Raw genomic sequence first — 144,179 nt, 5'->3', positions numbered from 1 at the left:
TCTTGAGCTTCCCAGCCTCCAGAACTTTGAGAAATAAAATCCTGTTGTTTATAAGCCACCCAGTTTATGGTATTCTGTTATAGCAGTCCAAATGGACTAAGACAAGCCCACAACGGTATGGTCAGTTGATATTCAGTAAAGGTGCCAAAGTAATTCAATGAGATAAGAAATAGACAGGATTTTTTTAGGGTGCTAAATAACTGCATAACCATGTGGGGGGAAAACTGAACCTTCCCCTTGCACACACCATATGCAAAAATTAACTCAATATGCATCATAGATCTAAATGTGAAATCTAAAAGATAGATACAATGCTTCTAGATGAAAACATAAAAGAATAATTTCAAAATCTTATGGTAGACATAGGCAAAAACTTCTTAGAACAGATAAGGTTCTTTCATCAATATCTTTAGGGAAAAAATGATAAATTGATTGGATCAAAATTGTATAACTTCCCATCAAAAGGCAATGTTAAGAGAATGAAATGCCAAGGCACAGACTAGAAGACAATATTGCTATACATGTAATTGACAAAGGAGTTATATCCAGAGTATACAAAGAACTCCTACAAATCAACAGTAAAATGACAACCCAATAAAAACAGGACACTTCAAAAAAGAAATCATATTGGATATCTCTTATAAAAACATACATGTACACCATGGTACAATAATTCTACTTCTATGTATTTACCCAAGAGAAATGAAAATGTATCTCTACACAAAAACTTGTACGTGAAAATTCTTTGTTTTTAAAGTTTATTTATTTATTTTTGAGATGAGGGAGGGAGGGGCAGAGAGAGAGGAAGAGAGAGAATCCTGAGCAGGTTTCACATCAGCGCAGAGCCCAATGTGGGGCTTGAACCCATGAAACATGAGATCACTATCTGAGTCAAAACCAAGAGTTGGATGCTTAACTGACTAACCCACCCAGGTGCCCCTGTACATGAACATTCTTATGAGTTTTATTCATAATAGGAAAAACTAGAAACAACTCAAAGTGCATAACTAGGAAAAATGGATAAATCGTGCTATATTCATACAATGGAATAACACTAATAAAAAGGAAAGAATGATGGAAGCATTATCACAAAATGGATGAATCTCAAGATTACATAATTTTACCACATAGAAAAGATAATGTGTTGGTTGGTGTGAGCAAGATGACAGAGTAGGAAACCCTAAACCCTTGTTCTCCCACAAAAACATCAAGTTATTTATAAGCCACCCAGTAGCTTACCAAAGTAGCTTTGTGAGTACTCTAGAAACCAGTTAGTAATCTGCAGCAACCAAACAAATGCACACAAAAAAAAGTTATACTGAAAATATTCCAAACAAAAATTTCATGGCATTTTTGATCACCCTTGCCTACTACCCTTCCTCCCCCTCACCACCCGGTCTGATTTAGGAGGAAGCCACTCAATTTCTGGTCCCTCCCTTAGGATGAAAGGAAAAAAGTGGGAGTTGTCTGCAATGTTCTGACTTGTCTGGGGGTTTTTAGAGAGATTGTTTTTTGTCTTTCTTGGCTCACAGTGATGACAGGAATGGTGGATTAATATGAATATCAGGTTGGAGGCTGATGAAAGCAGTGGTGGATGTCAGAGCATGGTGGAGAGCCGTAGGGAATTTCAGACCTAGAGATTAATTATGCATAGAGGAATATAATAGAACATCTAAAGCCCTGAGGTTGAGACTCTTAGGGAAACAAGACATTTTAAAAGCAGCTGTGTATATAGGGTATGGGGGGGGGGGACATTCACACACCCCAAGAATGAAAAATGATGCATGCCTTAAGTCTTCACTTGCAATGATTAGTGAATGTCTTCCACTGCATGGAGTCAGTCTGCAAAGACTGAGAGGTACCTTTTTTTTCAATGCTTAATTTTCAACAGAATATCACAAGGCATACAAAGAAGCAGGGAAACATGACCCATCCAAAGGAACAAAATTAATCTCCAGAAACTGACTCTAAAGAAACACAGGTTTCAGACTTACTTGACAAAGACTTTGAAACAACTACCTCAAATATGCTTGATGAGCTAAATTAGAACACATACAGAGAACTAAAGAAAATCAAGAAAACACAATATAAGCATACATTGATATATTGTTATATGAACAAAATGAGAATATTGACAAAGAGAAATTCTGGAGATCCAGTTTCTGGTCTAGCATATCTGGAGCTTGAAAGTTGTCACTCTGTCCTAACAAGTAAAAAGCTACAAGAACTGAAAATCAACAGTTCTTAGATCCATTAAAGAAGTGAGGTCACAGGACAAATTGCTAACTCATAAATCAGAGAGATAAGACAGGTGGATACAAAGAATCAGAACTTACCAAAAGAGAAAGCCATGAACAGAAACTTTTAGGGACCTAGTACTAGGGTAGGGAAACCTAAGCTGAAACTAATGAACTGCCAGAGCCTCAGTGTAGATAAGCTTAAGACTTAAAAATTCCAGGAGGGAGCCTGTCTTATATCCACAATTTTGCAATTTTTATCTCCAGGAGTCTTACTATGTTCTCACAGTGAAGACCGGAGAAAAATCACCTTGTGCTTCCAGCAAGAGGAAGAAAAAAGGAACTGTTTTGAAATATTCCAGAGTAGTATGTTCTTAACAAAGTCTGTCCTCAAGAGGACCATTTCAACAAACCCTAACTCATGGCGGGGGGCGGGGGGCGGGGGGGTTGCGGGGTATCAAAGCATAACCAACCTGAGTGAAGGGAAATACTCAATGCAGCCCCTTCTAGCCATCCTGTCCCACCTAAAGGGGAGAAAACTGAGAAACACTTGTGAAGTTCACAGCCCGGGGACATAGGCTCACTAGAAGAAAATGGAGAACTAATTGATATAGTTTGAAGGGGGGTTTAGGAGGATTGGTCAAAAAAAAATTCTTGAGACATTTTTAGTGCAAAAAAGATTATAGCACAGGGACAGGTCCTGCGGGCAGAAAGAGTTGGACCGGGTTATGAAGACTATGTCAGATTTTCTATGCTATGGACAGGAGGGTGATGTTAGGGGTCCAGGAAATTGAGTCTATAGGTTTCTGGAGCTTGCTTTTTCTTGTAAATCATTAAGACAGTTGCAAACTGATGAAGACCCACATCCTATCAGTTGACCATTTGTTTTTCCTTTTTCCTTTATTCTTGGGCAGCCAGGAGTGCCTAACAAATGTCACATACATCTTACCTGGGTGGGAGGGTAGTTGCAGGGTGTTAGCTTGTGCTTTGCTCTCAGCTTACCTTTTGCTTCTTCATCATAATCATAATTTCATGAACTATGGAATTCTTCCCACCCCACTACATTTAATGTCATATCAATAAAAGTCTATTTACCACAGATCCTTTTACCCAGTAAGATAGAGAAACTGAAAGACTCCAGAAAAATCTGCTTTTTCTCCTTTTCCTGTTTCTATTCTTGCTAAGACTTGTACCTCCACCCCACATGACACATGCCTTGTAATGCAAATAGCATTGTAAGGGACAAGGAGTTCATGATTTCTCTAGAACTGATAACATCTAAGGAAGGACCAGATAAGAATGATCAGATGAAGTTATCATATATGTATTCCAGACCACCAGAGCTAGACATCTCAATGCCAAGACCCCTGACTCCAAGGAATAACATCTGTGATCTCATCTTTGTTCTAACCAGTTCCTGGATGCCTAAGAGGACACGGACACCAGCCCACTGTCCGCAGTAAAAATCCCCAGACCCAAATAAAGACAAGACCCCCTCCTTTCCTTTCTGAGTCTCCCAGACATTCCTTCTGTATCTGCACTCCCTCTATACCTTCAATAAACTCTGCTTTTACTGCCTGCTGACTTGAGTTTGATTTCCATCCTATACACAGCCAATGACCCTCTTGGCTGGTCCTGCAGGACTCTCTCTGGATCTCTGGAGCCAGCCTGCCAGCATCACCAGTACATAATATATGTGTTTCAACAAAAATTTTAAGTACAATAACAGGCAAAAAAACAGTTTAAAGAGACAGAGCAAGCATCAGAACCATACTCAGATATGGGAGGGATGTTGGAATTATCAGAATAAGACTTTTCAAAACTATTATTAATAAGCTAAGGACATATTGTTCAAGTATTCTATTTCCTTATTTGGTCAAAAATAATTTGACCATATATGTGAGGGTTTCTTTATGGCTTTCTATTCTATTTCATTGGTCTGTACGTCTGTCTTTATGCCGGTACTACATTGTTATGATTACTGTATGTTATGATTACTATAGCTTTATAGTAAATTTTTTAAATCAATTTCACCTAAAAGACATATACGGAACACTCCAATCAACATCAGAATAAACATTTTTCTAAGGTGCATAAGGAACATTCTCTAGAATAGACCATATGTTAGGCAACAAAACAAGTCTTCAGGAATTTAAAGAGATTTAAATCATACAAAACATCTTTTTTGATTGCAGTGGAATAAAACTAGAAATAACTAGCAGAAGGAGCTCTTTGCTCCTCCTTGTTCAACAGATGTGGCATCTTCTGGTGCAGTTTTGCCATGTCTTACATCCCAAGACATGGTGGTGAAGGTTGGAGCAAGCAGGTTTGGCTGTATTGGGCACCTAGTCACCAAGGCTGATTTTCACTCTGGCAAAATAGATATTGTCACCATCAATAACCCCTTCATTGACCTAAACATGGTCTACATGTTCCAGTATGATTCTGCCCAATGCAAATTCAATGGCACAGTCAAGGCTGAGAATGGTGTCCGTTTCGGTGACCACCGCTGCACCCACACACCTGTGTCCGTCTCGCACAAAGCTGCTGCCATCAGTGAACCAAGTAGCCTCGGCATCGGGGAGGGGCCGGTCGGTCAGGTCCGTCCGGGAATCCATGTACTTATTCCAGGATTCCCGCACAGTCATGTAGTGGAGCACCTAGGTCAGGGTCGGGCAGCAGGGTTGCAGGATTGAGGGCTGCACTGGGGTGGAACCGCACTCGTGGAGGGTTGAGTAGGAGGCTCTGGTAATGAGTCATAGGTGTATTGCTCATCCATCTATCCGGAGGCTGTTTCAGGACCCCTTCAATGGCGTGTGGGGTCGTGATCCAGATCTCCTGTCCTAGGGTCAGTTTGTCTGCATCCTTGACTAGGAGTGCTGTTGCTGCAATAATTCTTAGGCATGGAGGCCAGCCGGCAGCCACTGGGTCTAGTTTCTTAGACAGGTAAGCCACTGGGCGGTTCCAGGGGCCTAAGGCTTGAGTTAGAACCCCTTTTGCTATTCCCTTATGTTCATCTACAAAGAGGTGGAAGGGCTTCGTAATGTCTGGTAGGCCCAGGGCTGGGGCACTTAGGAGGGCCTTTTTTAACTGATTAAAGGCAGTTTCTTCTTTTTCGGCCCATTTAAATGTTTTCCCCTCTTTGGTAGCTTCATATAGGGGCCTGGCGATCTCAGCAAAACCTGGAACCCAGAGGCGGCAGTAACCGGCTGATTCTAGGAATTCCCTCATTTCTCTTCGGGAAGTGGGAGTAGGGATCTTTAGGACAGTTTTTTTTCTGGCATCTGATTAACCACCGCTGTCCGCCCTCCAGGATATATCCCAGGTAACTTACCCTCTCCCTGCATATCTGAGCCTTCTTCAAGGATGCCCGGTACCCTAAGGCCCCCAGGGTAGCCAGCAGGTCCTGGGTCCCTCGCTCACAGTCTTTGGCCATGTCGTTAGCAATCAGGATGTCATCTACGTACTGTAGAAGGGTGAGGCCAGGGTGCTCCCTTCTGTACTCCCCAGGTCCTCGTGTAGTGCCTCGTCAAAGATGGTGGTGAATTTTTGAATCCCTGAGGTAGCCGTGTCCAGGTGAGTTGCCCACTGTAGCCCTCCTCTGGATCATGCCACTCAAAGGCGAACAAGGGTTGGCTCTGGGGTGCCAGCGGCAGACTGAAGCAGGCATCCTTTAAATCTAGTACAGTATACCAGACCCTGGAGGGCGCCAAGGAGCTCAAGAGAGTATATGGGTTGGGAACAGTTGGGTGTATGTCCGCGACCCTCTTATTTACTTCCCGGAGGTCTTGTACCGGTCGGTAGTCATTTGTGTGAGGCTTTTTGACCGGCAGTAAGGGGGTATTCCAGGCAGGCTGGCAAGGAACTAGTACCCCTAGGCTTTGTAGTCTCCGGATGTGTGGCTGGATCCCCTTCCAGGCCTCCTGAGACATGGGGTATTGTTTGATCCTTACCGGACTCTCTCCTGGCTTGAGCTCTACCAGGACTGGGGTCCTATGAGCGGCTAGTCCCATCCCCCCCATCTCTGCCCAAACCGAGGGGAATTCTTTTAGCCATCTGTCTATATTATCCTCTCTCGGGAGCGCCTCCTGGTGGAGGAGGTATTCATCCTCCAGTTTCATGGTCAGGACCTGGATGGGGTGGCCCTTGCCATCGGTGACCTGAGGCCCCCCTTGTCTGAAAGTTATCTGAGCTCCCATCTTGGTCAGTAAGTCCTGTCCTAACAGCGGGTAGGGGCATTCTGGTATTACCATAAAGGAGTGGGATACCTGGCCCATTCCCAAATCTACTGTTCTTCGGGTAGTCCATGAATACTGGCTCATACCAGTTGCCCCTTGTACCCAGGACTTCTTGCTGGCTAGTTTTCCTTGTGGGGTGCAGAGGACCGAATGTTGTGCTCCGGTGTCGACAAGGAAGTCAATAGGGGTCCCCTCCACTTTAAGAGTTACCCTGGGTTCGGGGAGAGGGTCCGAACCCCGACTCCCCTAATCACTTAGTTCATCTAGCTCTAGGACTTTTACTCGATCAGTCTTGCTTCCCTTCCCACCGGCCCTTTTTGGACAATCTCGGGCCCAATGCCCTATCTCCTTGCAGTATGCGCACTGATCCTTCTGCAGCCTCTGCTTCCCCCCCTTGGTGGTTCTTTTACCTTTCCTTGCGTCGTCTGCCAGCTGCCGGAGACGGCAGTCTCATTCCTCGGGGAAGTCAGCAGTGGTAGCTAGTAGTATTCTGGCCAGGTCTCGAGTCTGCTTACTGCTGGCAGCCGCCATGGCGCAAGCCTGCTTGTCCTCAGGAGGCTCCCGGTTATTATATACCTTTTCGGCTACCACCAGTAAGTCCTGCAGACTTTTTTCTCCTCGTCTATCTATTTTCTGTAATTTTCTCCTAATGTCTATGGCTGATTGGTTTACAAAGGCCATGATAACAGCTGCCTTGCTTTCCGGAGCCTCTGGATCCATGGGGGTATAGGTACGGAATGCCGCCATGATCCGTTCTAAAAAGGCAGCCGGAGATTCATCTTTTCCCTGTTGTACATTTCCTACCTTGGCCAAATTGGTTGGCTTTCTAGCAGCCATTCGGAGACCCCCCATTAGAGTCTGGCAGTAGACCCGGAGCCTCTCCTTACCTTCTGCCGTGTTGAAATCCCACTGGGGCAGAGTTAAGGGGAAGGAGGCATCTATCTGAGCCTGGTTGGTGGTGGGATTCCCGTCTGCGCCCGGAACTAGTTTTCGGGCCTCATTGAGGATTCTTTCTCTTTCTTCAGTCGTGAACTGGACCTGCAAAAGCTGCTGGCAATCGTCCCACGTGGGCTGATGGGTAAAAAGAACAGAGTCTAATAAATCAATAAGCCCTGCCGGTTTCTCGGAAAACTTAGGATTCTGAGCTTTCCAATTGTAGAGGTCACTAGTGGCGAAAGGCCAATAGTGATGGGGTTGATTCCCCTCCGCGTCTGGGGGTCTGGTGGCTCGCAGGGGCAGAATAGTGGAGTCGGCGGCGGAGGTGGATTGCTCCCTCTGAGCACTTTGTCTGGTAAAGGGCGGGCTTCCCACTGGAGCGTTTCTGCCTCCCGCTCTCGGAACAGCATCTGCCTCCCCCGGAGGGGGAGGATGGTGTTCTTCCGGCATCCTAGAGGGGTTATACGGGGGAGGAAAAATTAATTCTTCTTCAGTACCCCCCTGTAGGACAGGGTAGAGGGGTGCTGAAGGCTGGGTAAGACTTTTCTTCTTCTTTGTCCCCTGCAAAACAAGAATGGGTTTTGGCTCCGGAGGGAGCGGGGCTAGGAAGGGCTTAAGCCAAGAGGGTGAGTAGAGGGGTAGTCTGAGTCTGTCCCATAACGTCCGTCCAGTAAGTCCACAGAACAAAACAGAGAAACACAAAAACAGACAGAGGGCCCCTAAAAAGTCTTCCAACTCCATGGAAGCAAAACTGAAAGCTAGCTTAGACCTTTGAGGGGATTCCATGTCCCTCCAAAACCAATGAGGGGATTCCATGTCCCTCCAAAGACGACCAGCGGGAGCGACCCGCCTCGTCTCAGACCTTTGAGGGGATTCCACGTCCCTCCAGAAGGGAGGATCGGAACGTCTTCCGAAACTCCCGGCTGTGGTCCTCCAGTGTGTCCACTTAGACCGCGTTGGACACTACCAGAAGTCCAGAAATGAGCTCACACAGAAAAGACAGAACAAACAGACACTAACCATGGCCAGTCAGGCTCTCCGGGTCGGGGGTCCCTCGGGGGTCTTGGGGATCCCAGGCCGAGCCCCCAAATGTTATGCCCAGAATTCGTGATCCCCAAAGACCGCCAGGGAGCCGAGTCCGATGCAAAAGCAAAAAAAGCCTTTATTCGAGCTAGCTCGAGCTCAATCCCTTACCTGCACTGACGCAGCGGTGAGATACCAGGGAGAGAGAGCGAGTTTCAAAAGGACAAAGGTTTTATTGGGGCTTAGGGGCAGTTGGTGAGGTAATGGCTATGGCCTCAGCCGATTGGTTGGGGAAGGGTCTGAGTCCTGTTAGGCAGGTGAGGGGGGGGTTACTCAAGGGGAGGAGGTGTGGTCAAGGTGAAGGACACAGAACAAGATGGAGTCGGCCGGTGTAGGCCCGCCCTTTCGGGGGGGGCGGGGGCAGAGAAGGAGAGATGAAACAGGGTGCTGTCGAAAAAAACCACCAGACGCCAAATAGAAGGGAGGCAAGATTTTATTCATGGCTGGGCCAAACCTGATCTCCTGATCTTAAGGAGAAAAGTGCAGAGAATGGCCCCAAACAAAGGTAGCAGTGAGCTTATATTGATTTTAGCAAGTCAGATAATGTCATTATTTAGTTAACCAATTACAATTTACAGCATTTCATGGTAGCCAATTATATTGTGACACACAGACATTAGTTTTGACGGGAACCTATCAATTTAAAGGTCTTTGTCCTAAGAGGGTTTAAAATGACCATAGTTAGAAACCTAAGATACCATGGGGCAGTGAGTTTGTGACTTTTTACATGTTGGTCTTGCCTAGGCCAGATCTTGGTAGAAAGGGTGGGGGAGCGTTTTGCAACCTACGTTATCTATTTAGCAAGCAGGCGAAGTCACAGAAGCAAGATAGGGTGGTTAGTAATTTCCAATAACCCTAATAGGGAGCTACATAAGCTTTTATCTCAATTATTCATTAAAGGTGAGTTTAAGCCGAATTTATATACAATAAGTTTTGTGATATTTTATAAGTTGACCTTTTACAAGAGAGAGAGAGAATCTTAAATCTTAATCTTATGACCCTGAGATCATGACCTGAGCTGAAATCAAGAGTTGGAGGCTTAACTGACTAAGCAGCTGGTACCCCAACACTGAACTTCTTCAATGTGTAGATTCATTTCTTTCATCAAACTTTGGAAGTTTTTGACCATTATTTTTTCCAAAATTATTTTTGCTCCCTTTTCTCCTTCCCTTCTAGGATTCTCATTATCTGTATGTTGGTACACTTGTTCGCTGTACATTAGGCTCTTGAACTTTTTTTCATTCTTGTCACACCTGTCAATTTCAACCCACCTATCTTCAAGCTTACTGATTCTTTCTTCTGGCTCCTCAAATCTCTATTGAAATTCTCTAGGGAAATTTTCACTTCAGTTATTGTGTTTTTCAGCTCCAGAATTTTTTGGTTCCTTGTTATAATGTTATCACTTTATAGATATTCTTTGGTTTTTTTTTAAATTTTTTTTAATGTTTATTTCTGAGACAGAGAGAGACAGAGCATGAGTAGGGGAGGGGCAGAAAGAGAGGGAGACACAGAATCAGAAGCAAGCTCCAGGCTCCGAGCTGTCACCACAGAGCCCGACGCGGGGTTCGAACTCACAGACTGCGAGATCATGACCCGGGCTGAGGTCGGACGTTCAACCGACTGAGCCACCCAGGCGTCCCAAGATATTCTTTATTTGTTGAGACATTCTTTTCCTGCTTTGCTTTATCTCTTTATCTATGATTTCCTTTAACCCCTTGAGCATATTTAACACAGCTGACTTAAAACCTTTGTCTAGTAAGTCTGATGGCTATGTTTCCTCAGGGGGAGTTGTTTTTAATTTTACCTGGGAATGGACCATACTCCTTCCTTCTTTGCATGCTTCATAATTTTTTTATTGAAACCTGGACATTTTGTTTATTATAATGTGGTAACTCTAGAAATCAGATTTCCCCCCTTTATCAGGGTTTATTTCTTGCTTGTGTTATGTCCAGAATTCGTGATCCCCAAAGACCACCAGGGAGCCGAGTCCAATGCAAAAGCAAAGAGCCTTTATTCGAGCTAGCTCGAGCTCAATCCCCTACCTGCACCGACGCAGCGGTGAGATGCTGGGGAGAGAGAGTTTTAAAAGCACAAAGGTTTTATTGGGGTCTAGGGGCAGTTGGTGAGGTAATGGCTGTGGCCTCAGCCGATTGGCTGGGGAAGGGTCGGAGTCCTGTTATGCAGGTCGTGTTTTGATCGGGAAGTTTGAACGGGTGAGCAGGAGGTTACTCAAGGGGAGGAGGCCCGGTCTGAGGTTTCTGCGATTTTCCCAGAAAGGGGGCATGTCGGTGACATACTCACTCAAGGTGGAGGACACAGAACAAGATGGAGTCAGCCGGCGTAGGTCCTCCCTTTCATTTGCTATGATTTGTAGGTGTTCATGTGCTTACTGTCTTTTCTAAAGTGTAAGGTCTGTATTCTTTGTCACACCCACGTGTGACTCTGAAGTCTATATTCTCTTAGCTTGTGTTTAGCTAGTGTTTTGACAAAGATTTCCTTAATGACAGGAGAAAGAGAGAGAAAGGGAGGGAGGGTAGGAGGGAGAGAAGAGAAGAAAACTCTCTTCCCATCTTTTCAGATTGGTTCTGTGCTGGGGTGCTCCTTCAATGCTTAGCCAGGCCTTAATCTACACTTCCTGCTTGCACTGAGCCTGTAGATCAGTTAGAGGTAAAAGCTTAAGATACTCTCATATCTTTTCTGAGCCTGCATCCTGCCCTCAGCATGTGTGTGTTTTTCAAAATCCCCAGTACATATAGGACTTTTGAATGCCCTCATTTCCTCAAACTCTCTACCCCTGGTTTTCCTCTCAGAATTTAGGTGCTCTACTGTTTTCCTCAACAATCTTTTGCCTGAGGCATCTGTAGGTTGCTTTTTAACTTACAGTGTTTTTGTAGAATACCTACTTCCTTTCTTCCCTAAATGAGCTCTGAATTTGGCAAAACAAAGGCAAACACCATGTATCAGTCTTGCCAGTAGCCCCAGATAAACAGATAAACATAATCTTTGCAAATAAGATGTGTCCTGTTTCCTCTGGGACCAAATGTCCTGCGCTGAGAAAATAGGCTCCTGTCCTCAAGGCCACAAGCAAGATGGGGAGGGGATGGGAGAAGGGCAAATAAAAACATACAAATCTTTCTTATTGTTTTTAAGTTGCTCGATTTTATTGGTGTTCTCATTGCTGTTAACCTTTGACTGTTCCAGAGTTCTGGCAAAGTTGATTCTAACAGTTTCTGTTTGGTTTTTGCATGTTTTTGTTGAGGTCAGACACTTTGAGCTGTCTACTTGGTATTTGTACCAGAAAAAGTTTTTAAAAATATTAAAAACCCAAACTAAACCAAAGCAAGAAGTACAGTGCTGATCATTTCTCTCTTATTCTTACTGTGTTAGAAACTGCTAGTGACCCATAAGTAAGTAGCTGCTTCCCCTGTTTCTTTGTTAGTGGATGGATCACATCCATGACCACCTTTACCATTTTAGCTGGGTGCACATTTCCCTGCCTTGCTTACAATTAGGTGTAGTTATGATGAGGGAGCATAAGGCAAGCTGACAGGCCGCCATTCCCCCCCCCACCCCCCCATCCCCAGGTGGGGCATGTGTGATATTCCTCAGGCACCGCTGGCTGCCCAAGAACAAAGGAAGGGGAAAAACAAATGGCTAACTGATAGAGATTATTGTCCTGCAGGACCTGAGTCTCCATCTATTTACAAATATCTTAGTAAATTACAAGAAAAAGGCAATCTTATCAACAGTCTAATCTCTAGAAACCTATAGACTCCATTTCCTGGAGCCCCAACATCATCCCTCCATAGTGATGTGTGGAACAAAGGCAGAAGGAAACGTCAGATAGAACTAAATTTCCTTATAACCTGCAGCCCATTGGTAAATACTTGAAGCAGGCAGAGTAAAAGTTTCTCCAGGAAACTCCCTACTGTCTTAATACTAATGCTTTGTTGGAGGGAAAAACTTCAGCTTGACAATAACTAGGACTTCAGTTTCCTGTGAGTCTCTTTAGCATATGAAAATCTCTTTGGAAACTTCCCCTGGACTTTACCTCTCCCAACTCCATAGTGTATAACCAGTCTCTCCTCATGGTCTGGGGGCAGCTCTTCCTGCCCATGGGTACTGTCCCCATGTTTTAATAAAATCACCTTTTTGCACCAAAGACATCTTCAAGAATTCTTTCTTGGAGCCTGTCAACCCCACTATCACCCCAGAAAAACCTCATCAGTTAGATACAAAGTTCTGGCCATTGTGACCCAAGTAGGCGTAGGTGTGAAGCTTCTGAAAGGTGTCTTTAAAGGGAAGATATGTCAGTCTCTAGTACTTCCTTTTTTCTGCTGGCTGATAACCCTCATGAAATATGAAATGAAAGCTTTGTGCTGAGTGGAGGACCAAAAGATAGAAGCCTAGGACCTTGTCACCAAGAACTGCCATACCTGAGCTGCTCTAACTCCAGAGTTTTTTAGTTTTACATGAGAGAGAACCCTATTCTCTTTATATTCATGGTATTTTAGGGTTTGTATCATTTTTGCTGAATCTAATCTTGATATGTTCTTTATTCTACACAGTCCAGACAACTTAGCTTAAATGTAGCAAAAATCTTTTGGGTTATTGATTATTTTATTCCAGTATATTTTCTAACCTATTATTGGTATATAGGAAAGCATTATTACTAATTTAGTGAATTGTCCTCTGATTTTGAGCGGAGGGGGTTATAGGAAGACAATTATATTATCTTCAAATGATGATAATTTTGTCTCATTTCCAATATTAATATTTTTTTCCAATTGTATTAACAAAAACCTAAATTTCTTCTTAGCTAATCTCACCATTCCAAAGTGGCAGGATCTCACTAGCCATATGTGTACAATAAAATCTCTTTTTTTACCCCCACACTGTATGAAACCTTGGGTGGACAGTTAACCTAAGTTTACTCAATGTACCACACTTACTTGGAAATTTAGAGTTTGAACTGTACCACTCACATCTCATTCTGTCTTTGGGATCCTTGTTTCATCTGTGATAGGTCTGTGTGGTCTTCAACCAAAAACCAAGAGAACTTTCCTCAGGTGTCCATATGGACCTCTCACTTCCTGCCCTGGGGCTTCCTTGTCAACAATGAGGCATGAGGGTCTGTGAAACTGGCAGATGGACTTCATAGATGGGCAGAGGGCACATCTTTCTTTTTTGGGCAAAGCTTTGAGTTACAAGAGGGGAGCCAAAAGATCAATTGTCTCTTCTTCCTGACACAAGAGATTATGTGGTCTCTTGGGGACATATCTTGAGAGATGGAATGGGCATACTTTCTTTACTCAACAATGCACTCCCATACCAATAGCTCTCCTCCTTCCTTGACTCACTCCTCTCCTTTCTGACTCCTGTTACAGGGATTGTACTTCATCAGAAAGTTGAAGCACATGCATCTTAACCCTAGGCTGAATTTTCTGGGGGAACTCAAGCTAAGACAGGAATCAAGAAATGGTCTTATGCACTTGGGAGCTGTGAAAGTCTGTCTTCCAACCACCATAGGCACAGTGATGCAAAGAGAGGTGTTCTCCCAAGAAATGAAATAAAGCTTATAGGTTTAGAGAAATAGAAACTAGAAATGGAGAGAGAGGAGAGTTCCTTGAGTGTAGAACAAGTTTCTATTTCTGGGTTCAAATCCCTACGTTCCTGCCCTCCAGTTATGTGGAGATTTCCCTTTACAATAAATTACCTTTTCTTAATGGTACATAGAATTGATGGGATGGTTTTGTGATATCTCAAGTTGGCTATGCTGACCTACATTTACCAGAATTATTTCCTTATTTTTAAGATTTTATTTTTAAGTAATCTCCCCACCTAACATGGAGTTTGAACTCATGACCCCAAGATCAAGATCCACATGCTCCACCAACTAAGCCAGCCAGATGTCCCCAGAGTTGTCTTTCCTGTATGGTGCCTAAGTATCACAAGAAAGGTGTTTTTTTTTTTTTAATGTTTATTTATTTTTGAGAGAGAGAATATGAGCAGGGGAGGAGCAAAGAGAGAGGAGGACAGAGGATCAGTAGACAGCTCCATGCTGACAGCAGTGAGCCTAATGCAGGTCTCAGACTCACAAACTGTGAGATCATGACCTGACCCAAAGTTGGATGTTCAGCTGACTGAGCCACCAAGGCACCCACAAGAGAAATTTTTAAAAGAGACTTGGGAGGGAAATGAGGCAGCAGCAACTTTGTAGCTCATACATGTGTTGCATTTCTGACAGTCCATGTCATTAACACAAGGCCTGCCACTGCCTCCTTCTCTGGATCCTCTGACTCCTGAACCAGGGTTCTGTGCTTATTAGTGTCATGATGAAAGGCCCCAGTTTTGCAGGTCACCTAGCCTACTATGGTCAGAAGCAACAGGAGTTGACATGGGTTTCAGTCTCACTGAATGGGGTTCTAGCATAAGCTTCTGGACTCCAGCTTGTTTTTGTTCTGTCTCATTTCACATCCATCTTCTCCTCCTAACATTCTGCCCTGTGGACAACATCCTCCAGGATCAGATGCAGACCCACAGCCTTGTGGAGACTGATAGACTGGCTTTCACAATTTTGTAAGATCAAATCTTTGTAGCAGAAGTCCTGTGACAAGTCTATATATGAATATCCACATATACGTGGGTTATATATATATTAGTGTTTCCTTCTTCTTGGACCAAACCTTGACTGACACAGAATTTGGTACCAAGGCAGGAATGCTGCTGTAACAAAACCCTAAAATGTGGGTGTGGCTTTGAAACCGTGGTTTGAGTTTAGTGTTGATGATACCTTGAAATGCCTGCAACAGTGCTCATAGAGTTTTGAACTTTGAGGAAAATACTGGAAAAGGCCTAAAAAATGAGAAAAATATTGTTGGAAACTGTAGAAAGAAGATCCTTGTTATGTCCAAGCAGAATGTTTACCAATGCTGTTGCCTGCAGCTATGCTGAAAGAATAAAATATCCCTAATGAATTGAGTGACCTAGCTAATGAATTTTCCAAGTGAAATATTAAAGATACTGCCTGGTTTCTTCTTGCTGGTTATAGTAAACACGAGAGAGGAGTGATAATTTGAGAAGGAAGACTCTTAAATAAAAAGGAACTTGAATTAATGGTTTTGAATATGTTCAGCTTATCCATGTGGCAAATGAGGCTAAAATTAAAAAATGGCTGTTGAGCAAAGAGGAAATATGTAGCATTGTCAAGAAAATGTGGTCTAGGGGCGCCTGGGTGGCTCAGTTGGTTAAGCAGCCGACTTCGGCTCAGGTCATGATCTCACGGTCCGTGAGTTCGAGCCCCGCGTCGGACTCTGTGCTGACAGCTCAGAGCCTGGAGCCTGTTTCAGATTCTGTGTCTCCCTCTCTCTGACCCTCCCCCGTTCATGCTCTGTCTCTCTCTGTCTCAAAAATAAATAAACGTTAAAAAAAATAAAAAAAAATTAAAAGAAAATGTGGTCTAAAGATACTGAGACTATAACTATAAAATCTTTTCAAAATATTTTATTGATTCTCCAGAAAGAGCAAAAGTTGTGCTTCAGAGTATACTTCAGTCACATAAAAGGCCCTGTCAATGGATTAAGGGTGTTTCAAATATTAGGGTCCTTAGTAAGCTGGAGGAAGAGAAATATAAGGAAGGGGTTTATTTCAAAGACATTTATTTGTGGGTGTATCTAATTGAGTGAACCTGAAAAGATTTAAAGGACACCCACAAAAACTTTAGTAGTATTATGTCACCAGAAGAACCACCAGTTTGGACTAGAAGGAACAGAGATTGTGGGAATGAGGAAAGTACTTTGGACCCTCAGAATTCTACTGCCAGGAGGCAGTCTAGGAACAGGAAAAAGTGTGACTGAGTGCAGAACCAAGAGACCAGAGGGTAGAGCCAAGAACTCTGAAAAGTATTCCCAGGTCTTCAGATCTAGTCAAGAAACTTCCATGTTTGGTCAGCTGGGTAACAAAATCATTGTGAATCTGCTTCCTATCTCTCCATCCCCCCACCCACCCCTTTTGAACAGGAATGACCCTGACAATTATCCCACACTTGTCCCACCACTATATAGTGACTATGTATGGGGTAGATCACTTGTCACTTTAGTTTCATCTATGTTCAGGTGAAGAAACCAGAGTGAGCCACTGTACTTAAGGAACTGTCTCAAGATACCCTATTGGCATGTGAATTTGATTTAGAAGGTGAGTCTAAATCACCTTCTAAATCACTATAATGCTACAGTGGGATGAAACTTTTGAGAGCCTTGCAAGAGCAGTGCATGCATTTTGATGCTTTTAATGACACAAATGATTGGGAGGCCAGAGGGTAGATTGTGGTAGATAGCTTTGAAGTTGGTACCCCAAATCCCCAACACCTGATGTCTATTCCCTTATGTAAACCCTTCCCCTGGATAGTGCGCTGCATTTGGTATTCAGTTCTGTTGAAGAGAATATAGGAGAGGTGGTTAGATGTTATTTCAATAATAGTTTATAAGAAGACTATGGCTTGCATTTTGGGTCTTTCTCACTCTCATCCCTTGCTCTGAGGAAAGCCAGCTGCCATTATGTGAGCAGCCCAGTGGAAAGGCCACATGACAAGGAATCGTGATCTCTGGCCAGCAGCCAGTGAGGACCTGAAGCTTGTCAAGGCTCATGTGAATGAGCATGGGGCACATTTTCTCTTTGATGCCATGAGATCATTGCAGCCTATCGATATTTTTTTTGACATAATTATTTAATGACACAGGAAAATAGCATGTTATGAAACAAAGTGGTTATAAATCAGAAGTAGAGGATGATGTCACTTTTGATATTGATACCAGAAATTTAGAAGTATGCATACAAAACACTGGACAGTCATGTACTAAAATATCGACAGTATTTTTTAAAAAAAAATTAAATGTTTATTTTCGAGAGAGAGAGAGAATGAGCAGGGGAGGGGGCAGAAAGAGAAGGAGATACAGAATCTGAGACAGGTTCAAGACTCTGAGTTGTCAGAGCAGACAGGGGGTTCAAACCCATGAACTGCCAGATCATGACCTGAGCTGAAGTGGGATGCTTAACCAACTGGGCCACCCAGGAGCCGCAAAATATCGGCAGTGTTTATTTCTGCTCTGTGATTATTCTTCCTTTTGTTTTGTGTATTTTTTGAGACATTATTATTATTTTTAAAACAAAAAAGAAAAAGCAAGTTACCACATGTCTTTGAGAAACAGTTATTAAATGCCAGGAGTCCAGCAGATAGGACCTGAACCCCAGGACACATGCAGCCAGGGGATTGGCCAACATTTTTATTAAGCCAGGAGCACCCAGTTTGGCCATACCCAAATCCCTGACTCACAGAAGCTATGAAATAGTGTTAAGACACCAAGTTCAGGATAATTTTTTGTGCAGCAATAGATAAAACAGTTTGTTTCTATTACTTGCAACCTAGAGGATAGTAAATGATACATTAGATGATACCCAAATCCCCCCACAATTTAATGCAATTGAACTTTCCAACTTTCTTTCCCACTAAACTTCATGAACAACACCCAACCTGCATTTTTGATGTTTTACTTTTATTATATATCTACATTATAGATATATAATATATAGATATTCCCAAAGCAATTGAGTCTTTTCTTCTGAGCCTAGCTCTGTCCTCACTTGATGCTCCAAGCTTTTTTGATCAGCTCATCTGACGTGATCTCCCCTCTGACACAAACCTTTGACATTTTACTCATTAGGACAGCAAGATGGGATCCCTTGGGAACAGCAGATTCTTGGGTTCCACTCCAGACCTATTGGATTAGAAATTCTGGGGTGGAGTCCAGGAACTTATGTTTTAACATGCCTACTAGGTGAGTCTGATGCACACTCAAGCTGGATAAGCACTGCATGTGGATATTATAGGGAAGATGTTTTTTCATAAACTTCAGGTTTCCTTACCTAAATTATAAGCTCTTCAAAGGCAGAAACCAGAATGTTTCTTTGTATGTTACAGCCACTGAGTACTTCACATGTTAAAAGTATTAACATATTTATTACTCTTTCTACTAGGATATACTCCAGAGGGGTCACCCTCCTGTGAGCCTTAAAGTGGAGTTTTTAGGCCTTCAGAATGCAATCTTTTTTTTTTTTTAAATCTTTTACATCTTTTACTATAATGATGACAAATATTAGCCACAAAATATTTTGTAGCATACAAAGGGGTTTTTAAATTGACTTTTATTTTAAATTGACATCAGGCTAAAATAAACAAAGGAAATAAAGAATAAGGGCTTCAGATCATCAAATTGCTATTCAGGATGTGTTATAACGAACACGAACATTCCTGTCTGTTGGTGAAAATGACAAGGTGTGATTAATTTTTTTTTCATTTCATTTCATTTTATTTTTATTTAATTAATTTTTAAAATTTACATCCAAGCTAGTTAGTATATAGTGTAACAATGATTTCAGGAGTAGACTCCTTAGTGCCCCTTACCCATTTAGACCATCCTCCCTCCCACAATCCCTCCAGTAACCCTCTGTTTGTTCTCCATATTTAAGAGTCTCTTATGTTTTATCCCCCTCCCTGTTTTTATATTATTTTTACTTCCCTTCCATTATGTTCATCTGTTTTGTATCTTAAAGTCCTCATATGAGTGAAATCATGTATATTTGTCTTTCTCTGACTGGCTAATTTCACTTAGCATAATACCCTCTAGTTCCATCCATGTAGTTGCAAATGGCAAGATTTCATTCTTTTTGATTGCTGAGTAATACTCCATTGTATTTATATACCACATATTTATCCATTCATCCATCATTGGACATTTGGGCTCTTTCCATACTTTGGCTATTGTTGATAGTGCTGCTATAAACATGGGGGTGCATGTGTCCCTTTGAAACAGCACACCTGTATCCTGTGGATAAATACCTAGTAGTGCAATTACTGGGTCATAGGGTAGTTCTATTTTTGTTGTTTTTTTTTTTTTTTTGAGGAACCTCCATACTGTTTTCCAGAGTGGCTGTACCAGCTGGCATTTCCATATACCACATCTTCTTTATCCATTCATCTCTCAATGGACATTTGGGCTCTTTCCATACCTTGGCTATTGTCGATAGTACTGCTATAAACATTGGGGTGCATGTGCCCCTTTGAAACAGCATACCTGCCTGCCTTGGATAAATACCTCGTAGTGCAATTGCTGAGTCACAGGGTAGTTCTATTTTTAACTTTTTGAGGAACCTCCATACTGTTTTCCAGAGAGGCTGCACCAGTTTGCATTCCCACCAGCAGTGCAAAAGAGATCCTCTTTTTCTGCATCCTTGCCAACATCTGTTGTTGCCTGAGTTGTTAATGTTATCCATTCTGACAGGTGTGACGTGGTATCTCATCGTAGTTTTGATTTGTATTTGTATTTCACCTGATGATGAGCGATGTTGAGCATTTTTTCATGTGTCAGTTGGCCATCTGGATATCTTCTTTGGAGAAGTGTCTATTCGTGTCTTTTGCTCATTTCTTCACTGGATTGTTTTTTGGGTGTTGAGTTTGGTAAGTTCCTTTATAGATTTTGGATACTAACCCTTTATCTGATATGCCATTTGCAATATATTCTCCCATTCCATCGGTTGCCTTTTAGTTTTGCTGATTGTTTCCTTTGCTGTGCAGAAGGTTTTTCTTTTGATGATGTCCCAATAGTTCATTTTTGCTTTTGTTTCCCTTGCCTCTGGAGACGTGTTGAGTAAAACGTTGCTGCGGTCAAGATCAAAGAGGTTTTTGCCTGCTTTCTCCTTGAGGATTTTGATGGCTTCCTGTCTTACATTTAGGCCTTTCATCCATTTTGAGTTTATTTTTGTGTATGGTGTAAGAAAGTGGTCCAGGTTCATTTTTCTGCATGTTGCTGTCCAGTTTTCCCAGCACCAGTTGCTGAAGAGACTGTCTTTATTCCATTGGATATTCTTTCTTGCTTTGTCAAAGATTAGTTGGCCATACATTTGTGGGCCCATTTATGGGTTCTTTATTTTGTTCCATTGATCTGAGTGTCTGTATTTTGCCAGTGCCATGCTGTCTTGATGATTACAGTTTTGTAATTCAGCTTGAAGTCCAGGACTGTGATGCTTCCTGCTTTGGTTTTCTTTTTCAAGATTGCTCTGGCTATTCAGGGTCTTTTCTTGTTCCCTACAAATTTTAGAATTGTTTTTTGTAGCTCTGTGAAGAATGCTGGTGTTATTTTGATAGGGATCGCATTGAATATATAGATTGTTTTGGGTAGTATTGAAATTTTAACAATATTTGTTCTTCCTATCCAGGAGCATGGAATCTTTTTCCTTTTTTGTGTGTGTCTTCTTCAGTTTCTTTCATAATGGTATGATTAATTTTTTGAAGATAAATATGTCCTTTTTATGATATATTTTCTTCACTGCACGATGAGATTCTTGGGAACAGGCCTATATCTGACCATGTTATGGTCAGCATCTCTCATGGGGCAAAGTACACAGTAGATGCTCAATATTTGTTGAGTGAATAGCTAGCACAATGAAACACGGGGATTATATGTGTCATGAACCTATATGTCTTCATATAAACCCAAATCAGAGCTACATATTGCATTGCAGAATATGAGACTATGTGCGATTACGCTGTTGTTTTGTTGGTTTGCTTTTACAAATCAGGTCATATTCTTTGCATTGAATTAGGACACTATATTGAACTTTAGTTGGAATTAAATTTTCCACCTACTCATTTATAAAATGACTTTCTTTTTTTAATTTTTTAAGATTTTATTTTTAAGTAATCTCTTTACCCAACGCGGTGCTTGAATTTACAACTCTGAGATCAAGATTTGCATGCTTTACCAACTGAGCCAGACAGGCGTCCCTACTTTCTATTTTTTTAAAAGTTTACTTAGAGAAAGAGAAGGAGAGTGAGAGTGAGAGAGAGAGAGAGAGCATGAACCAGGGTAGGGGCAAAGAGAGGGAAAGAGAGAATCCCATTTAGGCTCCATGTTCAGCACAGAGCCTGGTAGGGCTCAATCTCACAACCACAAGATCATCACCTGAGCTGACACCAAGAGTCAGACACTTAAATGACTGAGCCACCCAGACACCCCTCTCTATTTTTAAAGTCAAGTTTATTGAAGTATAACTTATGGTAAAAGTTATCCTTTTTAGATATGCAGTTTCATGAATCCTGATGAACTCACTACTCCAGTCAAAATAGAGAATAGTTTTATCATCTCCAGAAATTCCCACATGCCCCTTTGTGTTAATCTCCTTCCCTGAGCCCCAGCCCCTGGCAACCAATTATCTATTCTCTGTCTTACGGTGTTGTCTTTTCCAGAACATCATCTAAAAGGAATCATACATTATGTAGCCATTCAAGGATGGATTAACTTAGTGTTGTTTTTGAGATTCATCCAGGTTGTTGAAAGTTTATGTCTTCCCATTGCTGAACAGTATTTCATTGTATGAAATGGCACCACTTGTTCATTGACCAGGTGATGGACATGTGGATGGTCTCGTTTTTGGTCCTTATGAATAGAGCTGCTGTAAACATTTGTGTACAGGTTTTTGTGTGAACACACATTTCATTTCTTTTGGGTAAATCCCTAGGGCTGGGATTGCTAGGTCATAAGTACATGTTTAATATTATAAAAAAAAAACAACCAGAAAAACTTTTTTCCAAAGTCGCTAAACCATTCTGTATTCCCACTAGCAATGTATAAAAGTTCCAGTTGTGGAGTGCCTGGGTGGCTCAGTCGGTTGAGCATCTGACTTTGGCTCAGGTCATGATCTCACAGTTTGTGAGTTCGAGCTCTGCGTCGGGCTCTGTGCTGTCACCTCAGAGCCTGGAGCCTGCTTCAGATTCTGTGTCTTCTTCTCTCTCTGCCCCTCCCCTGCTTGTGCTCTGTCTCCCTCCATATCTCAAAATAAATAAATAAATGTAAAAAAAATTTTTTTTAAAAGTTCCAGTTGCTCCACATCCATGTCAAAACGTGATATTATCAGTTTCTTGTTTTACTTTTGCCATTTTAATAGGTGTGTAAATGGCATATAATTGTGCTGAATTTTTTGAAGTTTATCTATTTTTTTTAGTAATTTCTACACCCAATGTGAGGCTCAAACTGATGACTTTGAGATCGAGAGTCGCATGATCTTCTGACTGAGCAAGGCAGATGCCCCTAATTGTGTTGAATTTTTTAAAATATTTACTTTTTAGAATTGAGGTATAATTTATATACAGTAAGATGCCCAGATCTTAAACCTATAGTTCAGTAAATTTTGACAAAGGTATGTATGTGTATAACCAATAGCACTATAGAAAATTTTCATTACCCTAGAAAACTCTCCCTTGACCTTTTTTGGGCACCATGACCTGCCCGAGGGAACCACTACAATTTCTATCAATATATATTAGTGCTGTTTGTTGTTAGATTAATATAAATGGAGTCATAAACCACAAATCCTTTAAATCTGGCTTCTTTTTTATCAGCATAAATTTCTTGAAAAATCATCTATGTTATTATGTGTGTCATAAATGTATTACTGTTTAAAAAATGGACTTTACTTTTAGGGCAGTTTTGGGTTCTCAGCAAAGTTCACTGAAGAAGGTACAGAGATTTCCCATATACCCTCTGCCCCCACACACATACACATCTTCCCCTACCATCAACATCTTGTACCAGATTGGTATGTACATTTGTTGTAATAGGTCAACTTATAAGATATCAGAAAGCTCATTGTATATAAGTTTGGCTTAAACTTACCTTTCATGAATAGTTGAGATAAAAGGCTTACATAGTTCCCTATTAGGGTTAACGGAAATTACTAACCACCCTATCTCACTTCTGTGACCTTGCCTGCTTGCTAAATAGATAACTTACGATGCAAAACGTTCCCCCACCCCCTCTACCAAGATCTGACCTAGGCAAGACCAACATGTAAAAGATCACCTACTGGCTGCCCTACGGCATCTCAGGTGTCTAACTATGATTGGTCATTTTAAACCCTCTTAGGACAAAGACCTTTAAATTGATAGGTTCCCGCCAAAACTAAGGTCTGTGTGTCACAATATAATTGGCTACCACGAAATGTTGTAAATTGTAATTGGTTAACCAAATAATGACGTATTCTGACTTGCTAAAATCCATACAAGCTCACTGCTGCCTTTGTTCGGAGCCATTCTCTGCACTTTCCTCCTTAAGATCAGGAGATCAGGTTTGGCCCAGCCATGAATAAAATCTTGCCTCACTTCTATTCAGCGTCTCCTGGTTTTTTTTCTCGAGAGCACTCTGTTTCATTTGTTACAGTTGATGTACCTACATTGACATAATATCACCCAAAGCCCATTATTTACATTAGGATTTACTTCTGGTGTTGTACATTCCATGGTTTTTGACAAATGTATAATGACTTTTATCCACCATTGTAGTGTCCTACAGAATAGTTTCACTGCCTTGAAAGTCCTGTGTTCCACTCTTCATCCTTCTCTCCTTCCAACCCCTGATCTTTTTACTCTCTCAATAGTTTTGTCTTTTACAGAATGCCATATAGTTAGAATCATCCAGTTGTTCTAGCACCATTTGTTTAAAAACTTTCCTTTCTCCATTAAATTTTTTGACATCTTAGTAAAACAAAACAAAACACCAATAGGTGGTATAGGTATAAATCTATTTCTGGACTATATTCTATTCCATTAATCCATTTGTCTATCCTTCTGCCAGTACCACACTAACCTTGATTATTGTGGCTTTATAGAAAGTCTTGAAATCAGGTAATGAAAGTCCTCTGATATTGTCTTTTCAAGATTGCTTTGGTTATTCCAGGTCGTTGGCATATTCATGTAAATTTCAGAATCAGTCTGTCATCTACAAAATACCTACTAGAATTAATTTGGGTTGATTTTATAGGACCTGATTTTATAGGTCATTTGGGAAGAACTGACATTCACATAGAATCTCTAATTCCTAATTATGGTATATCTTCTCATTTTGGTCTTTAATCTCTGAGCAATGCTTTATAGTTTTCAATACAGAGGCCTTGTATATCTTGTGTTAAATGTATTCCTATTAGTTAATATTTCCAATGTTATATTTTACAATTTTGCCTTCCAATATCTTATTATAAAAATTTCAAACATACAGGAAAGTTGAAAGAATTCTACACTGAACCTATACCCTAGTTCCTATTAATAGCATGTTACTATATTTGCTTATATATTCAATTTCTTTCAGTTTGTTACTCTTATTTAGAAATATATTTAAAAAAATTTTAATGTGTATTTATTTTGAGAGAGAGAGAGAGCCAGCAAAGGAGGGGCAGAGAGAGAGGGAGACACAGAATCCACAGCAGGCTCCAGGCTTGGAGCTGTCAGACTAGAGCCCAACGCAGGGCTTGAACTCACAAACCACGAGATCATGACCTGAGAGGAAGTCAGACATTTGAATGACTGAGCCACCCAGGCGCCTGGAAATATTTTTTATATTGACCTTGAATCTTGTGAACTTATTAGATTCACTTGTTAGTTCTAGTAGTTTGAAATTCCTTTGCATTTTCTACATATACAATTGCCACTTACGAGTAAAGAGTTTTACTTCTTATTTTCTAATCTTTGTGCCTTTTATTTCTTTTTCCTATTTATTGCACTGGCTAGAACCTCCAGTATAATATTGCATAGAAGTGTTGGTGATGAGGGAGCATTAGGCAGGCTGAGGGCAAAGTAGAAGGTAGCACACCCTCCCTCCCCCACCCCTAGGTGGGATATGTGTGCTATTCCTTGGACATTCCTGGCTACCCAAAAACAGGAAAGGAAAAACAAAAAGTTTTTGTTAAGTCTCAACTTAACTTATCAAAAAGTTTTGATAAGTCTCCACCAGTTTATAAGATAAAGGCAATACCATCAATGGCCTAAAGTCCAGGCACTCCCTACTGACTGTCTTAATGCTTTGCTAGGGGAAAAACAACCTTAGCTTGACAACTAGGCTTTCAGTAATCTGAGTCTTTAGCATGCGAAAGTCTGTTGGAAACTCCCTCTTGACTTTATCTCCCCCTACTAATAGTGCAGCTCTTTCTGCCCACGGGTCCTGTCCCTGTGCTTTAATAAAATCACCTTTTTGCACCAAAGACATCTTCAAGAATTCTTTCTTGGCCGTCAGCTCCAACCCCCACAAACCCCACCATCACCCCAAAACTTCATCAGTAAGGTGGTATCTCTGTGGGTAAGGATCATCTGTCCTTGAGAAGTCATTGTAGTGATGGAGTGTCAGCACCAAGCAGAGAGACGGGAGAAAACTGCAAAACATATTCAGTACAACACTAAAGAGAAGCCCAAATAAAAGTTCTTTGGTAGTTAATAAAAATCCTCCAATGAAAATCCTCCAGTCCAATCACTAAAGGAAAGAGAGGGATTGATTAAAGCATCAGTTTGAATATTCATGTCAGTTAGAAATCCAGAAATATTTTTGTAGTAATCTGGGATGCACACACAGCATTTTCTATGAGAGCACACGTTCCACCGTGTGCAGTAGCTAAAACATTTAATGACATTTTATTTTATAGAACTGTTTTATGCATTTGAGTTATTTTATATGATGTTATTTTGAGAGCCACTTAAGGCCTTAACTGTGTAACAGATGGAGTTTAGCCATCGTATAGACTCTGTTTTGTTTAGTAAGCAATCAGGTAATTAATAAAAGGAATTTTTATAGAAACAAGAAAAATATAGGTTAATGGTTAGGGCAAATTACAAACCAAGTGTCTGCCAGTGATAAGTTTTTTAGATGTCAGGATTGAAGCCTCCTCAGATGGAGTGGGAACTGGCAGCAGGAATCAGATGGGTTTTTCTGCTTTGTAATTCAAATGTCTGTGGTGATCCTTTTGAACGGCCCTTTGTAAGAAGGAATTGTTAATATAGATTGGGGAAAGGAGAATACAAAAGAAATGTACTATCATAAGAGAAGTTTGTGGTCTTCCACAGGTTTACAAGAATAAGAAGGTGCTTTAGTTTGCTCATTGGTTTCCTATGAAGGAGGAAGGTTTTGTTCTAGATTATATGAGCCCATTGAGAAGAAAACTGGTAAACACAAATAAAAAGGGTGAGACAGGTGTCTGAGGCTGGATACCTCCCCTGCATGCTTTTGGCTTCTGCAGTCTTGCTTCCCTCTTGCACCAGCCAGCAGGCAGGAACCAGAAGTTTGAGTATACTAGTCCTGTCCAACCCAGAAGCACATATGTGTAGAAGATCAGTAAAATCTGAGCCAGATGCTCAGCCTTAGGAGGTGACTCCGCTGGGCTGGCACTGGTGTGAAATAAACAGTCTTTTCTGATTCCCCAGTGCTTGTCGCTGGTCTCTTCCTGGGTGCTGACTATTTGCTGTAACACCATGAAGAGTGCCTCTCTAACTTTACTGCAGTGACACTATATAATATGACCCAGTAGGGGCCCTTCCATTTTGGAATTAAATGCCCTGCTGTATTAGACTTTCAATCCTTTAAATAAAACCAGATCTCCTAGGTTTATAGAGGGTGGGTTTCTAGTAACTGTCATATCAGGCATAGGGAGGGTAAGGTTTGTATATTCAATCAGAGATGTATGAATTAACCTGGCCTTAAGGAAACAATTTAATAAAGCACTACAGTCTTTATCTACTGATAGGTCAATACTGAGAAAAGTCTTTTAAATACAATTGTGGGGGAAATCTATCCCATTTTCTAGTTGTTTAAATAATATACCAGTGGGGTCCTGTTACTATCTCCACAGAATAACAAGCAAGAAGATTGTCCATATCTGTGCTGTTGTGACAATTTTTCTGAGGTTTACCTCAAGTTGGCAAACAACAAACATTTAAAAACAATCAGAACTAGAATTTAACACCCATAAAGGTGCATTATTGAAAGAGTTTTTCTAAAAACCCTCATTTCCAGAGACAGCCAAATCAAGACTAATTCATTTATAAAACAAGTCCAGTTTTAACAAACTTGGTCTGATTACTTACATAAGGTTGGCAAGAATGGCAATTGATCATAAGGATCTTTTAAAGTTTGCTTTGCTGGAATCTTTTATAAGGAATCTCCAGATTGAACTTTTAGTAGCCTCTCCAGGCCAGAAGCCAAAAGTCAAGTACTTGCTGTCAGACATGCTTGCAATACCTGTAGAATTGGGCAAATTCCTCTTCAGGAGGTCCCCAAGATATCTTGAGCTTCCTGCACCTGCCAGGAAGTAACATTCTTCACTTACCTGGTAAGACAGCTGGGAATTCTGTAAGTAAGGTATCAGGCCAACATTTCCAAGGGTCTTTATGGATCCATGTTTCATAAAGTCAACCTTGGTTCCTTAGAGCTGGGTGGTCATATCTGAGTCTATGCATGTCACTCTCAAATATGACATTCTGCTGTAGAGATCCCTCCCTAAGGAATGTGGTGAGTAAAGGCCTCAAGATAAGGGAAGGCAACCTGGCTATGTGCTTATGTGACATCCCTCATGACCCTGTAACATGAGACCACCCAATCAGACTATATGTCTATACGTTACCCATATATGGGAGACAAAGTGGAAAATACATAAAAGGGTACCCTATGTGGTGTTCAGGGCTCAGTTTTTTGGGTATAAACCCTTTGAGCCCATGTTAGTATGAAAAAAGTTGTTTCCTGGAAAGAAAAGCCTTGGAGTCACGACTCTCTGTGAGAGAATCCTGCTACATTTCTTGGGGGCTCGCATCTGGGATTGAGGGATGGTGCATTTCTTCCTCCTTTGCTGCCAGGATATGGACCTTGGAATGCCAGGGGAAGTGACCTTACCTGGTGCCAGTGGACCCACTTAATCCATAGAAAACTTGCCCTCTGGGCATGCCAGGGTGAGGACCCTCTGTATGCCCCAGAACCAGCTCAGGGAATGCCACCAAAATCTGATAAGAACCCGGGCTCATTTGGTAGACCTGCCCCTAAGAGGCAGAAGGGGAGCCTGATTGTTACAGAAACTGGTCTGGATCACCCGGCAGAAGAACCAAGTGGCACTTGGAGATCTTGGAAAGCAGGAAGTTTATTTTACATCAGTGGGCTCAGAAGAGATCATTCTCCAGAGGTCTGAGTCCAGAGCATCAACAAAGGGGACAATTTATAGTCTGTTACTTCCGCATTCCTCGTTAGTAGTAATTTGGCATCGGAGGCAAGAGGCAAGCAGGGTGGGAACAAGGGAAGTCTTCAGGCAGGGACAGAAATTCCCTTATCAGTCCTGTTGGCCATCATATAACAGATTTTTCCCTAACATGATCACCTCCCAGAGTTGCCTGAGTAGTTCCATAAAGAATAAGGAATGGAAATATGACTCTAACCAGAGTGTTCGAGTTGCAGTGTAACTACGTGTGGGGTCACCAGACTCTAACATGCTGGTTAGAGTTGCTATGTGACTGTGTGTGGGGACTTTTCTCTCATTTATTTCCTGGGTCCATGACTATGATCATTAGAGTCAACTGTCTCTGGTTAGTCTGCCTCAGAATGAGGACTTTAAGGAATATTCCCAAGTAGCTGCGGAAACTCCCTTTGTTTTGGGGAAATTCCCTGTCTTCTCTGGACTGACATGGATTGCCTAATTTCACTAGTGGAAAACAAAACAAAATAAAAAAACCCTAGAGTGTGCTCCTCTGTCTGAGGTGACAAGATTTAAAACTTGGAATTCTCTTTCTTTGCCTTCTGCTAGCACCTCACCTCTTCTCCCTTCCCTTCCCCCTCCTCTTGTTTCTGCACCACCTGGGGTGCAGCCTGCATAACTGGCTCCTCAATGCCTCCTGCACCATCAGCTCCTCCTCCCACTCTAGATGTCAAGGAGCAAAGACCACCCACTTCAGATTTCTCCATCAGTGTTCCAGGTAAAAATTAACCACGAGGAACAAATTGTCTTAAGTGAACCCAAGTAAAACGTATTCAGTGTTTAAATTAATTTAAATTTGTTGGTTTGAGATAGACCTGTTTATCAACATTAAATAAAAAAAATAAAAAAAACCACTTATTCCACCTAGGTTTGCTGAAGGTTAAATAAGCTCATGTTATCTCTGTTCCAATTTGTTAGCAAAAGAATGACTTAAAGTAATGGTTAACTTTGTCTGTATCATAGTTTTCATGGGTAATTGTTAAGGTAGCTTTCAAAGTCTTTGATAACGTTAACAGTTTTTGCTTGCATGACAAATTGGGGTTGAATTCATTGGATATATAATAAGATAAGAGGCTAAAGCACTAATTACTAGATGTGGGTATGTGCTTTTGACTTGTTGCAGAGAAACTAGGGATATTTGGATCTGTTGGAAAACATGTTTTGTGCGTAATTGGTTCATAAGTTTGCCATCTAAGGAATTCTGATGTAACAGACAGTACGCAATTGGTTACTACTTAATTTTCCCCGGAGACTAAGGTTTCTAAGTGTAAAATTCTGCTAAATGTAGTTAAGACTGATGGAAATAAGGAAAGCAACTCTGTATATAGAAAAGTAGATGTGTATGAAAGATATCAGGAATGGAAATACATCTTTTGCTGAAGGTAAAAGAAAGTAATTTTGTCCTAAATGAGGCTGGTTGTTTGGAGAAAAAGGGCTTAAGTCAAAATCTGAAAGCAAATGAAAGTTGTAGAAGGTTGTGAAGGGAAATCTTTAGAAAAATTTTATATGTGGTCAGGACCGACTAAGGTTAAAATGAATGGATTTTAAAAGTACACTGGTTTAAGATTAAAATTCCTTCTCCTTTGATTCAAAGGCTGGGAAAATGGTGGTAATACCCTTGGTGCCAGCCTCCAAAACTTCCACAAATGTGTTGTTCCTGTTTAGCAGAGGAATGGATGCCTGTGACATATAAGGGATGGATGATATATGAAGAGCTTTTACTGGGATACATGGGAATGATTTTACTCAGCCTAGCCCATTGTATGCCAAAAATGGATATCCACATGGCTGGAATATATTTATGTGGGCATTGCTGAAAAAGGCACGGGAGTAGATCTTGACTTTGGCTCTTTAACCACCCCGTCAATGGCCTATGATCACTATATAAATTACTATTGGGCCAAAATAAAATTAGTGCATCCTACCACAACCAGGGAAGTCTTGATTGGTCACAGTCCATACCTGCAATGTCCTGCGGGCAGGAAATGGAGGGGTAGGAAAAACTGGGGAAGACCAGGTCAGCTCTTGGAAGTAGGGTCAAGTCTGGGTAAGAGCAACTACTCCCAGCACCTCATGAGACTGACAGGACTTTTGGCTGCCAGTCGCATAGTCAGCCAAAACAGGGGGCCAGGAGTTGAGGTTTCTCCTGGCCAGCTATAGGAAATTGAGATAAGGGACACCTTTCTTCCTTTTTTCTATAGATGGGCTATTCCCAAACCAAGGCCAATACTCCTTTGGAATGCATTATGACTCTTTCTTTTACACAACGTCTTGGCCCCAATGCAAATTGGAGGAGGAAACCTGCCCACCAGAGGGAAATATCAATGATAATACTATCCTACAATTGAACTTGGTTTGCAAATGTGAAGGGAAATGGGGAGAAGTCCCCTATGTTCAGTGTTTTTGGGCTGTAAGAAAAAATGGACATATATGTATGCAATGTAAGGTCGATTCTGATTTTTAATGGCAACCCTTTCTAAAGTCCAGCAATTAGAAGGGGAGACAATTAAAGGCCACTTACCTGTATCCAAAGCAAACCTAGAGAAGGAGGAAGGGAAGTCTTCTACCTCAACCTCTTCCTCCTTGGGTCCTCAATGTATATAAAAAGTACAATTCTGCTCTCTGTTGCCCACCTTATCCAGGCCCTCCACACAACGTAACAGGCATATTTCCCTTATGAGAATCTAGAATGCCAGAAGGAGAAAACTTTTATATTACAAGATCTAAAACAGATAAATGGAGATCTAGGTAAATTTTCTGATTAGATAAGTTTATAGAGGCTTTTCAGAATATTACATATGTTTTTGAGTTGACCTGGAAAGATATAATGCTTTTGTTGAATCAGACTCTTAATGAATCAGAGAAATGTGGGGTTCTGGCAGCAGCTGAGAGATATGGGGATGAGCAACTCATTAATTACCATGGGACTGCATGGAATGCAGGTCCTATAGGGAACTTCCAGTTCCCTACTGGAGCTCAGGCAGTTCCACCCTAAGATCCTAATTGAGACTATGACCATCCCCTTGGGGAATGGTGTCGCTGCCACCTCCAAGCTTGGGTTTTGGAAAAATTAAGGAAATCTAAGATTAAGCCCTTAAATTATGCTAAATTAGCCAATATTTTACAAACACAGAATAAAAGCCCAATGGCCTTCCTGGAGAGGTTGAGGGAGGCTCTCATTAAATATATGGCTATCTCCCCTGATACTGCTAAGGCTGAAATGATTTTAAAGGACAAATTTGTCACTCAATCAGCCCTAGATATTCAGAGGAAATACAAAAATTGGCTATTGGACCAGAAGGGACCCGACCCTGGAGGAGCTCTTACAAGCTGCCAATGGGGTATATTACAACCAAGATCAAGAAAACAAAACAGGAAGGAGGCTTAAAAACAAAAACAAAAACTGAGGCCTTAGTTGCAGTCTTATGTACTATGTCAGACTAGATTTCCCAAGGTCCTGGCCCCAAATGCCACTGTGTGGCCAGTCAGGGCACTGGAAATGAGACTGTCCTCAAGAGGGACAACAGAAGTCAAAGCTCTGCAAGTCATGCCCCTTATGTGGAGACCATCACTGGAAGTCTGAATGTCCTCAGGGACCTCCATCTATGAGGGCTCAGATAAACAGTATCTCTGAAAGGGACTGATGGGGCCTGGGATTCTTTGGAGTGGCTACCCAGATCCAACTGTCTATTGGAAGCCCAGAGCCTTGGGTAACTCTGGAAAATTCAGGTAACTAAAAGCTGGTTCATTTCTTTCTTGATACTGAAGCCACCTTTTCTGTTCTTTCCACTCCAGGCCAACTATCCAAACACCAGTATGATGATTAGAGGCATCTCTAGAAAACTTATAACTAAATTTTTCTCTCAGCCCCTGGGATGCATATGGGGAAAACTAATTTTTTTCTCATCCTTTCTTGATAATACCGGAGAACTTACTCCCTTGCTAGAAAGGGACATGAAAATAGCTCACCTGCTATATCGGTTATTAAAGAAGACTCAATCCCACCTACTCTCCCAAGGAAATAAACTGGGGTCTGACTCATGGATACTGACTCCAACCCTCAAGATGCTTACAAACAGAGCAGGGGCAATTATTATTACCCAGCTCACAGAGCTAAAAGATCATTAAAGCACTACATCAGGCCTTTCATTTAGGGAGGGGTAAAACTTACCAAGTGGCCCAAAGTATGTTTACTGAGAAAAATTTGTCAAGGACAGTTCAGCAAGTAGTATCAGCCTGTTAAGTGTGTCTTAGAAACAATCCTCTCAACCACAAACTTGCTCTCCCAGGCAATCAAGGAACTGGAGGCTATCCAGAGAAAACCGGCAATTAGATTTCACTCATATGCCAAGGTCAAAACGGTTTCAACATTTGTTGGTATGGGTTGATACTTTTACTAATTGGGTAGAGGCCTTCACCTGCAAGACAGAAAAGGCACAAGAAATAATAAAAGTTCTGCTTTATAAAATAATACCCAGGTTTGGCTTCCCTAAAAATTTCCAAATTAATAATGGTAAATGGCTGCCTTGACTCTAGCAGGACTCCCGGCTCTTGGAAAAGTTTTACACCTTGAAATAAAGCAAAGTGTCTGCTTATACTCAGCAAAAACTATAAATAACATCTCACACACATTAGATGCTTAAAAATTTTTAAATTGAGTTAGGGCCAAACTCTTGGACATTAGAGCCACCATTGATTACTTACTGCTCCTCCATCACCTGGGTTATGAGAGATTCCCTGACATATGTTGTTTCAATATAACCGATAATTCTCACAGTCTTAGAACTGATATAGATGACTTCTGGGCATAACTGAACAAAGTCAGGGTCTCTCCTGGATTGTGTGACTAGTTTGGGAACTGGGGACATTATCTTAAGATGGCATCTTTTTGGTCAGTATAATCTTTACTTTGTGTTTTTCTCTTTGTGTCTGCTAATGTTTATGCTGCCTCATGCCTACCAGCCTTCTTGTAGAACCATATCATGGGTCACTCAACCAAACCTTGGGTAGACTCTAACTGCTGTACCCCCACACTGTCCCTTATCAACTTGAAGAAGCCAGAATGGTCATCATCCCTGTTCCCTAACAACAGTTAGGGGTCCTACTACAGGGGAGGAATGAATAGGGAAAGGGTTAACATTAGGCAGGGAGAGATAAGGGACCTTCAGGGAGGCAGACTGCAGCTATAAATGGGAGACTAAAGAAGCAGATGGAATTCTCCCCTTATATAATTCTTTATGGGTGCCCTCCCCCCATTATCAAGGGCATAAGGGGGGGTTCTAAATAAGACAGGCAATCTAACTGTAAGACAACAAATGACGGTCCTTGGCTCTACCTTAACCATCTTACACCACTAGGTTAGGGAGCTGTGAGTCTGACCACAGACGCTCACCTCTTTAAATCAGGAGATGCTGTATGGGTGAAGGAGTGGAATGTCCAACCCCTAGAGCCCCTCTGGAGGGGCCCGTTCAGTGTTATTTTGTCTACCTCTACTGCAGTAAGGGTAGCCAACGTGGGACCCTGGATTCACCACAGCAGAGTGAAACTGATATCTCAAAATTGAGAATGCATTCCTGATCCATCAACAACGTGCAAGCTGACCATATGGAAGAAGCAATCTGCAACTCCAGAGGCTCTGGGAGACTGCAGCCCTGCTTTAGTCACTCTGGAAGCTGACTAATCTATGCACAGCAGAAGCGTGAGGAATCACGGTCCAGTGGAACAAAATACTGTTCTTATTTTCCATATCTGTTTCCTTACTGTGATGTACTGTTACCCCTTGTTTCTCACTGTTATTGTGATTCTTGGTCTATTTTTCACCATAGAAATGGCTGAAACCACTTTGGCTGGCTGGGAATATGGTGAGAGGTTTCTGTTAGCACTCTCCTTCCTTTTGTGGATAGGATGCTTTGTTGGTACCAACATGGGGGATCAATGGCCATGGGAGTCTACAGAAATAGATCCACATGAATCTTATAGTGGAACAGAATACCCCGTCCTACTACTGGGGTTCCGCAAAACCTCAATTATTGGTAAAAACAAAAAAAAAAAAAAAAAAAAAAAAAAAACAGAAACAAAAACAAAAACTACCTTGGGGAAAGGGAACTTGCCTTGGGGAAAAACATTCCTGCCTTGGGGAAGGAAGTTCACCATCTCTGTTGGAAGCTTGACATGCCTGGGCCAAAGATTTTATAACTCAACTGCCTGGGAAACCCAATAGTGGGGGACCCCAGATCACCTTGAGCCAGATCCCCACTGTGGAAGATAAGTTTAAGAATTCTTTGAGTTTGCAACAATGGATTAACAAGGGTTAGGGTGGAAAGTCGCCACACAGTGAAAGGGCTGAGGGCTAATTAGTGACCAAAATACCTTGTTAACCCTGAGGTAGCATTCTCTATCTGTCTTAGCCTGTAGAAGAGTTAAGATAAACAGATAAGGTGCCTGGTTCCTGCAATAAATGGCCATCTGCATGGCTATTTTGATTTGTCTTGATCCTAACCCCTAACACCGCGTATCTTTGAAAATCTCTTTTCTCTCACACACATGAATTAATGATTACTGTTTTATTGCTTCTTTCTGCACCATGTATGTAAGTTTTACTTCTGCATCACATATGTAAGCCTTCTGATCCTAATAAATATGGAGAAAGGACCCTTATGCAGGGCTCTTGTCTCCTCTCAGACATTAGCCTCTCTCGTATTCATTTCTGCATCTGCTTTTGGTGGACAAGAGAGAACTCCAGACTCAAAGTCTGTGACACCCCACCCTTGTCTAACTTCTCTCATCTCCAAGAGGCCTGGGATAATGTCAATGCAGCCATCGAATGGTGGGCACCAGGTGGAATATACTGGATATGTGGAAGGACAGCCTATACAGTACTTCCTTCAGGTTGGTCTGGGTTATGTGTGCTGGGAACTATCCGTCAATATTTCTTACTGCTCCCACTTGCCAGAGGGGAACATTTGGGAGTCCAAGTGTATGGGGACAGGGAGACTCAAAGGAAATGATGTGCCTTACAAATTGGCAATTGGAAAGATGATGAATGACTTCCTGAGCATATAATCTAATATTATGGCCCTGCCACCTGGGCAGAGGATGGGTCCTGGGGCTACTGTAATCCCATTTATATGCTAAACAACATAATTATGCTGCAAGAAGTTGTAGACATTATAACCAATAGAACTGCCAGGGCTTTTAATTTACTAGCTGAGCAGCAGACCAAAATGTGCAATGCTATCTATCAAAATCGCTTGGCCTTAGATTACTTGCTTGCTTCAGAGGCAGGAGTTTAAGTTTAACTTTAGTTTAACTAACTAGTTAGTTGAACTAGTTAGTTTAACTAACTGTTGCCTACAGATAGATGATAGATGACGAAGGAAAAGTTATAGAAAAGATCACAGATCAAATGAGAAAGTTGCTCATGTCCCAGTCTAGACCTGGAAAGGTTGGGACCCCAGGGAGTTTTATTCAGAGGATGTTTTTTTTTTTTTTTTTAACTCTTAGGGGATTCAAAACCCTCATGGGAATTATCCTCTTGATTTTGGAAGCTTGCTTAATCCTACCTTGCTTAGCTCCCCTGGTTATACAGTCTGTCTACAGCCTCATTGAGGCAATGGTCGAAAGAAAAATAGCTATAGCTACGCATGTGATAATGTTATGAAAATATAGACCTCTAAACCAAGGTGATGTTCTTTGACCCAAAATAGGGGGGTCTGAGAATCAAATGGGGGAATGTAGTAGAATCCCCTCCCTAAGGAATGTGGTGAGAAAAGACCTTAAGATAAGGGAAGGCCACTTGGCTATGTGCATATGTGCATCAGTCACTACCCTGTAACATGAGACCAATCAATGAGACTGTATGTCTATATGTTACCCATATATGGGATACAAAGTAGAAAATGCATAAAAGGCTATACCATGTGGTGTTCAGGACTCAGCTTGGGGGTAAAAATCCTCTAAGCCCATGTCAGTACAAATAAAGTTCCTTTCTGGAAAGAAAAGCCTCAGTGTCACGACTCTCTGTGCGAGAAACCTGCTACAATTCCAGCCAAAGCCTTGGTAAAATGACCAGTATTTCCAATGGTGTCTTGTTACAAGAACAGATTCTTTTTTTTTTTTTTTAATTTTTTTTTCAACGTTTTTTATTTATTTTTGGGACAGAGAGAGACAGAGCATGAACGGGGGAGGGGCAGAGAGAGAGGGAGACACAGAATCGGAAACAGGCTCCAGGCTCCGAGCCATCAGCCCAGAGCCTGACGCGGGGCTCGAACTCACGGACCGCAAGATCGTGACCTGGCTGAAGTCGGACGCTTAACTGACTGCGCCACCCAGGCGCCCCAAGAACAGATTCTTATTGAACTAATGCAAATAGCTGTAATTGTCATGAAAGAATACTCACTGATAATCTTTGAATTTTAGAGGGTTTAAGTAGAGAGAAAAATTAAATACTTCAGTTTGTACTCTATTATCCTATCTATTGTACTCAGTATCCTACTACTGTATATTATGGATATCTTAAGAGAAAGTTTCCTTAATCTAGAAGAGCAAACATTAGAGAACCAGAAATACTTTAAAACAAGAGTCACAAAACTATAACCATTTCCCTCAGTTCATTTAGTTCTATGTTTCTAATTCTTGTTCAGTTTGAATGCAGCTTTTTAGTTCTGGAAGTTCTTACCCATTTTAGTATTAATCTTAAAGATTTCAAAAACCTGTATCTGTCTTAAAGATCCTTTTTATAAGTCTCCTTGAAGATGAAACACGTTTTGTAGGAACATCAGAACAATTAACTATAAATGACAGAAGTAAAAAATGGACATGGTTAAAAATATGATGTGAGAGTTCATGATGATGCAATTGACAAGGAAATTTGGTTATTACTGTGACACATAACACTTTGATGGTCAGAATATCAAGTGATGGCCTTATTACCAAAACATTAAAACTTTAGGAATTGCATATATATTTGAGCAGTTCTAGCTTTTACCCAAGAAATACAACCTAAGTTTTACCATTATTTGACAGGGCTTTCCACTTAACATACCAAATAAAAAGGCCTAACTGGTCAAAAAGACTTCATTTACAATTTAGGTTTATAAAAACCTTAGAAAGTTATAAAGCATATCCTAAATAGGATTACAGATCTTTACAAATCTTATTTAACCAAGTTAGGCAATACGAGAATAAAAAAAAAAAAAAAAAAAAAAAGAAAGAAACAGGAGATTCCAAAGGCAGATATGTAGGGTTATATAGGTGTTAGCAAAATTTAGCTCATTTAACATTGAGAAGTTTTCACTTTAAGTAATCAAAGACCTGATAAAGACATAAACATAAACATTTAAAACAAGCTTTGGTTTTCCAGGAGACAAGAGAAAAAAACTTTGTTTACATTTTCTTATCAAGAACAGACCAACTGGGGCGCCTGGGTGGCTCAGCGGTTAAGCGTCCGACTTCAGCTCAGGTCATGATCTCCCGGTCAAGCGTCCGACTTCAGCTCAGGTCATGATCTCCCGGTCCGTGAGCCTGAGCCCTGCGTCGGGCTCTGTGCTGACAGCTCAGAGCCTGGAGCCTGTTTCAGATTCTGTGTCTCCCTCTATCTGACCCTCCCCCGTTCATGCTCTGTCTCTCTCTGTCTCAAAAATAAATAAACGTTAAAAAAAAAAAGTTTTTTAAAAAGAACAGACCAACAATCCAAGAAAACCTTTTTTTTTTTTTAAACATAGAGAAAAGCAGAATTTTAACCTTATACCAGTGTGCTTTTTAAAATCATTCATTGCAAGCACCAATAACCTTCCAGTCACCTGGAGTTACAAATGACTCCTTTCATTCCTTAGACCTGTTCATCCAATCAGTTGCTGAATCCTAGAGGTCTCACTTCTGTGATAGGCTTTGCTTAATCCCTTCCCTTGTATTTTTTTTAATGGTAACTTAATCTCTACCTCATTTATTCTCACACACTCTATTTAAGTAGCCATACAATTGTTTTTCCCATTTCTAATGCCTTTCCCCACTTCCATCAGATTCCTCATTTTACAACACAGTTCTGTCCATGTCGCTATTTTATTTTTGGGGGGAATAAACCTTTATGCTCACATTCCAGAGTGTCCACTCTTTCATCCCATCCTGTCTTCCCAACACTATTTGCTTTGCTCTCAGACCCTCAGCCATTCCCCACCATAGGTGATCTTTGCTCTTTCTCATGAACTCCTCCATAGTTGTGTGTTAGGAGTGGATGATAGTCTACAGTAAGATGATTATTTATAAGATTTTGTTCACCTTTGGATCCTCTGCAGTGCTTAATGTAGAATCTTACACTTAGTCACTAAATAGAAAGGTGTTGAATAAATCAATGATAATTCTTTAATAAATATACTGCATACATTAAAAAAAAAAAATCCCTTCATTGCAACCTCAGTCCATCCTAACCACACATAAAATTCCTTTCCAAATATTTCCCTTCACGAACCTTCTACAACTTTCTTTTGCTTTTGGATTTTGCCCCAAGCCATTTCTCTCCAAACAACCAGTCTCATTTAGGACAAAATTACTTTCTTTTACCTTCAACAAAAGTGTATTTCCATTCCTTATGTCTTTCATACACATCTACTTTTCTATATACAGAGTTGCTTTCCTTATTTCCATCAGTCTTAACTACATTTAGCAGAATTTTAACACTTAGAAACCTTAGTCTCCGGGGAAAATTAAGTAGTAACCAATTGCGTACTGTCTGTTACATCAGAATTCCTTAGATGGCAAACTTATGAACCAATTACGCACAAAACATGTTTTCCAACAGATCCAAATATCCTTAGTTTCTCTGAAACAAGTCAAAAGCACATACCCACATCTAGTAATTAGTGCTTTAGCCTCTTATCTCATTATATATCCAATGAATTCAACCCCAATTTGTCATGCAAGCAAAAACTGTTAACGTTTTAGGTTATCAAAGACTTTGAAAGCTATCTTAACAATTATCCATGGAATTTTGACATAGAATCATTTTAAGTTGTCTTTTTACTAACAAATTGCAACGGATAACATGAGCTTATTTGACCTTCGGGAAACCTAGATAGAATAAAAGTTTCATATTTAATGTTTATAACTCTAAAGACATGTTTATCTTAAACCACAAACTTAGTTTAAATACCAAATACGTTCCACCTATGTGTCCACTTAGGACAATTTGTTCCCCATTGTCAATTTTTACCTGGAACGCTGGTGGGGAAATCTGAAGTGGGAGGTCTGAGGGGGTGCTCCTCGCTTGACCTTGAGACTGGGAAGAGGAGCCAATGGTGGCTGAGGCACTGCGGATGGTATAGAAACTTGTTATGCAGGCTGCACTCAAGGTGGTGCAGAAACAGGAGGAGGTGGAGAGGAAGGCAGAAGAGGTGAGATGCCAGCAGAAGGCAGACAAAAAGAATTCTGGTCCTAAACCTTGTCAGCTAGGACAGAGGAGCAGATGCCATGTCTGTCTGTCTGTCTCTCTCTCTCTCTCTCTCTCTCTCTCTCTCTCTTTCTCTCTTTCCACCAACTAGTGGAATTAGGCAATCTATGTCAGGCCGGAGAAGAAAGAATTTCCCCAAAACAAATGGAGTTTCAGCAGCTGCTTGGGAATATACCTTAAAGTCCCCATCCCAAGGTAGACTAACCCCAGTTGGCTCCAATTATAGCTGTTAACCTGGGAAATGAATGAGGAAGAGGCCCCACATCAATTAGGAGGAACAGAGAAAGAGTCAGTGTCCCCTTTGTGAGAGATAGCTTGTGTTTCCTCCAGCAACTGAGTTTTATCAGGAGAAGGCCTATTTACACATCCAATTTGTCAGGAGGGAGTTTAGCCAAACACATTCTGCAAGAGGCCTTGTCGTTTGGGTCCTGATTTAGAGCTGTGAAGGCCTGGACCTAGCGTACCTCCATCCATTTTCCCTGTTTCCTGCAAAAGAGATCTAACTGCTAGATCCTACTAAGGCCATGCAGTATTACAGGAGATCAGTCCTTTCCTAAATTTTGCAATCCGAATCGTTTCCAGTGGGTTAAAAATGCATCCCAAGGGAGAGTCCTTGGGGACTGAAGAGAAGCTCCCATGCTCCTAGAGATAGAGAGAAGTAGAGAAGGCCCATTACCATGTAGATCTCCTCCTCCCCCCCAGCTCCTGGGTTGTGTCCCACACGCAGAATATGTCAGAGGTTCTGGGTGTCAAAGTGACCAGAGGTGTCCCTGCAATGAAATCACTATGATCACTGACCAGCCGACTAAGGGCTACTGAAAGAGGGATGCTAGCATCCCCCTGGCTTCCCCATTGCATCCTAGGCTGCAAATGGGTTCTGGCATATGGGCCTGAGCTTACCTTGCTGAGAAGGCCAAGAAATCATTGTTTTTAACTCATGGAAAATACTGGAAAAGCTTTACAAGGGGAAATTACCCAATTTTGTAGTTTAAGTAGTAGTTAGTAGAAGATATTGATGGAAAACAGTAAAGCTGGAAATCCATCATGATCTAAGAGACAGTTAGTCTCTACAGCCAAATTCCCTAGGAAATGGTCCCCAGTTGGATTTTAATTCAGTTGGGTACTGGTTTTGGCCAGCTCCCAATGGAGGTCTTGGGTCCAGAAGTAGTTAGACCAGAGATGTGGAAGGGATCACATTTGACCAATGAGGAGGAAACCTCACAGGCAGTGTTAAGATTGGCAGCCATCCTGGTGACCTAGGTGGCTGTCCCATGCCCAAGACAATTTTGTATAAGGACAGGAATAAAGAGAAGGCATCAAATTTCTGGGTCTTATTATCATTCTGGCCAGGGTATTAACTTCCAGCCTTTCTCCTCCCATAGAGTAGCAGGTTAGAGGATTGCAGCCTAAGCAATTAACATGAAAGTGTTCCAATAAGACCATACTTCTTGAAAAGCCCCTGAAATAAATGTAAAGGAACAAAGAGAAAGTACTCACCAAGTTTACACTGAAGCTCAGAATCCAGATGAAAAGACTCATAGCCTCACACATTGGGTGCCATATGACCAGGTTTGGGGATGATGGTGGGGTTTGTGGGGTTCAGAGTCAATGGCCAGGAAAGAATTCTTGAAAAAGTCTTTGCTGCAAAAAGGTGATTTTATTAAAGTATGGGGATAGGATCCATGGGCAGGAAGAGCTGCACTGGGGTTGTGTAGAATGATTGGTTATTACCCATCTGGGGGCTGGGTAATGCTAGCTTGTGCTTGGCCCTCAGCTTGCCTTATGGTCCCTCATCATAACCAAATGGGCCTTGAACATAATACTTTCTCCTCAGGGAGTATCTTTCGAAATCCTTGTTCAGTTGTTTTGGCTACCACCTATTGTTTTACACGTTGGGTTTTTAGGTCTTACTGATGAGAGAGCATGGGGCTAGCTGAGGGCAAAGTATAGGCTAACAGCACCTCCCCCCACCCTCCCCCCCCCACAAGGTGGGATATATGTGACATTCCTCAGACACTCCTGACTGCCCAAGGACAAAGGAAAGGAGAGAAAACAAATGGTTAAACAGATTGTCTCCATCAATTCACAAATATCTTAGTAAATTACAAGAAAAAGGCAATTCCATCAATAGCATAAAGTCCAGGAACTCTCTACTGTCTCAATGTTAATGTTTGCTAGAGGGAAAAATAACCTTAGCTTGACAATAGCTAGGCCTCCACTAAGTCTTTAGCGTGTGAAAGTCTCTTTGGAAACTCCCTCTTGACTTTATATCCACCGACTCCATAAAAGTCACCCCCAACACTTACAGTTCAGCTCTTTCTGCCCATGGGTCCTGTCCCTGTGCTTTCATAAAACCACCTTTTGCACCAAAGACGTCTTCAAAAATTCCTTCTTGGCCATGGCTCCAGACCCCATGAATCCCATCATCACCCCAAAACCTCATCATTACTATACACATGCATAGTTTAGGAATCAAAGATCTGAGAAGAGTTAATACAGTTTCTAGGACTCCTGTTCATAGCTCATACCTTCATGGCAGTCCTGGAGTTTAAGGTCAATGAGACTTGAGCTTTTTGGTTGAGATTGGTCTGCTCTGTACTGTGCGTTCTGGAAGTGTTCTTAGAGAAAGCCATATAGGTGTGGGTCTCACCCAGTATGGTTCCCCTTTCAAGGTAAGTACCCTTAATTTCTGCCTGCTTTTGTTCATTCTCTAGCACCATTTTAAAAATTTTGTCCAATTTATCATTGTTGGCAAAATTTTAGTCCAATATTCACTGCTCAGCCATCACTAGAATCTGCAACCTTTCTCAATATTTTAAAGATGTTAGTTTCCTCTTGGTTATTTTGCTTCTGATATGTCAATATCATTTTTTTTTAAATCACTGTTATCCTGTATGTAATGTATCTCTTTTCCTCTGATTTTTACGATTTTCCTTACTTTTGTTTTCAACAGTTTAACCATGATGAACATAGGTATGATTTTCTTTCTCTTTATCCAACTGGATATTCATTGAGGTTTGTGAAGCTGTGGGTTCATGTTTTTCATCAAATTTGGAAAAGTTTGAGCCACTATTTTTTTTTTTAATTTTTTTTTTTTTAACGTTTATTTATTTTTGGGACAGAGAGAGACAGAGCATGAATGGGGAGGGGCAGAGAGAGAGGGAGACACAGAATCGGAAGCAGGCTCCAGGCTCTGAGCCATCAGCCCAGAGCCCGACGCGGGGCTCGAACTCGCGGACCGCGAGATCATGACCTGAGCCGAAGTCAGCCGCTTAGCCAACTGAGCCACCCAGGCGCCCCGAGCCACTATTTTTTAATTGCACATCACTCCTTTATTATACTGATCTGGGAAAAAGATTTAGTACAGTTACACTCAAAATGAATACTTGGGCACAAGTGGCAGGGCCAAAAACATGATCAGAAACAGATATGATGAAAGACAAACTTGGACAGGATCAAGAGGCATTTCACTGCTATAAAACATTAAAACTGGGGAGAGATTCTAAAACACACAGGAGGATGAACTCCTAGGCCTCAGAAGTGAAGGAGTTTATCACATATTATGAAGAATGGCTTATATTTGGATAATCACATGTGGCAATAGTTCCCCAGATGGGGACCCCAGAAGGGTTTTTGTTTTGTATTATTTTTACATGTATATTTGTAAAAGTAAATGCAACAATAAGCATTCAGTTAGATCCCAATCTTCTGGAGCCAGTGGGGAAATGGTTGTTTTAATCACCATGCAGGTTACATTAATCTTCCACTGGAGTGACTAGTGCCCCCAGACAGTAACCTGACTACAGAATAGTACAGGGCTGGCTCCTGGGAACACATACATACAGGCTCTCTTGCATCTCATTGGTCATGCCTTAGCGAGTTTCCTCTCTATTCCCTACTCAAGCAGATCCTTAGTAATAAACAAAGTAGTAGGAAAAACCCTGGAGTTACTACCTTTCTTGGGTAAGAGGGTTAAGAGTCTTTCTTCAGCTTGGATTTAGGATCTATGCCCCAAAAGTGAGGCCATTATTTCTTAAGAAAAAAAAAAATTAAGTGTATTTATTTATTTTGAGAGAGAGAGGGGATAGGGGAAGGGCAGAGAAAGAGGGAGAGAGAGAATCCCAAGCAGGCTCCATGCTACCTCCATGTGAGCTCGATATGGGGCTTGATCTCATGAATCATGAGATTATGACCTGAGCCAAAATCAAAAGTTGGACGCTGAGCCAATTGAGCCAACCAGGCAACCTGGTAATATGTATTTGGTCTTTGTCCCATTCCTAGCACAGAGCTTCTAAAACCCTTGGGATTTCCTGTGTGGAGAGCAATAAATGTGCCTTTGTTGTGTTAATGAAGCAACTTTGGGAAAGTTTCTAGGTAGCCTAAGTATGAAGGTTGGCCCCAGAGGAACCAATTATGTGATTAGAGGGTTGGAACTTTCAGTCTCTCCTCCCACCTTTGGGGAGGGGAGAGGGGCTGAAAATTGCGTTCAGTCATCGATGGCCAATGATTTAATCAATCATGCTTATGTAAGAAAACCTTCTTAAATACTTAAAACCAACAGGTTTCAGAGAGATTTTGGGTTGGTGAATGCATGGAAGTTCTAGGAGTGTGGAGTGCTCAGAAAGCATGGAAGCTCTGTGCCCCTTCTCACATACCTTGTGCCCTATGCATCTCCTCCATCTGGCTGTTGCAGAATTACATCCTTCCATAATAAGTTGGTAATCTACTAAGAAAAATGTTTCTCTGAGGTCTTTGAGCTGCTCTAGCAAACAAATGAAACCCAAGGAGGGGGTTGTTGGAACCTATGATCTACACCTGGTCAGTGAGAAGAAGTGCCAATCTAGACTTGCAATTGGTGTCTGAAATGGGAGTGGGGAGGCATTCTTGTGGGACTGAGCCCTTAACCTCTCGGAAGCTATTTGCAAGTGTCAATTTGCAAGCTATCCTAACACTGTCAGAATTCAGCAAAATTGTAGGACAGCCAGCTGGTGTTGGGGAACTACTTGGTGTCTGGAAAAACCACATACACATTGGAATTTGATAGGGAAGGAGTCCTCAGATTTCTTCTAGAGTTGAGCTGAATTGCTGCTGGACCTCAGCTTTAATTATATTTTCACATGTGATTTCCAATCTCTAAACTCCACTATCACTATTTTTTTTTTTTTTTTTTTAAATCTTGTGAGTATTTGAATTAGGAGAGGTTGAGCTGTACTTTCAGGTATTTTTGGTTCACCTTTGGATTTAGTTTTGTTAGGGCTCCAGAATCTAATCACTCTGAGAATGCACAGGACTACACTCCCAGTTTTCTACCTGCTGCCACCTTAGCAAAATTTGGGCAGGATTCAGGGAGAAAATTGTTGGAACAAGTGACTGAGCTTGTATTTACAATTTTTGCATTCCATTCCATCCTAGCAGATATCAAAGGGTCAACTGATTTCTTCTCATTCCTGTATATTCTTTCCATCGATGACAGGCTAGGTCCAACTGCCAACCTACACCATTCATCCCTCCCAGGTATGGAAGTTGCACAGCTCTTTGCTCTCTTATAAAGGGCTTATTTCTCTCTGGAATTCAGTTCAAGTTTTCTGTATAGACAGTCTGCATTAATCCCACAGAAAAGTATACATTTATTTTGCCTTTTCTTGTTAACCACAGGAGTAGAAGTCTTTAGTGTCCTTTATTTCCTAACCCAAAGCAGATGTAGAACATTTTCTAAGAATTTGAATCAAGTGTCTGACAAATCTCTGACAAGAGGAATTGTAGATAAATTAGATCTCAGTATTTCCAAATGGCTGGAACTCTAAATACCTAAACTAAATTCTCAGCCTCTTTACAACTAGGTGTGACCATGTAAGAAAGTTGCTTGCCCTCTGTCTTCTCTTCCTCCCTCCTGTGGACTGGGAGGTAGACAGTTCTGCAAGCCAGCTTTGACCATACGAACAAGGGAAGCACCAAAGGCAATCGCAGAATAAGCACAAGGAACGTGCACTGTGAACAACCTCATGGTGTGGAGACACTCATCCACCCTGAACCACCCTCTGCACTATTAGAATGAACTACTTTCTTCATGGAAATGAGCTTAAGTCTATTACAGAAGTTGAGCCTATGTTCTAAATCAGTGGTTTCCAACATTTTGTCTCCTAAATAAAAAAAATTAGAAATCTGGACTCTGACTTTACACTGTAACCTGTATTTGACTTGTGATTTTAAGAGTTTCCAAGGACATTTACCAAGTTTAAATTGGAGGAAGAATAGACTATAACTGTCATTAGTTGGTTTTTTTGGGAAGCAGCCTCCAAGATGGATTTAGACATGCAGATTGCCCAGTGGAAAGAAGGGAAAAGTAGAACAGCCAGAGAGAAAAGTGAGCCTGCAGTATAGGTCAGTGGAATTAGCCCATCAGTTTATCTTATTTGAAGAAATTGGCACAGTTCCCCACACCTTCAGCAACCAACACCCTGATCAGTCAGTGGCCATCAACATCAAGGCAAGACCCTCCACCAGCAAAAGATCATGACTCACTGGAAGCTTAGATGATGGGTCAGCATTTTTTAGCAATAAAGTATTTTAAAATTAACATAGATTTTAAAAAATATATATATTTTTAAACGTTTATTTATTTTTGAGACAGAGAGAGACAGAGCATGAATGGGGGAGGGTCAGAGAGAGGGAGACACAGAATCCGAAACAGGCTCCAGGCTCTGAGTTGTCAGCAGAGCCCGACACGGGGCTCAGACTCACGGACCGCGAGATCATGACCTGAGCCGAAGTCGGCCACTCAACCGACTGAGCCACCCAGGCGCCCCAAAAATTAACATAGATTTTTAAAGACATAATGCTATTACACACTTAACAGATACAGAATAGTGTAAAAAACATAACTTTTATACAAATTGGGCAATGAAAAAATTAATTTGACTTGCTTTATTGTGAAATTTGCTTCATTGCTGTAGACTGGAACTGAGCCCATGATTATCTCTGAGGTATGCCTGTATAAAAACTTTACCAAAAGAGTCAGCCCATCATTGTTTAAAACTCAAGTTCATCATGACTGCTTTAATGGAAGAATGTTTTCACTTAATGGGACCAGATCACAAAAACCTTCACGTATCTTACAACTGTTAGGTTATACTGGAGTATTTTCTTGAGACATGGAAGCAGCTGTTCATCTTCTGTCTGAAGGCATCCTCACCAAGACTTCAGAGTAAAGCTCCAGACCTTGGCTATCACCCAGGAGGCATTATTACCAGACTTTGCCATCTGCATGCAGGAAATGCTGATGCTGCAAGATGACTGAGATTGTATCTAAAGGCAGAGGGTCCCTGATGCTCAGCTCTGAGGATACTTGGGGTTCAGGATGCTTTTAAAAATAACTGATTATATATAACTTTCTTACACCATACACAAAAATAAACTCAAAATGGATAAAAGACCTAAATGGGAGACAGAAAACCATCAAAATCCTAGAGGAGAAAACAGGCAACAACTTCTTTGACCTCAGCCATAGCAACTTACTTGACACGTTCCTGAAGGCAAGGAAAATAAAAGCAAAAATGAACTATTGGGATCTCATTAAGAAAAAAAGCTTCTGCATAGCAAAGGAAACAACCAACAAAAGTAAAAGGCAATCAGCAGAATGGGAGAAGATATTTGCAAATGACAGATCAGATAAAGGGTTAGTATCCAAAATCTATAAAGAACTTACCAAACTCAACACCTGAAAAACAAATAACCCAGTGGAGACATGGGCAGAAGACATGAATAGACACTTTTCCAAAGAAGACATTCACATGGCCAACAGACCCATGAAAAGATGCTCAACATTGCTCATCATCAGCAAAATACAAATCAAAACCACATTGATACTACCTCACACCTGTTGGAATGGCTAAAATTAACAGCTCAGGAAACAGATATTGGTGAGGATATGGAGAAAGGGGAACCCTTTTGCACTCTTGGTGGGAACACAAACTGGTGCAGCCACTCTGGAAAACAGTGTGGAGCCTCTTCAAAAAATGGAATTACTGTATGATCCAGTAATAGCACTCCTAGAAATTTATCCAAAGGAAATAGGAGTGCTGATTCACAGGGGCATGTGTACCCCAATGTTTATAGCAGTGGTATCAACAATAGCCAAATTATGGGAAGAACCCAGATGTCCATCAACTGATGAATGGATAAAGATGTGGTATATATAAACAATGGAATACTACTTGGTAACAAAAAAGAATGAAATCTTGCCATTTGCAACAATGTGGATGGAACTGAAGGATATTATGCTAAGTGAAATAAGTCGGTCAGGAAAAGACAGATATCATATATTTTCACTCATATGTGGAATTTGAGAAATTTAACAGATGCCTATGGGGGAAGGGAAAGGAAAAAAAAAGGTTACAGAGGGAGGCAAACCATAAAAGGTTCTTGAATACACGAAACAAACTGAGGGTTAATGGGGGGGGGGGGTAGGCAAAAGGGAGGGGAAAATGGGTGATGGGCATTAAGAAGGGCACTTTTTGGGATGAACACTGGGTGTTGTATGTAAGTGATGAATCATGGGAATCTACTCCCGAAGCCAAGAGCACACTGTATACACTGTATGTTAGCTAACCTGACAATAAATTATATTAAAAAAAAAAAAAAAAGTGGTATATATACCACTTATATATATAGTGTTAAGTCGTAAGTACTAGAGACATGCCAAGAAATCTACAAGGAAAATGTGAAACATTTAAATAGGAAGCATAATTTTATTTAAGATATAACTGGCCAGTTCACACGAATTGCTCAGAATTGTCAATGTATGTGTCAACAGTTGGCCCTAAGTGAAGTTGGCTTTTACATTTATTGATATTGATTAAAGCTATTTTCCATTTTGAAACTTCCCAGGCAAATAAAAATACATTTTTCTGACAGCCAAATACAGGACAAACTTGGAAGACAGCATGTAAAACTCTATATGAAACACTTCCAGGGGCGCCTGGGTGGCTCAGTCAGTTAAGCATCCGACTTGGGCTCAGGTCATGATCTCTCCGCCTGTGAGTTTGAGCACCACGTTGGGCTCTGTGCTGACATCTCAGAGCCTGGAGCCTGCTTCAGATTCTGTGTCTCCCTCTCTCTGTCCCTCCCCTGTTCATGCTTTGTCTCTCTCTCTCAAAATAATAAACATTAAAAAAATTAAAAACAGGGGCGCCTGGGTGGCGCAGTCGGTTGAGCGTCCGACTTCAGCCAGGTCACGATCTCGCGGTCCGTGAGTTCGAGCCCCGCGTCAGGCTCTGGGCTGATGGCTTGGAGCCTGGAGCCTGTTTCCGATTCTGTGTCTCCCTCTCTCTCTGCCCCTCCCCCGTTCATGCTCTGTCTCTCTCTGTCCCAAAAATAAATAAAAAACGTTGAAAAAAAAAAATTAAAAAAAAAAAAAATTAAAAACAGAAACAAAAAAAACCTTCTGGGGGCACCTGGGTGGCTCAGTCTGTTGAGCTTGTTGATTTTGGCCCAGGTCATGATCCTAGGGTTGTGAGATCGAGTCCCACACCAGGCTCTGTTCTCTGCCTTTCCCCTGGCTTGCACTCTCTCAAAATGAGTAAATAAACTTTAAAAGATTCTCTCTCCCTTTCCCTTTGCCTCTCCCCCATATACACACATTTTCTTACTTTCAAATCAAAACAAAAAAATACTTCTGTGACTGAGTAAAAGAATAGAAGAATTTAAAATGCTTTTTTTTAATAGCAATAATTGCATTTCAAAATGACATAATTCACATAATTCACCATAAATCTATAGCTTATGGTAGGAAATATAAGTGTAAACAGCCTATATATACTTTATTGATACAATTTTATACACATAAATTTATATACTATCCAATAATCTCCAAAGAAAATACCTACAAATGTACTTGTTTAGACAGTAGACAACAGTTTTCAAAATAAATCAAAATAGAGATTTCCACTCCTCAGCTGCATATAGTGGAATTATATGTATGAAGATCAAATCTGAGGTATATAATACAATAAAGATATTTAACTTTGTTCCATGCCAGCCATGAGTGACAGTGCTAGAGATTCCACTGTGGAAAGAATAAAAATAAGGTTAAAAAAATAGGTTTAAATATTTGAAAATGTCTGAATAAGGCCTCAATGATTTCAGAATTGAAAGTATTTAGACTTTTCTACTTTTAATTAATATATTGATTATTTTAAATGTACAATAAAATGATAATTATTAAATACAAATTGAAAGAGTATGATTTATTTCTATTTCAGATCATTTTAATTTTGAAGACAAAAAGTCTGGGCATTTCACTGAACAAATCACTCTTGTCCGCTATGTCACAGAATTTGGAGTCAGTTCATAACAAACTTGCATAACAATCACCCAATGCAAAAATGGACAAATGCATCAATGTTTCCTCTAACACATTTCTAACAGTATTTTTTAAAATGTTCAGCTACTCTTAATTAGTACATTATAATTGGAATACGTAGAAAAAAGGAAGAGATTAACCTGTGTACTTTTCAAAAAAAAATAAAAAGGCTGTGTAAAGATGGGAATGCAAACTGGTGCAGCCACTCTGGAAAACGGTATGGAGGTTCCTCAAAACATTAAAAACGGAACTACCCTACAACCCAGCAATTGCACTACTAGGTTTTATCCAAGGGATACAGGTATGCTGTTTCAAAGGGGCACATGCACCCCCATGTTTATAGCAGCACTATCAACAATAGCCAAAGTATGGAAAGAGCCCAAATGTCCACAGACAGATGAATGGATAAAGAAGATGTGGTGTATATATACAATGGAGTATTACCCGACAATCAAAAAGAATGAAATCTTGCCATTTGCAACTATGTGGATGGAACTAGAGGTCATTATACTAAGCGAAATTAGAGAAAGACAAATATCATATGACTTCACTCATATGAGGACTTTAAAATACAAAACAGAGGACTATAAGGGAAGCAAAAATAATATAAAAACAGGGAGGGGAACAAAACAAAAGAGACTCATAAATATGGAGAACAATCAGAGAGTCGCTGGAGGGGTTTTAGGAGGGGGGATGGGCTAAAAGGGCAAGAGCCATTAAGGAATCTGCTCCTGAAATCACTGTTGCACTATATGCTAACTAACTTGGATGTAAATTAAAAACCAGACAGATAAGCTATATTGAAGCACCAGGAAAATACTGTTTGATATGTGACAGATTTTGAACATGTTAAAAACTACAACAAAGTTTCACAGAAAACTAAGCAATTGAGTAAAGGCAATTCTGGGGGGGGGGGGGGGATATAATAGAAAGAAAACAAAGAAGGTTATTTGGTTTATCTAGTCCACAGAACAATTTTTCATGGTCAAGATAAATTCTGGCTTCATTTAACTCAAAAATTTTTTATATAACTACATTTAAAAAATATTTTTTATTAAAATAAAATGCACTGTTTTATCCACTTGAAAAAAAAGACTGTGCAAAGAGCTTTTAGTTTAGATATTTGTTCTACAAATACAAATATCTAGTTCGCCTTTGTTCTACAGATGAAACAGCTCTCTTCTCCCTGTGACACAATCTCTGTGCTTCACACTGCATTCTGAACTGTCATGCTTGCACTTTCCTGTGTAAGAGGCAGCCATGGGAATTTTTCAAATTGCTAAAAAAATGCCTATCTTTTGAAAGGAATAGTTACAAAGGCTACGTATAATTGTAAAGTATGACTGAGATCTATTTTGCCTTCTGTAAAACCACTTTACCTAATAGTGGTTCTAGAAATCCACTGGTATAACAAATCACATAGTAAAAAGCAGTATCTTTAGTCTCAGTGTTTTACATCTCATATTCACTCACCAACTGTAATTCTGAAAAAACAAGTCAAAGCATGGCACAACTGCTGAGGGACTTTCCAGGTTTGAAATGGTGAAAAGTTGTAATTTTTCATGAGATTAGTACCAAAGCAAGAACATGCAGACTTAGCTACAAGAAAATATAAAAGCAGTAAAAATTATTTTAACATGGTATACTCACGATGGGGAAAGGATCCTCTACAGACAGCTTTGTTTAAAATGGTTACAATAAACATATGGCAGTTTTTAAAATCAGACTCCATTTTCTCTATAGATTCCATCCTAGGAAAGAAAGTAAATTTTAATTTAAGTAAGTGCATAAAGTGTTAATACATAGGCTACAAAATATCTTTGGGATAATTTCAAATGTACTTTCGCTAAATTTCCTAAGTCTAAAGATTATAAAATAGAAAATTTCCTGCCCCACTTCAAAATAAAAGCTTTCCAAATGTTTGAAGGAAAGAGTTATTAACACATAAAACTGTGCTGCTGTGGGGTCGCATTGAATTCTGGAGTTGGGATGACTGGGGGTGTTCCCTTTTCCATTACACATTTCTGTATTTTCACTTTTCACAAGCATATCTTCTTTTTGAAACAAAGAATACATTAAAGATACAAAACCCTGTATTAGAACATACATTAGGAGAGAACGCAGAGGACACTCACATGCCCACATCCAGCTTCAGCACAGCCCAGCCCAGCCCTGCCATACTGTGAAGCACATTTGAAACATCACAGCCCTTCAGTCATAAATATTTCAGTGTGTATATAGTAAAGATAAAACAGCCTTTTAAAACAGCCACAATACCATTTTCTTGAAAATACTTAATGATTTTTTAATATCATCAAATAACCAGTCAGCTTTTGACTTTCACATCGCTTTTGCAATTTTTCACTCTTCTGCTTCAAGTCTGAATCAGAATCAATTAATTTCCATAAACTGTAATGGCTGATATGCTTAAGTCCTCCTCACTCCCTGTTTTTGTCTTCATAATTTACTTATTGAAGAAACGGAAACAGTTCAATTTTAGCCAAGCATATGCAGGAGTGTTATTATTTTCTCCTCCATCTCACAGTGATATGGAAAGAAAAATGTTCTTTACACACTTTGAGACACCCATAATAAAACAAATAAGACTTTTATTTTCATCCTTTTTCATAATATTTCAATTATGAATTTTACCTACACTCTTAGTTTCTTCATACAGCCAAAGACTGTAGACACAGCCATAGACTGATACAGCCATAGACTAAGATTTTAAATTAGATCATAAACTCTCCCCTTTTTACTTTTACAAGCTATTATTTCAACAGCCCAGTCAACCAGACTTGTATTTTTATTTCTGAGAAGTAACAGAGGCATCATCATTACATTAATTTTATGAACAAGACAAGGACAAGCTACTGAACTGTACATTCAGGTTAACAGTAGAGGATGCCACTCTACATAGGAAGAGCAAGCTCTGAGCTCCGCAACTGTACTCTGACTTCAGAGCATCTGTCTTTCTATATGACTCTGGACTATAATCTACCGTAACATCCAGAATTTGCTTTAAAATGATTCAGCAAGTATGAACAGAGGTGTGTGGTAAACGCAAAACAGAACTGGTCATTGCTGGTAACTGCTGAAATGGGGTGATGGGCAACCAGGGTTTGTTAAGCAGTTCTCTCTACTTCTGTATATGTTTGAAATTCATAATTAATAAAACCTATACAAGAATACATGAATGCAACCTAAGAATATTTATTTGTTCTAATTTAAATTTTCATATTTTTCTGGTTTTACCGTTCTTAAAAAACTGCACTTTCTTGATGCTGCCTAGTTAAGGTGAACACATTCAATTCTTCCCTTAAATATAAGTGACATATGATATATTGCCAAGATTGAGAAAAAAGGCTCCCAGAATGTATTTTTTAAAAAAAGGCATTTCTTCTTCCTCTCATTAGTGGGGTAGCTCACTGGCTCAGTTGGTAGAGCATGTGACTCTTGATCTCAGGGTCATGAGTTCAAGCCCCATGTTGGGCATAGAGCTTACTTTAAAAAAAAAAAAAAAAGGCTTCCAGAAAGAAGCCAATTAAAAGGGAAGCTGAAATGGTCACAAGCTACATACTTACTGCCATGCCCCTAAGCCTGCTTGCCAACCATCCGCAAACATGAGAGCCAAATTCAGTACCTTCATGATGGCTTCTTTCACAAAACTGACCTGGAGATCAAAGCCACAGAGAGAACACAGGCTCTGTAACTATGTTTGGATACTGACACCAACACTTTAAAAGACTGCCTTGAATCAAATAAAGAAGGGTACTAGGCTCTGAATAAGTGCATTTGGAATCAGATATGGAATCAGGTCACACATCTAATGCACCTATGATACCGGGAGTATTACCAGCAGAGTCTGACTAACAAAGCAAGTGACCATTTAAGTTCACCAACGAAAGGGAGTAAGTAATTCCAATGGCTATAAATTGACTTAATCCCATATATTCTCACTAAGCTGGATGTACTTCCTGACTAAAACACTATTATTCCACAACTGCAGACACAATTTTCCAATTGAATCCAAGCACAGAGCAGGGTGCAGATGATCACAATACAGTTCTCATTTGTTTCTCTCAGGTATAATTTCTAGTAGTATAGTACACATACTTCATTTGACCTGGTCATTTCTTAACGAATATCCTTAAAATTCCAAAATACAGAGACAACCTCCCTTGACCAGCTTCCTTCCTGCCTCAACTGGCCAAATCTGCAGGTGACATCTCATGTACCTTTTCTCTCAGCAAGCATCGATCATGGATGGTGGACAAATATCTATAGTGAATTTTAATCAACTGATCTAAATCCTTGGCTTCCTCGACTTGATGTTGAAACTCTAGTCCTGTACTGTGAAGAATCTTGGAAGAGAAAGATGAAAAGTTTAATCAGCAGACTTCTTTGAGGACTTGTATGCCAGACACAAAACTTATTACCAAACTCTTCTACTCCTCTCAAATTCTTTCTTCAATAATTACAACTGTAAAACTCACAAAGTGCCTTCTTTAAAGGTTGAAATTCTTATCCTAGAATAATGGTAGATGCCAGTCCTTTAGGAAATCCATTTGCATGGTAAATGAATGCCTTACTTTGGACTAGCAGACTGTTTCCGGTGGGGAGGGACAAATGCACTGATTAAAAAAAAAAAAACAACAATAACAACAACAATTATCAGGTAAATTGAATTTATATGTTTCTTTTTTTTTTTAAAGTCCCAATGTTTATATACTGGTCTTTCTTTAAAAGGAGCACAGATGTTCTTCAACTAGAAAACAAGAAACAAATTAAGCAAAAAATTAAACTACCAATTACTCTCAATAATTAAGGGCTTAAGGCTGGCCCTCTGAAGGCCACTAATGCATGGTAAACAGAGAGTACCTCTGCCATGTGCATCATGTCTAAAACACAGGCTTCAAAGTTTCATTTCTTTCAAATAAAATGAGTCTCAGAGCTTCTATACCAGAATGACTACAAATTAGTTTTTTAAAGCAACCATTTAAAATCCCAAATGAGGGGGCGCCTGGGTGGCTCAGTCGGTTAAGCGGCCGACTTCGGCTCAGGTCATGATCTCGCGGTCTGTGAGTTTGAGCCCTGCGTCGGGCTCTGTGCTGACAGCTCAGAGCCTGGAGCCTGTTTCAGATTCTGTGTCTCCCTCTATCTGACCCTCCCCCGTTCATGCTCTGTCTCTCTCTGTCGCAAAAATAAATAAACGTTAAAAAAAAAAATTAAAAAAAAAAATCCCAAATGAGTACTGTCTTCCAACAATACTGCCACTATTCAAATAACTGAACACTTCTTCCAGACTTCCTCTAGATCTGGTTTTAAGATGTGTATGAGTGTAGTTTCACTTACTTTGTAATGAGTTGCCTCTTGTTTTTGAGAAAAAAAATAATCTGGCTGCATCTATCTCCTTATATACCACACTAGCCTGACAGATTTTTTGGCTGTTACTAAAATTTGAAGCCATTTTCCAGGGGCAGATCTGTTAACCACTAATAAAGTTTAGAGGGCTATACTACAAGTTCTAAAGGCAATTCCAAAAGAGGAGCTCTGGGTATGCCTCTCCCAAGAGGCTGCTGGACAGGAGGGACAGGAGTCTCAAGATACACATTCTGTGGAATGTTTAAAAAAATATTTCCGCCACTGCCATGTTATTTTATGATCAAATATTTCATATGCGCTATTTTCACACTTACAGTCTACAAGTATTTTGTGGGCTTTTTACCTATAAATATATCACAAGTAATCCAGACACAAACCCTGGTCATGATGTAGTTGTGTAAGCTGTTCACAAAGTGCATGAGCTTCACTCTCAAGAGGAACATACGATGAATCTGTTGTCTTACTGTTTCCTTCTGTGGTCCAAATTGAACAGTTGTGTCTTCTTCACATAAAAGTCCTTCTCTGAACTGTGGTTTTCCAGCAGTACTAGTTAGCTCTGTATAAGATGCAAAATCAGAGTAGGTGGGAAGAACATCTACTCAGGCCCCACCCATACCACTGCACAGGGGTGGGACTTCTGGTGTCATCATCAACCCGCAAAGGGCACTCTACAGGAGTCACATCAGGGACCATGCCTTCAGTGTCTCTGGAAGGTAAAGCAGTGAAAAGTTCCCCCTTATCACCTTGATTATCACGGTCATTTAAATTTAAATGCGGGGCGCCTGGGTGGCTTGTCGGTTAAGCGTCCGACTTCAGCTCGGACTCCCTTTCGTTGGTGAACTTAAATGGTCACTTGCTTTGTTAGTCAGACTCTGCTGGTAATACTCCCGGTATCATAGGTGCATTAGATGTGTGACCTGATTCCATATCTGATTCCAAATGCACTTATTCAGAGCCTAGTACCCTTCTTTATTTGATTCAAGGCAGTCTTTTAAAGTGAGTTCGAGCCCCGCGTCGGGCTCTGTGCTGACAGCTCAGAGCCTGGAGCCTGTTTCAGATTCTGTGTCTCCCTCTCTCTCTGACCCTCCCCTGTTCATGCTCTGTCTCTGTCTCAAAAATAAATAAACGTTAAAAAAAATATTAAAAAAATAAATAAATTTAAATGCAAAGTCCCAGTAACTTGTCATTAAAAATTTTTGCATAATTTAAGAATATTTATTCTGGCTAAATTCCTAATCAAGTTGCTATATTTCAGGTTGACTGCAGTACTAATTCCCTGGTATTTCATTCAGGGAAGTTAATTCTGACATCTGTAAAACTGTTACTATAAATACTTGTCATCTGGGCACTTGTATATACATAAAAAATGACCAAAGATCACCTACTTCTTTTTTTCAGGGCTAAAATTAAATTATAATTTATCTGTTGCAAACAAATCTTACCACCAAATAGTAAAACATCCAGACTATATTTTGCCCATTTTATCTGCAATAAGAGAAGGAACACCTGATTATAAATTTTCTGACATTCCAAACTTATAACAATATCCACAGGCCATGGGATCTATGAAAACAAAAACAGAAAATTAGAGTAGAAAGTAACCTATTACTTGTACCTTATAATTTTAATAGAAAACAATGTTCTTACTAAATGTATTAGCACATACCTTGTAGCTCAAGGTTAGACCATCTAAGATATGAACAGGGAGTTTCTTCTTAGTTGTGTCAACATTTTCATAAGATATAGACAGACTAGATAAAGAAATTTCAGTTTTAGTTTGTGAAAATTCTATGCTCACATTAAAAAAAAACTCTAAAAAACCACTAGCATTTTACCATTTATTTTATTTACGTATTTCAAAGAAGACATATTTCATAAAAGGAATGCAAATATTTAAATAAAGTCCTATTTTCTAGCCTATATTCCAGAATAAGAATTTGGTTTTAGAAGAGGGGCCAAGTTTTTAAACAATGGGTTTTGCTATGAAAGAGAAGAGACTCTTAAGTGTAGTAAGTTAATTAGGAAAAAAGATGAAGTTGGGGAAGAAAATATAATGGTAATAGGTTGGGTGCTTAATTGTGATAAAATTCAGGCTAAAATTCAGGCTCAGAAGATGGACCCTCTGCTGAAGATAGTGGGGGGGAGGTTGCTCTCCTTGCCTTGAAGAGTGTGTATGCAAGTGTGTCAACAAGAATGGGTCTGCTTCCAAAGCAAAGGTGTTGCACACTGCTTCATCCATTCTTTCCTAATGATGCTTTGAAAGTAACCCTCAATAGAAATAATCAACAAATATGCAAGGAAATGTCCTTGCACCAGGCACTACATGGGCACTTAAGTGCCCTTACTCATTTAATCCTCAGAGTAGTCCTGTCAGAAGACTAGGAAATGATGTAACTCTCCCACAATTATAGGGGCATCAGGTGATGAAACTGGGATGCAGACCATGGAAGGTTTAAGTGTACCATGCAGGTGGGGAGGCAGCCTTACAACTAGAGATGGAAAACGTAGCATGTGACTTATAAATTAACCAATTCATTCCATGTCACAGGCACTAGTCAGAATTTTTTTAGCCCATAAATTTGTTACATGTGTATCCACTAAGTACTCAGAAGGCACTAACTGAATACGTTATTTGTCATCACCATGCCAAGCAGGTGAAAGAAAGTCAATCCCTCTCCTCAGAGCCCAGAGCAAATCACAAAGCAGACATAGGGTGCTACACCAATCCAGGCCAGGCAGGACTTTGTAGGAAAGCAGACCATTGCCAGGCCATGCAAATGGAAGTGCACATAACTAGAGGAAGCTATGAAGCAGGGAAAGTATAGCTCTTGGGCAAACCAGAAATATTCTGAATCCCTGAAATGTAAAGTGTGGTAGGAGAGAGAACATGATGTGTCTATATGTGTACACATACTAGAAATGAGGCTGAGAAATGAACCAGACAGTAAAAGCTTGCCCTCTCAAGAAAAGCAGCTCCCTAGACAGATCTCCTTTTGTACCAATGACTTTAACTTAAGAAACAGAAATAGAAATTCCTAAAAGTAGAAAGTAAACTAAAACAAATGAACTTGACCCTACATTAAGTTGGTAGCATAATCACATGGAGAATTATTCCAAGTGACCTTGAAATACAGTATTCTGATGGCTTGATAGTAGAGGAAGAGAAAACAATCACAAGCATTAATTTAAACTCTCAGTGGGCTTGTTGCTATTATTGTCACTTTGGAACTGTTACTTAGAGAATAAAACCATTGATTATATCAATGTATTAGTAAGCACTCAAGGGAAGAAATACAAAGGAAAATCAAAGAAGTGAAAAATGAATCTTTAATATAAATTGGAAATATCAATATGAGCTTATGATTTTTTCTTCCTACATATTTTCCAGCTCTGTCAACTAAGCCCAGAAGTACTGACAATCCAATACTGATGAACACTCTGGCACCAGATCAAGGGCTTTTTAAGCCATCAATTAAATGGGACTACTGCTCCTAGCAGGAGGTGCACAAGACAAGCCTGGACATCTAGTCCTGAAAGTAAGAATGCTCTCTGAGATTACTAGGGCTGAATGAAGGGTCTCCCTCTGGGTGAAAATGAGACAGTCTGAGCAACAAAAATAAGTGTAATAGACTGCAACATATTAAATACAACAAGTTCATGAGTTTCTGCTGGTAGTGAAAAACAACTTTCTCTAGCTCCCTCTGGGGATTGCTGGGTACCAATTACTTCTTATGGAAAGAATCCAGCTGTTACACCCTGCTTTTACTAACCACATAACTGATGAAAATTCTGCTTTTATAGAAGAATTAAAGGTAATAAGAGTGACAAAAATAAAAGAAATTAAAAATAAAAATAATCTACTAAGTAGTAGGTTGGGAACTTGGGTGTGGTTGTGAGAGAAAGAATGCTTTGTCTGGCATGTAATGTTAATTATTATGACTATTACTTTTGAAGGACCATTGAGGGAGCTGAGAAAGAGAGCTGAACAGGGACATGGAACAGGAAAAAGGATTGCCAAGCAGCGTACAAGATGAGTCTTTGCTTCACAAAGATTTGATGGCACCAACCCACAGACCTGGGTGAGTTGTTCAGCAGGCATACTGACAGGGAGAAAGGGTTGATTAGCTCCACAGTTGGGGATAAGCTCACCTAACAGTTTGAAAACATGCAACTCTGCCCATTAAGTGGTGGAATCTATTTCCCACCACTGAACCTAGCTGGCCTAGGACATGGTTTGACCAACAGCATGTGGTAGAAGTGAAGGTCTATGAGGCCTGGAGCTCAGGCCTCAGCAGGCCCTGAGAATTTTGCTCTTGTTTCAAAACACTGCCTAAGACTCCTATGTAAGAAGGCCAGTGCATTTGGCTGGAGGGTGAGGCCAGTGGGCAGAGAAATTCCACACCCAGTGGCTAACACTGTCCTATGAGGGAGGACATCAGACCCTGACAGTCTACATGGCACCAGCTCATCATCACTTCTTGCTTAGTAGGTTAAGTCATGTAGCTACCTTTGGCCTCAGTTTTCTAATATGAAAAATAATGTTAAAATTCATAGGGTTAGTGTGAGGAATAAATGATGTATGTAAGAATTCACAAAGGAGTTATTACACATGGATTGTTTTATATTATTTAAAATAAAAAGGTGATATATTTTACCGTGAACTATCTTCAGGATAACGTTGTCCTACTGCTTCCTGAAGCTGAACATTAAGAAAAGACACATTCTGCCAGGTTTCCTTTTCTCTTATTTTATCAAAAATTGATGTGTAGAAGTCATACATGGTATCTCCACCTTCCATTAAGAAAAAATTTCTCATGGCCTGCAAGTACTCAACCAATCTAAATGGAGAGAAAATAAGCTACAGAAAGATCTTACACTCATGAGACAGAATTTTAGATCAGTAGCAGATTTTGTATACTACTAATTTTGAAAGAGTTTTACATTCTACATTTACTAAAAACAGAAATACAACAAACAAAAAAAAAATCCCAAAATACTAACACCTCTTAGAGACTTTTAAAATAATAAAAATAGTATATGTTTGCCTTTAATAGAAAGAAATGTTACTTTTCTATAACACTGTAGAAAGATGGCCAAAGTAAAAAAAGTGTAACCATCTAGGGGCTCCTGTGTGGCTCAGTCAGTTAAGTGTCCAACACTTGGTTTCAGCTCAGGTCATGATCTCATGGTTCATGGGTTCGAGTCCCACATCAGGCTCTGTGCTGACCGTGCAGAGCCCGCTTGGGATTTTCTCTCCCTCTCTCTCTCTGCCCCTCCCCTGCTTACTTGCGCACACGCGCACTCTCTCTCAAAATAAATAAATAAAATAAACTAAAAAAAAAAGTGTAACAGTCAGTCCAAATCCTGCTATTCATAGTGAATTTCTACTGTTAATATTTGGGATATTTCTTTCTAGTCTTTTTTTTCTATGCATTTGAAAAAATATAGTTCCCACCATATTATATATCCTTTTTAAGATTTAAGAACATTTTACATTATTTAAAACTCTGGAGAAACATAAACTTTATAAACTTCATACATGACAGATTTGCCATAGCTTATATGGATATGCCATTTTTATGGATATGCCATAATTTAAAGAACTGGTCATCTATTACTAAGTAATTTCATGCTCTTCCCTCTGACAGCAAACTTTCAGATGGGCATTTTTGTGCAACAAGCTTTTTCTGTATTTCTTTTGGGGTAGAGTCTCAGAAATAAAGGATTAAATTTCACAACATAATGGTGTGAAACACAGATGGCTAGTTGATTCTCTCAAAATTATTTATTGCATACTCATTTCCTACTTTATTAAAAATTAACTTGAAACATAGGTTTTAAAATAATTTCAATTGTTCTTAAAGTGCAATAAACTACTGACTACTTCCAAAATTAAACTACTCCTTTATACCTGTAGTCTTTTTTCAGAGTTTGCATGAGGTTTCCACAGCACTCGAGATACTGCTTATCAATATGAGGATACAGGCAAGATCTCAGTGTTAACTCAAAAGTCTGGCATGTCACAGATTCTGATGATCTATCCACACATATATCTTCACCAGCAAACTTCTCATGAAAGTCACTCTGTTCCAAATACAACCTTTAGGATAAAAACGTGAGTCTTTTTTTTTTTTTTATGAGCTGCTATCAACAGAATTCCCTTAAAAGCAAAACTCCAGAGTCCCATTTTTACCTTTAGTCTTAAAATTACCAACTATTACAGAAAGAAACTCCCCCCGCCCACCCCAAATATCCTTTAAGTGAAACAGTTTTTCAACCACTTCTGCCTTAAGGGTCAAATACTGAGTAGGTCTTTTTAGCCACTGCGTCTCAGGCAGTATATGAGGTGAATAAGGGCCATTAGACAGTAAGGCATGGTGCGCCTAAAACCACCTAAGGGCCAAGATACATTTTAAGTAGAGAGTTTGTGTGTGTGTGTGTGTGTGTGTGTGTGTGTGTATGTGTGACATGCTTGCACAAGACCTAGACTTTCAGAAGTATCTTCTGTATGAGTAACAGCAACTCCCCATGGATGTAGGACACAAGGTAGTCTATGGACTTTCACAAACAAGGAGGCCAAATTGAACACAGTGCCCTCTTGCATTCCATTCATTAGAAAGGATAAGCTACAAAGGTTTTTATTTTTAAGGCTGGAAAGCCCTAACTAGCAGAAATTAACAGTTACTAAATACTGCACAGATTCTGCCATTTCAATTATCTAAAATCTTGCAGGTATATATCACCTTGCAAAGTTAATTGCCAGCAGGGGATCGTGGACATCATCCAGTTCAAGATGCCTTTCAGCAATGGACTGCATCTTAATTAGGTTCTCTTTGGTAGCCTGCTGCTCAGTGAGGACCTGTGCAGTGGAATCTTCTCCATGTCGAAGACGCGACTGTACAGATTCCAGAAACAGGGTATACAAGCTTTTTCTCTCTGCATCTGAAACAAAGAAATATGTTTGGTGAACTATATTCCTGTAAATAATATTAAGTAGCATTAGGTAGTTTTATCCTAATATAGTCTGGTATTTTTCCTTTGGCCTATGAGAGTTTATCCCTGTTTCTTTACTTCCACAGTACAGTACAACTAAATACTTTTATACCCTGTTAGATAATTGCAAAGTTCATAAACAAAGTATGAGCTAATTTTTTCTGAACAGAGTAACACCCTAAGTAGGGTGCTTAAAAGTTAAGTTACCACCATACTGGACAGCACTATAATACTTATAAGAGTCATAATTTCATCGGGGAAAACACTTTTGACAGTGGTCCTGAAAGCTCATTACATTTTATTATTCAGTCAAAAAGGAAATATTCCACAAAATGAAAATATTATTTAAAGTAAATACAACAATTCAAAGTAATGTAACATTAAGGTGATTTAAAAACAATTAAGGCTATATACACCTTTCAAATCTTTTTAGTCAGTTGTTAAAAGTTGAAGTATTTGCTTAAATTGTATCAAAAAAGGCCATAAATTATATCAAGATTTTCTTGAAATCTATGATCAAGTCTAAACTGCTAACCAACAAATTCATATCTGCCAGGGTTTACATTTATGTCCTCAACAGCTAAATGCTGCACTGCATTAAGAAATGCTAGAGATTTATTTTTTAAATGACCAGTTCTAAGGAATCCAGACTAAGGAAAAAGCATGTGGAACTTATCATCACTGCAATCACTGCCTTTGAAACAGTGCTAAAAGTTTCCACCGAGGATAATCTTTTCAATTAGGAGCAGTAACAAGGTGATAATTTCCATGAAAGTAAAAGGCTTTGATAATTTTCAAACTACAAAATAATTACATATTTCAGGATGACAAAAATGAAGACAGAGTAATTGCCCGAATGCTGAGGGATACATGGAAAAGGAACCTGCTACCTCTGGCTGTGTCCTGGCACGTGGTGCTCTTTGCACATTGCAGGTTCTTCAGCAGCTGCATTGACTTGCCAGCCATAATTATCTGCTTAAGGACAGGTTTGAGGAAGGACACCATGGTATGCTGCCTGCTGGAGGGCCCCTGGTCACTGCCAGAACTTGCACTAGCATTATCACTCATTTTTTCTTCATTTTCTGTCTTTTCCGATACGCTGTATAGTGTGTAAGTTGCATACCAAAAGTCTCTGTGATTTACTGGAACATTTTTGTTTCTATAGAGATTCAAAAGAATTTTAAACTTCAACTTTACTTCCTTAAAAACAACAGTGTATCTGTTTTAGCTTAGGCATGTTGTCCAGACATTCCAAAACACAATAATATCAGTTATTAGTAATATGAAGCAATCTTCAGGCAAAATGGGGCAGAGGTTTTATCTGACTTCAGTTTAACAGAAAAGTGGATAAATACTCTGAATGACACAGGTAAAACTTAAGTAAAAAGTTGTGGGGAATAAGCTTAGAAATTTCCTGGGTTTATACCAATGGGTTAACAAGGCATAAAGAATTACAAAGCTATAGGATGCTCACACCTTGGTTTGGGTAAACAAGATTAGGTAAATACGTATAGAGAAGGTGGGGCAGAAGCCCCAATATAGAACATATGAAATAAACAAGATTAGATATTCAGGGTGGAAGCACCCCCCCCCCCAGTTTAGTACTATAGCAGAAAGCTGCTTTCACAGGAGGAAAGGAACAAGTTAGGTAAACAGATAAATTGGGCTACAGACTGTTGGGCTGCAGCTGAAGCAGCCCGGAGGGGAGATGATTAACAAAAGAAAGGTGCCTTGTTAACTCTGAGGTTATTTCCCCTACCAGTCTCAACCCCTAGTCTAGCTAAGATAAACAAAGGTGGTGCTTCAAGTCAGCTGTAAACAACCTCCTGCCTGACTGCCCCGGTGTCAGGATTTTGCTTTGTATTAACCCACACCCCTAACCCCAAATATCTTCAAGACTCCCTTTCCCTCACATCTACAAGTTAATGTTCACAGATTCAGTCTCTCTTTGTGCATGTCCATCGCCATGTTTGTAAGCCTTCTGATCTTAATAAAAACGGGGCAAGGACCCTTATTTGGGGCTCCTGTCTTCCAGGATATTAGCCATCTCTTGCTTTTCATCCTGTGTCCTGCTCTTTTGCTGGCCAAAAGAGAACTTCAGATTTAGAGTCTATGACAAAAAGTTTCTTGAATTAGAATTAAACAAAATATGATTACTTTGATTCTCTTTAGAAGTAGAATAAAAGTTTACCGATTTTGCCGTTTCCTATAAAAGTAATCTCCACACTTCTACATTTTTTTCGACCCGTACAGATTCTTAACTGAAATGCTTTTAACAATCAAATGATGGTCACTCACCACCCTCTAATAACAGCCAGAATCCCATTTTCACAAAAATTATCATGTAAGATCGATGAAAAACGATATAATAACAGACATGAGATTCAGTTAAAGGAGGCTAGCTAATTTACATCTGCAGTGTATAAGCAGGGTTACCTTTTCAGAGTTGTAAGGACTTAACAGTCTCCTTTCTGATGAGTTAAATGGATAGCTATCCATAAAAACCACACATCTAAACAGAGTGCATAACTTAAAAGTGAGTTAAGAGAGTTCTACATTTGCAGTTTGTATGATTCTGCTCAGAAAAATCAATTAACTGAAGGGGAAATCATAAGTGAATTATGATTTTCCTTAATTGTTTTCTTAAATATTTTATTAAGAAGGTTAAAAAAGCCAGCTAATTTGGAAAAATAAATGTACTCGAGGCATATTCTGTAATATTTTCAAATCTTTTATCCTACTGATTAATTTATAACAGCAATTAGTTGAAGCCACTTATTATCACCTAAATTCCCTCTTTAGGAAGCAATATGCCTTTTACTATACCAGCCAACCATAAACACACTATCATTTAAAAAGCAGAATTTGCTAAGGAAAGCTGTGAACTGACATAAAACTTGGGAGACATATTTTTGGCTGATTCCTGACATCTTCTATAAAAATTCAATACAACTTGTTTATGGTAAAAACATAGTCTGTCACTGCACTGGTCTCCCTCAGTATCACCTGAACTACAAAAGTGCATTATTTTCCTGTGAGAGAAAAAAGGTATGAGCAGCACCCCAGGTCTCCCGAGCTGTGCATAGGACCCAACCTCTGGATGATGAACTCCCTAGCGCAGTCACATAGGTGCCCATGCACGATCCACTCGTCCACAATCTGCAGGTAGGGTCTTACTGTTTCCACCCAGAGAGAGAACAGCAGGGAGACCTGAGGACAGAGTGTGCACAATCAACTCTCAGAACCCCCTTGTCTCTGGATAAAATGAAGTTTAAACATTTCTGAAACACCTTTTCAAAAGTAATTGTTTTTTGACAAAAAGAAATTAAAAATCCAAAACATACTCTATAAAATCCTTATGAAAACTCACCTAAATATGAGATGACCATATTGTCTGTAGTCCATACCAGGACTCTCTTGAGAGTGAAAATTAAAGAGGAACAACAGTTCTAAATAGGATAGTCCAAACTGAGGCACGCTTATCCTATCTAAAGCACACTATTAGCAAAATGTCCATTTGGAATGAGGAAATGATTTCATTCTACTATAGTTCCAAATAGTAAAAAAAAACTGCATAGCTGAAAGAAATCAACCTGTTTTATACTGAACTGAAGTATCAAAATGGTGAGAAAAGTTACATCACCAAACTAGGAAATATACCTAGTGCATGTGTATCCAAACATCCAAACAAAATGTGTATCTGACCAAACAAACCTGCAGTACAAACCTGTGTACAATTCAGTAGTGTTAAGTATATTCATATTGTTGTGAAAACAGATCTCTGGCATGCTGCAAAATTGGAACTCTGTACCTATTAAATATCTTCTCTTTTCTCCTCTCCCCAGTCCCTGGCAGCCACCATTCTACTTTCTGTTTCTATGAATTTGACTACTCTAGATACCTCATATAATAGATTTGTATTTCTATTCAAGGAAGAGTTGCTTGCAAATATCTATAATAAGTCAGCTAGGCATTTTTCACATCTTGCTTTTATGCTTTGCTTTGTTCTTGCTTCATCCTTCTGGTGACCTTGGCGATTAAAGGTAAGAAGCCAGTTTCCTGTAGCCTTGAATTTAGAAGCCAATTTTAAAACTCTGAAAAAACCAAAACCAAAACCAAAACCAAAACAAAAGGATGCCTGGGTGGCTCAGTCAGTTGAGTATCCAACTCTTGATTTCAGCTCCAGTCATGATCTCAGGGTCATGGGATTGAGGCCAGTGTCAGGCTTGTGCTGAGCAAGGAGCCTGCTTAAGATTGATTCTCTCTCCCTCCCTCTGCCACTCTCCCCCACTCACACACTCTCTCTTTAAAAACAAAAACACCCTCTGAACAGCTGTCTGACACAAGATTTAAGTACTATTTTTACAAAGAACTATATGACAGTCTATCCACCACTCCTTTGGCTGAACAGAATGGAGTCATACAACTTAGAAAGGACAAAAGTCTTACATACAGTTTGCTCAGAGGCTTCTCCAACAATGTCATATTCAAGAATGGCCTTGTACAGTGTGTTGAGCAGATGAGATGCCCGAACAACATTTCGAGTGTCAGGTGGAACTTCTGCTACTCCAGTACTAAATACTTTGTGGAGAACTTTGAGCTGAGCCAGTCGAGGTGACAACTTGTCCACCACTATTGCAAGAGTTATTGTAGTGTCTGCAAAATTATCAAGGAATCAAACTCACTAGCAAGGAAGAATATCTGCATTCAGAATGTGATATAAAAGCTAAGTCATAGAAAGATATGGCGAACTGGAGGGTGGTGGGTTTTAATCTCATTTCGTAAGGAGCTAATTTCCCTAAAGAAAAAACAACTCTGAAGAAAAATAATGTATAAAGTAACTGAATTTCAGGGAAAAGGAAATAAAAGTGATTCTTAAACTCGACTTCAATTCTTACACTGGGCAAATAAACAGTTAACAGTTGACTACTGTTTTAGTGAGGGGATGGTTATTACAAAGGGGAGCAAGAGCCAGTTTTTTCATGGGATTGGCAGAGCTCTGTATCCTGAAGATGGAAGTGGATATACAAATATATACGTGTGACAAAGTGTCACAAAACTATACACAAAGATATTACTCCTCTCCCCACAAAATATCAAGTACCTGCAAAACTGGTAAAACTCATGTCAGGTCTGCAGAGCAATTACATGTATTGTGCCAATGTCAATTTCCTAGTTTTGATAACATACTATATGCAAGGGTGGAAGTTATAGGGGAAGTTGGATGATGAGAATACAGGTCTTCTGGGTACTATTTTTTGTAGTAGTTGAAAATAAAAGTGGTGGAGGGGAGCTGACACTGGTTACCATTTTGTAGCTGTCATACTGGTGATCAAAAGGTTTGACAGCACACTGTTGGTAAGAGTGTAAGGAAACAGGTATTCATATACATTGCTGGCAACTGTTCTCTGTGGAAAACCATGTGGTGATGTGTATCAAAATCACACATGCTATCACATATTCTTTAACTTTAGCAATTCCATGAACAATTTATGCTATAACTTGCAGCTCGTGTGTACAATTACATGTTAGTGGTTATCACTACAGCAATGTTGGTAATAGCAAAAGATCAGAAATAGCCTAAATGTTCATCAAAAGGGGATTGGTTGGGTGGTTGGGGGTGCCTGGGTAGCTCAGTCAATTGAGCATCCAACTCTTGATTTTGGCTGAGGTCATGATTCCAGGGTCATATGATTGAGCCCCGCATCAGGCTCTACACCAAGCATGGAGCCTGCTTGGGATTCTCTCTCTCCCTCTCTGCCCCTCTCCCCACTGCTTGTGTTCTCTCTCTCTAAAATAAAATAAAAAAGTCCACAACAAACAAAAGGCGATAAGCCTATGATACTTTCATACATCTTTGTAAAAAAGAATTTGTAGAAAAGAATGAGGAGGCTCTTTACATTTTTGTATAATATAATCCTCAAAATTTAAATTAGAAAATAATTTGAAGAGAGTAGTTAACAGACTACAAGGTATGTATATATGAATATGCATTGCTTGCATATGTTTAAATTATTTCTGGAAGGATGCACAAGAAACTTATGACTTGGTTGCCTCTGGGGAAGGGAACTGAGTACTTGACTGGAGAAATAGCACAGAAAGAATAATTTCACTGTAAACTTTCTATAGTATTTGGATTTTTAGGGAATGGAATGGCTTAAAATACAAATTTAAAACGATTTAAAAATTATCATGATTATTACTTACTTGCAATAGAATTTTCAAACCTTTTATCAGTTAATAACCTAGATGGCATTCAAAATATGACTTATGTCTTATGAGTAGAAGGGAAGGACATTTAAATACCATTATTGATGATGTACTTCTCAATGTCTGTAAGTTCCTTTTTGAAACTAATAAAGTATTTGTACAGGGCCCACATGAAAGCCTGGTATGTCCTAAAGGGAGCTTCAGTCAACTTCTTGGGAAGAGAACCATTTCCAGGTAACATGCTTTCGGAGCTGTGCCCCATGACTTCATCGATGAATTCCTGGAGTCGAAACACAACTTGGCCATATGCTGCTATTTGTTCTAGCACTGATCGTAAACAGCTCTACAATAGAAGCAAACCGCAAACATGTGGAGTCTTCTATAAACATTCAAATTCATATTCTTTCACTAAAATATTTATTTTGTGACTGTTTTAAACACTATGCTTAGTAGAGAACAAAATGAATATTTAGTTTTATACTCAAAGGAATACAAGCATTAATTTCTACAGAATACAGAATTGTGGCTTATACTTTTTAAAAACACCTATCAGGTAAATAAATATGCTACAAGCAAAAAATTTATAGTATACAGCTTTCCAATATAGAACTGACAAAAAGCAGAACACGTAAATTGAAACTAAATGTGAATATAACACACACTATTAAAGAATTCTCTAGCATTGTAAAGATGCATAACTTAATTTGGTCTTTGGGACGTTAAGTAGATTTGATAACTAATTTTAATATTGCAAAATGTTCTAAAGTTATATAACCAAGGTTTACATAAATCCTTTTATTTAATTTTAATTAGAAAAATTACAAATAACTTACATGTGTCAAATGAGTTACTATAATACTGTTTCTCACAGTTACCTTCCCATCTATCAACTGATATATAAAGAGCTTTTTTACCCCTGAAAGTAACCTGAAATGAAATAAAAAAGATGAATGTACTTTAAATCTATAAAAATGTTCATTACAGTAATGCCTAAGAAGTTTTAACAAAAGATTCAAAATTGGGTGTTGGGGGCAAACAGGTCAGATAATTAGAAAATAAGAGACATCAATCTTTTTATCTGATTAACTTAAGACTCAAGGTATTTCAATATTATCTTACAGAGAAGTTGAAATAGTGTTGTTAAAGCATTTCCTCCTCTTTGTGATGGCCCAAACAGATTTCCCATTTTTAAGAAAGTCAATATACTTTTTGGTAGAGAGGACCATAACCTAGAAATCTCAGTAATACCAGCACTACATGTTGCATTTCTCATTTTCATTTTTGTGTGAACACAATCTAAATTCTTAGATTTCTGGTTTCCAGGTATAGGACACAGGCTCTCATTGATAAACTCTTGCCTATTAAGAGCAGTTAGCAAACCAGGAAACTTTCTTTGAACTCATATATTAAAAAAGTAATGGTTTAATATAATTAAATCATATACTAAATTATTTAAAATGGGAAAGAAGCAAACATACCAAATTCTCATAATCTCCACAATCAATTCTGAAATATGGGTTTACTGAGGACCCCAGGCTACCTGTAGGGGAGCACTAGAAACAGTTTTAGGTTAAACCCAAGGGCCTATTTTTAGAAAGCATGTAAAGAAACTGTGAATACTTTTCCTTATAAACTAAAATTCTGGCTTCTCACTAATAAAATCTTCTACATGAATACTTAGGTTAATAGATCTTACCATAAGGTTTCCCGAATAACCTGTGTCTCAGTAACAAAAACTCTGTCATCAGGAACATATAATGGGTCACTGCTATACAAGTGTTGGTCCCTATTAGACAGTAAACGACAAATGTCAATGAAAAGGTTTCTCATGAAGTAAAATTACATGCTTTAAGGAATATATGCATTTAGGGGAGACTGAGTGGCTCAGCTGGTTGTCTGACTCTTGACATCTGTGCTGACAGTGTGGAGCCTGCTTGGAATCCCAAGCAGGGATCTCTCCCTCTTTCTGACACTCCCCCCACCCCCCCTTGTGTGCTCTCTTTCTCTCCCTCAAAATAAATAAACATTAAAAAAATATATATGCCTTTAGTGGTAATTTAACAAGTAATTAATAAGGCAAATAAACATAATATGCTTTAAATGCCCTCCCATACTCATTTCTACATGTCAACTGTAATACTCTAACAGAAGTACTTTGAGAATAATTCCAATTATTATATTATATATATATAATAATATATATATATATATTATATTACATCTGACTGAGTCAAATGCTTAAAACTGTGTATTGTTTGGGCAAATAGTAATTGTGATTTTGTAATAAGTGCATTAAAACAGAAATCAAATAAATGGCCTAATTTAAACCAATCCACTCACTTCAAAAATAAGTCAAAAGACAGATTATAATTAAATAATTAATCTCATTTTAAAAATAATTAAATAATTTAAAACTATGTTCAATTAGAATTGTTTAAAAAAAACAAGTTTAAATTTTAGGGAAGTACTTGATTTAAACCACAAATTTAAAGCAAATATTAAAATATCAAAGTTTATTCTATTAACACATTAAATGAAAAACTTAGCTTCTTACCAGACAGAGGCTAAATTGGAGTGCAAATGTAAACTATGAGGAAACCTTGAGGATCTGGCTGTCCAGTACTGATGAACAACATGCTGCTCCAGCCAGCTTCGGCCATTTGGCTCATCTACTGGAAGGATATTTAGTAGGTTTAAGATATGAGCATTAACAAAGAAACACCTGATCAACTATTTCACAATTTTGGACTTATGGCCTTGTTCAAACATTCAACTGAAAAAGGCTCTTTAGAATATACATACAGGAACATATATACAAAATTTAATTAAGTATCACTGGCTATAAAATAAAAACGTACTCAATTTTAAATAACCCCATGAATAATAGTTCAATAGTCACGAAAGAAATTGAAATGGTAACCAAAGATGCTCTCAAGAACCTTCAAACCCTGAGGGCTGGTGCTAAGCTTTAAAGAATTAGATATCTGGGGCACCTGGGTGGCTCAGTCGGTTAAGCATCCAACTCTTGGTTTCGGCTCAGGTCATGATCTCTCATGGTTCATGAGTTCGAACCCCTGCTCAGTGCTGCCATGGTGGAGCCTGCTTGGGACTGTCTTTCTCCCTGTCTATCCGCCCCTCCACTCGTTCTCTCTCTCTCAGAATAAATAAATAAAACTTAAAAAAAAAGAATTAGATATGTTATTTGGGTTATAAGCTAATATAACCTTGCTTCTAAAACCAGATAAAGACAAAAAAAGTTCATCAAAGAATAAAAATGAAAAATTCTAAATTAGAAAATAGCTAACCCAGGGGTTGGCTCAGTTGGTGGGGCATGCAACTCTTCATCTCAGGGTCTTTAGTTTGAGCACCATGTTGGGTGTAGAGCTTATTTAAAAAAAAAAAATAGTAGTAAAAAATAACAGAACCATCATGGGAGTTCAGGAATTCAAGGATGATTCACTAACACAAAATCACACTTAATGAAGGAATTTCAGGTGCATCCCTCTTAGACTGAGACCCACTCCAGGAAACCTGCTCTCACTGCTGATGCTTCCTCTGCAGACTAGAGGCCTGGCCAAAACAGACACCATTAATGTGTCACAAAGTGCAGATGATAATGGTCATCTACGTAAAAACCCAAATGGGAGGGGGGCCTAGATGGCTCAGTGGAGCATGCGACTCTTGATCTTGAAGTCAAGAGTTCAAGCCCCATGTTTGGTGTAGAGCTTACGTTAAAAAAAGAAAAAACCTAATGGGGAGGGAGGTCCAAGATGGTGGTGTAGGAAGACTCTGAATTCCCCTCCACCCATCAACATACCAAATCTATACCTACATATGGAGCAATTTTGCCCAAAGAACTGAGGGCTGACTGAACAGTTTCTGTATAAAAGACAGAGGTACCACATAGAGAGGGGTAGGAGAGACAGAAACATGGTAATGATAGGAACATGACCCCCAATGCTGTGAAATGCAGTGGTGAGGGACAGTACTGAGGGACCAGAAGATTTGCCCACCCTAGGACACAGGAAAAAGCTGCGGATTAAAGGGAAACTAGACTAGAATTGAAGGAAACCCATTTACCACCCTAGAGTGTCCACCAAACAGTGAAGGAATAGCTAGAACTCTCTGAGTTGCCAGAGGTGCTGGTGAACACCACTGTTTATGTTTCTCCTCAACCTTGATAGTATAGAGGGAAGCAGGGTCTGAGCACTCTAGGTGGCCTGCTACCTTGGTGAGCCCTGGGTCCCTAGCCAACACCAGTTGCAGTTACATACCTAAGATGGCACCACTGCCTCCAAACATCCCAGCTCTAGCCCTCCCAACAAAGCTACCCCAGTGTAGAAGGTAATGGGACACCCCTAGCCTGCAATGACTATAGCTTCAGCCCTCTTGCCAAAATAGCCCTGATGTGGAGTACCCTGGGGACACCCTGGCCTGTGCTTGTTCCAGCGCCAGCTGTTATGACAGGGCCCCCTGCATGGAGCAGCCAGATGTGTGGCTGTTCAACTGGTCCATCAGGGTACCCCTGACACAGACTGCCCCCAGATCTTCAGCCCGCACCTGCTATATCTCCAGCCAGCCAGCCTACGTTTCCAGACATACAGTCTATGCAGGGGATGTTCCTATACATGGCCACACCTTCAAGACTGGAAGACGTAGGTGTTCCACCTAATTCATAGAAACAAACACAGAAAGTGAAACAAAATGAGAAGGCCAGGGAATATACTCCAAATGAAATAATAAGACAAAACAACTTTTGAACTAAGTGAAACAGAGAAATGTAATCTAGCTGATAAAGAGTTGAAAGTAATAATCATAGAGATCCTCACTGACTTCAGAAAAGAGTGGATGAACTTAGAACTTCAACAAAGGGATGGAAAATATAAAAAGAACCAATCAGAGCTTAAGAATACAATGACTGAAATAAAATAAACACTAGAAGGAATTAACAGCAGATTAGAGGATGTCTAGAAGCTATCTAGAAGCAGCTAGATAGCAGTAGCTATCTAGAAGATAGAATAACGGAAAGCAAAATAATGGAACAGCAGAAAGAAAAAAAGAATTAAAAGCAACAACAAGGTTAGGTTATACCTCTGAGACAGCAATAAGCATACTAACATTTACATTATAGTGATCCAAGAAGGAAAAGAGAGAGCGAAAGGGGCAAAAAAATTATCTGAAAATATGATAGCTGAAAACTTCTTTAACCTGGGGAAGGAAATGGACATCCAGGTTCAAGGATGTTGGATATCCAGTTCCAAGTACAAAAGCCTGAAAAAAGATGAACCAAGGAGGTTCACATCAAGACACATAACACATAGAATGTCAAAAATTAAAGATAAAGAGAGAGACTTAAAAGAAGAAAGAGAAAAAGCAACTAGTTTTGTACAAGAGAACCTCCATAAGGCTATCAGCTAACTTTTCAGCAGAAACTTTGTAGGTAAGAAGGGAGTGGCAATGATATATACATAGTGCTGAAAGAAAAAAACCTACAACCAAGAATACTCTACCCAGCAAGACTGTTATTCAGAATTTATGGAGAGATATTAAAAAAAAAAAAAAAAAAGGCTAAAGGAGTTCATCATCACTAAACTGGCCTATAAGAAATGTTAAAGGGATTTCTTTTTTTTTTTAATTTTATTTTTTTAATTGGGATTTCTTTAAGCAGAAAAGAAAAGGCTATGAGTAGAAGAAAATTATGAAAGGGAAAAATTTTACTGGTAAACACATAATAAAGTTGGTAGATCAATCACTTATAAACCTAGTATGAAAGTTTAATGTGGGGAGGTAGAGTGAAAATGTGCCTTTCAAATGTGTTATATATCTGGGATGTTATATATGAACCTCATAGCAACCAAAAACCAAAAAAATATAGAAGATACACAAAAAATAGAAAAGAATACAAGCAGAGCACTAAAAAAAGTCATCAATCATTATGGAAGAGAGCAAGAGAAGAACAGGAAAGAACCACAAAAACAGAAAACAATTACCAAAAGACAATACTTACATACCTATCAATAATTACTTCAAATGTAAATGAACTCAATGCTCCAATGAAAAGACATAGAATGACTGAATGGATAAAAAAGGTAAGTCCATCTATATGCTGCCTACAAGAGATTCACTTCAGACCCAAGACACATACAGCCTACTGAAAAGTGAGAGAATGAAAAAAGATATTCCATGCAAATATCAGTTCCCCACTCCCCCATACCCCCCAAAACCTGGTGCAGCAATACTTACATCAGAAAAAACAGACTTCAGTGGCTTTGAACCACACAACAGATCAGATGAATTTAATAGATGCAGAATATTTCTTCCCAAATCAGCAGAATATATGTACTTTTTGAGGGCACATGGAACACTCTCCAGGACAGATCACATGTTAGGCCATAAAACAAGTCTCAATAGATTTAAGATGGAAATCACATCAAGTATCTTTTCTGAGCACAATGGTATGAAATTAGAAATTAATTAAGAAAACTGGGAAAAAAACCCAAAACACGTGCAAACTAAACAAAATGATATTAAACAACCAATGGGTCAATGAAGAAAACAAGGAGAAAATTAAAAAATATATGCAGACAAAGGAAAACGGTAACATAAAGTTGAAAATCTTTGGGAGTCATAAAAGCAGTTCTATGAGGGAAGTTTATAGTGATACAGGCTTTTCTTAAGAATCAAGAAAATTGGGGCGCCTGGGTAGCTCAGTCGGTTAAGCGGCCGACTTTGGCTCAGGTCACGATCTCGCGGTCCGTGAGTTCGAGCCCCGCGTTGGGCTCTGTGCTGACAGCTCGGAGCCTGGAGCCTGTTTCAGATTCTGTGTCTCCCTCTCTCTGTGACCCTCCCCCGTTCATGCTCTCTCTCTGTCTCAAAAATAAAAATAAACGTTAAAAAAAAATTTTTTTTTAAAAAGAATCAAGAAAATTCTCAAATAAGCCATCCTATCTTATACCTAAAGGAACTAGAAAAACAAGAACAAACAAAACCCAAAGTTAGTAGAAGAAAGTAACTCAGACAAAATAGAACAGAAATAAATGAAATAGAGATAGAAAAGTAGAAAAGATCAATGAAATTAAGAGCTGGTTTTTGAAAAGATAAAAAAGAATTGATAAACCTTTAGACAGACTCATCAAAAGGATTCAAATAACAAAATCAGAAATGAAAGAGAAGTTACAACCAATAGCATAGAAACAAAAAGAATTTTGTAAGAGACTACTATGAAAAATTATATGCCACCAATTGGACAACCTAGAAGAAATGGATAAATTTCTAGAAACATACAATTTTCTAACCTTGAATAAGGAAGAAATAGAAAATCCAAACAGACTAATTACTAGTAACAAAATTGAATCAGCAATCAAAAAACTCCCAATAAACAGAGATCTAGGACCAGATGACTTCCTAGGTGAATTTCACCAAGTTATTAAAAAAAGAGTTAATAACTATTCTTCTCAAACTATTTCAAAATAGAAAAAAAAAATCCAAATTCATTTCATTAGGCCAGCATTACTCTGATACCAAAACCAGATAAAGACATCACAAAAAATTTTATAGGCCAATATCCTTGATGAACACAGATGCAAAAATCATCAACAAATATTAGCAAACTGATTTCAACATACATTAAGAGTATCACCAACCATGATGATCAACTACAATTTTCCCCAGAAATGTAAGGATGGATCAATATTTGCCAATCAATCAACACGATACAACCACATTAACAAAATGAAGGATAAAATATCACCTCAGTAGAAGCAGAAAAAGCATTTGACAAAATTCAACATGCGTTCATGACAAAAACTCTCGGCAAAGTGGATGTGGAGGAAATATAACTCAACATAATAAAGGCCACATATAAAAAACCCACAGCTAACATCATACTCAATGGTGAAAAGCTGAAAACTCTCCTCTAAGATCAGAATAGAAACAAGTCTCTCACCACTTTTATTCAACATAATACTGGAAGTCCTAGCCACAGCAAACAGATAAAAGAAAGAACTAAAAAGTATCCAAATTGGGTAAGAAAGAAAACTGTCACTATTTGCAGATGATATGATACTATGTATTGAAAACCCTAAAGGCTCTACCAAAAAAGCCTATTAGAACTAATAAATGAATTCAGTTACATTATAGGATACAGAAATTAATATAAGGAAGACTGTTGGGGCGCCTGGGTGGCTCACTTGGATAAGCATCCAGCTTCGGCTCAGGTCACGATCTCATGGTTTGTGGGTTTGAGCCCTGCGTTGGGCTCTGTGCTGACAGCTCAGAGCCCGGATCCTGCTTCCAATCCTGTGTATCCCTCTCTCTCTCTGCCGCAAAAATAAATAAACATTAAAAAAAATTTTTTTTAAATATAAGGAAAACTATTGTGTTTCTATATACTAACAACAAAGTAGCAGAAAAAGAAATTAAGAAAAAAAATCCCATTTATAATCACACCAAAAATAATAAAATACTTAGGAATAAAACTAACCAAAGAGCTGAAAGACCTGTACTCTGAAAACTATAAGACACTGATGAAAGAAATTGAAGACAACACAAATAAATGTAAACATATACCCTTGTCACGGATTGGAAGAATACTGTTAAAATGTCCATAATGCCATCCAAAGCAGTCTATAAATTCAATGCTATCTCTTTCAAAATACCAAGAGCATTTTTCACAGAACCAGAACAAACAATCCTAAAATTTGTACAGAACCACAAAATTCGCCCCATAGCCAGAATAACCTTGAGAAAGAACAAAGCTGGAGGTATCACAATCCCAGTTTTCAAACTATACTACAAAGTTACAGTAATCAAAACAGTATGGTATGGACACAAAAACAGACACATAGATCAATGGAATAGAAATGAGACACCAGAAATAAATCCATGTTTATATGCTCAATTAGTCTATGACAAAGGAGGCAAGAATATACAATGGGGAAAGGAGAGTCTCTTCTAAGAATGGTATTGAAAAACCTGGACAGCTACATGCAAAATAATGACACTAGATGACTATGTTATGCCATATACAAAGATAAACTCAAAATGGATTAAAGATCTAATGGAAGACCTGAAACTACAAAACTAAAAACAAAAACAACAAAAACACAGACAGTAATCTCTTGGATATCAATATTAGCAATATTTCTCTACATATGTCTCCCAAGGCAAAGAAAATAAAAGCAAAAATAAATTATTGGGACTACATCAAAATAAAAAGGTTTTGCGCAGCAAAGGAAACGATCAACAAAATGAAAAGGCAATCTACTGAATGGAGAAGATCTGTGCAAATGATATATCCAACAAATGGTTAACATCCAAAATATATAAACAGCTTATACAACCCAACACCAAAACTCCCCAATACTCTGATTAAAAAATGGGCAGAGGTCCTGAATAGTTCTCCAAAGATGATGTACAGACGGCAAAGAGACACACATGAGAAGATGCTCAGCATTACTATCAAGGAAATGTAAATCAAAACCACAATGAGATATAATCTTACATTATCTAGGATGGCTAGTCAAAAAGACAAGAAGTAACAATAAGAAGTTTTGAGAAGGATGTGGAATAAAGGGAACCCTTGTGCATTCCTGGTGGGAAAATAAATTGGTGTGACCACTGTAGAAAATGGTACGGAATTTCTTCAAAAAATTAAAATAAAAATACCACTGACCCAGGAATTACAATTCTGGGTACTTACCCAAAGAAAATGAAAACACTAATTTGAGACAATATATGGACTTGTATGTTTATTACAGCATTATTTACAATAGCCAACCTAAATCCATCAATAGATGAATGGATTAAAAAAAAATGTGGTGTATATAGAGGTTGAACTACTATTCTGCAACAAAAAATAATGAAATCTTGCTATTCATGACAACATGGATTGACCAAGAGGGTATTAAAATAAGTGAGAGAAAGATAAATATGACTTCACTTATATGTGGAATCTACAAAACAAAACAAAACAAAACAAATAGAAAAAGACTTGTAAACACAGAGAACTAGTGTTTGCCAGAGGGAAGAGGGATGGGGGGGATGGGTGGAACTAGTGAAGGAGATTTAGAGGTAAAAACTTTCAGTCATAAAATAAGTTACTGGGATGAAGAGTACAGCATAGGGAATACAGTCAATAATATTGTAATAACTTTGTATGGTGACAGATAATAGCTACATTTAAGGGTGGTGAGCATTTTATAACATATAAAATCTCAAGTCACTATGCTGTACACCTGAAAGTAATACAAAATTGTGTCATTATACTTCAACTAAAAAAAAAAAAAATCAAAAGAAAGAAAAAAAAGACTGAATGAAGAACAAGGCAATCCACAATTGTGGTTTGCCTGTTTCCAAAATCTTGCAACTCAAACTACATTTTTGTTTACATATATTTGCTTATGTTGATATACATGTTCAGAAACTTTTGTTAATGATTTTCATCAGCTCCTATAAGGCAAAAAATTATCTATCCAAACCCATTCTTTAATATATCATTTTGTATTTTGTTGGCTTTCTGTGAAACTGAATTTTGTTGCAAAAAAAATAAATATTACCCAAAACCAGTGACTTTTAACAGATACTCCCACAAATAACAAAATTTCAATGAGTCAAATATTTAATGTATGGTCATTAAATGCTATTAACATATCAAAATGCCCTTCGGATAACCACACCTCTTTCAAAAATATTTAAAATCATTTAAATGATATAACAGTTCTGGGATCTCAAGTAGGATTCCAATTCATAAATATTTATCTCAATGTTTTCCAAAGTGAGATCTATGACCCACTGCAGAATCACCTGAAATGCTAACCTACTAAAAATCAGACTACCCGAGTGAGGTGCCTATAATCAGTATTTTTTTTTTTAACTTTATTTTTTATTTTTTAAAATTTACATCCAAACTAGTTACTATATATTGAAGCAATGATTTCAGTAGATTCCTTAATGCCCCTACCCATTTAGCCCATCCCCCCTCCCACAACCCCTCCAGCAACCCTGTTTGTTCTCCACATTTATGAGTCTGTTTTGTTTTGTCCCCCTCCCTGTTTTTATATTATTTTTGTTTTGCTTCCCTATGTTCATCTGTTTTGTCTCTTAAAGTCCTCATATGAATGAAGTCACATGAGTTTTGTCTTTCTCTAATTTCACTGAGCAAAATACCCTCCAGTTCCATCCATGTAGTTGCAAATGGCAAGATTTCATTCTTTTTGATTGCTGAATAATATTCCATTGTATATATATACCACTTCTTTATCCATTCATCCATCAATGGACATTTGGGCTCTTTCCATATTTTGGCTATTGTTGATAGTGCTGCTATAAACATGGGGGTGTATGTGTCCCTTCGAAACAGCACACCTGTATCCCTTGGATAAATGCCTAGTAGTGCAATTGCTGGGTTGTAGGGTAGTTTTATTTTTAGTTTTTTGAGGAACCTCTATACTGTTTTCCAGAGTGGCTGAACCAGCTCGCATTTCCACCAACAATGCAAAAGAGATCCTCCTTCTCTGCATCCTTGCCAACATCTGTTGTTGCCTGAGTTGTTAATGTTAGCCATTCTGACAGGTGTAAGGTGGTATCTCATTGTGGTTTTGATTTGTATTTCCCTGATGATGAGTGATGTTGAGCATTTTTTCATGGGTCTGTTGGTCACCTGGATGTCTTCTTTGGAGAAGCGTCTATTCATGTCTTTTCCCATTTCTTCACTGGATTATTTGTTTTTTGGGCATTGTTTGACAAGTTCTTTGTAGATTTTGGATACTAACCCTTTATCTGATATGTCATTTGCAAATATCTTCTCCCATTCCATCAGTTGCCTTTTTGTTTTTTTTTTGTTCTCTAAATCACCTTTTATTTATTTATTTTTCAATATATGAAATTTATTGTCAAATTGGTTTCCATACAACACCCAGTGCTCATCCCAAAAGGTGCCCTCCTCAATACCCATCACCCACCCTCCCCTCCCTCCTACTCCCCATCAACCCTCAGTTTATTCTCAGTGTTTAAGAGTCTCTCATGCTTTGGCTCTCTCCCACTCTAACCTCTTTTTTTTTTTCCCCTTCCCCTCACCCATGGGTTTCTGTTAGGTTTCTCAGGATCCACATAAGAGTGAAAACATATGGTATCTGTCTTTCTCTGTATGGCTTATTTCACTTAGCATCACACTCTCCAGTTCCATCCACGTTGCTACAAAGGGCCATATTTCATTCTTTCTCATTGCCACGTAGTACTCCATTGTGTATATAAACCACAATTTCTTTACCCATTCATCGGTTGATGGACATTTAGGCTCTTTCCATAATTTGGCTATTGTTGAGAGTGCTACTATAAACATTGGGGTACAAGCGCCCCTATGCATCAGTACTCCTGTATCCCTTGGGTAAATTCCTAGCAGTGTTATTGCTGGGTCATAGGGTAGATCTATTTTTAATTTTTGGAGGAACCTCCACACTGTTTTCCAGAGTGGCTGTACCAATTTGCATTCCCACCAACAGTGCAAGAGGGTTCCCGTTTCTCCACATCCTCGCCAGCATCTATAGTCTCCTGATTTGTTCCTTTTGACCACTCTGACTGGTGTGAGGTGATATCTGAGTGTGGTTTTGATTTGTATTTCCCTGATGAGGAGCGACGTTGAGCATCTTTTCATGTGCCTGTTGGCCATCCGGATGTCTTCTTTAGAGAAGTGTCTATTCATGTTTTCTGCCCATTTCTTCACTGGGTTATTTGTTTTTCGGGTGTGGATTTTGGTGAGCTCTTTCTAGATTCTGGATACTAGCCCTTTGTCCGATATGTCATTTGCAAATATCTTTTCCCATTCCGTTGGTTGCCTTTTAGTTTTGTTGGTTGTTTCCTTTGCTGTGCAGAAGCTTTTTATCTTCATAAGGTCCCAGTAGTTCATTTTTGCTTTTAATTACCTTGCCTTTGAAGATGTGTCAATAAGAAATTGCTGTGGTTGAGGTCAGAGAGGTCTTTTCCTGCTTTCTCCTCTAGGGTTTTGATGGTTTCCTGTCTCACATTCAGGTCCTTTATACATTTTGAGTTTATTTCTGTGAATGGTGTGAGAAAGTGGTCTAGTTTCATTCTTTTGCATGTTGCTGTCCAGTTCTCCCAGCACCATTTGTTAAAGAGACTGTCTTTTTTCCACTGGATGTTCTTTCCTGCTTTGTCAAAGATTAGTTGGCCATTCGTTTGTGGGTCTAGTTCTGGGGTTTCTGTTCTATTCCATTGGTCTATGTGTCTGTTTTTGTGCCAATACCATGCTGTCTTGATGATGACAGCTTTGTAGTAGAGGCTAAAGTCTGGGATTGTGATGCCTCCTGCTTTGGTCTTCTTCTTCAAAATTACTTTGGCTATTCGGGGCCTTTTGTGGTTCCATATGAATTTTAGGATTGCTTGTTCTAGCTTCGAGAAGAATGCTGGTGCAATTTTGATTGGGATTGCATTGAATGTGTAGGTAGCTTTGGGTAGTATTGACATTTTAACAATATTTATTCTTCTAACCCATGAGCACAGAACGTTTTTCCACTTCTTTATATCTTCTTCAATTTCCTTCATAAGCTTTCTATAGTTTTCAGCATACAGATCTTTTACATCTTTGGTTAGATATATTCCTAGGTATTTTATGCTTCTTGCTGCAATTGTGAATGGGATGTTTCTTTGTCTTTCTGTTGCTTCATTATTAGTGTATAAGAATGCAACTGATTTCTGTACATTGATTTTGTATCCTGCAACTTTGCTGAATTCATGTAGCAGTTCTAGCAGACTTTTGGTGGAGTCTGTCGGATTTTCCATGTATAATATCATGTCATCTGCAAAAAGTGAAAGCTTGACTTCATCTTTGCCAATTTTGATGCCTTTGATTTCCTTTTGTTGTCTGATTGCTGATGCTAGAACTTCCAACACTATGTTAAACAACAGCGGTGTGACTGGACATCTCTGTCATGTTCCTGATCTCAGGGAAAAAGCTCTCAGTTTTTCCTCATTGAGGATGATGTTAGCTGTGGGCTTTTCATAAATGGCTTTTATGATCTTTAAGTATGTTCCTTCTATCCCGAATTTCTCGAGGGTTTTTATTAAGCAAGGATGCTGAATTTTGTCAAAGGCCTTTTCTGCATCAAATGACAGGATCATAGGGTTCTTATCTTTTCTTTTTATTAACGTGATGTATCACGTTGATTGATTTGCGAATGCTGAACCAGCCCTGCATCCCAGGAATGAATCCCACTTGATCATGGTGAATAATTCTTTTTATATGCTTTGAATTCGACTTGGTAGTATCTTATTGAGATTTTTGCATCCATATTCATCAGGGATATTGGCCTGTAGTTCTCTTTTTTTACTGGGTCTCTGTCTGGTTTAGGAATCAAAGTAACTCTGGCTTCATAGAATGAGTCTGGAAGTTTTCCTTCCCTTTCTATTTTTCGGAATAGCTTGAGAAAGATAGGTATTATTTCTGCTTTAAACATCTGGTAGAACTCCCCTGGGAAGCCATCTGGTCCTGGACTCTTATCTGTTGGGAGATTTTTGATAACTGATTCAATTTCTTCACTAGTTATGGGTCTGTTCAAAAGTTTTCTATTTCCTCCTGATTAAGTTTTGGAAGCGTGTGGGTGGTTAGGAATTTGTCCATTTCTTCCAGGTTGTCCAGTTTGTTGGCATATAATTTCTCATAGTATTCCCTGATAATTGCTTGTATCTCTGAGGGATTGTTTGTAATAATTCCATTTTCATTCATGATTTTATCTATTTGGGTCATCTCCCTTTTCTTTTTGAGAAGCCTGGCTAGAGGTTTATCTATTTTGCTTATTTTTTCAAAAAAACAACTCATGGTTTCATTGATCTGCTCTACAGTTTTGTTTAGATTCTATATTGTTTATTTCTGCTCTGATCTTTATTATTTCTCTTCTTCTGCTGGGTTTGGGGTGTCTTTGCTGTTCTGCTTCTGTTTCCTTTAGGTGTGCTGTTAGATTTTGTATTTGGGATTTTTCTTGTTTCTTGAGATAGGCCTGGATTGCAATGTATTTTCCTCTCAGGACTGCCTTCGCTGCATCCCAAAGCGTTTGGATTGTTGTATTTTCATTTTCGTTTGTTTCCATATATTTTTAAATTTCTTCTCTAATTGCCTGGTTGACCCACTCATTCTTTAGTAGGGTGTTCTTTAACCTCCATGCTTTTGGAGGTTTTCCAGACTTTTTCCTGTGGTTGATTTCCAGCTTCATAGCATTGTGGTCTGAAAGTATGCATGGTATGATTTCAATTCTTGTATACATATGAAGGGCTGTTTTGTGACCCAGTATGTGATCTATCTTGGAGAATGTTCCATGTGCACTCGAGAAGAAAGTATCTTCTGTTGCCTTGGGATGCAGAGTTCTAAATACATCTGTCAAGTCCATCTGATCCAATGTATCATTCAGCGCCCTTTATTGATCCTGTGTCTAGATGAGCTATCCTTTGTTCTAATTGGAGTATTAAAGTCCCCTGCAATTACCACATTCTTATCAATAAGGTAGCTTATGTTTATGAGTAATTGTTTTACATATTTGGGGGCTCCCGTGTTCAGCGCATAGACATTTATAATTGTTAGCTCTTCCTGATGGATAGACCCTGTAATTATTATATAATGCCCTTCTTCATCTCTTGTTACAGCCTTTAATTTAAAGTCTAGTTTGTCTGATATAAGTATGGCAACTCCAGCTTTCTTTTGACTTCCAGTAGCATGATAAATAGCTCTCCATCCCCGCACTCTCAATCTGAAGGTGTCCTCAGGTCTAAAATGAGTCTCTTGTAGAGAGCAAATAGATGGGTCTTGGTTTTTTTTATCCATTCTGATACCCTATGTCTTTTGGTTGACGCATTTAGTCCATTTACATTCGGTGTTATTATAGAAAGATATGGGTTTAGAGTCATTGTGATGTCTGTATGTTTTATGCTTGTAGCGATGTCTCACAAGATCCCCTTTAGGATCTCTTGTAGGGCTGTTCTAGTGGTGACAAATTCCTTCAGTTTTTGTTTGTTTGGGAAGACCTTTATCTCTCCTTCTATTTTAAATGACAGACTTGCTGGATAAAGGATTCTCAGCTGCATATTTTTCTTGTTCATCACATTGAAGATCTCCTGCCATTCCTTTCTGGCCTGCCAAGTTTCAGAAGAGAGATCAGTCAGGAGTCTTACAGGTCTCCCTTTATATGTTAGAGCACGTTTATCCCTCGCTGCTTTCAGAATTTTCTCTTTATCCTTGTATTTTGCCAGTTTCACTATGATACGTCATGCAGAAGATCGATTCAAGTTACGTCTGAAGGGAGTTCTCTGTGCCTCTTGGATTTCAATGCCTTTTTCCTTCCCCAGAAAAGGGAAGTTCTCAGCTATTATTTCTTCAAGTACACCTTCAGCACTTTTCCCTCTCTCTTCCTCCTCTGGAATATCAATTATGCGTACATTATTTCTCTTTAGTGCATCACTTAGTTCTCTAAATTTCCCCTCATACTCCTGGATTTTTTTCTCTTTTTCTCAGCTTCTTCTTTTTCCATAATTTTATCTTCTAGTTCACCTATTCTCTCCTCTGCCTCTTCAATCCGAGCCGTGGTCATTTCCATTTTATTTTGCAGCTCGTTTATCACATTTTTTAGCTCCTCCTGACTATTCCTTAGTCCCCTGATCTCTGTAGCAATAGATTCTCTGCTATATTCTATACTGTTTTCAAGCCCAGAGATTAATTTTATGACTATTATTCTAAGTTCACTTTCTGCTATATTGTTTAAATCCTTTTTGATCAGTTCGTTAGCTGTTGTTATTTCTTGGAGATTCTTTTGAGGAGAATTCTTCCGTTTGGTCATTTTGGATAGTTCCTGGAGTGGTGCGGAACTACAGGGCACTTCCCCTGTGCTGTCCTGCATAACTCACGTTGGTGGGTGAGGCCGCAGTCAGACCTGATGTCTGCCCCCAGCCCACCGCTGGGGCCAAAGTCAGACTGGTGTGTGCCTTCTCTTTTCCTCTCCTAGGGGCGGGATTCACTGTGGGGTGGCGTGGCCCGTCTGGGCTACTTGCACCCTGCCAGGCTTGTCGTGCTGGGGATCTGGCGTATCAGCTGGGGTAGATAGGCAAGGTGTACAGGGGCGGGAGGGGCAGGCTTAGCTCGCGTCTCCTTCGGTGATCCGCTTTGGGAGGGGCCCTGCGGAAGCGGGAGGGAGTCAGGCCTGCCGCCGGAGGTGTGGGTCCGCAGAAGCACAGCGTTGGGTGTTTGTGCGGTGCAAGCAAGTTCCCTGGAAGGAACTGGTTCCCTTTGGGATTTTGGCTGGGGGATGGATGAGGCAGATGGCGCTGGCGAGCGCCTTTGTTCCCCACCAAACTGAGCTCTGTCCTCCCGGGGCTCAGCAACTCTCCCTCCCGTTGTCCTCCAGCCTTCCCGCTCTCTGAGCAGAGCTGTTAACTTATAACCTTTCAGATGTTAAGTCCCGCTCGCTGTCTGAACACACTCCGTCCGGCCCCTCCGCTTTTGCAAGCCAGACTCGGGGTGTCTGCTTGGCCAGTGGGCCACCCCTCTGCCCCAGCTCCCTCCTGCCAGTCCGTGTAGTGCACACTGCCTTGCCCCCCTTCCTACCCTCTTGCGTGGGCCTCTCATCTGCACTTGGCTCCGGAGACTTCGTTCTGCTAGTCTTCTGGCGGTTTTCTGGGTTATTTAGGTAGGTGTAGTTGGAAAATAAGTGATCAGCAGGATGCGGTGAGCCCAGCGTCCTCCTACGCCACCATCTTCCCCCTCCCCACCAGGAAAATCTCAGTTGCCTTTTAGTTTTGCTGATTGTTTCCTTAGCTGTGCAGAAGCTTGTTATTTTGATGAGGTCCCAATAGTTCATTTTTGCTTTTGTTTCCTTGCCTCCAGAACGTGTTGAGTAAAACGCTGCTGTGGTCAAGATCAAAGAGGTTTTTGCCTGCTTTCTCCTTGAGGATTTTGATGGCTTCCTATCTTACATTGAGGTCTTTCATCCACTTTGAGTTTACTTTTGTGTAAGGTGTAAGAAAGTGGTCCAGGTTCATTCTTCTGCATGTCCTTGTACAGTTTTCCCAGCACCACTTGCTGAAGAGACTGTCTTTATTCCATTGGATATTCTTTCTTGCTTTGTCAAAGATTAGTTGTCCATATGTTTGTGGGTCAATTTCTGGGTTCTCTATTCTATTCCACTGATCTGAGTGTCTGTTCTTGTGCCAGTAACATACTGTCTTGATGATTACAGCTTTGTAGTATAGCTTTAAGTCTGGGATTGTGATGCCTCCTGCTTTGGTTTTCTTTTTCAAGATAGCTTTGGCTATTCAGGGTCTTTTCTGGTTCCATACAAATTTTAGGATTATTTGTTCTAGCTCTGTGAAGAATGCTGGTGTTACTTTGATAGGGATTGCATTGAATATGTAGATTGCTTTGGGTAGTATTGACATTTTAACAATATTTGTTCTTTCTATCCAGGAGCATGGAATCTTTTTCCATTTTTTTTTGTGTCTTCTTCAATTTCTTTCATAAGCTCTCTATAGTTCTCATTGTATAGATTTTTCACCTCTTTGGTAAGATTTATTCCTAGGTATTGTATGGTTTTTGGTGCAACTGTAAATGGGATCGATCCCTTGATTTCTCTTTCTGTTGCTTCATTGTTGGTGTATAGGAATGCAACCGATTTCTGTGCATTGATTTTATATCCTGCAGCTTTGCTGAATTCATGAATCAGTTCTAGCAGTGTTTGGGTGGAATCTTTTGGGTTTTCCATATAGAGTATCATGTCATCTGCGAAGAGTGAAAGTTTGACCTCCTCCTAGCCTATTTGGATGCCTTTTATTTCTTTGTGTTGTCTGATTGCAGAGGCTAAGCCTTCCAGTACTGTGTTAAATAACAGTGGGGAGAGTGGACATCCCTGTCTTGTTCCTGACCTTAGGGGGAAAGCTCTCAGTTTTTCCCCATTGAGGATGATATTACCATTGGGTCGCTCATATGGCTTTTATGATCTTGAGGTATGATCCTTCTATCCCTACTTTCTTGAGGGTTTTTATCAAGAAACGATGCTGTATTTTGTCAAATGCTTTCTCTGCATCTGTTGAGAAGATCATATGGTTCTTATCCTTTCTTTTATTGATGTGATGAATTACGTCTTTTATTGATGTGATGAATCACGTTAATTGTTTTGTGGATATTGAACCAGCCCTGCATCCCAGGTATAAATCCCACTTGGTCGTGGTGAATAATATTTTTAATGTATTGTTGGATCCGGTTGGCTAATATCTTGTGGAGGATTTTTGCATCCATGTTCATCAGGGAAATTTGCCTATAGTTCTCCTTTTTAGTGGGGTCTCTGTCTGGTTTTGGAATCAGGGTAATGCTGGCTTCAGAGACAAGAGTTTGGAAGTTTTCCTTCCATTTCTATTTTTTGGAGCAGTTTCAAGAGAATAGGTGTTAACTCTTCCTTAAATGTTTGGTAGAATTCCCCTGGAAAGCCACCTGGCCCTGGAGTCTTGTTTTTTTGGCAGATTTTTTATTACTAATTCGATTTCCTTACTGGTTATGGGTCTTTTCAAATTTTCTATTTCTTCCTGTTTCAGTTTTGGTAGTGTAGATGTTTCTATGAATTTGTCCATTTCTTCCAGAATGCCCATTTTGTTGGCATATAATTGCTCATAATATTCTCTTATTGTTTTTATTTCTGTTGTGTTGGTTGTGATTTCTCCTCTTTCATTCTTGATTTTACTTATTTGGGTCCTTTCCTTTTTCTAACTTGATCAAACTGGCTAGTGGTTTATCAATTTTGCTAATTCTTTCAAAGAACCAGCTTCTGGTTTCATTGATCTGTTCTACTGGTTTTTTTTGGTTTCAATAGCATTAATTTCTGCTCTAATCTTTATTATTTACTGTCTTCTGCTGATCTTGGGTTTTATTTGCTGTTCTTTTACCAGCTCTTTAAGGCATAAGGTTAGGTCATATATCTGAGATCTTTCTTCCTTCTTTAGGAAAGCCTGGATTGCTATATACTTTCCTCTTATGACCGCCTTTGCTGCGTCCCAGAGGTTTTGGGTTGTGGTGTTATCATTTTCATTGGCTTCCATGAACTTTTTAATTTCCTCTTTAACTTCTTGGTTGGCCCATTCATTCTTCAGTAGGGTGTTCTTTAGTCTCGAAGTATTTGTTACCTTTCCAAATTTTTTCTTGTGGTTGATTTTGAGTTTCATAACGTTGTGGTCTGAAAATATGCACGGTGTAATCTTGAGTAATATTTTTAAGTCATGAAAAGAATGATCAAACTTCCAGTTATTAAAAAATTAAAGAACTCTGTGTGTGTGTGTATATATATAATTATATATATTATACATAACATATATAATACATATACTTTAACTTTACTTATTTATTTTGAGAGAGAGAGTGTGCAATCAGGGAAGGGGCAGAGAGAGAGGGAGAGAGAGAATCCCAAGCAGGCTTTGTGCTATCAGTGCAGAGCCCAATGCGGGGCTTGATCCCATGAACCATGAGTTCATGACCTAAGCCCAAACCAAGAGTCAGACACTTAACTAAGCGACCCAGGCGCCCCCAGAACTATATATATTAAAAGTGAAATTTCCTCAGTACTTCTGTGGTACTATATAGCCTTTTCTGTACATACACATAGTTTTTGTTTTTTTGTGTGTGTTCTTTTGGTAACATAATGAGATTATATTGCATATACCACTGTACCTATCCATTTGATGATTTTGGCTCATTTAAAGATCTTGGAGATATTTATATGTTGGCATACACAGTGTATATACACAAATTTTCCTTCATTCCTTTTTAATATCTGTATAGTGTTCCATAACATGGACATAATTTATATAATCAGCTTCTTATTAATTGACATTGTTGTTTCACATTTGTCACCACCATAGTCAATACTTTTGTTTCTATCTTTGTGCACATACTCAGGCTTATCATTCTGGAAGTGAGTTTGGGTTTAAATAATACCTTGAGTACCTATGCTCCAGCAATGTTCTAAGCCAGGGTTATTTTTCCTATAAAGGTCCAGAGAGTGAATATTTATCACAACTATCTCATTCCACTGTTGTAACATCAAAGCGGCATAGACAATATATAATGAGAGTGTGGCTGTGTTTCAATAAAAGTTTAATTACAGTAACACCAGTGTGGCTAACTCTAGTTCTGGGTACTTTACATACTATGTATCCTTGTAGCCCTCAAATGTAGGTGCAGTTATTAGGCCCACTTTATGGATGAGAAAATTGACAAAGAGAAATGAAGTATGTGTCCAAGGTTATGTGTCTGGTAAGTAGCAGAGCCAGACTTTGAATCCAAGCATCTGACTGCATACATCAAGTTGAAAATGAGAAAGAAGCTGCCCCAAATACCTTCCCCAAAATGTTAGATCCTAGGACCTGACCCTCACACACACTTACTGAATCACTCGCTTATGATTCTTTTAAGGCAATATGCTTACTCAGCACTCCAGGAGCACTTGCCTTCCCACTCCTCAGATGGGCCAGTGTTCCCTTTGTCCCTCTCACTGTGTGACTGTGTCCTGGCTTTTGATTTGTTTCACTAGCATCACCTTATAGAGAGGTCAGCTCAGTGTCTGGGACCACGCAGTTACCCAGTGGTAGGAAAGACAGACTTGAGCAGGTGAGATCAAGCTGGGTCCTGGCAAGTCTGCTGCTTTGAGTTGTTGATGTCTGCTCCAATATCATTACATGAGCCCAGGTGGGCACATTGCTTGGCCTGCCTTGACTCATTTTCCTTCTTTGGAGTCATGGGAAAAGTACCTATTAGATTGTTATGAAGATAAAATGGGATAATACAGGAATAATTCTTGGCTGCACACTTTTCTGATTCAGCACACTGAATATATCCCACCACTCGTTTCTGGCCTGTCAGGTTTCTGTGGATAGGTCTGCTGCAAACGTGATCTGTCTTCCCTTGTAGGTTAGGGACTTTTTTTTACCTTGCTGCTTTCATGATTCTCTCCTTGCCTGAGTATTTTGTGAATTTGACTATGATATGCCTTGTTGATGGTTGGTTTTTGTTGAATCTAATGGGAGTCCTCTATGCTTCCTGAATTTTGATGTCTGTGTCTTTCCCCAGGTTAGGAAAGTTTTCTGCTATGATTTGCTCACATAACCCTTCTACCCCTTTTTCTCTCCCTCCCTCCTCTGGGACCCCTATGATTCTGATGTTCCTTTTTAATATGTCACTGATTTCTCTAATTCCTAAATCGTGCTCTTTTGCCTTAATCTCCCTCTTTTTCTCTGCTTCGTTATTCTCTATAAGTTTATCCTCTATATCGCTGATTCTCTGTTCCACTTCGTCCATCCTTGCCGCTGCTGCATCCATCTGTGATTGCAGCTCAGTTACAACATTTTTAATTTCATTCTGGCTATTTTTTACTTCTTATATCTCTGCAGAAAGGGATTCTAATTTATTTTCGACTGCATCTAGTATTCTTATTATCATGGTTCTAAATTCTGGTTCAGACATCTTGCTTTGTGTCTGTGTTAAATCTCTGGCTGTTGTTTCTTTGTGCTCTTTCTTTTGGGATGAATCCCTTCACTTGGTCATTTTGAAGGGATAAAAGGACTTAATGAGGTAGAAAAATTGAAATTAAAAAAATTAAAGTTAAAAAAATATTAAAATTAAAAATTAAAAACACACCCACACAAAAATCTAATAGATGATGCTAGATTCTAGGTGTGTTTTGGTCTGGGTGTAGAAAGTGGTTTGACAGATTAGAGAAACAAACAAAAAAAAAACAAAACAAATAAAAAAGGGGGGGAGGAAAGAAAAAAAAGGAAATCGTTTGGGAATTTGAAAAAATGAATATACTAAAGTAGACTAAAATACACAAAAGTAGAGAATATAGTAGAAAAAAGTATAGAAAAATATTTTTAATAAAAATTAAAAATAAATACGAATTTTTTCATTTTCTGTATTTAAGAAAAAAAAATGAAAAAGAGAAAAAAGATAAAAAGAAAAAAGGAAAAGGCAAAAAAAAGAAATCGTTTGAAAATTTGAAAAAGTGAATATAGTATACTGAAATCAAATGATTTTGAAAAAATTTACATAAAAGCAAAAAATATAGTAATAATTAAATAAAAATATTTTTAAAAGAAAAAAGAAAAAGAAATTAAAAAAAGGAAATTGTTTGAAAATTTGAAAAGGTGTGTACACTGAAGTAGACTAAAATAAAATGATGGAAATAAAGTATAATTTGAGAAAATTTAAACAAAAGTAAAAAATACAGTAATAAAAATTAAACAGATATTTTTAATAAAAATTGAAAATAAAAATGAGTTTTTTCTCTTTCTGTATTCAAGAAAAAGAAAAGAATTGTAAAAGAGAAAAAGGAAAAAGAGAGAGAGAAAAAAATTGAGTAGATGAACCTGCTAACAGATTGAAGTAGAACTGAAATTGCTTTGTTTTCCTCTAGAGGTAGGTCAAAGTAGCTCTTTATAGTCCATAGATTAAGCCGGCAGTGAGGTTTGTGTTCCTGAAGAGCGAAACTGGCCCAGTTGGGTGGGGCTCAGTGTAACAGATCCGCTCTCCACTAGATGGTGCTGCTAGCCTACTGGGGTGGATTGTTGTAGTGCTCATCAGTGCGCATGCGCGGGAGTGGTGAAAAATGGTGTCACCCAGTCTGTTCTCCCAGATTAGCGTCGCGCACGAGTTATCCGTCTTCAGCTCTCATCCACTCCCCACTTTTCCACTCTCTGTGACCAGGCCCCAGGGAGTACCTCTCTCCCAAGTTTTGTCTCAGATGTGGTTGTTTTCCCTGGGTCCCTTACTTCCGAAGGACTGTGGCTTTGACCCGCTCCGCCCCTCTGTGGGAGGGTCTCACCAAGCGATGGCCGAATGAGCTATGGCCCACTGGATCCTGCTATTGACGGTGACCCGAGACTGCAGCCAGCTGCCAGCCTGCCCCCCCCCCAAAAATCGCGAGACAGTGTGGCCTCAGTGTTTCAGGGACCATGGAAAATCACAACACACATCTGACACTAGGCTTCACCCTCAACAACCTTGTCCCAGCACCAGTGAATATGGCTGCCTTCCGGGGTCTGCTGGGACCAGGTGGCTTCAACAGTCTCTACCAAATGTCCTTCCAGCAGTGGAACCGCTTTCCCCGTGTGGCCCAAGAACCTCCCGGACCCCACTCTGTTCCTGGGGATTCACCTTTCCCACCAGAGCACTGTCAGGTATCAAGCTGTGGAGTTGCAGCCTTTGCGCTCCCCTTGTTTACAGTCCTAATGGAATTTAAACCCTCTCCTTTCTCCTTTCTCCCTTTTTAGTTTAGTCCCTGCGGCCATTTCCAATTTTCTACTTTCTCTCCAGCTGCTTTTGGGGAGGGGTGATTTTCCTGTATGCTCCCCCTCTCCCCAGTCTCCGTCCTCTCTCCACCCGCAAAAGGGGTTCCCTACCTTTCAGGGCTTCTTGCTCCCCAAGTTCAGCTCTTCGTGTTACATACCTGCTGAATTCTGTGGTTCAGGTTGTGCAGATTGTTGTGTTAATCTTCCAACTGGTTTTCTAGGTGTGTAGGATGGTTTAGCGTTGGTCTGGCTGTTATTTTATGGACGCGAGATACACAAAAAGCTTCCATGCTGTTCTGCCATCTTGGCTCCTCTCCTATAATCAGTATTTTTAAACAGTTTCCCCAGATGGCTCCTTTTGCATAATAGTTTTGGAAATAACTATTTTCAAGACCACAAATATAAATTCTAAGTTGTTCTCACTGTATGAACCTTTCCTGCCTCTCTCAAAGTTGTTCCATCTTTTAGGTTCTCTAAAGCATTACACTTTATTTATAGCAGTTATCACACTGAATCACAGTTTATCTGTTAACAATATAGTTTCCCACACTATACTGTGAGTTCTTCATATGAAGGAATAATGTTTCCTGTTTTTTTTTGTATTTTTAGTCTGACAATATATGATGAATAGCAAGAGCTCAATGAATTTAGTTAAATGCACATTTGAAACATCACAGTTCTAAAAAGAGCATGTGCCTTTCACTTGTGCCCATGATGAAAAACCTTATTATTCCCAATTCCAAATACTATAAAATTACCATCAATTAATCTGTCCAATATTCAGTTACAATTTGGGAGCTGGGGAAAATAGAATTTTTTAAAATTCTGGGAACACGTTTAAAACTTCAGCTTTCCTGGGGCGCCTCAGTGGCTCAGTCGGTTAAGCCTCTGACTTCAGCTCAGGTCATGATCTCCCCATCTGTGAGTGTGAGTCACAAGTTAGGCTCTGTGCTGACAGCTCGGAGCCTGGAGCCTGCTTCAGATTCTGTGTCTCCCTCTCTCTACCCTTCTCCCACTCACGCTCTCTCTCTCTCTCTCTCTCTCTGAAGAACATTTAAAAAAACCAAAACTTCATCTTTCCTAAACACTTCAGTCTCAAAAAAAAAAAAAAAAAAAAAAGAAAAAAGAAAGAAAGAAAAACCCAATGGAATCAACAAACTATTACAATTAATATGTAAGTTCAGCAAATGCTGGATATAAGAACAATTTACAAAAACCAACAGTGTTCCCATACACCAGTGATAAAACAAAAAAGACATCATTCACAGCAAAAATGATTAACACATGTAAAAATTAATACTTATAATCTTTATAAAGAGAATTCCCAAATCGTCGGACAAAAAATTAGAATTAATGTAGGTATTTTCAAAGTAAAGATATTAAATCTCTCCAAGCTAAATATATAAATTCAATGCAATCCCAATAAAAATTCCAGCCGGATTTTTTTTTGTAATTTTTTTAAATGGTTTTTATTTATTTTTGAAGGCGATAGAGAGAGAGAGAGAGAGAGAGAGAGAGAGAGAAAGAGCATGTGCAGGGGAGGAGCAGAGAGAGAGGGAGACACAGAATCCAAAGCAGGCTCTAGCTCTGAGCTGTCAGCACAGAGCCCAACACAGGGCTCGAACTCACAAACTGTGAGATCATGACCTGAGCCAAAGTCGGACGCTTAACCGACTGAGCCACCCAGGTGCCCCTCCAGCTGGATTTTTAAAAAGAACTGCTACTGCTTCTAAAATGCTTATGGAAGGGGTGGCTGGGTGGCTTATAGTCTGATAAGCATCCGACTTCAGCTCAGGGTATGACCTCATGGCTTGTGGGTTTGAGCCCCACATCAGGTTGTGTGCTGATAGTTCAGAGCCTAGAGCCTGTTTCGGATTCTGTGTCTCCCTCTCTCTCTGCTCTTCCTCTGCTCACACACTGCACCTCTCTTTCTCTCTCTCAAAAATAAATAAACATAAAAAAAAAAAGATAAAAAGCTCCTTCAGTCTTGCCTCTTCTGTGAAGTGGCCACTGATATCCCTCTTGTTTTCTTTCGGGTTTCATGTCTTTCCTTCCCAACCGCACCCTTCAGAGTCTTTTGTATGTCTAGATACTAATTCCTAGATTTAACATTGCAGCTGTTGTCTAGTTAACGTTTTCATGGGATACTTCAAACAGAATCTGATTCTTTTTTTCTATTTTGTTGCACTCAGACCTGTAAATTGTTCATAATGTGGTTAGCACTTGGGCCTGACGTGGGGCTCACATCCATGAACTGTGAGATCATGATCTGAGCTGAAGTCGGATTCTTAACTGAGTCACCCAGGCGACCCAAGGATGTTTTTATCTTGACAAGGTCCCAATAGTTCATTTTTGCTTTTGTTTCCCTTGCCTCCAGAGACATGTCAAGTAAGAAGTTGCTGCGGCTGAAGTCAAAGAGGCTGTTGCCTGTTTTCTCTAGCAGAATTTGATGGCTTCCTGCCTTACATTTCGAGTTCATTTTTGTGTATGGTGCAAGAAAGTGGTCCAGGTTCATTCTTCTGCATGTCACTGTCCAGGCTTTCCAACCCCATTTGCTGAAGAGACTGTCTTTTTTTGCTATTGGATATTCTTTCCTGCTTTGTCAAACATTAGTTGGCCATACCTTTGTGGGTCCATTTCTGGGTTCTATATTCTGTTCCACTGGTCAGTGTGCCTGTTTTTGTGCCAGTAGCATACTGTCTTGATGATTACAGCTTTGTAATACAGCTTGTAGTTCAGAATTGTGATGCCTCCAGTTTTGTTTTTCTATTTCAACATTACTTTGGCTATTCAAGGTCTTTTCTGGTTCCATACAAATTTTAGAATTGTTCTAGCTTTTATCAAACTCAACACCCAAAAAAACAAATAATCTATTTAAGAAATGGGCAAAACATGAATAGACACTTTTCCAAAAAAGTCATCCACAAAGCTAACAGACACATGAAAAGATGCTCTATGTCACTCATCATCAGGGAAATACAAACCAAAACCACAATGACATATCACCTCACACCTGTCAGAATGGCTAAAATTAATAATTCAGGAAACAACAGATGTTGGCAAGGATGCACAGAAAGGGGATTTTTTTTTTTTTTTTTTTTTTTTTTTTTGCATTGCTGTTGGGAATGTAAACTGGTGCAGCCACTCTGGAAAACAGTATGGAGTTTTCTCAAAAAATTAAAAATAGACCTACGCAGTAATTTGCACTATAAGGAATTTATCCAAAGGATACAAAAATGCTGATCTGAAGGGGCACATGTACCCCAATGTTTATAGCTGTACTACTGACAACAGCCAAATTAGGGAAAGAACCCAAATGTCCATTGACTGATGAATGGATACAGAAGATGTATGTGTGTGTGTGTGTGTGTGTGTGTGCGCGCGTGCACACGTGTGTGTGTGCGCGTGCACACGTGTGTGTGTACACACATGCGCACACACAATTACTCAGCAATCAAAAAGAATTAAATCTGCCATTTGCAACAACATGGATGGAACCAGAGTGTATTAAGCTAAGCAAAAATAAGATAAAAACAGAGGGAGACAAACCATAAGACACTCTTAAAATACAAAGGACACACTGAGGGTTGCTGGAGGGGCAGCAGGTGGGGGGGATGGGCTAAATGGGTGATGCACATTAGGGAGGGCACTTGAGATGCACACTGGCTATTGTATGTAATTGATGGAACACTAAATTCTACTCCTGAAATTATTACCACAGTGTATGTTAACTAACATGGATAAAACAAACAAACAAAAAACTGAAGGAGCTGAGGAGCCACAAGTACTTATCCCAAACAGTCAAATGCAAATGGAAACAAAAGTACCCCAAACCAGAGAGGTGGATCTTATCAAGCAGGGAGGAGATTGTGGGGGCCAGGTCCATAATGCACATGGCACTAGGTGGGGGGGGCAAAGGCAGCTCAAGACAGTCCACAGGGAAGTGATAATAGAAATGTGGTATTGCAAACTGCAGAAACCTATGTAGCAGTTAGGAGTGACAGAAGAGAGGTTCAAGAGTGACATGGACAGATTTAAAATAAAGATAAATGAAAAGAGGAATAGAACAAAGCTTTGCACATGGGATAATACCAGTACATAATTTCAAAACAGAATATACCAATCAACAGAATATGTTTTACAGGAACCCAACATATGTGATAACACAGGTATCAAATACATTAGAATAGTGCCTACAACTGGGCTAGCAGAAAAAGGGAAAGGGAAGTGAGAATCAGAAATAGCAGAAGAGTTGGGGCGCCTGGGTGGCGCAGTCGGTTAAGCGTCCGACTTCAGCCAGGTCACGATCTCGCGGTCCGTGAGTTCGAGCCCCGCGTCAGGCTCTGGGCTGATGGCTCGGAGCCTGGAGCCTGTTTCCGATTCTGTGTCTCCCTCTCTCTCTGCCCCTCCCCCATTCATGCTCTGTCTCTCTCTGTCCCAAAAATAAAAATAAAAAACGTTGAAAAAAAAAGAAATAGCAGAAGAGATGATATAAGCCAAACTAAAAGTTCCTCCATGGACTAGGGATGATGATGTGCTCTGATAAAGGTCTAATACACAAGTTAAAAAGAAAAAATAAGCCAGAAAATCATTAGGATGCCAAATCAGCTTTAACTTCTTTGTCCATGTGGCAAGGTTCAAGTACAGTGAACAGAGTCTGGTTACATATCCCAAGCTTCATGGTTAGTGAAGGGGTTAGTTTCACAGTTACATGACCACAAAAAAAACAATGTAACCAGGACTTTGTTTCCTTACCTACAAAATGAGAAGTAATGAGAGGTAATACAACTAGAGAAGTAATACAACTCTGAGGTTGCTTCCACTTCTTTCTAGATTCTACCAATTCATAGTTCCTCACTAAAACTCAAAAAGCAGACATTCCAATTTAAAATTAAATTGTATAGATCTTTTCTCCTTTTATTTAGTTACTAACTAGCAAAGTCAACCCTTCTCTAATAAAAAAACAAACTAACATTTAGGACTATCAAAGTTCTCAGAACTATAAAAAAGGAACAGAATTTCACTCTAAATCCCTTTTCAACATTAATTTTGTAGTGCCACTTCTTAGACACTATAGAAGAAAGATCTACTAATGGTTTAAAAACATTTATGAGGATGCCAGAGCTTACCAATATCTTAAATCACACAGAACTGATCCCCAAAGATTGCCTGTCCTTCCAGAGAATTCTTGTATGAGAAAATGATGCCAGCATCTGAGAACACATGGTACCTTTCCAGCTGACACGAGGCCCCAATTTTCTGTTTTGATCTTGTTCTTCTAATGGTGTCCTGTCCACTTGAATCCCAGAGTCTTCTCTACTTAAGGGCTGTTGATCATCTTCGTCTTCACTTTCTTCAGACCAGTTCTGATTAAAAAGGGAAATATACCTACCCTTAGAGTGTGTAGTGACTAGAGCTATCTAGATGATAAGATTAAGAAAATTTCAGAAGAAAAGCAAAACTAAACCAAATGACACTTTTTTCTAAATGTCTTGAAAGTTACTATTATAGCATGGAATTATTTTTGGTGGCAAAGCCCCCCAAGAGTCACAGCTTCTTTTTTTTATTACATTTATTTATTTTTGAGAAACAGAGTGAGACAAAGTGTCAGCGGGGGGAGGGGCAGAGAGAGAAGGAGACACAGAATCTGAAGCACGCTCCAGGCTCTGAGCAAGCAGTCAGCACAGAGCCTGATGCGGGGCTCAAACCCAAGAACTGTGAGATAATGACTTGAGCCGAAGTCGGACGCTCAACCAACTGAGCCACCCAGGCGCCCCTAGAGTCACAGCTCCTTAAGGGATACTTACATTCATTCCATTCAACTTTCTAGTACTATTAATTCAGTGCAAAATCTTAATAAATCTTTGATAATAAACTACTCTAATTTAATGAAGAGTATTCCTGTTTTAGTTAAGTTGCTCTAGGGTGGAAGGAACCATAAAAATAATATATCACTTGGCATGTATTTGTATTTACAATAGCTAAACTATTGCTACTTACTGGTGTGTCTACATTCGGACCAAGGGCAATTTCTTCACCTTCCATCAAGTATTTTCCCCAGTCAAAATCATCTTTCTTTTCTATAATGTAACAGAAGAAACTCATTAGTTTTATAAAAAATATGTGGGGGAAAAACTCCCAAAGCTATAGGAGAAAAGTCTAACAAAACTCAAATAAAATACACTCAGAAAACAAAAGTTCAAAAATATCAAAATACTCAATAAATTGATATTCTAATACATTTTAAATTTTAACTTCATCTTCAAAAGTGATTTTTCTCTTTATCTAATTGAAAGTAGTTTAACTGACAAAGTCAAAATTTATATTTTAAATGAGGATTTGCAATTGCAATTGTATCCAAAGCAGGAGAATATTTTAGTTTCATAGATTTTTACAACTTTTTATAAAATCTCAATGTCTGACAATAAAACCAATTTTACTTTTGTTATATATTAAAGCATTTGGTAACATACCCACTTCTTTATCTCTTGGTGTTTCCACATAATTGCTGTTTGAAGGAGAATCAGACAGACACAGAAGAAGTGACAGTATTGAATAATGCACATCTGTCTTTAAAACAAAAAATGAGGAATATAAATCACTGAGGTTGTAAAGAGCTTTCAAAACTAGTTTAAGAAAAGTTAACCCCATGTCAGTTGTGTCCCCAATATTGTTCCTAGTTGGAGAAAACATGAATTATATCTAAATAAATCCTAATCTCTTTATCTTTTTTATAGTTCAAATGTGTACATATAAAGAATCTGTCAAAAATGCATTACCTGAATGCTAATGAGGAATTGTCAGAAAAACCTAAACTGAGGGAAATGCTACTAAATAACTGGCCTGGGTTCTTCAAAAATGTCAGGGTCAAGATAAAGAAAGGCTGAGGAACTATTCTAGATCAAAGGATACTGATTAGTGAACCTGAGCAAGGGGTACACTGGATCTCCTTTACTTTCTTCAAATTTTAAGTTTTTTTTAAAACGAATTATTTTTAAAAAAGTATTTAAAAAGTTACCAAAAAATAAAAATACCCCCAAATATGTTAAAAGTCATAAACTGTGCTGGAAAGGAGAGAAAAGATGGGTTAAACTCAAGGAAGGTAAGTCTCTGATGTCTAAAGACCAGGTGAGCTCTTCCTATTGTATATTCTACATAAATCTTCCACAACTTAATGGGGTTACATCCAAATAAAGCCATTTTAAGTTGAAAAGACTGTAAGTTGAAAATGTATTTAATACATTCACCTAACCTACTGAACACCATAGATTGGCTATACCCCCCCCCTTTTTTTTAAGTAATCTCTACACCCAACATGAAGCTTGAACTCAGGACCCCAAGATCAAGATCCCATGCTCTACTGACTGAGCCAGTTACACACGCCATGCCTACCCTATCTTAAACATGCTCAGAACACTTAATCATTTTACACAAAGCCTACTTAATAATAAAGTGCTGGGGTGCCTGGGTGGCTTAGTCGGTTGGGTGTCTGACTCTTGATCTTGGCTCAGGTCTTGATTTCGGAGTCGTGAGTTCAGGCCCCTGCAGTGGGCTCCATGCTGGATGTGAAGCCTACTTAACATAATAAAGTGCTGAATATCTCATGTAATTTATTGAATACTGAACTGAAGGCAAAAACCAGAATGGTTGTATGGATACAACCCAACAAGTAAGTGTATGTAAGTATACTGGTTGTTTACCCTCATGAGCACCTATCTGACTGGGATCTGTGGCTCAATGCCATTGCCCAGCATCACCAGTATCCTACTGCACATCACTAACCTGGGAAAAGAAAAAGTTCAAAATCTGAATCTTTTAATTTTTTAAAGTTTATTTATTTATTTTGAGAGAGAGAGAGAGAGAGAGGAAGAGAGAGGCAGGGAAGGGCAGAGAGAGGGAGAGAGGGAGAGAGGGAGAGAGGGAGAGGGGGGGGGGGGGAGGGGGGGGAGAGAGGGAGAGAGAGAGAGAGAGAGAGAGAGAGAGAGAGAATGAATTCCAAGCAGGTTCCACACTGTCAGCGTAGAGCCTGATGTGGGGCCTGAACTCACAAACTGCAAGATCATGACCAGAGCTGAAACCAAGAGTTGGATGCTTAACCGACTGAGCCACCCAGGTACCCCTCAAAATATGAATCTCCACTGAATGCCAATTGCTTTTTTGTAAGTCAGGGACCATTTGTAGTACCTTATATGTGTCTTCAGAGTGTTTATTATAATTAAATAACTTAAACTATCTGGGCAGTGATGATCATGTCTTGTTTATTCTGTGTTCCTACCACCTAGTATGATGCCAGGGACACAGTAAACATTTGCTGAACTTTCCTAGGAATGCTTAGGCAATACATCACTAATAAGACTGCAAAGAGCTGCCCTTTTTCTGGTAATTTTTCACCTGCCTGGAAATGCCTGAATTCCTTTACCGAGGAAAAGAATTTTTATTCCACAGAGAAAAGTGGTCTAAAATATAAATACTTGAAAAAGAAATACCTCTCACTATATAAATCTGTTACTTAGTAATAATTGTTAACATCAGATTTTTTTTTTTATTTTGTGCATTTTTTTATTTTGAATAAGGTGAAAGTTACCAGTGGCAGAGGAAAGAAGTGTATGCAGTAAAATGGTACACATCAAACCCTTGTGGATCTCCCTACTTTGCTAAGGATCAGAGCATTGACCTGTTGTGGTGTAAGGATGCACAAAAGCAGCTCTTGGTCATGGGAAGAGGACCTGAATGATGCCATTTCCCTACTCCTTGTTCATTTTCTGAGTAACATCTATAAAGGAACTTCCCCTGAGAGAACTCAATTAATTGAGTTTATCACTGAACAATAAATTAGCAATTAGCACTAATGGCCAAAATGTAGCCTATCAACCAGCTGTATACCATGTTTTGACCACAATTACTAATTGTAATAAAGAAAAAGAAGACTGCTAAGAGTGGGGACTCTGGCACTTACATTTAGAAGATATGAACTATTTTACTTAAAAAAAAATTTTTTTTAACGTTTACTTATTTTTGGGACAGAGAGAGACACAGCATGAACGGGGGAGGGCCAGAGAGACAGGAAGACACAGAATCTGAAACAGGCTCCAGGCTCTGAGCTGTCAGCACAGAGTCCGATGCAGGGCTTGAATTCATGGACCGTGAGATCATGATCTGAGCCAAAGTCAGACGTTTAACCGACTGAGCCACCCAGGCGCCCCAATTTTACTGAAGTTTAAAAATATAAGTTAATTTGTTCTTTTATGCCATCTCTTTACATAAGAGATGAAGATAAAGAGCTGGAACTCTATTTACACATCAACCACATGCCCCTAGTCTCTGTTTTCTGAAGCCCTGCCTGGTCCCTGCTACTCTGCAGAAAGTCAATGAACACATTTACATATATGATGAAAGAAGCAATCCAATGTGTTGTACATTATATCAGAGGTGGTCCTGAATCTCAAATTTAGGAATAACATATACTCTACTTTCACATTCTTTGAAACTCAAAGCTACGAAGAATTAAGAATTTATAGTTCCAGCGGGGTTTTAAAAGTAGGTCAAAGTCTTTGCTTATTTTTCCAACAATAACTAACTCCAAATTCTCTTTTGCCAAATATCATTAAGAGCCTGGAGGATAGTAAACTGCCATTTACTGAGTAACTCCCATGAATACTATATATCTCTATTTATAATAGATAGTGAAGTTAGAGATTCACTTCTGGCATGATTGGAGGCACATGGTCTTCAAATCCTCTCCTCTAAAAGTAACTAAAAGCTAGACAAAATTGCCAGACAACCATTTCAGTGCTCTCAATGGACTATGGGCATACAAATGCTGAGAGGAATTAATCCATGAAAATGATCTCAGGGAAGAACTATGTGAGTTTGTGGCATATTTGCTATTTCACTCCTTCTAGTTCTATCACAGTTGTAGTTTAACCAGGATAGACAGGAAGTGAAAACCAGCAGCTTTGCTGTTGTTGATGGAAAAGTCTAACTGGAATCAAAGAGCTGTCAGCTAAAGTGCTAAATGCAGTAGCAAGTGAAGTGGGGAGTCAGTGGTTGTAGGCCTCTGTGGGGCGAGTAGCCAACCAGCAGAACAGTTGAGGGTTTATTAGGGAAATCCTGAGGCAAGACAGCCAAAGGGCATGTTAAGCTTTTCATGTCTTGGGTTGACTACAGGTTGTGCTGTACATAGCAGAGACTGGAGTGGACCCAAATCACCTATACATTCTTGGCTGATGGAGCACGAATTCATGCAATGAGATGAGAGACGACTAACACAAAATATAAGCCAGGCCTTAAGTATGAGTGTACTTCTCAGACCACACACAAATAGATCAGACTAACACCCAAAGATCATTTAATATAACACATCATATGTTATGAACTAAAAGTTTGTCCCCCTCAAATTCGTATGTTGAAACTCTAACCCCTGGTGTGATGATAGTTGCAGATGGGGCTTTCGGGAGGTAATTAGTTCATAAGAAGACCTGGTCTAATGGGATAAGAAGAGATATCAGAGAGCTCTCTCTGCCATGTGAGGACACAGGGAGAAGGTGGCCATCTATGAGCCAGGAAGAGAGTCATAACCAGCAAATCAATCAGTCAGCACCTTATTCTTAGTCCTCCCAGACTCCAGAACCATGAGAAAATAATTTTTTTGTTTTTTTTAAGCCACCCAGTCTGTGGCATTTTGTTATGGCAGACTGAGCTAAGACCTCATGTTAGTATAACACAAAGCCAAAAACATAAGATTATCTGAAAGGTGCAGAACGAAATTTGACAATATACAAAGCTTAATCATGATAAAAACTCTCAACAGACTAAGAATAAAAAAGAACATCTCTGAAATGATAAAGGGTATCTGTGAAAAACCTACAATTAACATCATAATTAAGGGTTAAAACTGAAGCTTTTCCTCCAAGACTGGGAACAAGGCAAAGATATCCATTCTATTTATCACTGTATTGGAGCTTCCAGCTAGTGCAAAAAGCCAAAAAACACTTCACATTGGAAAGGAAGAAGTTAAACTGTTTTTGGAGACGACATGACCCTAACAGAAAATACTAAGGAATCCAGATGACAATTACTGGAATAAATGAGTTTAGCAAGTCTAAATACACAAAAAATTTAAGTGAATTAACATTTTAATATGCTAGCAATAAGCAAACTGCAAATGAAATTAAGAAGACAATTCCATTCATAACACCATCAAATAGAAGAAAATATTTAGAATAAATGTAAAAGAAATGAAGGATTTGTACATGGAAAAAACTGCTGAGAAAAATGAAAGATGATATGAATAAATGGAGAGTTCGTGTTCATGGATTAGAAGACTTAGTATTGATAAGACCATGTAGTAGTTTCTAAAGGTTGCCATAACAAAATACCACAAACTGCATGGCTTGCAACAAACAGAATTTATTTTCTCTCAGTTCTGGGAGCTAGAAGTCTAAAACAAAGCTGTCAGCAAAGCCATGCTCAATCTGAATGCTTGAGGGAAGAATTTTTCCCTGGATAGAACTTGGACTATCTTTTCTGGGGATGTAATTCAACCAATGATGGCACTACTTCCCAAAATGATCTACTGATTCAATGCAATCCCTGCCAAAATCCTAGAAGGTTTTCGGTAGAACTTTAGCTGGTCCTGAAATGTGCATGGCAATTCAAAGGGTCTAGAATATACAAAACAGTTTTGAAAAAGAAAAAAGTTGTAGTACTTATATTACCTGATTCTGAAACTCCTATAAAGCTACGGTAATAAACACATTATGGTATTTGTGTAAGGATAGGCATATAAATTAATGAAACAATTCAGAGTCTAGAAATAAATCCTTACATTTATGTTCAATTTGTTTTTGACAAAGTTGCCAAGACAATTCAATAGGTAAAGAATAGTCTTTTCAACAAATGGTGAAGGGACAATTGAATATCTGAAGGTAAAAAAACAAAAAACAAAAAACAAAAAAAACCTTTAACTTAGATCCTTTCCTCACAATATATACAACAATTAACTCATAAGGAATTATAAATCGAAATACAAGTGCTTAAACTGCTAGAAGAAAACAGAGGAGAAAAGCCTTTAGCTTTGGGTGAGGCAAAGAGTTCTTAGACATGACACCAAAAGCACAAGTTATAAAAGAAAGAAATAGATAAAATGAACTTCATTAAAATGAAAAACTTTTTAAACTTCAAAAAACACCATTAAAAAAAATGACAAGACAAGCTAGGAACTAGAATATTTGTAAACCATTTTTCTGATGAAGAACTTGTGTAAGAAAGAAACAATGATGACTCAGTAAGAAGACAATCATTTAAAAACGGAAAAAAACTTTTTTTTTTTTTAATTTTTTTTTTCAACGTTTTTTATTTATTTTTGGGACAGAGAGAGACAGAGCATGAACGGGGGAGGGGCAGAGAGAGAGGGAGACACAGAATCGGAAACAGGCTCCAGGCTCCGAGCCATCAGCCCAGAGCCTGACGCGGGGCTCGAACTCACGGACCGGAGATCGTGACCTGGCTGAAGTCGGACACTTAACCGACTGCGCCACCCAGGCGCCCCAAAAACGGAAAAAAACTTTAACAGACATTACAGAAGACATATAAATGGCTAAAAAGCACATAAAAATGCTCAACCTTTAGTCATTAGGGAAATGTAAATCAAAACCATAACAATGTATTACTACATATTTTGTATGATGTATATATAAAAGATAGATAAAAAATAGTGTTGGCAAGAATGTGGAGAAACTGGAACCCTTGTACATTGCTTGGGGGAATATAAATGATATAGCCACTTTGGGAAATAATTTGGTTAAACCTAAGCTTACCATATAACCCAGCAATTCCACTCCTAGAAATGTGTCCAAAAAGAGTGAAGACTTATGTTCACACACAGCTTCTATAAGAATGTTCACATAGTGTTATAAGAATATATAACTATATAAGAATGTTCATATAGTGAAAGTTCACAATAGTGAACTATTCATACTAACCAAAAACTCGCAACAATCCAAATGTCATCCACTGGTGCATAAGTAAAATGTGGCTTATCCATACAATGAATACTATTTAGCAATTAAAATAGAAGATGAACACATGCTACAACATGGATGAAACTTCAAAACATCATGAAAGAAGCACACAAAAATTATATACCTTGTGAACTCATTTATATGAAATATCCAAGAAAGGCAATTTTATAAATAGAGCAAACAGATTAGCAGCTGTCTGGAGCTGGGGTGGGAGCAGGCACTGACTGCAAATGGGCTTGAGGGAAACTTTTGGGGTAATGGAAATGTTCTAAAACTGGATTGTAGTTGCACAACTACACATTTACTAAAACTGGTGAAATGTATATCCACAGTAGATAGATTTTATGGTATGTTGTTATATACTGATAAAACTAAAAAAAAAAAGTATGAAGTTCGGAAATTAAAATGGTGGAGAAGTAGATCGACCCTGGGCTTTCCTAGTCCCTCAAACACAGCTGTACTGAGATCAGATCACTTTCTGAAACACCTAGGAAATTAATCTGGAGTGGCAAAACGATCTCCATTGTTGGAGGGAGACAGCGAGGCAGGTGCAAGGTACAAGAAGTGAACTGGGTGAGACAAAAACAGTGGTGCCATGGAGGGGAGGGAACCCTTTCTGTGGAGAGACAAAAGGGCAAGAAAAAGAGAGGGGATGAGAGAGTGTGGCACTCATTTGCACAGGAGAAAAGCCTCTCTGGACCATGGGCCGGGGAATAAGAAGTACTGAGTGTAGCAGGTTTTCTTGCAAACGGTGTTTGGAGCTTAAACTCTGAGGTTTTGGAAGTGTGCAACTTACTCCAGAGTGGAGCTGTGGCATGAGCTACTGGGGAGAAGAAGGACACTGGTGCTGGAGTGCATAGCATGGTGTAGGGATCTCAGGGGCATACTGATAGAGAACATTCTCCTTCCTAGAGTACTTTTGTAAGAGGGTACATTGCCTCCCCAAGGACAAAAGACCCTGCAGGTGCCAGCAAAAGGTCTTTAATCAGCAGGGGACAGAGATGCACCCAGAGAGAATAACCTTTGCTGCTTTTAGTGGTGCTACACCATAGATTCCACACACTGTGCAGGCCTGGGACTGTTTTTCAGAGACAAAAGAGTTTAGACAGAGTAGAGGGGCACTACTCCAGAGGAGGGCATGGGTCAGCATGGTTGCATGTCCTTTAAGACTTCAAGTTTTGAATCCCAGCTGCATAAGTTTGAACTCCCAAAGAAAAGATGCAGGAGAGTTGTGGTACAGGGCAAGCTGACTGCCCTCACTCACTGTTCTGTGAGGGTTGCCTGACCAGTGTGGGCTGTGCAATCATCTGTCCAGCGATGAAGGATTGGGGTAGTGCCATTTTCCCCACATACCAACACAGTATGACTTCGGAGAGCAACACAGCAGCCTCCAGTGGAGGCAGGCCCTACCTACAACAAACCTCGCCCCCCCTGTGCCTGGCAACTGCTTATTTACTCAGGCAAGACTAACTCTGAACCAAGGCAGTGGCTCAGGCTCTCCTCTAGAAGAACAGCACAGCCAGGATGCACCAAGTATACTGAAAATTGAATGCTTCAAAATGACAACTGCAGTTCTGGTGGAAACAGGGCCAGGCTTAATATTTTTCTTTCTTCTTTTTTTGTTTTGGAATCAAGGTAATAGTTTCTTATTTATTTTTTTTCATTTCCTTTTCTCTCTCTTTTTTCTTTTTCAACATTACTTTGGCTATTTGGGGTCTTTTGTGGTTCCATACAAATTTTAGAATTGTTTTTCTAGCTCTGTGAAGAATGCTGCTATTGTTTTGACAGGAATTGCATTGAATGGTGTTGGGCAGTATAGACATTTTAACAATACAGTACATGTTCTTCCAATACATGGGCATTAAATGTTTTTTCATTTCTTTGAGTCTTCTTCAGTTTCTTTCAGAAGTGTTCTACAGGTTTCATATAGATCTTTCACCTCTTTGGTTAGGTTTATTCCTAGGTATCTTATGGGTTTTGGTGCAATTGTAAATGGGTAACTTATAAATGGGATACACAAAAAATAAATGCAAAATGGATTAAAGACCTAAATGTAAGACAGGAAACCATCAAAATCCTACAGGAGAAAACAGGCAGCAAACTCTGTGCCCTCAGCTATGGCAACTTACTAGACAGGTCTCTGTAGGCAAGGGAAACAAGCAAAAATGAACTATTGGAATCTTACGAAGATAAAAAGCTTCTGCACAGTGAAGCTATCAACAAAGCTGAAAGGCAACTGACGGAAAGGGAGAAGATATTTGCAAATGGCATACTGGATAAAGGGTTAATATCCAAAATCTATAAAGAACTTATCAAACTCAGTATCCAAAAAACAATCCTGTGAAGAAATGGGCAGAAGACATGAATAAACACTTCCAAAGAAGACATCCAGATGGCTAACAGACACATGAAAAGATGCCTAGCATCACTCATCATAGGGAAATACAAATCAAAACCACAATGAAAAGCCACAAATCAAAAAAAAATCACAAATCAAAACCTCACACCTGTCAGAATGGCTAAAATTAACAACACACACAACAGATGTTGGTGAGGATGTAGAGAAAGGGGAACGCTTTTGCACTGCTGGTAGGAAGGCAAACTGGTGCAGCCACTCTGGAAAACAGTATGGAAGTGCCTCAAACAATTAAACACAGAACTTCCCTACAGCCCAGCAATTGCACTACTAGGTATTTATTAAAAGGATACAAAAATGCTGACTCAAAGGGGCACATGCACCCCAATGTTTATAGCATTGCTATCTACAATAGCCAAATTATGGAAAAAGCCCAAATATTCATCAACAGATAATACAGATGATGTGGTATTTATATATACAATGGAATTATTACTCAGCGATCAAAAACAATGAAATCTTGTCAACTGCAACAACATGGATGGAACTAGAAGAGGGTATTATGCTAAGTGAAATAAGTCAGAGAAAGACAGATAAATGATTTCACTCATATGTGGAATTGAAAAAACAAAACAGATGAGCATAGGGGAAGGGAAGCATAAATAAGATAAAAACAGAAAGGGAGGCAAACCATAAGAGACTCTTAATTACAGACTCAAGAGTCTACAACATTGCTACACTATAACAGGTGTGTGGAAGATGCCACAGCAAGGGGGAAAACAGCAACCAATTCTGGATGTAGGTGGCACAAGAGTTGAGGACAGACAGGGAGAGGATAGGATTGTACAGATTTCTTTCTTCCACACATATTTATTGTCTACACTGTTCCAGGTGACTGAGAATAAATCAGATACAGAACCCTAAACTTGTAAAACTCACATGTGAAAGGGGAAAATATGAAAGAAACAATAACGAACGTAATAACATACTGCAATACATAGTATCAATAGAGACAACACTTGGATTTAATATTAAAGGATGAGATTTCTCAGGCAGGAGAGAAGGGGAAGGGCAGTTCAAGTACAGGACATAGGACGTGCCACAGCAAAGCAAAGGGAATGTGGTCCCCCTGTGCTCAAGGAATGTACAGAAAAATCACAGGATATGACAATGAAAAGGTCAAAGCAGGAATCAGAAGTGACACTCACTGTTTTATTTAATTATTCTGTACAACACAAGTTTTCACTGGTTCAAATGAGACTGAGATTAAAGCATTTGTCTTGCCAAAATGAGTATAGTAATAGTACCTGGTGAACATGGTCTTTATGGAACTAACAGGGCCTGGCATGCAGTAAGTGCTGTAACAATGCTTGCCATTATTTTTTTTTATTAGTACTATGCTGTCATAAGGTCTAAATTATTAAATTCTATAGTCTGCCCAGGAAGTTGTATAAATAAATCAAGCAAAGATTTGCCGCCTCCTCTTTCAAAATGGTCCTTGCAGAAATAATACACACGAGTGTATTCCACACAATACACACAAGTGTTCCTTTTTTTGTTTTGTTTTTGTTTTTTGGAATTGTTCCTTTTTTATTTTCAGAGGATTTACACAATTCACTGACATCCATTTGGAAAATTATGCCAATTATTTAAAAAATATATATTTTTTTAATTTTATTTTTTTAAATTTACATCCAAATTAGTTAGCATATAGCGCAACAATGATTTCAGGAGTAGATTCCTTAGTGCCCCTTACCCATTTAGCCCATCCCCCCCCCCCCAACCCCTCCAGTAACCCTCAGTTTGTTCTCCATACTTATGAGCCTTTTCTGTTTTGTCCTCCTCCTTGTTTTTATATTATTTTTGTTTCCCTTCCCTTATGTTCATCTGTTTTGTCTCTTAAAGTCCTCATATGAGTGAAGTCATATGAGTTTTGTCTTTCTCTGGCTGGCTAATTTCAATGAGCATAATACCCTCCAATTCCATCCATATAGTTGCAAATGGCAAGATTTCATTCTTTTTGATTGCCAAATAATACTCCATTGTATATATATACCACATCTTTATCCATTCATCCATTGATGGACATTTGGGCTCTTTCCATACTTTGGCTATTGTTGATAGTGCTGCTATAAACATGGGGGTGCATGTGTCCCTTCAAAACAGCACACCTGTATCCCATGGATAAATGCCTAGTAGTGCAACTGCTGTGTTGTAGGGTAGTTCTATGTTTAGTTTTTTGAGAAACCTCCATACTGTTTTCCAGAGTGGCTGCACCAGCTTGCATTCCCACCAACAACGCAAAAGAGATCCTCTTTCTCTGCATCCTTGCCAACATCTGTTGTTGCCTGAGTTGTTAATGTTAGCCATTCTGACAGGTGTAAGGTGGTATCTCATTGTGGTTTTGATTTGTATTTCCCTACACACAAGTGTTCCTAACTCTCAGGGCATGGATTCAGAGCACTGCAGCTCTTTTTTCCAGAAATACTTTTATAGCCTTTCCTTAGTTTCCGATAGTTTCAAAAATTTTTTAAAGCTCTCTTCCTTACAAAGAAGAAAGCTCTCTTCCTTACCACTTCCCACAGTGTAGACAAAGGTAAAACCTAACAATTACAGAATATCTCACAGAAATTATTGTGAAGATGAGTTAATGTATGTGCATAATAAAGGGTTTACTCAGGAAGCCTGAGTTGCCCAAACTCTGAATATCTCAAAGGTCTCAGGACAACTCACCCTTGACTAGCTCCTGAGAGCATGAGTGGGACAGAAAGAGAGGGAGACACAGAATCTGAAGCAGGCTCCAGGGTCTGAGCTGTCAGCACAGAGCCTGATGTGGGGCTCGAACTCATGAGCTGTGAGATCATGACCTGAGCCGAAGATGGATGCTCAACTGTCTGAGCCACCCGGGGCGCCCCTGTGAATGTATTTTCTTATGCTTGAGGTCCTTGGTTTGACCTCTGCGGGAGGCTGGAGACTGAGGAACTAAGGTCAGCCACATGTGCATTGCACATCCACGTGACTGACCCCCAACAAAAATGCTAGACACCGAGGCTCAGATGGGCTTCCTTCGTTTGCAACACTTTGCATGTGCTGTCATACATTATCACTGGGAGAATTAAGTGCATCCTCATACAACTCTTATGGGAAGGCATACCTAGAAGCTTATTCTTGGTTTCTTCTGGACTTTATCCTATGTATCTTTTTTCTTTGCTCAATTTAAATCTGTATTCTCTTACTGTAATAAACTGTTAACAGTGAGGATAACAGCGTTTTTAAAGTTTTGTGAATCCTTACAGTGAATCACCAAGTCTAAGGGTGATCTTAGGAACCCACAATTGAATGTGAATGTGCTGAGGACAGCACCTGGCATCTAGTAGGCATTACATAGGTAGTTATTATTACCAAGTGCTGAAAAGCCATTTAAAATTTTAAGACAGCCAGACAGTGTTATTATTTGTGCCAATCTCTGATCTCAATCTCCACAGTAGGTTGGGCTAAGAAGATGATTACACAAGAACATGCTTTTTCCTGGATCACAAGCCTGAGGCACACTGGGTTTGATGACAGTGCTTAAGTCAATTTCCAGAAGACTCTGCTCCAATCATAATTGTAAAATAAATGTTTAAATAGTAACAGAAACAAGTTGATGATAACCGATTAGAAATGGTAAAATATAAAAGAGATCTCACAATATAATGCATACCTTTATTTCCTTTATGCTCAGAAGAGATGCATTTAGAAATTCCTCAGTTAATCTCTTCCAACTAGCAGCTTTGCTGAGATCAGAATGAATGATGAATTTTTCATAAATTCTAAAATATATTTAAAAGTAAACTAACAGTTATAAACTTACATTAATAGAAAGATTTATAAGAAAATGCATATATTTTTGAATATGTACATATATATGAAACTAACTTACCCTTCTATTGTTTTTTCTACTTTGTGGCTGTTAACATCCAAGAAATGATGAAATCTAAAAGAGAAAATGCAATTCTTAGGTGAACCTTGTCATATTGCTAAGTAGACCAGTCTCAGAGCCCTCTATATCCCCATAGTCACCCTATATTCGGCAAGATATTTCCAGGAGTGCACCTCTCTCCCTGTATCACCTCTACCACCCAGGCAAACAGCCACTGCATCTCAGAAACTGCTCAAGCACAGGTCATCCTTAGCCTCCTTTGTCCTCTGATTCCTTCATCTTCCCATAATGCCTTGTATCTAAGTCAGTATAGCACATTCTATAGCAGGGGTTCCTAATCTTTTTATGCCATAGTGAAGCCCAGTGAAGCTTAGGCTTTATGAATTTATGAAACATTACTTCTCAAAGTAATATTTAAAAAAATTTTTTTAATGTTTGTTTATGAGAGAGAGAGAGAGAGAGAGAGCGAGCGAGCACGAGAGGGGGAGGGGCGGGGAGTGGGGGGAGACACAGAATTTGAAGCAGGCTCCAGGCCCTGAGCTGTCAGCACAGAGCCTGACACGGGGCTTGAACTCACAAACTGCAAGATCATGGCCTGAGCCAAAGTCGGATGCTTAACCAACTCAGCCACCCAGGTGCCAGTGAGATGAAATACAAAAAAACCCAAGCCTACTGAAATATGGTTGTGAAGTACCTTTTAAAGTTTGTGATATAATGAGACATTTATTAAAGCATTAAATAACAAGATCTAGCAATGGATCCACAATTATCAGTAAAGCAACAGCAAAAAATATTTGAAAATATCTGCCACAACTTTATGATGTGAACTATGTGATTTCTACCTGTGACACAGTCCTAGGTAAATTATTATTGCTTGTTGCTTTTATTTGTAATTTGAGGAAATGCCAGTTTTTAGTTAGAGGTTAGTGTAATTTTTTCTTGTCCAAGTTCATAACACCTGAATTCTACAGGCTCTCAGATTAAAAACTCCAATTCTATATCATATGTAGACCTGTCTTCCTTTAGGATAGAGGCTGTATTTCACTCATCTCTGAATTTCTAGGGCCTTAGAACATGGCCACAATTTAAAAAAGAAAAAAACAAACAAACAAACATGGGACACCTGGGTGGCTCAGTCAGTCAAGTATCTGACTTCCATCTCACGGTTCATGAGTTTGAGCCCTGCATGGGGCTCTCTGCTGTCAGTCCAGAGGCCACTTCAGATCCTCTGTTACCCCCCCCATCCCCCCGCTGCCCCTCCCCCACTCATTCTTTTTCTCTTTCTCAAAAATAAACAAAATTTTAAAAAAGCAAACATGTATTGTTCATTTTTCTCATGGATTAAAGCATCATATAGCTCATTCAACTCACTTTCTAATTTTTAGTATCAAAGACAACAATCTGTATTTAAAAGAAATAATTTACACCACTAAAAATATATATCTAATTCTATTCCAGTAAATGGCTGAATAGAGAACATCCCTTTATCACTTAGTTTCTCAATGTGAGACAGTAACTTCTAATGTCTCTCTGAAGTCTAAAATGATGTCCAGCTACCTACTGCCATTGACATATTAACTAATAGAGAAATTATTTGGGGTACAGCACTTAAATTTCTGTCTTATATGACCTATTCAGACATTGTTATATTTATAGGTTACACTTAAGAACTGAACTCATTATTTCAGAAACTTGGCAGGCTTTTAGACTCATTGTCTGTTCTCATTATAAACCAAGTAGGCACTGTATGTATGATTAAGGTTGATGATCAAGAATACAGAAACTGAAAAACCATTTCTATTGAAATTAAATAGGCAAATATTAACATGGATGAACATTCTTTTAGTAATAATTCTATTATAGGTAATGATCATAACAGTACTGTCTAATTTACATCTTCCATAAATAAAAATAGGAGCTCTGACTTCATAAATCTCGAGAAATTACATGAGACACTGTATTAGAAATTGTATTACATGGTGGCTTAGTGTACTATGTGCCAGGAACTATTCCAAGTGTTGGGATAAGAAATGAACAAAACAAACCATTATCCCTACCCTCATGGAAGTTACATTTTAGCTGGAAGGAGGGGTGGAGGAGACAAACAGTAAACAACATACAAGTTATCCAGTGTAGTATGCTGTGCGTTTTGAAAAGAGAAAAAAAAAAACAAAAACAAAAACACAAGACCAAGGTAAGAGAGATCTGGAGTGGCTCAATAAGGGGTAGGGAGTAAATAAGGGGTAGGGAGTAAGAATACAGTGTTAAGTAGGGTTTGACCATTATTTTGCTCTAAAACTTCATTTACCTACTCATTCAAAAAATGTTTGCTGCGCAGTGCACAGCGCTAAGCGCAGAGAGTGGAAGAAGGAACATGAGAGACACAAACCCCTTCCCCAGAAGTGCGCTTCTAAGGGTAAGGCCGACCCTTAACAACCCAAAACCCACTGTTTCATTATGCGTTTGTCACACGCGACAGGGATCCAAAGGACACTAGAGCACCAAGCTCCTGGGAGGCAGCGCGCATGACGGTCGGAAACACGGCCGCGCGCCCGGATACCCCTTGACCCATTCCTGTTCCCAGCCTCGGCCCCGGAGCCGCACCCCACACCTGAAGTTGGACCAGGCAAAGTGCAGGGCGAGCTGGAAGTTGGGGTCCGCCTCATCCTGAAGGCCAGCCACATGGCGAATGAGCTCGCGAACGTCGCGCTCCTGCTGTGGGTCCAGTTGGCTCCAAGACGGCGCGGGCCGGAACATACTGCTCTAACTTCCACAACGACGCCCTTCCGTGAGGTTGTTCCTTGCTCTCGCGAGAGTTCACGCTCCCACCGCTTTGCTCCTCGGAGAGGTTCCGGCCGCTGTCGCGAGAGTTCGAATTCTAGCTCCTGCCTGGTTGTGTCCTTGCTGATTCTTGTAGGACGCTCTTGCGTGCGTTTTCCGGTTTCACCTTGAGTACATTTAGGAGCGTCCTCAAAGAAATAACCGTTACTGTTAGTCAGATTAATAATAATCTCTGGCTAACCTTGGTTGGTGGTTTAATTTACGATGTTTGGAGAACAGCCATTAGTCCTCATTCGCACCTACCTTTTCAGGTACCGTGACCAGTTAATTGTCCATTCTTATCCAAGCTTCAGTTTCTCCTTCTAGAGGTGATCTCTAATGATCTCTCAGCTTCCCTCTGTCTACACAGGACACACTACATGGTCCTCACTACAGCAAGTGTCAGCAAAGTGGCTTGTCTGGCAGAGGCAGACAGGCTGAGCGCTGCTCCTTCTGCTCTCACTGGCTTGTGATTGGGAGCTGCCAAAGGACTTTATAATTCCTGTTGATTAAAGATGGAGTATGTCTTTGTTGTTCAGTACTTAAAATTCAGTAATTAAATTACTGAAATACAGTTCACTAATTAAATTACTAAAATACAGTTCAGTAGTTAAAACTGTACCTGTGAACCGTTTCTGTTCATTTAAAAAAAAAGTTTTTATTTATTTTTGAGGGGGGAGGAGGGGCAGAGAGGGAGTCAGAATCTGAAGCAGGCTCCAGGTTCTGAGTTGTCAGCACAGAGCCTAATGTGTTGCTGGAACCCAGGAACTGTGAGATCATGACCTGAGCCAGAGTCCGAAGCTCAACTGAGCCACCCAGGTGCCCCTGAACTGTTTCTGTTCAATATTGCATCTAACTATTCCAAAACCTGTTACATGGACTTCTTTATGTTTTCTTTTAGGGATCTGGTAGGGTTTCATGTGATTTATTACATTGTTTTACTGTAGTAATAGTTGATATACCACTGTCAGTCCATTTGGGCTGTTGTTACAAAATACTATAGACTGGGTAGCTTATAAACAACAGAATTTATTTCTCACAATTCTGGAGGCTGAAATTCAAAATGAGGGTGCCAGCATGGGGTTGGGTGAGGGTGTCCTCACATGGTGAAAGGGGCAAGGGAGTTCATTAGGGTCTCTATTTTTATAAGGGTACTAATCCCATTCATAACGGCTTTGTCCTTATGACCTGATTACCTCTCAAAGGCCCAACTTCCTAATACCATCGTCACTGGATAGATTAATAGATTTAATAGATTAATAAATTTCAACTTAATAGATTTCAACATATAAATTTTGGGCAGACCATTCAGACACCATAGCAACTACCGAAAACATAGACTGCACATGATTACACAAATCTTACAAGAAGGAGAAAATCATAGTATTAGATGCTTCTATGAAAGGGAATTTTTACTCTATTCTTGAGCAGTCTTTTCTCTTCCAGTTTCACCTGTCGTCTGTACATTTATCACTCTCAAATCTGTGTAAGTAGTTCACGTTTTTCTCAGGACCCCAAACCTATAATCTAATTGCTTTCTGTACATCTCTAAAAATCAAAGTATGTGCATATGCTTACATGTGTCTCTATTTCTTTGTCCAGCCAGTTGGTCTTGACCTTTGGAGGGAGACTTAGAAAACTTTCCACAGGTCACTCCCAGTGACTTGGACTTCTTAAAGATTGAGCCACTCTTCCTGGGCTTCTCTGGTTGGCCTGGGTTAGCATCTCTTTTCTGAAAGGGGAGTTGAAATAATTTTCCCAAGGTGCCTTAGATGACTGAGTTCCATTCAAAACACCATAAGCCTCCAGACATCTTCTGTAGACCTCTAAGTCTGGCCCTAGCTGGTCACCCCTTTGGCAATGGACATGGAAACAGTTTTTGGGAAGTACATATGAAAGATAGACAGCAAACAGGCCAGGAATACTGCCATCTGTCCCTTGCTGACCTGGATCAGTGCTGCCCTCCAGTATGGTGCTTAGATAAATTTTCTGGAAGTGCATGCAAAGACTGGGCTCCATGCATGACTACAGCCTGGCCAAAGGCACTATCCTTATCCCACTTGTCCATCTTGTCCCATGACCCCCTCCCACCACTTGGAGGGACTTAGAAATATTTAAGGATTATCTCTGTCAAATGTTCCACACACGGGACTATGCCAATCCGGGGATGCCTATTGCAGACCTGCATGCCCACCCAAGTCTGTAGTGGCTTCTGGAGGGAACTTACAAAAATTTGGAGGAGTTGTAATGCCCTTCTCTTCATCCATGGCCAACCTGAGGCAATGTTCACCTCTGGAGGAGAAACTGGAAATGTTCTTGGGAGATACAGTCAATGACCAGGACTCATGTGGGACTTGTGGCCAGCCCAGAGTGCACTCCCCAGACCTGTCTGTACTAAGTGGACTGGTCCTGGTTTGTGAAGGGGGAATTAGAAACTTTTCAGGTGGGGTTCCTAATACCATGACCCATCAGAGCTCCTTCTTGAGGACTTGCTGGCCTTCTCAAGCCTTTCCATGCTAGAGACTTAGAAATGTTTTGGGGGTGCCTCCAAAGTTCCCAGGAAAGGCCACAGCCAGGCCCATGGTGCCCTTCTATACCAGGACTTCCCTGGTGGTTTCCCCTTTGGAGGGAGGCATAAACATTTTCAGAATGTGCATTCAGCTTCTAGTCTCCCAAGTGGGATCATACTAGAACTGGGGTGACCTGTTGTGCCTTCCTGTTGACCTGAGCTGATACTTGATTCCTAAGTAAAGAGGTGCCTCCCCAAAATGTTTCTCAACCCACCTCCAGTGGCTGAGATAAAAACATCCTGCCACGGAGGCCTGTGAGTGCACTAAGGATCAGGCCCTGGTCTTGTGTGGATCTGGTCATTGGATGGCCTCTGGATATCCCCTCTGGAGAATGTGGGTACTGGTGGCCAGTAAGGGCTGCCCAGGGAGGGTGCTTCATGAGGTCTAGGTTTCGATGTGCCCCCAGAAACTTTTTCTATGTTCCTCTCTGGAGGTGGACATCAGCCTGTGACTGACATGGGGAACTCAGCAGGGCACCTTGGTCTTGGCCATGGTTGTCAGATGCCTCTGACAAATGGGGATTGGTCCAAGCTGGCCAGAGAGGTCTTAGGTGGGTGTCTATAACCCAGCTGTGGCCCTGCATGGGACCCAGTCACATAAGGCACTCCCCAAACATTCCCAAGGCCCACTCCCATGATGGGGGCCAGTAAGAACCAAAAAGGGGTTGCCCATGTCTGGCGGTTTCCTATGTGGGCCTGCTTATCTCAGCCCTCTGAATATTTTCATATCCCTCACCAGAGAAAGGAACACTGCAGGCAGGTCAGCTACACTCTGAGATTGCACCCCATGCTCATTGAGGTCTTGTGTAGGGCCAGTCATTGAAAGCACCACCCAACAAATTTCCTAAGCTCTCTTTGGTGACAAGCACAGCTTGGGTGTCTAGGAAGCTCTGTGGAGGTGTCCTGACCATGGTCAAGTGTGGGCCCTCATCACTTGATGTGCCTGTGGAAAACGTTTCTAAGTCCTGTCTATGGCACTGGGTCTATGGCATGGGATGGTGCTGGGGCCCAAACATAGTCCTGTGAGAGGCCTGGCTACCAGATAGGCCTCTTGAAATTTTTTCTTAGTCCCACTTGAAGGCAGTGAAAAGCTTGGGATGGAAAGGGAGGCCCAGTGATAGCATGGTTTTGGCCACAGTCCTGGGTGTGGTTAGGTGGTCAGATGTGCCTTTTAAATATTTTTCATGTCTCTGGAGTGTCCAGTCAGAGACGTCTGTGGAAGAGTCAGTGGTCTGACCATAGTCCCACATGGAACTTTGTCATCACATGACCCTCTAGAAAATGTTTCCAGGTCCATTTGGACCATGCAGGGAGGCCTGGAAAGGGTTCCTGGGACTGGCTTCTTACTCCTAGGATTGGCAGCACCTCAAAAAATATTTCCTAGAGGACTGGAACGATCTGGCTGGAGAGGGATGACCATGGGATTTGTTCAAGCCCACCCGTACCCCTGCGTGGGACCCACCTGCCCCTGTGCTGGTGGAAACAGGGCATCCTGGGAGGCCCTGGGGGTGAGGATTGTAGAAATCTTGGCATATAACAACTCCATCTAAACCACTGCACTAAGAGATTTGACCAAATGCTAGCATGGCTTCTAGCAGCCTTATGGCTGTGTCCCTGGATGATCCCAGTCCCATCCACCCCCCAAAAACCACCTGCCTGAGCTCCCTCTGTAGAATTCACCTGGCATCTGATGCATAACCAGGCTGTTTTCTCCATTTCTGTACTTTTCATACACACTGTGCCATTTAACTATAACTTATAGAGAAATAACAACTTCTTGCTTACCCATTCTACATCATTCTAACTTGACTCCTTATACATTTAGATGTTCTATGCACCTAATAATTTGCAAACCAATTGTGTTATCCAGTCTATATGCCTCATACCCATTGCGAGTCATCACATTTTCAACCCGGGTTGTGCTGTTGATTTCAAATTCCTGCTCATCAGCAATTTCCCAACCAAATACCATACCCCTCAAACTTGTTTGTGATTCAACCACTCTATGCAGAACCACTCTGTATCATTTGACTATCACTCCTGGTGTGCACAACATGTGCTATTCAATTTGACCCTTGCACATCCAGTGGGTTTCATTCATTTTCTAATGCTGTTCAGCTTATATGTATTGCACAGCAAAACTATACTATAAAATTATGCCAATAGTATATACAGTTGACCCTTGAACAATGTGGAGGTTCAGGGTGCCTGGCCCCATACAGTTGAAAATCCCGGTAAAACTTTTGACTGCTCAACAGCTTCTAATAGCTACTATTGACCAGAAGCCTTACCAAATAACACAAATAGTTGATTAATGCATACTTTGTATCTTATATATATTATATAATGTATTATTTTTAAAATCTAAGTTTCAGGTAGTTAACATATAATGCAATATTGGTTTCAGGACTAGAATTCATTTATTCATCACTTACATACAACACCCAGTGCTCATCACAACAAGTGCCCTCCTTAATACCCATCACCTATCTAGCCAATCTCCCACCAGCTCCCTCCATTAACCCTCAGTTTGTTCTCTATTGTTAAGAGTCTCTTGTGGTTTGTCTCCCTCTATTCTCAATTCCCACCCCCTTCCCATGTGTTTACCTGTTTTTTTCTTAAATTCTACATATAAGTGAAATCATATATTAGTCTTTCTCTGATTGACTTATTTTGCTTAGCATAATACATTCTAGCTCCATCCACACCATTACTAATGGTAATTAGTAAGATTTCATTCTTTTTGATGGCTGAGTAATATTCCATTGTGAATATATACCACATCTTCTGTATCCATTCATCAGTCAATGGACATTGGAGTTCTTTCCATAGTCTGGCTATGGCTGAAAATTTGTATCTCTTCAAATCTGTATTTTTGTACCCTTTAGGTAAATACCTAATAGTGCAATTGCTGGATAGTAGGGTAATTCTAATTTTAGTTTTTTGAGGAACCTCCATACTGTTTTCCAAAGTGGCTGCACCAGAGTGCATTTCCACCAGCAGGGTAAGAAGGTTCCCTTTTCTCCACATCTTCACCAACATCTGCTGTTTCCTGTGTTGCTAATTTTAGCCATTCTGACAGGTGTGAGGTAATATCTCATCATGGTTTTGATGTGTATTTCCTTGATGATGAGTGATGTTGACATCTTTTCATGTGTCTCTTAGCCATTTGGATGTCTTCTTTGGAAAAGTGTCTATTCATGTCTTCTGCTCATGTCTTAACTGGGTTGTTTGTTTTTTGGGTTTTGAGTTTGAGAAGTTCCTTATATTTTTGGATACTAACCCTTGCAAATATCTTCTCTCATTCTGTAGGCTGCCTTTTAGTTTTGTTGATTTTTTTCTTTGCTGTTCAGAAGCTTTTTATCATGATGAAGTCCCAATAGTTCATGTTTGCTTTTGTTTTCCTTGCCTCCAACAACATGTCTAGTAAGAGGTTGCTATGGCTGAGGTCAAAGAGATTGCTGCCTGTATTCTCCTCTAGGCTTTTGATGGTTTCCTGTCTCACATTTAGGTCTTTCATCCATTTTGAGTTTAAGTTTGTGTATGGTGTAAGAAAGGGGTCTAGTTTCATTCTTCTGCATGTTGCCATCCAGTTTTCCCAACACCATTTGTTGAAGAGACTATCTTTTTTCCATCGGATATTTTTTCCTGATTTTGTCAAAGATGAGTTGACCATTTAGTTGTGGGTCCATTTCTGGGTTTTCTATTCTGTTCCATTGATCTAGGTGTCTGTTTTTGTGCCATTACCATATTTCATGGTGACTACAGCTTTGTAATTCAGCTTGAAAATTGGAATAGTGATGCCTCCAGTTTTGTTTTTCTTTTTCAGGATTGCTTGGGTAGTATAGACATTTTAACAATGTTTGTTCTTCCAATCCATGAGTATAGAATGCTTTTCCATTTCTTTGTGTCCTCTTCCATATCTTCATAAATCTTGTATAATTTTAAGAGTACAGTTTTTTTTACCTTTGTAGTTAGGTTTATTCCTAGGTATCCTACCATTTTTGGTGCCATTGAAAATGGGATAGATTCCTTGATTTCTTTTTCTGCAACTTCATTATGAGTGTATAGAAATTCAACAGATTTCTGCATGTTGATTTTGTATCCTGTGACTTTGCTGAATTCCTGTATTTGTTCTAATAAATTTTTGGTGGATTCTTTTGGCTTTTCTACGTAGAATATTATGTCATCTGCACATAGTGAACATTTGACTTCTTCCTTGCCAATTTTTATGCCCTTTACTTCTTTTTATTGTCTGATTGCTGAGGTTAAGACTTCCAGTATGATGTTACATAGCAATGGTGAGAGTGGTTATCCATGTCTTGTTCCTGACCATAGAGGAAAGGCTCTCAGTTTTTCCCCATTGAGAATACAGTAACTGTGAGTCTTACGTATATGGCCTCTATGACGTTGAGGTATATTCCATATATCCCTACTTTGTTGAGGGTGTTTATCAAGAATGGATGCTGTATTTTGTCAAATATTTTTCTGCATCTATTGAGAGGATCATATGGATCTTATACTTTCTTTAAATAGTGTGGCATATCCCCTTAACTGATTTGTGAATATTGAACCAGTCCTGCAGTTCAGTAATAAATCTCACTTGAGAATGAGTCTCACAATTCATTTTGTTAGTATCTTGTTGAGAATTTTTGCATCCATATTCATCAGGGATATTGGCCTGTAATTCTCTTTTTTAGTGGGGTCTTTGTCTGGTTTTGGAATCCAGTAATGCCAGACTCATAGGCTAAGTCTGACAGTTTTCCTTCGATTTATATATATATATATATATATATATATATATATATATATTTTTTTTTTTTAACAGTTTAAGAAGAAGAAGCATTAATTCTTCTTTAAATGTTTGGTGGAATTCCCCTGGGAAGCCATCTGGTGTTGGACTTTTGTTTTTTGGGGGGGAATTTTTTTAATGTTTTATTATTTATTTTTGAGACAGAGAGAGACAGAGCATGAACAGGGGGGGGGTCAGAGAGAGAGGGAGACACAGAATCTGAAGCAGGCTCCAGGCTCTGAGCTGTCAGCACAGAACCCGACGCAGGGCTCGAACTCACAGACCATGAGATCATGACCTGAGCCGAAGTCGGACGCTCAACCGACTGAGCCACCCAGGCGCCCCTGGGGGGGAATTTTTTGATAACAGTTTCAATTTCTTTTCTTGTTGTGGGTGTGTTCAAATTTTCTATTTCCTTCTGCTTCAGGTTTGGTAGTTTGTATGTTTCTAAGAATGTATCCATTTATTTTAGATTGTCCTGTTTGTTGGCATATAATTTTCCATAATATTCTCTTATAATTATTTATATTTCTGTGATGTTGGTTGTAATGTCACCCCTTTCATTCGTGGTTTATTTATTGGGTCCTTTCTCTTCTCTTTTTGAGATGTATGACTAGAGGTTTATCAATTTTATTAATTCTTTTGAAGAACCAGCTCTTAGTTTCATTGATCTGTGCTACTCTTTTTTGTTTGTTTCTACACTACTTATTTTTGCCCTAGTCTTTATTATTTCCCACTTTGTGCTGGATTTAGGCTTTATTTGCTGTTCCTTTTCTAGCTGCTTTAGGTATTCGTTTATGTTATGTATTTTCTACCTTTCTTGCTTCTTGGCTTCTTGATGTAGGCCTATATTGCAGTATACTTCCTCCTTAAGACTGACTTGCTGCATAGCATAGGTTTTGGACTGTTGTGTTTTCATTTTCATTGACTTCCATGTACTTCTTTATTTCTTCTTTTATACTGGTTAACCAATTCTTTCTTTAACCTCCATGTATATTTGGTATTTCCAATTTTTTTCTTGTGGTGGTCTTCAAGTTTCATAGCATTGTGTCTGAAAATATGCACGATATAATCAATAATTTTGTGCTGGTTGATGCCTGATTGTTATCCAGTATGTGTTCTATTCTGGAGAATGTTCTGTGTGCACTCAAGAAGAATGTGTGTTATGTTGCTTTAGGGTGGAATGTTCGGAATTTATCTGTTAAGTCCATCCAATGTGTCATTCAAAGCCATTGTTTTCTTTGATTTTCTGCTTAGATGATCTGTCCCTTGCTAAGTGAAGTGTTAAAATCCGCTACTGTTATTGTATTATTACCAGTGAGTTTCTTTTCTTTTTTTAATTTTTTTAATGTTTATTTATTTAATGTTTATTTATTTATTTATTTATTTTTGACAGAGAGACAGAGCATGAGCGGGGGAGGGGCAGAGAGAGAGGGAGACACAGAATCCGAAGCAGGCTCCAGGCTCTGAGCTGACAGCCCAGAGCCCGATGTGGGGCTGGAACCCACAGACCGCGAGATCGTGATCTGAACTGAAGTTGGACAATCAACCGATTGAGCCACCCAGGTGCCCCCCAGTGAGTTTCTTTATGTTTGCTATTAATTGACTTATTTGGGTGTTCCAAGTTGGGGCATAAATATTTATAATTGTTAGATCTTCTTGGTGGATACACCCCTTAATTATGATATAATGCCTTTCATCTCTTGTTACAGTCTTTGTTTTAAAATTTAGTTTGTCTTATATAAGTATGGCCTCTCCAGCTTCTCTTTGGCATCTATTTTCATGATAGATGGTTCACCATCCCCTCACTTTCAATCTGCAGGTGTCCTCAAGTCTAAAATGTGTTTTTTGCAAGCAAAATATAGATAAGTCTTATTTTTTTATAAATCCATTCTGATACCCTATTTCCTTTCATTGGAGCATTTAGTCCATTTACATTCAGAGTGATTATTGAAAGATATGGATTTAGTGCCATTGTGTTACCTATAAAGTTGGTGTTTCTGGTGATGTTCTCAGTTCCTTTCTGGTTTTTGTTGCTTTTGGTCTTTTTTTCCCACTCAAAGAGTTCCTTTTAATATTTCCTGCAGGGCTGGTTTAGTGGTCATGAACTCCTTCAGTTTTTGTTGTCTGGGAAATTCTTTATCTCTCCTTTTATTTTGAATGAACTCCTTGCTGGATAAAGTTTTCTCAGCTACATATTTTTCCATTCAGCACGTGAATATATCATACCTCTTCCTTTTGGCCTGTCAAGTTTCTGTGGAAAGATCTGCTCTGAACATGATCTGTCTTCCCTTGTAGGTTAAGGTCTTTTTCCCCAATACTGCTTTCAGTATCCTTTCCTTGCCTGCATATTTTGTGAAGTTGACTATGGTATGTTTTCACGATGGACAGCTTTTGTTGAATTTAATCGGGGTTCTCTGTGCCCCTTGGATTTGGATAGCCATTGTTTTCAGCTATAATTTGCTTATATAAACTTTCTGTTCCTTTTTCTCTCTTTCTTCTTCTGGGACTCCTATGATACAAATGTTATTATGCTATAAGGAGTTGCTGAGTTCCCTAAGTCTACATTCATCATCCAATATCTTTCTTTCCTTGTTTTAATCTGATTCATTATGGTCCATAATTTTATCTTCTTATTGATTAATTCCTCTGCATCACTCCTTCCTCATTTTCATTGCATCCATTTGGTTTTGCATCTTGGTTATAGTATTTTTTAAATTTAATCCCGACTACTTTTTAGTTCTTTTATGTCTGCAGTAAGGAATTCTCTAGTGTCTCCTGCACTTTTCTCAAGCCCAGCTCATACCCTTATGATTATTTTTAAAAATTCTATTTCAGACATCTTACCTATATCTGTGTTAATTAAATCATTGGCTGTGACTTCTAGTTTGTGGGCAATAAGCTTAGGAATTCCCTGAGCCTGCACTGATGGGTTAACAAGGCATAAAGAATTACAAAGCCATAGGATGCTCACACCCAAGTTTGGGTAAGCAAGATTAGCTAAATAGGTATGGGGGGATCCCCCAGGATAGAGTGGGCGGGGGGCAAAGGCCCCCAGGATAGAGAGGGCAGAGCAAAGGCCCCAATACAAAGGTATATGAGATAAATAAGATTAAATATTCAGTGCAGATACATCCCCCAATTTAGCACTATAGCAGAAAGCTGCTTTCACAGGAAGGAAGGACCAAATTAGGTAAACAGGTAAATAGGGCTATAGACCTCTGCCTGTGAAGCTGCCTGGAGGGGAGCTAATTAGCAAGAGAAAGGTTTCTTGTTAACCTTGAGGTTGCACAGTCCAGCTGTCTTATCCCCTAGGCTGACTAAGATAAACAAACACAGTGCCTCTTGTCTGCCATTAACACCCATCTGCGTGTCACCAGGAATTTGGTTTATATTGACCCAAACCCCTAACACCATATATCTTCAAACCTCCTTTCCCTCATGCCCATGAGTTAATGTTCCAGATTCATTGTCTGTGCATGCCTATCACATTTGTGGGCTTTCTGATCTTAATAAATACAGAGCAAGGACCCTTATTTGGGGCTCTTGTCTTTTTCTGGACATTAGCCATCTCTTACATTTTAATCCCACTTCCGCTTTCTTGCTGGACAAGAAAGAACTTTAGACCCAGAGTCTATGACACTAGTTCTTTCTTTTGGGGTGAATTCCTCCATTTTGTCATTTTGTCTGGATCACTGTTTTTGTGTCTGTGTGTGATTGTTAGGAAAGCCTGTTATATTCCTGACACTGAGATTAATGGCTATTTTAAGAACAAGTACAAAAAGAAAAAAGGAAAAATAATTTTTTTGTTTTTATTTTATTTATTTTTTTGTTTAAATTCAAGTGAGTTAACATACACTGTAGTATTGGTTTCAGGAGTAGAACTCAGTGATTCAACACATCCATATAACACACAGTGCTCATCCCAGTAAGTGCCCTACTTAATGCCCATCACCCATTAGTTTTTGGCCTCATTTAACTCCTCTACAGGCACCCTCAGTTTATTTTTGTATTTTAGAATCTCTTATGGTTTGGCTCCTTCTCTGTTTGTATCTTATTTTTCCTTTCCTTCCCCTATGTTAATCTGTTTTGTTTCTTAAATTCCACAAATGAGTGAATCATGGGATATTTATCTTTCTTTGATTGACTTATTTTGGTTAGCAAAAGAAGTTCCATCCACATTGTTACAAATGGCAAGATTTCATTCTTTTTGAATGTTGAGTAATATTCCATTGTATATATATGCCACATCATCTTCATTCATCAGTCGATGGACATTTGGGGTCTTTCCATAATTTGACTATTGTTGATAATGGTGCTATAAACAGGGGTGCCTGTGCCCCTTTGAATCAGCATTTTTGTATCCTTTGGATAAATACCTAGTAGTGTAATTTCTGGGTCATAAGGTAGTTCAATTTTTAATTTCTTGGGGAACCTTCATACCATTTTCCAGAGTGGCTGCACCAGTTTACATTCCACCGACAGTGCTAAAGTGTTCCCCTTTCTCCACATACTTGCCAACATCTTTTGCTTCCTGAGTTGTTAATTTTAGCCATTCTGATGGGTGTGAGGTGATATTTCATTGTAGTATGATTTGTATTTCTCTATGATAAGTGATGTTGAGCATCTCTTCATTTAGCTGTTAGCCATCTGGATGTCTATGTTGGAAAAGTGTCTATATATCTTCTTCCCATTTCTTCACTGGATTATTTGTTTTTTGGGTGTTGAGTGTGACAAGTTAATTATAGATTTTTAGGTAATACTCCTTTACTTAAAAGTCATTTGAAAATATCTTCTTCCATTCTGTCAGTTGCCTTTTAGTTTTGCTGATTGTTTCCTTTGCTTGAAGAAGATTTTTATCTTGATGGGGTCCCAATAGTTCATTTTTGCTTTTGTTTCCCTTGCCTCCTGAGATTTGTCTAGTAAGAAGTTGTTCTGGCCGAGGTCAGAGAGGTTGCTGCCTGTTTTCTCCTGAAGGATTTTGATGGTTTCCTGTCTCGCATTTAGGTCTTTCATCCATTTTGAATTTATTTTTGTCTATGGTGTAAGAAGTGGTCCAGGTTCATTTTTGTGCATGTCACTGTCCAGTTTTCCAGCATCATTTGCTGAAGAGATTATCCTTTTCCAATTGAATATTCTTTCCTGCTTTGTCAAAAACTAGTTGTCTATACAGCTGTGGGTCCATTTCTGGGTTCTCTATTCTGTTCCACTGATCTATGTGTTTTTGTGTCAGTACCATATTGTCTTGATGACTATAGCTTTGTAATACAGTGTGAAGTCTGGTATTGTGATACCTCCAGATTTTCTTTTCTTTTTTAAAGGTTGGTTTGGCTATTCAGGGTCTTTTCTGATTTCACACACATTTTAGGATTCTTTGTTCTTAATCTGTGAAGAATGCTGCTGTTATTTTGATAGGGATTGCATTGAATGTGTAGATTACTTTGGGTAGTATCGACATTTTAACAGTATTTGTTCTTCACATTCATGAGCATGAAATGTTTTTCCATTTCTTTGTGTCTCCTTCAATTTCTTCCATAAGCTTTCTATAGTTTTCAAGATACAGGTCTTTTACCTTTTTGGTTAGATTTATTCCTAGGTATTATATGGTTTGGGGTGCTATTGTACATGGGATTGATTCCTTGATTTCTCTTTCTCCTGCTTCATTATTGGTGAATAGAATTGCAACCGATTTCTGCACATTGATTTTATATCCTGCGACTTAGCTGAATTCATGTATTAGTTCTATCAGTATTTTGGTGGAGTCTTTTGGGATTTCCTTGTGGAGTATCATGCCATCTCTGAAGACTAAAAGTTTAACTTCTTCCTTGCTGATTTGGATGCTTTTTATTTCTTTTTGTTGTCTGACTGCCGAGGCTAGGACTTCCAGTACTATGTTGAACAACGGTGGTGAGAGTGAACATCCCTGTTGTGCTCTTCACCTTCGAGGTAAAGCTCTCAGTTTTTCCCCGTTGAGGATATTAGTTGTGGGCCTTCCATATATGGCCATTATGATGTTCAGGTATGTTTCTTCTGTCCCTTCTTTCTTGAGAGTTTCTATCAAGACAGGATGCTGTATTTTTTCAAATGCTTTTTCTGCATCTACACGACGATCATATAGTTCTTATCTCTTTTTTTATTAATGTGGTGTATCATGTTGATTGATTTGCAAATACTGAACCACTCCTGCATCCCAGGAATAAATTCCACATGATCACAGTGAATAATTCTTTTAATGTATTGTTGAATTTGATTTGCTAGTATCTTGTTAAGAATTTTTGCATTGATGTTCATCAAGGTTATTGCTCTGTGATACTCCTTTCTAGTGGGGTTTTTGTCTGGTTTTAGAATCAAGGTATTGCTGGCCTTATAGAATGAGTTGGAAGTTTTTCTTCCATTTCTATTTTTTGCAACAGTTGAAAAGAATAAGTATTAGCTCTTCTTTAAATATTTGGTAGAAATCCACTGGGAAGCCATCCAGCCCTAGATTCTTATTTATTTGAAGATCTTTGATTACTGATTCTATTTCTTTACTGATTATGGGTCTGTTTAAAATTTGCATTTCTTCTTGTTTTGGTAGTTTATGTGTTTCTAGGAAGTTATCCATTTTTTCCCATATTGCTCAATTTGTTGGCATATAATTGCTCATAATATTTTCTGATAATTGTTTGTATTTCTGTAGTGCTGGTTGTGATATCTCCTCTTTCACTCATGATTCTATTTATTTGAGTCCTTTCTCCTTTCTTTTTGTATGTCTAGCTAGGGGTATATCAATTTTGTTTATTTGTTCAAAGAACGAGCCCTTAGTTTCATTGATCTGTTCTACTGTGGTTTACTTTTGTTTGTTTCTCTATCATTTATTTCTGCTCCAATATGTATCATTTTCCTTCTTGTGCTGGTTTTTGACCTTTATTTGCTGTTCTTTTCCCAACTCCTTTAGGTGTAACATTAGGTTGTGTATTTCAGACTTTTCTTCCTTTTGAGGAAGGCCTGCATTCCTATATACTTCCTTCTTGTGACTGTCTTTGCTACATCCTAAAAGTTTTGGACTGCCGTGGTTTCATTTTCATTGTCTACCATGTATTTTTAAAATTTCTTCTTTAATCTCCTGCTTAACCCATTTATTCTTTTTTTTTTTCAGAGAGAGATAGAGAGATAGAGAGAAAGAGTGTGTGTGTGGAAGAGATGTAGAGGGAGAGGAAGAGAGAGAGAATCTTAAGTGGCCCTATGCCCAGGATGGAGCTTGATATGGGACTCAATCTCATGACTCTGAGTTCATGATCTGAACCAAAATCAAGAGTCAGATGCTTAACTGCCTGAGCCACCTAGGTTCTCCTAAACCATTTGTTCTTTAGTAGGATGTTCTTTTACCATCCATGTATTGGTGGTATTTCCATTTTTTTTTCCTTGTGGTTGACTTCAAGTTTCATAGGGTTTAAGTCTGAAATTATGCATGGTATGATCTGGATTTTTTTGTACTCATTGAGGGCTGATTTGTGAACCAGTATGTGCTTTATTCTGGAGAATGTTCCATATGCACTTGAAAAGAACGTGTATTCTTCTGCTTTAGGGTTAAATGCTCTGAGTACATTTGTTAAGTCCATCTGGTCTGATGTGTCATTCAAAGCCATTGTTTCCTTCTTGATTTTCTGCTTAGATGATCTGTCCATTGCTATAAGTGGGGTGTTAAAGTCCTCTATTATTATTGTATTATTATCAACAAGTTTCTTTATGTTTGTTATTAATTGATTTACATATTTGGGTGTTCCAAGTTGGGGGCATAAATATTTATAATTGTTAGATCTTCTTGATGGGTAAACCCCTTTATTATGACATAGTGCCCTTCTTCATCTCTTATTACAGTCTTTTGTTTAAAATCTAGTTTGCCTGATATAAGTATGTGTACTCCAGCTTTCTTTTGATGTCCATTAGCATGAGAAATTGTTCTCTATCCCCTCACTTTCAATCTGGAGGGTTTTTTGAATCTAAAGTGAGTGTCCTATAAGCAGCATATTGATGAGTCTTGGGGTTTTTTTATCCATTCTGATTTCCTACATTTTTCTTTTTTCTTTTAATATGAAATTTATTGTCAAATTGTTTTCCTTACAACACCCAGTGCCAACAGGGCACCCAACAGGTGCCCTCCTCAATGCCCATCACCCACTTCCCCCTCCCTCCCACCCCCCATCAACCTTCAGTTTATCCTCAGTTTTTAAGAGTCTCTTATGGTTTGGCTCCCTCCCTTTCTAACTTTTTTTTCCCTTCCCCTCCTCCTTCTGTTAAGTTTCTCAGGATCCACATAAGAGTGAAAACATATGGTATCTGTCTTTCTCTATATTTTTGATTGGAGCATTTAGTTCATTTACATTCTGAGTAATTATCAATAGGTATGAATTTACTATCATTGTATTACCTTTAAATTTGCTGTTCCTATAGATTGTCTCTGTTACTTTCTAGTCTTTGTTTCTTTTGGTCTCTCTTTGCCACTCAAAGTGTCCCCTTTAATAATTCCTGCAGAACTGGGTTAGTGCTAATTAACTTTAGTTTTTATTTGTTTTGGAAATTCTTTTTCTCTCCTTCTATTCTGAATGACAGACTTGATGGATAAAGTATTCTTGGTTGTGTATTTTCAGTTTAGCATATTGAATATATCATGAAACTCCCTTCTGACCTACCAGGTTTCTGTGGAGAGGTCTTCTGCTAACATTATGTGTCTACTCCTGTAGATTAAGGGCCTTTTGTCCCTAACTGCTTTCAGAATTCTCTCTTTATCTTTATATTTTGCAAATTTTACTATAATATGTCTTGGTGTAGACCTGTTTTTGTGAATTTGGAAGGGGAGTTTTCTGTGCCTGTTGCACTTGAATGCCTATTTCCTTCCCCAGATTTGAGAAGTTCTCAGCTATAATTTGTTTGAATAAACCTTCTGTCCCTTTTATCCCATTCTTCTTCTCTGAGACTCCTATGACACAGATATTATTGTGCTTTTAAGAATTGCTGATTTCAAAAAGTCTATACTTGTGATCTAATAGTTTTATTTCCCTCTACTTTTCAGCTTCATTATTTTCCATAATTTTATCTTCTATATCACTTATTTGATCCTCTGATTCTTTCATCCTGGTTGCAATGACATTCAGATGATTTTACATCTCCGTGATAACATTTTTTTATTTGGCTTGACTAGTTTTTAGTTCTTTTATATCTGCAGCAAGGTCTTCCCTTGAGTCTTTTATGCTTTGATTTTTTTCAAGCCAGCTAGTACTCTCATGACTCTTGTTTTAAATTATTGTTCAGATATATTACTTATACCTGTTTCGAGCATATCTCGACTCTGGTTTCTTCTTGATCGTTCTTTGGGGGAGAATTCCTCCGTGTTTTCATTTTGTCTAAGTTTCTGTTTTTTGCATGTTAGGAAAGCATGTTATATTTCCTGATTCTGAGTGTAATGTTATATTAAGAAGGGGTTTATACTGTCCAGGGCTTAGCAGTTCAGGAAATGTTTTTAGTGTATGCTGTTTGCACTCTGCTATTGTGATTTGGCTGGTCTTTTCCCCAGGTTAGTCCTCTTCAGAGTTACTCCTTGTTTGCGGTGGGGAGTGTTTGGGCCTTTCACTAGGTGTTCTTTGATTGTTTGTTAAAATAGGCCTGATTAAATAAAAGTCCTGAGAGAGGAGTTAAGATGGTGGAGAAGTATGAGGACCCTGATCTTGTATTGTCCTTGAAACGCAGCTAGACCAGCACCAAACCATTTTGAACACCTACAAAATTGATCTGAGGATTAACCCAACAATATGCATAAATTGAGCCACAGAACTTGGCAGGTACACAGTGTGGAGAGGTGAATTGGGGGAGAGAAAAGCTGCAGAGTGTAGGGAGCCATTTTCACAGAAAGAGGACAGAGCAAGAAAGATTATGGGGGAAAGTGTGGTGCATTGGGATGGCACAAGAAAAGCCTTCCCCCTGAAAGTAGCTGGAGAGAAAGATTGAGAGAAAGAGTGGAAACACTTGCAGGGGACTGAAAAAGAAATCTGTTCCCCAAAACCATTGATGGGGAGAAAGGAGAGGGTTTCAATACCACCTGGATTCTATGAACAGTGGAGTTCAGAGTCTGAAGGTTCAGAGCTCACTGCCTGGCAGTGCTCTGGTGAAGAAGTAGGGTGAATCCCCAGGAGCAGGCAGTGTGGTCTGAGGGGTCCATGTGCCACACAGGGAATATCAGTACCTCTGCTTGGAGTTCATTTGGTAGAGGCCATATGGCTTCTGTGTGGGCAAAGTTCCTGGTAGATCCCATAGAGCAACCACATTTGCTGGTAATGGGAGAAAGACACCAGAATGTGGTGAAACCTTGTGCTGGCTGTGTGTTGTGATTTGCCAAAATCTCTGAACCTCTGCCCCTGTGTGATCACATGAATGTTTGCTGGGGAAAGCTGGTGTCTGGCCATTGCTCAGTGAGACCCCCAGAGAGTCAGCATGGGTCCAAGGCACAGGGATCTCTGAAGTGTGGGGTTTTGAAACACAACACCATCTAAGATAAAACTCTGGCAGGAGGTACTGTCTGGTAGGCAGACAGCTTGGACACAGACAGGGTAGAGGTGGGGAGCTGACAGAGGCCTGAGACAAAAAAGGTGTGCTTGATCACAAGTTGGTGAGAGCATGAAGTTCCTGCATCATAGACTAAGTAGTTGGGTGAAACCATTTTCACCTCTACCATGCATGGGCATGTGTATACTCACACGGATCCACCCCAGTATGCTAAGAAGTGCCACCTAGTGGAGAAGGGAGCTGTTATACCAAACCCCACCCAACTGCACCTTCCAGGCACATCCCCCAGAACACCAGCACAAATTCCTCCACCAGCTTAGCTAACCAGACTATAATGTGTTTCAAAGTGTCAGTTCTAGGGGAAACTTGATGTAACTTCATTCAGGTTTCATTACATTTGCTGGCTCATTTATCGGTTTGTTTTCTTTACTCCTGTTTTTGCTTTAACTGTGTTTTTTCTTTCTTTTTTTTCCTCTTTCTTGAATACAGAAAGAGAAAATTATTTTTTAATTTTTAATTTTCTAATTAAAAATTTCATATTCCATTTTATTTCTTTATTTTATTCTATTTTATCATTTACATGTTTTAATTTAAAACTTTTTCTTCACTTTTTTCACTTCCCTTTCCCTTTTTTCTCTATTCTATAAAGCTTCTTTCAACAAGAAGACCAAAACACACCGAAGATCTAGCTTCCTTTATTTGATTTGTTTTGTTTTTAATTTTTTAATTTTAATTTTGTTAATTTTTTTCTTCCTCCAAAATGAAAGATGAGAGAATTCACCACAAAAGAAAGAACAGGAAGAAACGCAGGCCAGGGATTTAATTAACAGGAAGAAATGCAGGCCAGGAATTTAATTAACAGGAAGAAATGCAGGCCAGGGATTTAATTAACACAGATATAAGTAAGATGTCTGAACTAAAACTTAAAGCATGCGTATAAGAATAGGGTTGAAAAAAGCATAAAAGACATTCCCTTTTTACAGAGATAAAATATTCCCTTTTTACTGAGATAAAAGAACTAAAATCTATTCAAGCCAAAGTTAAAAATCCTATAACCAAGATGCAAATCTCGAATGGATGTTGCAATGGCAAGGATTGACTAAGCAGAACAGTGAATCAGTAATATAGAAGATAAAATTATGGAGAACAATGAAGTAGAAAAAAAGAGGTAAACCAAGGCAAAAGATCATGGCAAAAACTTAGAGAACTCAGTGACTTATTAAAAAGAAACATCATCTGAATCGTAGGAATCCCAAACATGAAGAGAGAGAAAAAGGGGCAGATGATTTATGTGAGCAAATTGTGGCGGAAAACTTTCTGAATCCGGGGAAGGACCCAGACATCAAAATCCAAGAAGCACAGAGAACTCCCATTAGATTAAACAAAAAAATGACCATCACCAAGGTATATCATAGTCAGATTCACAAAATACACAGACAAGGAAAGAATTGTGAAAGCAGCAAGGGGAAAAAAAGTCCTTAACCTACAAGGGAAGACAAACCAGGTTTGTAGCAGATCTGTCCTTAGACACTTGACAGTCCAGAAATGAGTGGCAGGATATATTCAATGTGCTGAATTGGAAAAATATGCAGCCAATAATTCTTTATCCAGCAAGGCTGTCATTCAAAATAGAAAGAGACATGAAGAGTTTCCCAAACAGAAACTAAAGGAGTTTGTGACCACTAAACCAGCCCTTCAAGAAATTTTAAGGTGGAATATTTCAGTGGAGAAAAGAAAACAAAACAAAAAACCTGAAAAGAAACAGAGAATAGGAAGAACTGGTGAACATCACCAGGAACACCAACTCTACAGGCAATACAATGGCACTAAATTAGTATCTTCCAATAATGACTCCAAATGTAAATGGACTAAATGCTCTAATCAAAAGACATAGGGTATCATAATGGATGAGAAAACAAGACTCATATATATGCTGCCTGCAAGAGACTCATTTTAGACCTAAAGATACCTGCAGATTGAAAGGGAAGGGATGGAGAACCACCTATCATGCTAATGGATATATAAAAAAAAGAAAGCTGGAGTAGCCATACTTCTATAAGACACACTAGATTTTAAAACAGAGACTGTAACAACAAAAATATCTAACAATTGTAACTCTTTATGCCCCAACTTAAAGCATCAAATATATAAATTAATTAATGACAAACATAAAGAAACTCATCAATAATAATACCATAGTAGTATGAATTTAACAGCCAGCTTACAGCAATGCACAGATCATCTAAGCAGAAAATCAACAAGGAAACAATGGCTTTGAATGACACACTGGACTAGATGGACTTAAGAGATATATTCAGAAATTCAACCTAAAGAAGCAGAATACATATTCTCCTTGAGTGCACATGGAACATTTTCCAGAATAGATCACATACTGGGTCACAAATCAGCCCTCAACAGGTACACAAAGATTCAGATCATACCATGATATTTTCAGACTACAACACTGTGAAACCTGAAACTAACCACAAGAAAAAGTTGAAAAGACCATGAATACTTGGAGATAAAAGAACATCCTACTAAAAAATGAATGGGTTAACCAGTAAATTAAAGAAGAAATTAAAAAGTACATGGAAGCCCATGAAAATGAAAACACGACAGCCCAAAACCTATGGGATACAGCAAAGGCCATTATAAATGTGAAGTTTATAGCAATCCAGGCCTTCCTGAAGAAGGAAGAAAGATCTCAAATACACAACCTAACCCTATCCCTAAAGGAGCTGAAAGAACAACAAATAAAGCCAAAAAATAGCAGAAGAAGGGAAATAATAAAGATTAGAGCAAAAATCAATGATATCAGAATGAAAAAAAAAAAAACAGTAGAACAGATCAACAAAACCAGGAGCTGGTTTTTGGTTAACAAAATTGATAACCCCCTAGCCAGTTTGATCAAAAAGAAAAAGGGAAGGATCCAAATAAATAAAATCAAGAATGAAAGAGGAGAGATCACAATCAACACAGCAGAAATACACACAATAATAAGAATATTATGAGCAATTATACACCAATGGCTTCCCTGGGGAATTCTACCAAACATTTTAAGGAGAATTAATACCTTTTCTTTTGAAGCTGTTCCAAAAAATAGAAATGGAAGGAAAGCTTCCAAACTCACTCTGGAAGGCCAGTATTACAGTGATTCCAAAATCAAAGACCCCACTAAAAATGAGAACTACAGACCAATTTCCACCATGAACGTGGATGCAAAAATTCTCAAGATACTAGCAAACCAAATCTAACAAAGTATTAAAAGAATTATTCACCAGGATCAAGTGGGATCTATTCCTGCAATGCAGGGCTGGTTTAATAATGCAAATCAATCGATGTGATACATCACATTAATAAAAGAAAGGATAAGAACCACATGATCCTCTCAATAGATGCAGAAAAAGCATTTGACAAAATACAGCTTCCTTTCCTGATAAAAACCCTCAAGAAAGTAGGGAGTAAAGGAACATACCTCAAGATCATAAAAGCTGTATACAAAAGAACAGCTAATATCATCCTCAATGGGGAAAAACTTAGAACTTTCCCCTTAAGATCAGGGACATGACAGGAATGTCTACTCAAACCACTGTTATTCAACATAGTGTTGCCTAGCCTCAGCAATCAGACAACACAAAGAAGTAAAACACATCCAAATCAGTAAGGAGGAAGTCAAACTTTCACTTTTGGCAGATGACTTGATACTCTACATGAAAACCCAGCAGACTCCACCAAAAAAGTACTAGAACTGATACATGAATTCAGCAGTCACAGGATATAAAATCAATGTACAGAAATCAGTTGCATTTCTATATACCAATAATGAAGCAGTAAAAAGAGAAATCAAGGAATCAATCCCATTAAAATTGCTCTGAAGATGATAAGATACCTAGGAATAAACCTAACCAAAGATGTAAAGATCTATACACTGAAAACCATAAAAAGCTTATGACAGAAATTGAAGAAGACACAAAGATTGATTGGAAGAATAAATATTGTTGAGAGGTCAATACTACCTAAAGCAATCTACATATTCAATGCAATCCCTATCAAAATATCACCAGCAAGAACAAACAATTATTCACAGAGCAAGAACAAACAATTCTCAAAATTGTATGGAACCAGAAAAGATCCTGAATAACCAAAGTAATGTTGAAAGAGAAAAACAAAGCTGGAGGCATCACAATTCCAAATTTCAAGCTTAATTACAAAACTGTAATCCTCAAGACAGTATGGTAGTGGCACATAAACAGATACATAGATCAATGGAACAGAATAGAGAATCCAGAAATGGACCCACAACTATATGATCAACTCATCTTTGACAAAGCAGGAAAGAATATCCAATGGAAAAGAGTCTCTTCACCAAATGGTGTTGGGAAATCTGGATAGTGACATGCAGAAAAATGCACCTGGACCATACACAAAAATAAACTCAAAATGTATGAAAGACTTAAATGTGACAGGAAACCATTGAAATTCTAGAGGAGAAAATAGGCAGCAAACTTTTTGACCTCAGCCAGAGCATCTTCTTACTAGATGTGTCCCTGGAGGCAAGGGAAACAAAAGCAAAAATGAACTATTGGGACCTCATCAAGTTGAAGCATCTGCACAGCAAAGAAAGCAATCAGGAAAACTAAAGGCAAACAACAGAATGGGAGAAGATATTTGCAAATGACGTATCAGATAAAGGATTAGTATTCAAAATCTATGAGGAACTTATCAAACTCAACCCCCCAAAACAAATAATCCAGTGAAGAAATGGGCAGAAGACATGAATAGACACTTTTCTAATATAGACATCAAAATGTTAACAAACACACGAAAGGATGCTAAATATCAGTCATCATCAGGGAAATAATCAAAACCGCTATGAGATACCACCTCACACCTGTCAGAATGGCTAACATTAACAACTCAGGAATCAACAGATTTAGTGAGGATGCAGAGAAAGGAGAACTCTTTTGCACTGCTGGTGGGAATGTGAACTGGTGCAGCCACTCTGTAAAACAGTATGCAGGTTCCTCAAAAAATTAAAAATAGAACTACCCTACAACACAGTATTTCCACTACTAGGTATTTGTCCAAAGGATACAGGAGTATTGTTTCAACAGAACACATGCACCCCAATGTCTACAGCAGCTCTATTGACAATAGCTAAATTAAGGAGAGAGCCCAAATATCCATCGACTGACTAGTGGATAAAGAAGATGTGGTACAATGGAATATTACCTGACATTCAAATGAATGAAATCATGGCATTTGCAACTATGTGGATGGAACTAGTGTATATTGTGCTAAGGAAAATAAGTCAGAGAAAGACAAAAATCATATGATTTCACTTATATGTGGAATTTAAGAACCACAACAGATAAACATAGGGGAAGGGAAGCAAAAAATAAGATAAAAACAGAGAGGGAGGCAAACCATAAGAGACTCTTAAATACAGAGAACAAACTGAGGGTTGCTGGAGGGATACTGGGTAGACGGATTGGCTAAATGGGTGATGGGCATTAGGGAGGGCACTTGGGATGAGCACTGGGTGTTGTATGTAGGTGATAGATTACTAAATTCTACTCTTGAAATCATTATCACACTATATGTTAAACTAACTTGGATTTAAATTTAAAAAGAAAAAAAGAAAAGGCCTGATCCAAAAAAATAAAAAAAGGAAAAGGAACAAAAAACCCTAAAAAACAGACAAACAAAACTATAAGCCTAATTCCAAGATAAAGTAGAATCCGAAAAAAAAGAAAGCAAAAGAGAATAAGAAGAAAAGAACAAGAAAAAGGAGGCTGATCAAAAAAATGAGAAAGGCAAGAAGAACAAATGAACAAAAGAGTATAAGCCTGATTCCAAAAAATAAAAATAAAAAAGCCTGGTTGTATTTCCACCAGAACCGAAACTGCTGTTTTGGAGTGCTCTATGATCAGTAGATTTGGTGCATGTAGGGAAGCCTGTGTTGGTCTTGTTGGGGATAGGCCTGCTGTGCTGGCACACAATTAGACCTACCCTTATAAAGTTGTTGCTGTAGGGCCCAGGGGTGGGGGGTTGGTGTAGGTGGCCGCAGCCTTGCCTGAGGTACTGTATTGTTTGCTGAAGTCCAGCATTTCTGGTGGGTAGGGTAAGATGGGATCACCCCACTCTCTCTTCTGGTGTAGGGGAGCTGGTGCTCACCTCTGTTCAGGTCATTCTCACAGATAAGTGATCTCCTTTCCCGTGTCCTATGCTTCCTGTGTCAGATCCCTGCCCTTAACCCTGTGTGCCTGGGCCATCGACCCACAGAGTGCCACAGCTCTCCTGTGCTTTATCTCTGGTGTGTGATTGGGATTCAAAATTCCAAATCTTGAAGAACTTGGCAAGGCATGGACCCATTCTCCTCTTGCAGAGGAAAGCCTCGCCATTGCTGCACCATTCTGACCCAGAAAAGCAGTCCCAGGGCTGTGCAGGTGCCTGGCGTTTATAGTGAAGCACAGTGAAAAGCTGCAACCACTTTTTCTGCCCTCTGCACATGCTTCTGTCTTCTGCTGTTGAAGAGCTACTCAAAGGTGCCAGCCAGATCTTTTGTCCTTGAAGAAGCAGTGTACTGTCTTCCAAATGCACTTGGAAAAGGGGAACTTTCTGTCCCAGTGTGACCCATGGGATCCTTGTACCATGCAGTCTGCTGTTCGCTCCCAGCTTCCCTTCCCTCTCCCCTGGAGCACCGCCACCCACCTGAATATACTCAAATGAATGTCACAGACTTCCAAAAACTCAGAATTTCAGCTCTACTGTTTGCAAAAACTTATGATAGTTCCTCACAATTTACCCATCAAAGGTTTTAGGGGAGTGGTTTCTTGCACAAGCCTAATGCACTGCTATCTCTCTCCCCTTCTCTCCTCCTTTCCATGAAAAGGGCTCCCACTCCACTGCAGCACTGTGGCTTTTCTCTCCCTGTTTCCCTCTCTGCACCATGTATATGTCACATTCTCACCCTCAAATTATGCAGAATGTTCTCTTAATCCTCAAATCGAGGGGTGCCTGGGTGGCTCTGCTGGTTAAGCGTTGGACTTCGGTTCAGGTCATGATCTCTCTCAGTTTGTGAGTTCAAGCCCCATGTAGGGCTCTGTGCTGACAGCTCAGAGCCTGGAGCCTGCTTCAGATTCTGTGTCTCCTTCTCTCTCTCTGCCCCTCCTCTGCTTGCACTCTGTTTCTCTCACTCTCTCAAAAATAAATAAAAAATTTTAATCCTCAACTCAATTTCCTAGGTGTTCAAAAATGATTTGGTGTTGATCTAGCCATGTTCAGGCAATGAGACTAGCCAAGGGGCCCTCTACCACACTGCCATCTTAACCCTTCCTCCCTAATGGAATTGAAATCTTGAAACTGCCATATATATATGTATATACACATATCTACATGTATATGTGTATACATATATGTATATATATCTACATGTATATGTGTATACATATATGTATATATGTATATACACATATCTACACGTATATGTATATACACACATATACATGTGTATATGTACACATGTGCACACATACACATGTGTATATGTATACATGTGTATACACACATATACATGTATATGTATATATACATACATATACATGTAGATATGTGCATATACGTACACACATATATGTGTATATATGTATATATGTACATATATACATATATGTATGTGTATATACACATATCTACATGTATATGTATATACACACATATTCATGTGTATATGTACACATGTATACATATACACATGTGTATATGTATACATGTGTACATATACACACATATACATGTAGATATGTGTATATACATATATATATACACACATATATATATGTATATATAACAATAAAATAATCACATTAACATGAATCTCTAACTCAAGTTTAAAAATTTTTTTTTTTTCAACGTTTATTTTATTTTTGGGACAGAGAGAGACAGAGCATGAACGGGGGAGGGACAGAGAGAGAGGGAGACACAGAATCGGAAACAGGCTCCAGGCTCCGAGCCATCAGCCCAGAGCCCGACGTGGGGCTCGAACTCACGGACTGTGAGATCGTGACCTGGCTGAAGTCGGACGCTTAACCAACTGCGCCACCCAGGTGCCCCTCTAACTCAAGTTTAAATGGATGAAAGACTGGAGTTAAAAGACCTGGAAAATCTACATTTTTAAAAATATGTAAAAGCAGTATCCAAAGTTACAATTTCACCCTTTATATAATCATAAAGGTATTCATACGTGCAAAAAATTGTATAGATGATCTTTAGTTGAATGACAAAGAATGTGTTCCACAAGATGGAAGATAATGATTGTTTTTTTAAAAAATAGGTCTAATTACAAAATGTAAAAAGGTAACAAATAGGAAAAACAGATGTATAATACAGGGACAATACACATAAAAATGGTGCAAAACTTCCTATGTTTAGAAAGGAATGAGGAAGGGGGGAGAAAAAAAAGAATGTGGGAATACAATGTGATTGACTAATATATTTGACCAAATAAATTATAATGTCTCATACCACCTCGCAAATACATGTAATATATACTCAAGAATTAAATGGCAGAGTACTTGGTGAAAAATGTAATTTTTGTTTGAAAGAATTCAATCTAAAACAAGTATAAGAACATTCAGTTCCCAGTGCATAAAAGCAAAGAACTTGAAGAAAAAATTTGCAATAGAAAAAGTAAATGGCTAACCTAAAAATATATATTCAGCCTCCCAGGTAAAAAAATAAATGCAAAAAAGCTTGTTAGCATAACATTTTTGCATATTAAATACAATGTTTTTCATATGAATAGTGAATATGAAAGAAGATGTAAAATATGTTTCAAGAGCTGCTTGTTGGATTGTCCCATTTATTATTATTGTTTATTATATTATATTATATTATATTATATTATATATAGGACAATAAGAGTCCCCTTTATTATATATAATTATACATTGTTATATATTTATTTTATTATATATTATATATGTCCAATATTTATATATTTATTATGATTAATATTTATATTATACATTATTATATTATTATATAGTCCTTCTTTCTCTCTAATTATGGCTTTTGTTTTAAGGTCTATTTTGTGAGGGACTCCTGTATTGCTCAGTTGGTTGTGTCTGACTCTTGGTATTGGTTCAGGTTGATCTTGCAGTTTCTGAGTTTGAGTCCCATGTCAGCCTCCAGTTGGCAGTGCAGAGCGTGCTTGGGATTCTCTCTCTCTCTCCCTCTCTCTGCCCCTCCCCAACTCACACTGTTTCTGTCTCTCAAAATAAATGAACAACAAAAAAATAAAGTCTATTTTGTGAGATGTAAGTATTGCCACCCTGGCTTTCTTTTGACATTCGTTTGCATGATAAATGTTTCTCTATCCCCTCATTTTCAAGCCTCAGGTGTCTTTAAGTCTGAAATGAGTCTCTTGTAGGCAGCATATAGATGAATCTCATGTTTTTATTGGCTTTGTCACTCTATGTCTTTTGATTGGAGGGTTTAAGTCCATTTACATTCAAAGCAATTATTGATAGATATGTATTTATTGCCCTTGTGTTGTTTTGCGTTATTTTTGTAGGTTTTCCTGATCCTTTTTTCTTTCTTGCTCTCTTTCATGGTTTGTTAGATTTCTTTGTTCTTTGAATATTTATTAGTGGTTTTTCATTTGTGGTTACCATTAGGTTTGTTTATAACATCTTCTGCGTACAGTAGTCTATAATACATTGATGGTCCCTTAAGTTTGAACCCATTCCTTACTCTTCTCCCCACTTTTTTACTGTCATATTTTATATCCATATTTTATTTTATTTTATTTTGTGTTCCTATGCCTGATTGATAGATTGATTTTATTTTTTAAATTTACATCCAAATTAGTGTATAGTGCAACAATGATTTCAGAAGTAGATTCCTTAATGCCCCTTACCCATTTAGCCCATCTCCTCTCCCATCCCCCTTCCAGTAACCCTCTGTTTGTTCTCCATATTTATGAGTCTCTTATGCTTTGTCCCCCTCCCTGTTTTTATATTATTTTTGTTTCCCTTCCCTTATGTTAATCTGTTTTGTCTCTTAAAGTCCTCATATGAGTGAAGTCATATGATATTTGTCTTTCTCTGACTGGATAATTTCACTTAGCATAATAGCCTCCAGTTCCATCCACATAGTTGAAAATGGCAAGATTTCATTCTTTTTGATTGCCAAGTCATACTCCATTGTATGGAGTATGACTCCATCTTCTTTATCCATTCATCCATTGATGGACATTTGGGCTCTTTCCATACTTTGGCTATTGTTGATAGTGCTGCTATAAACATGGGGGTGCATGTGTCCCTTCAAAACAGCACAACTGTATCCCATGGATAAATGCCTAGTAGTGCAACTGCTGGGTTGTAGGGTAGTTATATGTTTAGTTTTTTGAGGAACCTCCATACTGTTTTCCAGAGTGGCTGCACCAGCTTACATTCCCATCCTATGCCTGATTTTTGAAGATATACATATTTATACTGCTTTTATGTTTTCTACTTTATATACTCTCACTTATGGTCTTTCCTTTCCACTAAGAGAGTCCCCTTTAATATTTCTTGAAGGGCCAATTTAATGGTCCTTTGGTTTTTGTTTTCTGAGAAGCTTTTTATCTCTCCTACTCTGAATGATAGCCTTGCTGTGTATACAATATTCTTGGCTACAGATTTTTCCCTTACAACAGTTTGAATGTCTTATACCACTCCCTTCTGGACAGCAAAATTTCTGCTGAAAAATCTGCTCATCACCTTATGGGGTTTCCCCTTGTGTGAAACTGTTCTTTTGCTGCTTTTAAAATTGTTTATTGCTACTTAGCCATTTTTATTACTATG

At 39.1% G+C, this 144,179-nt stretch overlaps 1 protein-coding gene across 8 annotated transcripts; it reads right to left on the bottom strand.

Moving 5' to 3' along the window:
• Nucleotides 1-49,906: 49,906 nt before the first annotated feature.
• Nucleotides 49,907-115,590, bottom strand: TUBGCP5 (tubulin gamma complex associated protein 5). Of its 8 annotated transcripts, none has more exons than XM_049613920.1 (24): nt 115,221-115,590; nt 112,610-112,663; nt 112,391-112,499; nt 99,783-99,879; nt 99,310-99,389; nt 98,540-98,675; nt 73,549-73,656; nt 71,543-71,660; nt 70,685-70,774; nt 69,822-69,915; nt 69,085-69,331; nt 67,232-67,434; nt 65,873-65,988; nt 63,669-63,937; nt 62,529-62,727; nt 61,697-61,885; nt 60,441-60,623; nt 57,452-57,536; nt 57,228-57,348; nt 56,163-56,341; nt 54,639-54,764; nt 53,985-54,073; nt 52,051-52,151; nt 49,907-50,103 (listed from the first exon to the last, which is right to left on the bottom strand). In XM_049613920.1, the coding sequence occupies exons 1-24, from the start codon at nt 115,364-115,366 to the stop codon at nt 50,057-50,059; spliced, it is 3,186 nt and encodes a 1,061-aa protein (XP_049469877.1). In that variant the 5' UTR covers nt 115,367-115,590; the 3' UTR covers nt 49,907-50,056. The 8 variants fall into 8 exon arrangements, with proteins under 8 accessions (XP_049469877.1, XP_049469878.1, XP_049469880.1 ...); XM_049613921.1 differs by having other exon boundaries at nt 71,543-71,657; XM_049613923.1 differs by having other exon boundaries at nt 57,228-57,270; nt 115,221-115,589.
• Nucleotides 115,591-144,179: the final 28,589 nt, after the last annotated feature.

The sequence above is a fragment of the Panthera uncia genome (assembly GCF_023721935.1).
Source record: "Panthera uncia isolate 11264 chromosome B3 unlocalized genomic scaffold, Puncia_PCG_1.0 HiC_scaffold_1, whole genome shotgun sequence".
NCBI lineage: Eukaryota > Metazoa > Chordata > Mammalia > Carnivora > Felidae > Panthera > Panthera uncia.
Note: the sequence above shows the minus strand (reverse complement) of the source record. Positions and strands in the feature narration are given on the sequence as shown.

What these genes read in the sequence shown, in the direction of transcription:
- TUBGCP5 (XM_049613920.1), bottom strand. Translation starts at nt 115,366, where the DNA reads ATGTTCCGGCCCGCGCCGTCTTGGAGCCAACTGGACCCACAGCAGGAG. An exon ending in GTCTAACCTTGAGCTACAAG is followed by an intron (nt 57,349 to 57,451) that starts GTATGTGCTAAT and finishes TTGTTTTCATAG; the next exon opens with ATCCCATGGCCTGTGGATAT. An exon ending in GGATGTTTTACTATTTGGTG is followed by an intron (nt 56,342 to 57,227) that starts GTAAGATTTGTT and finishes CATCTTATACAG; the next exon opens with AGCTAACTAGTACTGCTGGA.